Here is a 138,114-nt window from a genome sequence, read left to right as displayed (position 1 = left end):
ATTCGGAAACGGTCACGTTTTGGAACACTTTCCGGACGCACAAATTCCAGACATTTTCTTGACACTCCAGAATTTGTCCAGAATTTGTCCAGAATCGAGCGTCCGGAAAATGTTCCAAAACATGACCGTTTCCGAATGTTTTCCGGACGCACGGAAAGTTTCCGGACATTTTCCATACTTTTCAGGACAAATTCCGAATTTTCTTTTTTTATAGGGATTAAATTTACCACTATATTTTCTCAAATATTTTATATCGTATCATACCTAAATATTATTCAGAAAATATCGGTAAATAATATGTACGTATGCGTGCCATGTGAATTATGGGTATGTTCACATCCTCCATCGGAGGACGAACAATTTGAAGATGCGTTATCGAGTCCTAGTATCAATGGTTTCAACAGTGCCGAGTAAAGAAGTAGTCGAAAAATTCAACCAATTAAACAACAATTTTAGTGAAAAAATTAACAAGATTAGCGGTAAAGAAGACACAATAAGTAAAGGAAAAGATAAGTGGAATCAGAAACTGAAAAATTGAACGAAAATAAGAAACGCGTTGTGACAGTTCAGGGAAGCAGAGCCGACTCTGATAGCGAATAAACAATATGTCGTTCAACAGTAAACAAATTTGAAAGTAAGGTCAAGGTTTTTTCTTCGTTGGAAAAGGGTTACAGATTATCGTAGTCAAGTGAAGAATTTTTGGCTATTATTCTAATACGTTTCCGTTTAACGGGAATTAATTAGGCTTTATTTTTAATATTTTATATTATTTCGTATTTAGCGTTACCAATGTATTAGTTGTAGCAAGTTTATTATAGAATAGGTAGAAATTCAAAAACACAGGAAAATATCAAAAAAATTTCGTAAAAATGTTTTTTTTTTAGTTTAGTAACCAAACGAACAATTAGTTTTAAATTCAACAATTAGAATTTATTTTTTATTAGTTAGTTATAGTCCTTTTAGATAGACTGGTTAGTTATAGGGCTATCAGTAATTTATTCTTTACTTTATGTATTTTTGTATTATTCACTGACTTCGAATATAATAATTAATAAAATGGTTAAAAAAAAATTATGGGTATATTATACTTTTGCCATACTTTTACCATATACCTTGACACACTAACATCATACCATACTTGTTACACTCTCCATTTATTATTTTATCAATTTCTTTTCTATAGAGTATTTATTAATTTCTTCCCTGAATTAACCTTGTGCTCGTAGTATCTATCAATATACGAGGCTTTACATGTTACAAATTGTGCTTACGATTGTATCTTCCTAACCAACGTTCATCTTAATCTTTTTGAGGTATATGTTTTTCTTTAATTGATTTAACGTTATAATTAATTGTCATTTCGAGAAAATTGATCGATACATGCATGCTTAAAGTGCAAAAATTTAGCATTGCAAATAAAAAAAAAATTGTAATAATTTGACTACAATGAACACAAGTAATTCTTCGAAAGTTTACCTTTACAAATAAATCATTATTGCATTAAGGTTGATATAAATATTATTTTTTGTTTTCGTTTCTTTATTGGGTACTATCGTACTAGTCACTGTTAAAAGGTAGGTACATTTATGTAACATTTAAACTAACTAAAGAAAAATCATTAATATAGAATGCATTAATGCAAGTTATAAATCATTTAATTATATTATATTTTTATTTCTAATATTTACATAATAAGAACTTTATATTTAAATAACTAGTATGAGTGTGGTATGGTCGTATGGATCATTTGCTAGCTGTTCGTTTGTTCAACATTAAATTTTTATTTGCTCACTTACTCTTGTGTTTAATTAATTAGACAACGGTGACCGTTAAACGTCCGAAGCGTTCACGGTTCTGGAGAGTAATTGTGTTAACAATATAATTGTGGTAATAAATTAAATACTGAAATCAAATAATAATTTAATTGTTTATGATAATAAAATAAAATTGTATTAAGAAATCATTGAAATTAATCACCTTTCTTCAAACAGTCTCTCGAAACTTTTTGGATTTTTTATATTTTGAAGTCTTCAAACGACAACGATTTAAAAAGAACATCATTGAGATTGATTATATATACTAATTAACTTTGTTTTCGAGATAAATTTTTCTTGTAAAATAAAGATTAGGTTAAATCCAAATAATTCAATATAAGTCCAATCTAAAGTTTAACAAAATTTAAGAATAACAAAGCCTAAGCAAATAATAAGTCAAAAAAGTAGGTTAACAATATCAAAATTTAAGGTACATACACCTGATCACGTGCGTGTAAATTCACGACGAACATTGCATTTTGCGTAGTTATGTAAAAATCCTCCGCTCCCGCTTCGGACAATTTAATCTGACAATAATAGTAATGTACAAACAATTTTTTCAAGTCAAAATTATAATGAAGTCTAGAAGATGATGAGTATTATAACACTACTATTGAAGTTGGTGGATCCATTGGATGATGTTCATTATTATTTCATTCACTACATTTTTTATTAAATGATCATATAAATGGCGTATAATTTCGTTAATTGTCATACTTACTGTGTATATAAACAGTCGATATACTAGATAGTAGATACTGTAGCTCAATCTATGTTTCAATTGAATATTATATGTAAATTATATTTATTATTTCTATCTAAACTTTTCGATCAAGATGTATAATCAGGTTAGGACACAAGTAATTGAGTATTTCAACTATAAAATATATTTATTCTGTAAGCGTTATTTTGAGTCTATAAATTGGTATACTAAGAAAGAATATTCATTGCTTAAAAAAATAATTTTCTTTAATAAAAAGTCTATAACTAAAATACTACTGACCGACTAGTAACAAAAAATTGACGAAAATAGCAGCTGACTATTGAAAACTTTGATAACTTTGATCCAGCTCAGAAATCTAAGAATAAGTATCATATTAGTTAAGTATTTGTTATATTAATCCTTGATTGTATTATGATCGTTAACAAACAAAATTTTACATATGTGGAAGTAATAAGAATCACATTAAACTTTTATAAAATAAAATCTTTTATTAACGTTAAATCATAATTAAAAACATGATATCATTGTATTTTGAAGTTCATATTTTCTATATTCCATATAGATTCTACCTTAAAAGCTTTAATTATTCCTTCATTTTTATAATTATTAATCAAATTTTTATAATCTTCATTTTCATAAATAGGATCAGATGTTAATATAGAAAGTGCAGGTCGTCCTCTCCATTCTTTTAAAAATTCCTCAAAGACTTTCAAAGAGAATTCAAATTTAATAAGAAATCTAAGTTCTCTTAAATTATTTGGTGCTGATTTAATTAATAATTTTAATAAATTTTCTTCACTTCCTTTTTCATACATATTTGTTCTAATTAATAATAATGATTTCAAATTTTGACAAACTTTTAGTAAATTTTCAAGTTCAGTGAGATGATCTTTTGATAATGAAAATGAAAGTGAAAGACTTTCGATTAAAGGACAATTTTCATAAATTTTACGGATAAAAATGAGAGAGTCCACACTAAAATTACTTGCACACATTAAAAATCTACAAGGTTTTAATGATACTTCTTTAAGACGTCCCCCACTATTTTCGATTATGATAGAAGCTTCATATACTGTAATGTAACTTACATTAAGAGTTTCAAGATCATTATAAACTAATAATTTTGATAGGGTTTCGTCAACAAAACTGATGTCATTAATTATTAAGGTTTTTATTTTATGAAGTTTTGGGAGTAAGTTTTGCATTGATTTATAATGATAATCAAGACCTTCAATCCATTGAAAAAATAATACTAAATGATTGAGAATATCTCCCTTTTTTTCTAATTCAAGAAAGATATCTTTATAAGGATCTGCTAAATCATCATCATTAAAATCATCAATCCATTCAAAATACTTGAGATTCTTTTGAACTTCAATTAATTTAACAAGTCCAGGATTGGACTCAGTTTTTACATTAATAATGATGATACTCTGTATATATTGACAAATACATGCTAATCCATAAAAATATGAAGAATCAATAGATGTATCACATTTTAATTCACATAATGTTTTAAAGCGAGTTTTTGCTTCTGGAAAATAAAATATTTGATGTTCAATTGACCTCATATCTAAGCACTTCAACTCGGGTAATTTTCTCATGAAGAGGATGTAAAATTCTTGTTGTAAAAGAAATTGATTAAATGCTAATGAAGAACCAATTGATATTATAATATTTAAAGTATTTATATTGATACTTCTACAGAATGATAAATAATCAAAAGATAGTGATTTGGATGAAATCGTTGATAATTGGATTCCTTTCTTCATTAAGAATTCTTTAATATCATTAGATAAATAATAAGAAATAATGGTGAATAAATAACTTTTATTACTATAATTAATACTAGCATAACGCCAAGGATTCCTCCATAAAATTGGAATAATAGTTTCACACCAAAGTTTATTCACCATTAGACATGAAAAGAGGGATCTTGAATCATCTTGTAATAAATCAAATATTAGGGAAAGAACATCTTTATTGAGTTTGGACATACTTTTATCCCAAAAAAAAAAATAATAACGAAAATAATGTTTATTATTTGATATAAATTTTCACAATGTCAAAAAATTTAGTTGGTGAGATTTTATTTATACAAAATTCGCGTAATATTCTGTATGACCATAGTGATGATAAATATGATAAATAATTGCTTTCGCAACAACAAATATGGTTACACCAAAAACCTTGTGTACATTAGCCAACGATAACGAATTGTCGGGTGATGATGAAATATTTATTTTACATTGTTTAACAGTTATGTAATATATTTAATTTGCACGAGATTTATATAGTATAGTTGCATTTTAAAAAACTAATAACGGAGTCCACTTAGACTAGTTATGGTACAACCATATAATCTGATTACCACTCTATGATCTAAATAATCACTCCATAATCTGATTATCACTCTATAGGTGATGGTTTGTTTCATACGTTTGTTTTTGGGAGATGATTCATCATCACTTGGAGAAGGTGTCATCTTGACATTTGAGGGCGTCGAAGATTTGGGTATTGAGTCAAATTCGTACTTGGATTGTAGTTGCGAATACAGTTAGCCCCTCTATTCATATAGTCACACATTTGAGTGATGTGATTATATATAAATTTTTAATGTTCAAATGAATATATATATTTAATCTTCCGCCTATCGATCACAAAAAATGTATTTGCATTTTGCGTAACGAAACTCCTTTATTACTATTATATTACCTATTCCTGATGATTATATTATATTGTAACGATATTAATTACTAAAATAAACGATTTGATACTATTTTCTAAAAAAACATATAGAGTGCTTTGTTTTTTCAAATTTATCTCTCTAATTCTAGCCATTCTCAAATATTTTTGAAAAATACGTAAATTATCAACGTTAAAATTCTTGTTGCTCAAAATAATTAATAAATATTTTTAATGCATCAACTTGTTTTTCTGATACTAGCAGTACGTCTTCATCTGAACTATCATCATCACTTTCGTCTTCATTCTGCAACAAATTAATGATTTGTTCATCATTGGGTTGTTCTACAGTCGGAATATCTTGACAAAGTATTCGGAGATATTCTCGTAATTCATCAACTTCTGGCAAACAACCAATATTAATTCCATCTAATTCATCTGATTCATTATCTATTTCAAAATCTTGCATATTGACAAGAAAATCGGAAGCTGGAAGTATACCTGAATGGTTGTTGGAGTAACATTTTCCCACGCTTCAGCTATATATTCTGAAACATTTATTAATTTTTGATTATAATAATTTTAATAATTTTATAATTAGAAATAAATTAAATGATCAAATAAAATAAAGTTTATAAAAGTAATTAAAAAAATTTACATTTACTTTTTCGATCTATCCCATTATCAAATTGTTGAATCAGATGCTTATAAAATTCTCGTTTATACTTGGATTTAAAACTGTGGATAATTCCAGCATCCATTTGCTGAAGGTGGGCGGTCGTGTTTGGAGGAAGATAAATAAACTCAATATTAGTAAGTTTAATATTAGGCTTTTTGTTGCTTTTTTTTCATCCTCATTTAAATCAGAACTATCTTTATCAATCCATTATACGAAACCAGTTATCAAGATGTGAAGCCACTCAACGAAAATATCTGACCTTATCCATGCTTTGGAATTGGCATAATAAGTTACAAGAAAAGAAGCCTTGTTGATATTTTTAAAACAAGCGTGTTTGATTTCCCAATCACAAGCGGTGAAAATTTATGAGAATCTGTAGAATTACTACATAAATGAATTGAAATGCGGCTTTGGTTGCCATAAGTAACGATTATTATATATCGAATTACGACCTTTAGTAGTTGTAATATTATAAACGTAAGCTGTAAATTGGCTGTAACAGGTAAATACTACACTATTGTGGTTAGCTAAAAGATAGTAATTCTGATTTACAAAAATTATATTTACTTGACTTTTGGACTTACAACTATTTACGGAGACCAACACTAATCAAGATAAATCATTTTTTAATAAGAGATCAATTATTATTTAATATAAATCTCTTACTTGTTTTCACCCGGAAATCTTACTTGAACCAAGAGTATGTTTTGGTTCATCCGAAAAAATAGTCCTGTTTCATCTGCATTGTAAATATCTTCATTATATTTAGCTAAAAGAGTACGTAAACGTAAATGTTCTTCTGGAAGAGTCTTGAGTGGAGCACTGTTAGCTTTCTCCTGATAGATTAACTTTTTGATGACCATTACGCACTTTAACCCTATATACCCAGCCATTAGTGCACTTTGACTGTTCTTTTATATTCAACATTTTAGCAAATTCTTTTCCTCTTTGCTACAATATCATATCAGTTAAAGGTATTCTAGCAGCTGTTGCTTGTGAGGTCAGGGTTTGCTATTATATATTCACAAATTTCTTTTTTTACTTCAACACTAATAACAGGTCGAGTACTTTTTGGCTTCTCTGAATGGTTTAAACGGATAGGTGGCATCATAAACTGCGCAAATTACGCGTACTACGTATAGACCTTGTAACGCTCAATCCCGTGATATACCACGTTGAGTCGTTAACAAAATATTCCTTTATTTAATAATAAAATATATTAATTATATAAAATAATTATAATATCTATATTAATTCGTGATCCGCCTCAGAACCAGTGAAAGGTACTAATATATATCGGGGAACTATTATAGAGATTTATTATTTCTTAAATAATTTTTTCGTGCAAATTTATCAAAATTTTTTTAAATAAAAATGTTTGAAATGTTTAAAAAATATAATAAAATTTTAATATAGTCTTTGTAACTGTTGTATCTTTGGGCAAATTCAACATCTATGCATTATTAAGGGTTAGGGCTGGAATCTGACGTTGCTAAAGAAAAAATTTTTTAATTAATGGTGCGATGACAAAAATATTGTTATATTTAAATTTTTGTAATTTTAAGCCATCATTTACATTACTTTTGGATTAAAAATCTTCAAATAATTTTAGCTCAATTCCAATTTCAAATTTAGTTATAATTTGTTATATTTGTAAATGTGTGATTTCTCACCATCTAGTGATCCTATAGGGATGAATTATAGCTCTTTGGAATCCTCTCATCATCAAGAATTGAATGGTAATAATTTCATATCTCTATCATCGATATATAACTGGTTAATAATATGTTAATATTAAATAATTGCACATAATTGTTGTGTTATATATTGATTATAGAGATATAGAATTACCACCATTCAATTCATCATGATGAGAGGATTCCAAATAGCTATAATTCATCCTTATAGGATCACTAGATGGTGAGAAATCACATATTTACAAATATAACAAATTATAACTAAATTTGAAATTGGAATTGAGCTAAAATTATATGAAGATTTTTAATCCAAAAGTAATGTAAATGATGGCTTAAAATTACAAAAATTTAAATATAATAATATTTTTGTCATAGCACCATTAATTAAAAAATTTTTTCTTTAGCAACGTCAGATTCCAGCCCCTAACCCTTAAAAATGCATAGATGTTGAATTTGCCCAGAGATACAACAGTTACAAAGACTATATTAAAATTTTATTATATTTTTTAAACATTTCAAACATTTTTATTTAAAAAAATTTTGATAAATTTACACGAAAAAATTATTTAAGAAATAATTGATTTACTATAATAGTTCCCCGATATGTATTAGTACCTTTCACTGGTTCTGAGACGGATCACGAATTAACTATATTAACTTTAACTCTAAAAATTATAAGAGATTCTGAACTTTCTAAATCGAATTAATCCACTATTTATACTGAATTGTAAATCTATATGTCTTCCAAATATATTATTTCATCTTTTCCTAATTTAGATTTCCCATTTTTAGATTTTCATTTTATTTCTGAATAAGGATTTTTTTATATCATGATTCTTCTTTCCTAATTGAGGTTTTCCTTATTCGTAATTTTATTCTCTTCTTCTTATTTGGAAATATCTTATACTTACGTTTTTACTTTGATAATATCTCCTCATGAATAATTTCTATCGAATTAAATCTTAGAATTAAACTGCGATAGTTTCCCTTCATATACGTTCTATCAATATTAAGGAGGCACTTTTTCATCGTAAGAAAAAGGCTAAAAGAATCGAAATATAATAATAAAGGTAAAAGGATTATTAATTCTTTAAATGAAATCTAATCCTATTTATTGATATTTCCTAAGCCTCAATTTTTCTAAGCCTCATTCATTTAATAAATATTGACGATCCCTTATGTTTTAATCGATAGTTTAACGTCATTCCGGACCGCAGTTATTAAAATAACAAATAAAATTTATACACTTAACCTAAATTTAAAACTGCGCCTCATAATTATTCATTGCGCGTACAGTGCCTGGAAAAAAGTCAGTAAGCACGTGATGTCGATCAATTTTAATGCGAATTTTTAAAATTAAATAATTCATAAATTACTACGCCAAATTTAATATCTTTTTTTATTTGAAAGACAAAGCCTTCAACTTTTTATTAATACTTTGTTGGGTAACCTTTACTATTTATAACAGCAGAGATACGACGAGGCATGCTACTAATAAGATTTTGATATTTATCAGCTTCAATATTTGACCATTCCTCTTGAAGTATTTCCCATAAATTCTCCCTGTTTTTTGGTAATGGCTTATGTGCCCGCACCTGCCTTTCCAATTCATCCCATAAATGCTCTATAGGATTCAAATCTGGGCTCTGTGCGGGCCAAGGAAGGCTGTTTACTTCATTTTCTTCTTCCCAACTCTTAACCACCCTTGCAGTATGTATAGGGGCATTATCATCCTGAAAAATAAAATTTTCCTGATCGTCTAGATTATTAATAAATGGTAATAAATAATTTTCCAGTACATTCATATATACTGTGGCTGTTATTTTACCTTCTAATTTAACTAATGGACCAAGATTGTTTTTTGAAAAACATCTCCAAACCATCACTCCTTGTTGACCTGACTTTACTGTAGGTATTAAACACTCAATATCATATTTTTCATGTGGCCTTCTCCAAACCAATCTCCTACCATTTCCTCTGAATAATTCAAATTTGGATTCGTCGCTCCAAATAACACTGTCCCACTCATTTATCCATAATTTTCGTTCTTTGGCCCAGTTGAGTCTTTTAATTCTATTTGTTTCAGTAACAAGAGGTTTTCTTACTCCTACTCGACTATAAAAACCTTGTTCATGAAGATAATTAAGTAAAGTTTTTTTGCATACATGTGTGGAAGTAGAATCAACGAAATTCTCATGTAACTCCTGAAGGGTCATTTTCCTATCTTTTTTAAGAATTCTTATTAAATGTCGGCCATCCCTTTCTGTCATTTTAGGCGGTCTTCCAGTCCTAGGAGGGAGTGTTTCATCACCACGTATCTTGTAAGTAGAAATAACCTTATGAATGGTACAACTGGGACAATTTAATGCTTCAGCTATCTTTCGTTCACTTACTCCACATTTCCAAGCTCCAATGACTTCTCCACGTTCAAAAATTGTAAGTTCTCTTCGTTTGCAAGACATAGTAGTTAAAGAAGGTTCTAAACAACGCATGGGAAAAAATTGGAGACAAATTTATAATAAAATGATCGACAAAACTGGTTTTAAAGTTAAACAAATAAATGATCTACAGTCACGTGCTTACTGACTTATTTCCAGGCACTGTACATTTTATAGATCATCACGTCACACAAAATGATATTAATCATATGATTTGCTGTGATTATATAGGGAGAAAGTTTTAAAGTGATTATATGGAAGGCAAATTTCTTATATAAAATGTGACTAAGATGAGGGTGTAACTACACCTGACTGTATATATCATTGACGTATGTAAATGCGTTGATGTTGTTAGTAGGTAAAGTAGGTAATGTGTGGTGAGGTGGTGACCTCGCCAAATCTGATGGTGAAGGTGTCGGATCTAAATTCATATCATTATTTGACGAATCATCTATCTCTTTATTCAGAATAGAATGATTCGCTGATGAGTTATCAAATTGTTGATCTTTTTGAGCTTTTAATGCTGCTAATTTCTCTCAAGTTTTTATTTTATTTCTTGCGTCTGTTCAAGCGTTTTTCGCACTGAAGTTGATCTTCCTTCTCTTATAGCTTGCCATTCTTTATAACGAGCTTTGTGGGCTTATTCATTTTCTAATTTCCAGATTGCTTCCAGAGAATTTTTACGTTCATTCATAAGATTCTCTTGTTGTTGTTTCCATTCCGCCTTTCGATATGCTGCTTTAAAGACGGTGATGGTTTTTCCTGTTTTTTAAAGCTTTTGTTCCGGGAAAGGAGAGGATGGAGGTGGCTAAAAATTCATGCGGTAATGTTGAATTTTTTTGATGATAATATGTTCATCAGGAGTCCGATGTGTGGGAGAAGTAATAGATTCAGAAGTAGCAGGACAAAAATGTTCCTTTATCGTTTTTCATGTCAAGATGGAAACGTGAAATACTATTCCACCTTTTAATTTGTGCTTTGAGATTTAACCACATCAAATTTGATATTTTTATACTTTTTGTAAAAGGCTTCACGCTTGTTACTGTTCGCAGTCACGAAACCGAACTTGTGTTGATTTTTTATTTCGTATCTTCTGATCATAACCATGTATTCCATATCTAACCAGTTACTTCTAGATTGGTCAACTTTAATAATTATATGGTATAGGCATTAAACTTTCTGCGAAATTTAATATATGTTTGGAAGGATTGTTTAACCTATACAATAAAAAAGATTATTATGGTAAAAGATTTAATTTAAATTATATGATAGAGAAATTTTTTATTTTTATTTTATTTAGACGAGTAAACACGTGATGGTTACACCATCAACGTCTCGTGATTGTGATGCTGACAGCTTGAATTGTGTACACATGGAATATAAAGTCGACGTAAGTTTTGTATAAAAATTTGATGTACGGCGTTTTCGGTATCTTGTTTGGTAAGTCTTTCACGCATATACCACGGTAATTTTGTTCAATAGAAGTTGTTTCAAGCAAGGGAAATATTTAGCTACTACGCTTTAGGAAACTGGTGGTTGAATGAACAGACACATGCCAAATAATTACTAATAATATATCTAATGTTTGGTCCGAAAAATACTTCATTTATTAACCAATTAAATTGCTTTGGTCAATCAAGTTAAACCAAAAAACTGACTGCCTGTTATTTTTCATATTATTACGCACTATTTATAATAAAGTAATTAATGAAAGTAAAAAGACAAATAATAGTTCTTTATTATTAAACCACTTCTAAATAAATGAACAAATAAATAATAATTTCGTTATAATATACAGAAATTACAAAATTTTATTAATTTTATTGATTTTTTTTTTAAAAAAAAAAAATATTGCGTTAATACTAATTAAATAATTCAAATAAACATAGTTAAATACGTTAAATAAAATATAAATTGAATATAATATAATGAAAAAAAAAGTTGAATCGTTATTGAGTAAAAACTTCTACGAAAAAAGAAATGCTACATAAATGACCTATAAGACTGCGTGATATTAATGTGGTTCTTAATTTATCAAAGTCTTGAATTGCATATCTAATTTAGTTTTTTCTGCTTGCTTATATAGAATATCTTGAATTTCTTCTGCAGGTAGATCAAAATCATTAATTAATTTCTGTCTAATTTTCTCTAGTTCTTCAGAAGCAGAATTGTCATTAGTCTGAATAACATTTCTTTGTTTTTCCAAAATATTATTCACTAAAAGCATCCCTTTTTTACCAGGTTCATGCTTTTTATTAAAATTATTGACTAATTCACTTAACTCAACTTGTTGAGTTTGAATTTGAGAAAGTAAATCTTTTATTTTTCCTTGAAAATTTTGGTATTTTTCTGTTTCTTCATTCAATTGTCTCTTTAGTTCATAAGTTTGCTGCTGGAGTTCATCAATAAAACATTCTTTATTTTTCAAGACATTAGTTTTCTCCTCATTTTGTTGTTTGAGCTTATTAATAAGTTCCTCTTTTTCTTCTAATTCATTACTGAGAGCGTTAATTTTCTCTTCATTTTGTTGCATAATCTTATTAATAAGTTCTTGTTTATAGTTTAATTGGTATTTACGGGTTTTAAGTTCTTCTTCTAAATTACTCTTATCTCTCTGAAGTTTTATTATAAAGTCTTGTTGAGAATTTTGTTCGGTTCGAAGGACATCCCTGTTTCTTTTGATCTTTTCAAGTTCATTTTCTATTTCCTTAGCTTTTACTGCTTGATTTTGTAACAATTGTATTTCTTTTTTCAAGTCATCCATTTGATTTCTCAGTCCAGACGCATCAGTTTTAGTAAAACTTTTTTCGTTGTCTAATTTTTTTCTGAGATTATTTAATTTCACTTTTTTATGCTCAATTTGAGATAATGATGATCTAATGTTTTCTAATTCATTTTTCAAGTTAGTAGATTCGTCTTCTTTAGCTTTCAACTTTCTAGTCGTTTCTTCCAATTGTTTTTCTGATTGGCTCACTTTTTCTTCTTTGATTGCTAACTCATCTATTAAGCCATGCATTTCTTTATGCAATACTTCTTTTTCCATAACAGTAAAGGATTCTAGCTTTTTTTCTTTTTCTTCTAATTGCTGCTTGGTCTGTTCCAATTTTTCATTTAATTTCTTGACTAAATCTTCCAAATATTTTTTCTCTTCTAAATTAATATTTTTTTTAACCAATTCATCTTCTTTTGCAATTAAGTTACTTTCTTCTTTTTCAAGTTCTGTAAATTGAGCGTCTAGCTTTAACTCTTCTTCAACTTGTTTAATTTGATTTTGGATCGCTTCATTCTGTTTAATTAATTTCCAATTTTTTTTCCATACTTTCAAATTATATCTACCTTGAAGAGCATCACTAGAACTTATAGAATAAGTCTTGAGTTGTTCATATATTTTTACAACTTTGGCTTCTGGTCTCTTATCAACTGAGCATTGAAAACTTTTAATACTATCAGGTAAGTATTCTAAACCCGAATCTATATCAGTATCATTAATACATAAATTCTCCAACTTAATTATAAGTTTTAAGGGTTTCAAACTACCATAAAAACGGTTATATATGCCTTGTTTGATTCTATCTTCATCAGTATTTCCTATGAATAGTTCTTTTAAATTAACTAAGCGGCTAAAACAATTTAAATTCTGAGAAAATGAATTATCGAGCAAATTTAAATACTCCAATTTATCATTATTTATAATAGCAGGTAGTTTCAGCTCATTAAGTTGATTATGATTAGCTGTAACAGATTTAATATTCAAACAATTACTTAGATCTAACCTAATTAAATTGTTTTGGGAACAATCAATAACGGTTAACTTTTCGTTTTTACTAATATCCAGACTAGTTAATTTGTTATTAGAACATTGTAATTTTTCTAAATTAATGAAATCGGATAAATCCAAATGACCTTCTAGATTATTATTAAGCATTATTAATTCATTCAGCTCTCCTTTTATTGGGTATTGGTTGTCTATATATCTTCGTATGTTTGTTTGTTTTAACTGCGGTTCTATAAAAAAATTCAATTACTTTTGAAAGTTTAAAAAAATTCATATTATTTGTGATTGTAAAAAAATTAACATACCTTCCCCATGATTATTTTCAGTTAAAATATATCCCATTGAATATTTCTTGCCGTTAATATCAATCTTTGTATTTTCACGATCTGAATGAGATAGAGTGCAAACAGTTACTTCAACATTAGATTGAGTGGAATTGAAATCTATACTTGAATTTGAAATATTCAAATAAATACAGTTCTTTGACCATCTGATTAACTTAATATTTATAGGCTCAAAGCATTTAATAGAGATATCATATCCTTGAGATAACTGATGAGAAGTTTGAATAGAATAGATAGGATTGTCACGTTGTAATGTGATAGTTTCCTTGAAATAATCGACCTGTATTTCTCGATTATTTGGATAAAATACTGATAATTCTAAAGGATTTCCGATTATCATCCATATAATATAACATCCCTCTATACTTATATTTGTATTCTTTGAAGAATCTATTGTCACGAAAAATTCATTAATTTCATATAATCCAAATGTAACAAAAATATCATCCAATTTTGAATTGTTTTTTGAAACAATTGATCCAAAAACCTCGTAATTTTTATTATCTAACGATGGTTCTATACTTACAATCACCTGTTTAGTAATATCTGAATCCTTTAAATCAATACTTCCAGTCATTATAATCTTAAATTTATCTTTCCTATTCAAAATGGTGTCTATTCTTTTCGTTTGTTCTACATCAAGAATACTATATAAAGGAATTATATTATTGGATTCAATAATTTCTATTTCCAATTCGTTCTTCAGATCTTGAATCCATTCAGACAATTCATTTTCTCCGATAGTATGCTTTTTTTGAGTTATAAGATAATTAATACTATAATCAGATAAAAGCGGTTTTAAGGATTCAAATACTGGTGATGCCAAATCAATCTTTTTTGAAATGCTAGATGAATTTACTATAGTATTCCTAAGAGATTTTCCTAATATGATATTTAATGGAATAAAATGTCCATATTCGTCAAAAACTTCTTGTAAGCATATAAGCGGTTTCATATCTTCAAGTGCTTTCTCTACAGCTTGTTTAAACTTTTCTGAAGGTTTAATATTATCCCTATTTAATAAAATTTTATATTGTTCACATTTTACCAGAAAATGTGCAAAATCATCATAACTAGGATCATCTGATACTTTAATAAACGGGAAGGAGGAGCTTATATCTTCATTATTATTAACTGAAAAGATGTGGTTGTTAATTAAAATTTCTTCTAAGGTAGTCGTCGGCTTCACTATTCTTATATAAAATTTATCACTTGATTCTATATTAGGAATATTAATTAATTCGATAGCATTTTCCTTGCTAATTTTTAATTCAAACCTTTGATCAATTATTAAACCTCGAAGAAATTGAAATTCTTCAACCCATCTTACATATTTTGAATTTTTAGCCCAATTTTCTAAAGTCAATTTCTCTTTAAAATTAGAAACTCCAGGTTGTATCTCATTTATTAATGATATTGGGTCGGATTTTAATTGAGAAATTGGAATGAGATTATTATAAGAAATTATTTTAACTGTATCATCTCGGTATAAATCATTCACCCAATTGGTAAATTTTTCACGAGTATCTAAAGTTATTCCATCCAATGTTAATATTTTTGGGAAGAAATTAAAAGCAGATAAATTATTAAATGGGGTTTCTTTTTTATGTTTAGAAGAATTATATACCCAAGTTAGGTAAGAGTTAAAAATGTCGATTTGTGTTGAAGTAACAGATTTAAGACCATCGATAAATAATTTGCCACCAATTAAAACCTTTTTTGGAAAAAGATGACCGTACATTTCATATAACTTTCCTCTATCATCATCTATAAAATTTGAAAAAGATTCTGATAAATCAGCAATATAAGTAATTTCGGCAACAGGGAAATTAATACATATATCTGATGGTCGTAAATGTTCGTCGAGTTCAACGTCGTTATCATCAGAATTAAAACTCAATAAATTTTTACGTGAGTTACGATCGTTTATGAAAGTATATACTAGAGGTTGACCTTCATATAAACTTATATTCAATTCTCCATTTTCAGTAAATATAGCTTGTTTACTTGGTTCTATGCTATACCCATTCAAGAATAATCCATAATTCAATTTGAGCTTTATACTAGCCACTATTTCTTTTAGATACTAAAATTATTAAAAAACAATATAATTAATTTTTATACTCATATATATAAATATGTATAATAGAGCCCAATTTGTTAAACTCACTTTAGTTATATCATCTTGATCGGCTTTTAATTGTCCAAGTTCATCAGCAGTCTTAACGTCAATAGAAAAAGACAATACTTTAATATAACTATCAAATTCTTCACATAATTTCTTAAAAGTTTCCTCAATATTTTTCACTTTAATATGTTTTATCAAAGATTTCATTTGAGAAATTTCTGATATAAATTTTTTAATTCGTGTTATAGTATCAGATAAATCTTGTAAACATGAATAATTTTTATTATTAAAAAACTCTTTTCTATCTTCTCCAAGATCTCGTACTGCAGCACCAACTCGGTTTTTTAATATTTTACAGGTTCGTTTATTATGCTCAGCAGCTTTTACTAATTCGGTAATTTCTTCAAAAATATTTTCAATTTCTTTAATTATAGGGAGAAATTTTATAAATGGAACCGCCGAAGTATTGACTATAATAATTAAATTATTATTAAAAAAATCATTTTATTAATCAATATAATTAATATATTAAACCTACTTGAAAAATCAGAGGAAATATTTAAATCATCATTATCGTTAACTTTTGAATTACTTTTGTCATCAATATTGTGTATATTAGGTTGTAAAGATCGTGGATCAATAGTGATTAATTGACTTAAAATTTCATGTACTTCTCCAATATTGGGTCTTGATTTTGGTTCGTCATCCCAACATTGTTGATAAAGATCTTTATACTTTGGAGGTGTACCTTCAATTGTATCCTCTCTATCACCTTTTTTAACGTAGTAGTCAATTAAACCTCGTATACAGTCAGAAAAAGGAGGACGTCCGCTTGAAATTTCCCATAATAAAACACCTAAACTATAGATATCAGACTTCTTATCCTTTTTATACTTTCTATCCTTAAAACATTGCGGATCAATATATTCATTCATCCCCTTTCTATTACCCAATGAATTAGTTGTAACTTCTGCCAATTTTTTAGATAATCCAAGGTCTGCAATTAATAACTTTCCATTATTCACTAAGATATTTTTTGAGTGCTATTAAAATGATTGGCAATATTTATTAAAATTATCATAATTAAAAATAAAATTACAAACAAAATATTATAAAAAAAAAAAATTAATCTTCTACCAGGTCTCTATGAATTATTTCTTTGGAGTGTAAAAATTTCAATCCACTAGTAATATCCAGTGCCATTTGAATTTGATCACTCCATTTCAAAGAAGTAAATTTTTTATTCAAAAAATCTCTTAAATTTCCTTCATTGGCATATTCCATCACCAAAATATAGTTCTTAGAATCTATTAATTTTGAAATATGAATAAGTTGGATTGAGCCGTACAAGTAAATTTTTTAAAAAATCTTAACATATACCTTTTGTTATTCCAAGGCAACGATTGATTTTTGGATGATAATCAACCTCGCGAAGGAGTTTTAACTATAAAAAAAAAATTAAACAGAAATTAATTTTAATATGTATTTACTAAGCTAATATACTGTACAACATAAAAAAGTGATTTGTACCTCCTTGACTATCTCATCATTAGCCTCATTAAGTTCATTTGAATTTTTATTAATTATAATTTTTAGTGCGACCAATCCGGTATTAGCCAAAATTGCTTTATTCACTACACCGAAACTTCCATTACCAATTTCGGTGATTTCACTAAATTCATTATATTCAAAATAACGAATATACTCATTCTTTATCTTTTCCTCAATCCATCCTTTTACTGAAGTCATTTTTTCATTTAAGTAATAATAGAGAAATTATATTTATTAAAAAAAAAAAATTTTTTTTTCAGCGCTTTATTTCATTGTATGCTGTATAACTGGGAATTTTTTGTAACCATTATGCATTGATCAACGGAATCCTTCCCAATTTCGCGATAGTATACTTGATGTGGTGATTATAGGACGATCGCTTTCTAAATTGATGCTTAATGCTTATTTGTTGTGTGATCATCAAGCATTTTTTCATAAATTCGAAAATGCCACAACACAAATATTGCTATAGATATTCTTTTTAATAAAAGATAAAGTTGTTATTATGTAAAAAAAAGCATATAGCATATGCAATTGCATAGCAATACACTTTTGACATAAAAATATTGCAATATGCAATATTGCTTCTCCTAATATCATTAGAATAAAAATCATGAATACTAATAGCTGTACGCAAGGGTTTGTTATAAGTTCAGTACACAAAATTACCTCCTTACTTTTGATAATTGCAAATTAATTTCCTAACCACTGATCATCATGTGATTTACCTATTGTTTTGTTGATCAAACTTAACGTTTATCAAAGAATAATTTTTTTACAAAAATTTAATAACTTTATATGTCACATAATTATATAAATGTATTTATTAAATGTACAAGCATTACACATTTTTTTGCACTAAATAAAGTGCTACATATTTTTTGCACTAATAGTTATTTATTTTTATTTATCTCATGATATTATATATATGATCAGCCAAATTACTAAAAATACGCCTTAAACAAAAAACCTGTTAAAAATACGCATTTTAATAGTCTAAAAAATCCTCAGGTTGTACGAAAATTTCTTTATACTGGCGACGTAATTATGCACCTTACCCCTACATATATATTTCGGGGCCTAATAATAAAAAAAAATTTTTGTTGATTATTTTTTTTTCTTCGATCATCAAAGTGCTAAAATAAAAAAAAACAAACATGAAAAATAATTAGATCTAATATTTAATTATTTATCCATTATCAGGAAATTAAATTGTCATAAATCAATGATGCTATTTACTAGCTAGTAAAATTTGGACTGTTCATTTAACCGATATTCTACTTATAAATTCTTATTGATAAATGTACAACAGAGAAATTTGAGTAGGTATTTTGGAATTTGTGTGAGTTAATTTTTTTTTTCTATTTTGATTTATTTAATATGAACTTAGTTACACTGTTCCACTTATACAGAGCAAAATTGTTGTTGCCACCATTAGGAAGTCATTGATTTCATAACGATTTCTTCCCACCTACCTTTACTTATGGATCATGCCCAACCCTGATTGTAAGAAAGAAAATCATCCTTATGTTTTTACTTGAAACAAGATAGATTATTTAACATGGTTGTTAAGAGATTGTGATGTAATCTACTTTATTGTATTTGCTAAATTTTTTTAATGTTATTAAATAAAACTTTTTTAATTTTGTTAATTGTGTCTACAAATTACTTTTTAATGAAGCTAATGCAATGATTTTATTAGCATTATCCATAAACTTTTATTTGACAGTTACAAGTTTTCTGTCAAGAAAATAAATACCACATTGTTATGATATTCCCTTTGTTTAATTACTATACGATGTATGATTGTAAAAAATAATTGGGCTTTATCTACAGATCACTCCAATTTTTTTAAAAATTTTTTTTTTTATCTTTTTTTTTACTTGTTTCTAATAAAAAAAAATTGAAAGAAAAAGATTAATTCTTTTCTAATTTTCTAATAAGAAACAAATTAATTTTTACAATTTCTAATGAATCAACGAAAAAAATACTTTTTCTCTTATATGTTAATAAAGAAACGAGAAAACACTTTTTTTTCTAATTTTCTAACATAAAAATATATTTTTTTCTAATTTTCTAATAAAAAAAATTTTTTCACAAAAAAAAAAAAATGCTTTGTAGTTGACCCAATCATCACGTGACTAAAGTTTCGCGTCACTAACCGTGGCAACTTGCTGTATCACTAACTACAGAAATGGAACCACCGAAAAAAAATTGTTGCTAACTTCCTTACTTTTATAAATATAAAATTCAATGGTATTAACTATATTTCCAAGAAGTCCTCCGCAAGTTGTATATTTTAGTAACTGAATATAAAAAAAGGGAATTGCTAAACATCGCCTGGGTTTTTTTTCAAATATGTCACATGATGTACAATATATAAAAGAGTAAATTTATTAATCGGCTGACGGCTGATTTTTTTTTAACTTAGCTAATTTTTGATCGGCTATTTTATCGCAAAAGATATTTTAAAAAAAAATTTTTTTGCGAACATATTTGTTCAAAATAATCTTATCTAATGAAATTTTATTTGCAAATATTAAAATTTAAGTCGCAAATTTACGATTTTAAAGACAAAAATCACTGTATTTATTTTTAATGAAGTGATACAAATAAAAGAAACAATAACAATAAATAAAAATGAATGATCAAGAAGAAAGATGCTAAAAAAATGAAATAACAATGGAGTGATGAAAAGTAATAGAAGATGAAAGGGAGTAAAAAGAGTAATGAGAAGTGATAGGAAACAAAAAGGAGAAATCGGACATGATGGGAGATGAAGAGGAGTGATGGGAGACGAAAAGAAGTGATGAGAAGATGAAGTGGAGTGATGGGAGACGAAAAGGAGTGATGGAAGACGAAAAGAAGTGATGAGAAGATGAAGTGGAGTGATGGGAGACGAAAAGGAGTGATGGAAGACGAAAAGAAGTGATGGGAAAGTGAAGAGGAGTGATGGAAGATGAAAAGGAGTCATAAAAGACGAAAAAGAGTGATGAGAGTCGAAAAGAAATGATGGAAAGACGAAAAGGAGTGATGAGAGACGAAAAGAAATGATGGGAAGTAAACAGAAGAGAAAGAGATAATGGAAAATTGAAAAGATGTAATAGAAAATAATGGGAGACGAAAAGGATGGAATAATGAGAAGTAATAGGAGGTGAAAAATGATGAGGGACAAAAAATAAAAAATGATCATGATAGGAGGTTGGGTAGCAAAAGATAATGATAGGAAACCAAGTAAAAAATAAACCATAAAGTAAAAAAAAAATAAGTTAGTAAGAAACGAAATATAGATAGAAACAAAAAAAAAATAAATAAAAAAATGAGTAAGAAACGAAACGTAAAGTGAAAAACAACAAAACAACTGAACCTTAATTGCAGAACCGGAAGGACTTAAGGACCTAAAATAATGAGTTAGTAAGAAACAAAGTGTAAGAATGTAAGTTAGAAATAAAAATAAAAGAAAAAAAGAAAATAGCTTGAAACCAAGGAAACGAACCTCGAACACAGGTTGACGGCATATGTGCCACTGATCACGTGATACATACAATCTCCTTATCGCGCTAATTTAAAGTATTTAATTTAATTTCAAGCAAAAAAATTATTATTGTAAGTGTTTATTTAAAAAAAAATTCGATTAATTTAATATATTATTATTGATAAAAAACTTAAAATATATTAGGGTTAAAATTTTAATTATAAATTTTGAATTTTTAAAATTTTTTAAGTATTATATCAGAACATAATGCCATTGTGTAAATAAACGCTATCAAATAAAATAATATCTTTGGTTTAAATTAGTATGAATGCTTTGTAAAAACGTTAAAAATGTATGCTATCATAATAATAAATATTATGAACCAATACATTGCTTCAATTTGGCTGATTTTTGCTCCTTTTTACTGGCTTTCCTTGTTTTACGACTAGGAATATTTTGTGGCATAAAACAATGGCGTTCCCATAAAATCTCAAAATGTTTGCGTAGTTGAGGATACCGGCCATAAAACATTTGTTTGTAATGCGTATGCATTTCTGAACCCGACTTTGTATAAAGGATTTCTTTCATCATCTTCATGATAGGTCCCGATCTTCTTTATTAATATGATGCTTCGAGTCATGAAGCTATCTCCAGAATGCCTTGAGAACGTGAAAGGTGCACAGAAGACGGATTTCTGGCATTTTTCAGTTGAATAATTTAGTAAAATCAGTAAATCATTTCGAATTTAAAAAAGAAATTAGATTCAAAGTGAATCCTTACCTTCTGGCCAACATAATTCAAGAGCATTGCGTTCAGCACTTGAATCGTCAGTAAGAAAAACCTTTGGGCCGACTTGTGGCCCATGTCCAAAAAAAGGCATGTTGTGGAAGAATCATTTTAATTTTCTAGCGTGATTTTGGACTCATCTGAAGTGATAAACAAGCCAAGCGGAAGGGCACCGAAGAATAATAGATGTATTTAAAGGTTCAAATCATGCTGAAGCGTCCATATAACATAATTCAGCAGATTGTAAAACTCTTTCGTGTACTCAACTCATTAAATTAGTTACGACGCACAGAATAAACGCGTGAATCATATTCTTGCAATATCGCTTTTCCATGGCCTGAGTTATTATAATCGTTTACGACTTCTTTTCTTTATCGTCAATATCTACGAATGCATCCAGTTCAAATTGTGGAATCTCAAAATTCTCGGTAGTTTGACATGGTGATAAAACATTAAAATTTTTGATTAAATATGAGTGACGCGGGGGAGGACTGATTTTAATTGTTCGGGAAGGGAATCCCATGAAAAGAACTAAAATAAATACGAAAAATTTAAAGTTAGGTTATGATAAACGATAACGATAAATAAAAAAAAAATTTGATTCTATAAAGGCCGAAGTAAAAAATTATTTTACATATAATCAATAAAATAGACTAAAAAATACCGATGAATACTACTATTTAATATAGAATAATAATAACGAGAAAAATGATACAATACTACACGATAAATTACTATTATACATAATAAATTAAATAACGAACTAATTATACTTAACACTCTATATTAATATATTATCCTCATAAAATAAAGTTAAACTCTATATTAAATAAATTCTAATAAAACTCTATATCAAATAAACTCTATAATTAAAAATGCAACGATATACCTATTTTAATCAAAAACTTGTTTTTTTTCTCATTTTTAACTTGTATTTCATGTGTAAATTATATAGAATGTACTCTTAAAACAAAAAAAGCTTCGATAATATGAAAGAAAAATATGCAAAATTGACTTACTTTGTGATTCGATGTCCATACTGTTTATCAGTTATGTATTTACTGTGGTTTAACGAATCACAACTTGAGCTGTGTAACTTAATTTCTTAAAAAAATTTTTTTTTTTTGTTCGAAAAGTGTGTGGGAGAAAAAGCAAAAAAAAAACTAGTGAGATGTTTATCAGAATTTCCATGTATGTATCACGTGATCAGCGGCTTTTTTTTGCGTAACATTTAGAAAAATTTAATTTTTAAATTTTCATACTTTAAAGTATAAAAAATATTGATTTCATGCTTTTAAAATTTTATACTTTTAAATTTAATAAAAAAAAAATATATTTATTTTCTAAAAGTCAATACAATAAAAATATGCTTTATTAATAAAAAATGATAAGTTCGTTCGATTTTTACATTGAAATTTATGTCTGCTTATTTATTAATAAAATAAAACGCGTAACTCCTAATAAATATAAAACCGCGTATCTCCTAATAAAATAAATATAATAATGCACTTAATATTTACAAAATATAATTATAACTCCACAAATATATAAGATAATTCAATAAAAATAATTATTTGAGTAATGCTATACTTGTTAAGCAACTTTATTTAGTCTTCAAAGAATGACCAAAGTACCAAAATTACGCTCTAATCTTTGTATAAAGAAGATAAACAAAAAAATAAAACCAGTTAATATAGTAGTTAAAAATAAACCAACAATAAATTTTATACTTAAATAATTATTTAAACTTGATATTTACAGCTTTTATAAACTTTTTGTCTGACATTAAACAAAGAAAGAGAAAAAGAAGAAAGAGTTACGAAAGTTACAGTTAAACATGTACCAATGTACGTTAAGATTGTACATCCCCGTAAGAAATAAAACATGACGCGATCATGTGGCCAATCTGGCCAATCAAAATATTAAATCTGCCACGTGATCGAAGACCCCAGACGATGTTTAGCAATTCTCATAAAAAAATATAATTTTAAAAAATTGGGATTGACAGGACCAAAAAAACTCAGATTTTAAGAAAAATTCTCGTGAATTTTTCTTGCTAAATTCTTCCTTTTGTGCAATAAATACTTTATAATAATAATAAATGCGGGGGACGAAGTCTCCAGCAAGTTGCATTTTCTAGTTTTAATTTATAATTTTGAATCATATAAATATCTATCTGATGGTCAAAACTTCTATTGTAAAAATAAATAAAGTTTCTGATATAGTTTTTGGGAAATTTCTATTTGTACACAAGGCGTTCAAACACGGGTTACCAAAAAAAAAAAAATTATTATGCTATTCATTTAATGTTAGCTGGAATTAAATTTATCGCACTTTTCAAAATTGTGCTACCCCCTATAGACTATCTAATAAAAAAATCATTAGATTACAGGACGATTACTGGACAAAAATCGGACAATGTTGTCCTGTAATCGTCCTGTAATCGTCCTGCAATCATAATCACTCAATCATCACAACGTACACAGAATTCTGAAAACTGCGATAATAAAAAAAAGATTTTAAATAAGTCAAGAATGACATGCTTCAATTTATTTATTTTATATTAACTTTAGAACGATGGTCAGAATGGCTGATCCTATACTAAAAAATACAAGAAGTAAAATACATAATATTCTCATGTTATCAAACTAAAACTGTTCGTCCCTTAAGAACCCATCCTTCGATAAAAAGATACTATCTATAGAAACATTGTCACTACAATAGTAGAGGGAATATAATTATAACTAAATGTTAAAATAAAAATAATCGGGAAAAGAAAAACTTTTAATCCAAGGTATATTAAAATTACAAAAAAATTTAAATAAAAAAAAATTGGAAAAAAAAATTAAATATCAGTTTAAAATTTTATTTTATTTTACACTGCGTGTACAATTACTATTAATAACGGAGTTTACCTAAAAAAGAAAAATAATTTTTTTTATTTTTTTTATTTGTATATTTATGTAATAGTGCATGTGGTGTCACAAGTCACGAATGTCACATGGTAAAGGCAAAGCATGTGTGAACAGGTTAGTGTCGATCACAACTATAATAGGAAGGAGTGATGTTTACGCGTCACCTGATCACGTGCAGCCACGAGTTTAAAAACACTAATTATAGAATTTTTTTAGTGGTCAAAACTTATTTGTCACATTATTTGTCACCGTGATCGGCCTAACCTGTCACACATTTCGGACGTGCAAAGGAAGTTTGACAGTTACACCATTAATTTGTATAACTAGCGATCATAAACGGACTTTTTTTTTCAAAATTAAAATTAAACTTATTTTTTTTTCTAACAAATAAATTATTAAATATACTTTATAATAATTATGTCCACTATTCGAAAAGATCTAATACATGCAGCACTTAATAGAGCATCTGCATTAACTGATTATAATATTTACAAAGATTTTCATAAACAATATGAATTTATGCAACAAACAATTCTTGCTGATAATTCTCTTACGGAAGAAGAAAAAATTGTAGCAATAAGATCTAGTAATAAAAGTTATGACAAAAGTAAAATTTTTTATAATGAAGGGACAAGAAGAGTTTGTGAAAATTGTAACCAAAAATGTTTAGCTACATTATATTGTGAATATTGTGTTCGAAATTATTTAAAATATAATTTTTCAAATTGGACATCTGGAAATTATGATATTGATAACTTAATTCAGAAATGTCAAACGGAAACACTTATGCCAAGTAAAATTGTTGAATGGATCCCATATAATAATTTACAAAATATTAAATATCTAACAAGAGGTGGTTTTTCTGAAATTTATACAGCAGGTTGGATTAATGGAAGATATGATGAATGGGATTCTAATGAACGAAAATTAATAAGAGTTGGAGCTATTAAAGTAATACTTAAACAATTAGAAAATGTTGAAAGTGCAGATCAAAGTTGGTTTGAAGAGGTTTGTAATACAAAAAATTTAAGGAACTTAAATTCAAAATTCGTTGTTAATAATTAAAATTTTTTTTTTTTTAGGCTAGATCATATTTAACAATAAGCAACAAACACTCATCAATTGTTCAATGTTTTGGTTTAACACAAGATCCATCAAATGGAACTTATATGCTTGTAATGAAAAAAATGGATATAGATTTAAGAAATTATTTACAACAAAATCATGATCAACTTACATGGAAAGAAAGAATTAAAATCACTTTTTCAATAATTGATGCCCTTTATGATATACATATAGAGAATTTAATTCATAGAGATTTGCATTTTGGAAATATATTATACTCACGGTTTAATAATTCTTGGCGTATTAGCGATCTTGGATTTTGTGGGCCTCCTGATAAACCACTAGATAGTATATATGGAAATCTTCCCTACATAGCACCAGAAGTTATTGCTGGAAAAAGATATACTTTGGCATCTGATATTTATAGTATTGCAATGCTTATGTGGGAAATTTCATCTGGACAACCACCATTTATAAATTATGAACATGATTCTAATCTTGCAATTAATATTATTGATGGTATGAGACCAAAAATTATATCAGAAATTCCTTCAGAATATAAAAGTTTAATGGAACAATGTTGGGATGCTGATCCATTAAAAAGACCTGATACCGAAACAGTAATAAATAAGATGAATGAAATTATGTCATATTATCAAAATAAACCGGATGAATTACCTCAACTAAAAATAAAATCGAATAATGTAACTAAACTATTTACAAGTAAAATTCATATATTTAAAAATTTACGTGAACCAAAAAATGCAACAGAAGGTAGAGTAATTATATAATAATTATTGGCCATATAATATTTTTTTTATATTTCTAATAATATTGTCTTTTTTTATAATAATAGAAGAACAAGAAGGTAATATAAAATTGATTTTTTTAGCTTTATTTATAAAATCTTTTAATAAAAGGCCATTTTTATTAATAGCATTTCATAGTAAATTCAGCATTCCTCATAATAGTAAGTAATCATTAAAGTTATATTAAATATTCCGCATCACTTGCTAATAATTGTTTTTATTTTAGTTGATGATTTTGGCGAATCAAGTAATCAGTACATGTCAATAATAGGAAAAAGTGATGGAATTTTTAAAGGTAATTTATTATTAATCTTCAAAAAATAAAATGAATGTTATATAGAATATTTACTATTATTTAATATTTTAGTTTTAGATGGTGGTAAAAAATTATACAGTATGTTTAATAAAAGTACAAAGAATGGCAAGTAAAAATTTAATAAATTAATTCTAATTCAATTTAATAAAAAAAACTCTTATTAAATTTGGTTTGTTTAATAATTTTAATAATCACAGATAATAAAAATGATTATAATAAAAAACGTTATATCAATGAAGGTAAGCAAAATATTTATTGAATTTCATTTGAGATAATAAATTACATTATTTTACCTTTGTTTTTATAGATGATGATGAAAGATATGATCCAAATCTTTGTTCAGAGGAACAAGATTCCTGATGGTTTGTCTATTCTTTAATATTATTAATAATATAATAAAATAATAAATTTTTTTATTTATTAATTTACTTATTTTCTTTTAGATGGAATTTAAACTATTTTTACAAATTTTATTGACAATCAATTTTGAATTATTTAAACACTAAGATTAGAATATTAGGTTAGTTTCTTAGTTTGTAATTTAAATAATTCTTTTTTTTTATATTAAACTTGTTCATTTATTAAATAAAGATATTTACAAATTTATTATATATACTACAAATTATTAAGTTTTAATAAATATTTATTTAATAAGTATTTTATTTAAAAAGGTTATAAATGATATAAATTTTTAATATAAAGACTTAGTCATTTCTATCAATGGCGTAAAAATTTAAAATATGAAAAGCCCAAGAACAAAGTACTTTAGTTTGAATAATTATTATTTTGTTATTATTTTTGTAAAGACATGTGAAAACATACCTATAGAATTCAAATATATTAAATTAATAAATGATAAAATGTCCCTAGATGTTGGAATTATAAGCGAATTATGTAAAAGATGCGAAAATGTTTTTGTCTTATTATAAATCACGTGACTACACGCTCCCCTTAATGAACAGTAATATGTATTACATTACCATGTATTTGTAGTAGTCGTGTAAAATCCTAGCTTAATATTAAAATTAGTAAGATACGCTTGGACTAATTACATCCTCTTATCTTATTTTATTTTTTAGGATCCACGGATGGTGAAAGTGGTGTTTATTCGAGATGTTGGTAGGGGAATGGTGTAGGTAGTGGTAGTGCGTAAGTGCGTTTTTTTTCAATTTTTTTCGGCGTCTTAGGGTTTTTTCAGCTTCCGCTTTTTCCCTTCCCCTTTTTTCGGTCATATTCCCGGTCCCAGTGTGTTCTTTTTTATTTTTATTTTTCTGTGTCCTATAGGCGACGCCATTATCGCGTCTTTATGCTTGTAATGAGACCCTTTTATTATTATTAATTTTAGAGTACTCTCGTCTTGTCATATGGTGTACTATGTAAATAAAAATAAAAAATTATCATGTATTTGTAATAAATTTAATAATTCTGAAGATTTTGCATATAATTTTACATTATGTATTGATGTATTGTGATATTTTCGAATATTTTCTCCAAATTGACTGGCCAGTTCTATAATAATAAATTAATTAATAAAAAAATACGTATTTATTACATTATGTTGTTATTTATTCTTACCTTTCCACCCTTAATTACAGTACTAGGATTTATGATATTTCTTAATTATTTTGACATTTTTGACCTTGTTCATCCATAACAAATCCTTTTTTTTTTCAGTAAAAATAAGAAACACATTGAAATTTGGTAAATCACTCCCTCTCTGCTCTTCCTATCATCACTTCACCTCAAGGGATTCTAACGGGATTTCCGTGCAATGGTACGCCCATACCTACCGCGACCCTCTTGCCATCCTAGAGACGTCATAATCACCAGATCTCTCCATACCAAATTCTTCGTATAATAAAACGAAGTAACAAAACTAAAAGATCGATCTCATGCAAATATGTTATGGCTTGATCAAACTAATCTAAAAATCTAAACAAATCTATCCTAAAAACTAATCTATATACCTTATCAAGCTGCCCAAAATTTTAATCACTACACTATCAAATTCACCTGTACCATTATTCTCGAAAACACTTAAGATTCCTCAAGTATAACAGTCCCAAATTTACTTGCCGACAAGCCTAACTCCCGTCGTCAAAAATGCGAAACTAATCAACCGTTCCGAACTTTGGAGATGAGTCTTCGATATTTGTGAAGTCTTCAATCTTGTTGTAAGTTCGAGGTTGTGAACACGAAATCCAGACCTTCTCAAAAGAAACTATTTTCTCATCTGCGAAACAAGCAACTCAGATGAATCCAATAACGCCTTGATTAAAATAAAATAACGTATCACGTGGTATCCAGTTCTATTTATAAAACCTACGGTTTTCGAGCAACCTTTCCCTCGGGCAAATAAAATTTAATCGCGTGATTTGCTGCTCTTTTCCAAGATCGCTAAAACATCCATAACAAATCCATGTGCAATTAACGTTGAATACGAAGCTTTATCATTAACAGCCACTAAATAAAAAAAAATTTTAATTGAACTTAATCCAAATAAATAAAAAACACGAAATTTTTAAATCAGTTATTTACCTGAAATCAATAATAAAGATTGAACCATCTAAGATAATTTTAATAAAATGAAAATCAAACATTTATTTATTTATAATTTAAAATGAAATTATTTTTAAAATTATAATAATCTGAACTTAGTTATAACTACCATTATTTTTATATTCAGGTGCAAGTAATTCTTGATCATCAAGTTCCCACCATCCAACTGATTCATGTTTTTTGAAGATTTCAATAATATGTTCTATAGAAGAATCTGTTAACAGAGGAATAACTGTTTCTGATTCATAAAAAAACGGGAATAGGAACCCCCAAGATCTTTGACGTGAAGTACACCATTCATTTCGTGTCAAAGTAAATTGTTCCAATCGATATCACGCTATAATAAAAAAAAATAAAAGTGAATTTTATTTTGACAAAATTTAAAGTAAAATAATATACACACATATAAACTATTTACCAGATTTAGGTGCCATTTAACATTCTCAAATAATTTCATTGGCTTGTTGTTTAGTAGCTTCAACATTGGCGAACCATTCCATTGAGGTGTAGCTCTTGGCTTTTTGTTCTCCAATCATAAGGATATTTATCCCTCTTTAATTAAACAATTCTTTTTTTAAAAATATTCCATTACCGTCAACATTCCATCTGTTAAATGTTAACACCAATTTGCCTTCAAATGTAGATTCACCTACTTCTGAAGTAAAGCATTTCTACAGGCTTCATAATCCTCTATTCCATGACCTGATGAGCTAACCCTAATAATTAAGATTTTTAAGATCTGCTATAAATAGATCACGTATATTTATTATTTTTTTTTAATATCTACCTGTACCAGATTCTTCGGTAATATGAGAAGCATCAATAACACTACATTGCTTTTCACTTATTGGGCGTATATAAGTTGTTCCAATAAGTTTGCTGACCCAATAAAAAATTATTTGATTTTGTTAAATTCAATGAAAAATGAGTAAAAAAAGTAGTTAAATCATTAATTATATATAATTACCCTTGAATGTAAATTTGATATTTAATCCAGTTCAGAGACTTTTTCTTAATGCATCCATTATTTTGGTTGCAATTATATAATTATTTTGTATAATGATGATGCATCATTATTTGGACAAAAAATCAAATATTCTATATTTGGATTTATTGCAACTGTATAAATTAAATAAATTTAGTTAAATTACGATCAAAATAATTAAGTTAATAAATAAAAAAGCATTGATTAGACGGACAATTTAACCTGATTCGTAGGAAGTTCATAGAGTTATCGTTCATATCAGTTGTATTAATTATCTTTCAATACTTCTTGTGAATTTAAGACTGAAAATAAAAAAAAAAATTATTAATTAATTATAAAATTATAAACTTTTTAATAAAACATATTCTTAATGTTTACTTACTTGAATCAATTACTGGGAACTTTGTATATAAACAGATTTGTTCTGATAGTCATCACGATATTCTAATTCTGCTTCAGCTAAAGCTGTTCTAAAAAAAAGGTTATAAAGAATAAATTCAAATATTTTTTGAGAATAAATTTACAAATACAAATTTACATTTTACGACTACTACCTTGAAGAGGGAAATCGATGTATGGGTATGGGTTTATTTTGCCTGTTAATATACCCTTAAAATAATAGGCTTGTTAGAGCAATTACATTTCTCCATCATGCAAATAAAACACCTGTAACTGTTTAACTTCGTATTCATTAATCTAAAATCAACCTATTATTAAGAAAATACCGTACGAAAATTAAAAAAAAAAATCGTAAAAAGCTTTTCATACCAAAGTTCTGTAAGGATTTTCCATTAATACTCTAACAAATTCTTTTCTTTGAATTTGTAATGCTTCTAAAGCAACTTTTGCTACTTCACGAATTTGCAATGTCATTAAAGATGATTTATCAACGTCCTAAAAAAAAATGTCACTTTATAAAAATTAATTATTTCACATTATAATTGATAATGATAAAATAATAATAATCTTACTCTTAATTCCGTTAATGCTTTTAATTCAATTGATAAACCATGACAATCACATCCTTGGAATTTAACTTGAATAATATTAACGTACATAAAATATATTAAGAATACAAAAAAGTAATCCGTATCAATTATGGAACTTACTTCAATTTATATCCATGTAATACCTTATTTAATTTATTTTATTTTAAGGTCACGCGCTAAATAAAATATTGAAAGATATTATAAATTCAGTTGTTATAATTAAATTTTATAAATAAATTAAAAAATTAAATTAAATTGATGAAAATTACCTATGTGTAATTTCCATTAGCATAAGATGGACCAGCATGTAATATAAACATTTCCTTCGGATTATTTTCCATCTAGTAATCAATACAAAATTTCAATATCTTTAAAACAAAAAAAAGAAACAAGTATCAAAAAAAATAAAAAAAGAATCATAAATACCTGCCATTTGTACAGATCTTTAAAGCATCGATCTTGAAACAAAATCTATAACATCAGCCCTTAATGGAATTTTTGGTAATAATAAAATATCACTATACTATATTTATTCAATCATTATTATTTACTTTTTTTTGACGATTCGTCAATTATTTATAAAGAGAATTTTTTAATAATAATTTCCTTTGAAAATCTTATTTTAATTTATTAGGAAAATAATTTCTTTTCATAATAAACTATGATGAAACATATTAAATTAAATTTATTAATCGAGAGGAAAAAGATTTCGTCGATCAGCAAAAAAAAATTATTCATGACTGAAATAAATGCTTGATTTTTTATTTGGTGTCCAAATTCGGATGTGATTTTCAATTTTATTATTTTTCTTACTGTACGTGTCTACTTTTTCACATAATTAATTTGTCTATAAAAAATTTTACATCTTGTACGAAAAAAAAAAATTTTTTGGTTAGCGTCACGCATAAATCTTTATATAAATTATTTTGTTATCTACTGGGAAAGGGAATAAATGTACGGTATCTGGTCTGGTTTATTTTACGTAATTTATTAGCAAATTTATTTTGTTATTTTACTTAACTAAAATATAAAAATGTCTTAAAAAATAATAATGAAATAGTTATATATAATGTATATTTTATCAATTAATTCTTTCCATAAAAATAAGTTTTAAATCGATAGGGCTTAATAAAAATTAAGGCCTTTGTAATAATTTGTCCTTTATATTAAAGCTATTTTTAGGAAGGATCCAATTATATTTGAGCACTTTTCCAATAAACACGACACTCCTTTTTATTTTTTTAAAGTATATTTACCAATATTAACTGGTTTCTTTAATTTTCTAAAAGTAATTATTGGTACCAGTGGATGAATTCTCTAATTATTGCACTAACGCATTTCAATTCCTTGTAAAATATGAGAGCGGAATGATTATAATGGTTTAATACCTTTAATTGATCCGAATCTGGTAGTATATTTGGATATTTACCGAGAATACTAATACTTCTGATTTATTTTGAATTATAATATACATCAAAATTTAAATAAAATAAAAAACATATATATTACATGTATATATATAATTTTAAAAAATCATTTACTGGATATTTTGCAAGATAATAAAGTGATATACTCAACGACATCGAAGTTGCTAAAAAAAAGTAATAATAAATTTAAATGAGATAATTAATACTTCTCGCTCAAACAATTTTATTGCATATCATATCTGCTTATTATCATGACCTGCGACAAAAATGTTTACCATCTCATCTCTTAATTGTTTTACATCAGTATTAATTCCAAGTTCTAAATAAATAATGACTTTTATAGGGATTTTTCTTAATTTTATTTCTCTTATTTCTATAATATCAAAAATAAATCCATCAAATTCTTCGATCACATTCATGAATTTTCTGTTAGATTCTATATGTAATCTATTTATCAACGAAATATTCGACGGAAAGGAGACACAATAACGTATTATATGAGGAGTTTCTTCAGATTCTAAACACTATATATATTTATATTTGATTTTATGTAAGTAATAACTTGTAAAAAAAATAAACATGACAAACATGACAAAAAAATTTTTAAACTCTTACGCCAAATTTATACCCAAAAGCCCAATTCATTGTAGTATGTTGCATAATTTCGAATACATCAATTGGTCGGTTTAAATTTTGTTGAATGAAGGAAATAAGATATAATGTAGTTTCACCACACCATAAAGAAAGAGATATTCTAATTTAGAAGGATGAACCTGTCCTAAAATTTTGTGTTGACTATTTTCAATGATTAAGTAAATATTATTACATATTATCAGGTGTACCCGAATCAAAATATCTAATCTTCTTACAATATTTTATAATAAATTTAAATAATCGTTGTTTTGGCAGTATTGGTTCTTTATATTCCTCTCCCATCCAAAACTAAAATTTTCTAAACAATCACTAAATTGCTGTAATAGTAATTGCAATGATTCAATATGTAATATTTCATTTACAAATAAGATCTCAATTTAAAAGGTTTATTAACCTTAATAATTTGTTGAACAAAATCATAATCTAAAGAATAAGATGAATAGATTCTAAAACATTCAATTGATCAAAAATCTTCTGTAAAATTGTAATTATATTTTTAAAGTCAATACTATCAAATATAATTGTATTTAAGTATTTGAACAGTTAAAATTTTTCAATGATAAAAATGGATTATATAAATTAGCAAAATATCCAAAGAAATTTTTTGAGATTATGTCGTGAAATAATTATTTGTGATATAATACGTGATAAAAATTTATCAATTGAGTGGTGCGAGCTTAAGGATAGACAGAATGACGACAATAAGATAGATGAAGACGTGGATCTAATTAAAGTAGAGCTCATTGATTTGGCATTTAATACATTAAGGTGGAAAAAGAATATAATATATGGTGACTACAAAAATTACGTTAAAAAATTAAATCAAATTGAATATAAAGCAAAATATCCTAACCTGTCGATATCTTGAATATGTATTTTATCGTAATGAGCTACAAGAGATTAATTGGAAGAACACTTTTAATTTTATTCAGAAAGGTACATCGTCAAATAAAAAATTCACGGACGCGTTAGATAATGCTCTACGGTCGTATAAGATTAAAAATTTATGAAACTACTACCAACTTATACGATATTATTTGAAAGAGATTGCGGCCATGTAATGACTGATTTATGTCCTAGATGTGAAATAGATGTAGAAGATTGGGAACATGTGTGGTCTTGCAACGACAGAATATGATGTTTTAATTAAAACGTTAATTGTGCTCGAAGAAAAATTTAAGGACTCAGGAGATGAAGAAAGATATAAATTGTTAAAACGTTGGCCAAGGAAATAGTAATATTTATGACTAATGTGTTAATATTAGGAAGACAGTTGCGGATGCGGGAATTAACAAGGGGGATTTTTAACAATAAATTATACAAAATGTGTAATTCTAAAGTGGAACGTCAATTTCTAGAAGAAATTTGGGAAAATTGCTTTTTAATATAAGAACGGATATATGGTTAGAAAAATGTAGTAAAATTAGTGAAATAGAAAAAGGTAAAGGCGTCACCATGGTTGACAAAAAACGAAAGCGTGAAGATCAGTCGGACGTGACAACGGAAATATGATTGGAAGATGGTAGTGAAGAAAAAACAAATACCTTAAAAAAAGTGCAAATATCAATATAATGCAAAAAGAATTAAAAAAGAAATTATTGTAGAAAATAGAGTTAGTAACAGTTTAATTATTAATAGACCTCATCAAGATACGTGGAGATACGGTTATAGGCCAGATTTGTGTAATTTGTGATAGTTAGAATTTTTATTTTTCAGTAGTATATAGTATTAATATAGTTTTAGTATTAATATTTTTATTAATACATCCATAATAATATGGAGCTAGTAGATAGTATTCTTTACTATGTATTACTTTTAAATTACAAATTGTATAATGCAATAAGATAAATAAAAGAATGCAAGTTACTAAGTTACTAACAAAAAAAAAAAAAAACAATTATTTGTGATAAACATTTTTCAATTAATGAATGGCTAGTGGTGAACTGGTGATAGGGATTGGAATCGATTCTACACGATTCTGCCAAAATCGAATTCGACAGAATTGATTAAACTCGATTTTATTTTTATTTTTAAAAACCACGTGAACAAGATTACAGAAAGATAGACAAGAACAAAAGATAAAACAAAAGTCGAACGCTATCTAATACTAAGCTATAATCAAACCGCCCGAGGACAGCGCCACTCTGGTACCTTTAACGAACCTGGAGGAGTCCCTAACACGACATCACATCCCAATGGACCAAAGAAAAGGCAATCAAATCAAAAAAAGAAACGATCCGTATTTTTCTTTCGGCCATTAAAAGCCGCCACCTGTAAATACTGTCATAGGTGGAATGGTTAACACTATTCTAATTGTTGTACGTTGGTATAAAATTTTGTACGTGGGGGTAACCCAAAAAAAAAGATGTAATAAATTACAAGTCAATAGTAAAAATGTGGCAGAAATAATATAAATCTATAACTATCAGCGTGCCACTAAAGTAAAAAAATAAGCTGATAGTGGTAACCGAATGGGGTTAAGGTGAAGCGAAGACTTTAGAGTCTTCAGGAGACGGAATATCTAGTCTCAATTTTTTGACCTCAGTATTGTGCCTATCTATATTTATAGTTAGGGTAGGGGGACGTTTATGTGGTCTGAGCTCAAGTTGTTTCGTATCATCTGAAGTGTGTCCTTTGTAACGATAATGATATGCATTGTCATCTATGACTGAGAAGTAGTCGATTTTGAAAACACCTAATTCGCGCTCCAATTGGAGCAACTGTTTGTTGGTTTTGTAAACATTTTTTCCTTGTGTAATTCTGTTCTTTAGAACAGCACGACGCTCAATTAGAGGTGTGATTTTCTTGTGATAATGATCTTGAAATTTAGTGAGATCTTTCGTCATTTCTTCACGGTATTCTATACTGTTGGAAGAGGTACCCCAGAGTTTAGCTCTAGCGGAAAGGTCTTCTTCACGAAGAAGACGTTCTTTTTCTTGTCATTCGACCGATTCATGAGCCTTTTTACGGTTTCTAATAACTTTTAACCACTCCGTACTGCCTGGATCATGTTGTCGACCTTTGAGAGTGGCCTGTCTTTTAGATATATAAACAGGTTCGTCGGTTACATAAGGGAAGAGGTCGTTAGGAATCCAGATGCCCAACGTCTCATGCCACGTATTCTCTTCTTTGAGGAGAATGGGTTGTGAGGTGGTGGCAGGTGAGTGAGTATTTGAAGTACTAAGTGAATTATTCCCTGGATATAATCGATTCGCTTGGTCAATAAAAGGGTTCAGATCGGCTATTGTGCCGAAAGGTCTGCGTGATGCAGGGGGTATAGGAAAATTGTATTGTGCCTCATCTCTAAGCGTTGGTCTTTTATGATATTTTAGATGTTGTATAGGTTTATTAATGTGTTGTGAAGGTAAAAATAGGAAACGATGTTGTCTAGCACGGTAAAGCTTTTCATCAAGACTATCCACACGTCTATTAGATTTTCGGTTGTTACCCTGATTGTAGAAAACATATCTACAAGCCCGTTGAAAGCGGGATTTTTGTTTTTTACTCCTTTTACTACTATCGGAGTGGTGTGAACGGAAATTGTCCAATCATTTTCGGTACATACGACGCTCGTTGTATGTGGAAAGAGCTTTATGTCCATTAGTTAAGTATGAAACATCGTAGGAAATTCCAAGACGATTTGAATAAATGTGTTTTTTGACATGATGTTGCCATTGTTTATGAATAAGGGTTGCATGGAACCTTTTGTTATTGATAATGTTATTAATTGGTACCGGCGTGTGTTTCTTGATATTATGAAAAATATCTAAATTTTTATGATGGGAAACACAAGCTCGTCTATTCTGAGACATGATGTAAGGGGAGGGGACACTACACAACTGTGTGTGTTCTGTTCCAAAATTGTGAGTGGTGGAAAAATTACATGGTGTAAAGATACCAAAATGGAAACGATAACGTTTATAAGAAAAGTTAAAGAAAGTTTTTGTGCGGGAATTTCTTTGTGCGACACTGTCAGCACGTGATTTGATAACGAAATATCTATCTATTAATTTAGAACGAATAAGATTAAAATATCTCTTTTGAATGGAGCGTGGGATGACTTTTTGATGAGAAAAAAAATGTTGTAACATCTTACTAATCTGATATTTCAGATTAGGAAAGCTACAGGTGGAAGAGTAGCTAATAGGGGTTGATTTCATGTGATAATCATTTGTGTGTATTTTAAGATGAATATCATTGGTGTTTGATGAAAAATCAGCTAACTCAAAAAAGAAACTTTTTGATCTTCTGATTTCGTAAATCTTGTTACATCCAGCCCGCTTGGGTCTAGTCACGTGAAATTTATGGAATGAAACGTCGAAAGAAAATTTTCCCAAAGGGATAGGTTTATGAAAAATAAAAACCATAATATTTATTACGTTATGTAATAATAAGGTAAAATATAAAAAAACTTCTTTCAGAGGTCGGGTAATAAGGAGAAGAACCTTTCCATAAGAAGCCACCCAGTGGTCTTCTTTCTTCTCGAACGTTGAAAACGTAAAAGGGGGTGTAAATAAATAAAAAAAAGTGTTTTACTGCGGATTTCTATGTGAAAAAATGGAAAGGGGAAAGAGTTTTTTTTTTTTTTGAATTGATTAAACTCGATTATCAAATAAAAAATCGAAACTATAGAAATTATAAATCACGTGACAGCAGATCTTCGCGTTATACTAAAGTTTTAATTCTGACCGGAATTATAAGCTTGGCCAGAGTTACCTCCGATCACTGATATTCGTGCAATAAACGTTTTATTTTAAATGCAAAATCATAAATTTAATGATCAAATGATTTATATGTTAAATATGTTATCATTGGAAATTTTCCTGCCACAGGTTTAATGATGCACAATCGATTAGAAACGATCGAAATCGAAAATCGAATTTTAGAATCGAAATTTGAGAAACGATTAATCGCGGTTAGTCGATTTTAAATCGATTCTAATTATGGAAATCGATTCCAATCCCTAAGTGCTAAGTGGTAAGAAATTCAAAACCAAACAATGAAATTAAACTGCAATTAGAATAATTAGAATAAAAATTTCAAAAGTGGTATAGTATTTTGAAATGTATTTTAAAACGAATTACGATTACGAAATGTTATACCTCTGATATTGCATGTAAAACTTGAATAATTGGATCTTGTAAATTTAAGTCCAAATTACCATCAAAATAATTATAACCATGAAAAATAGACAGTGCAACTTCAAAAGAATGTAAATTTCCTTCGTCTCTATCCGATCCTGAAATCGAAAATCGAGTTTTTTTTTAAAAAAAATTTATTATCCGGATTCTGGGTCAAAATCCAGATATTTATAACCAGATATAAAAATCGTAAATATCCAGATATCTGGAAAAATAAAATTATCCGGGCTTATTTGGTTGAACCCGGTAATGAATTGAAATACTAAAAATACTAAAGATTCCAACCTTTTATTAAATACTTAATTTTTCTTAGAAATTTTAAATTTTCGCAAATATGTAAATATTTGTATTATGATAAATTCATTTTCATATTTCATTTCGAATTTAAATTTAAAAAAAAATATTTTCTATATCGTTTCACTCCTAAAGAAATTAATAATGTCAAAATTAAATAATGATATTTTTTATGAAATTTAAGAAATACAATAAAAATAAAAATAAAAAAAATCTCTCTTGTTTATTAGTCTGAACTGTTACAGCACTCTTTGATCGTACAAAATTTCATATCAAAAATTTTCTTATTCTCAATTTTTTAAACACATACGTAAGAAAGCAGCCAATCAGTTAATAATTCTAGGAGTTATCAGACATTCTATATATTTCGATGGCGATTTTTATATAATGGCTTGCTTTTCATAATCAAACATAACATGGTGTTGCAGGTACTGTTCTTTTAACGTTAATTAGGATTGATCGAGATTCTAGAAGTTTCTATATTTTACAGTACATTAATGAATTAAAGTACAACTTCCGCCTTTATAATTAATAAATTTTACAGGTCTTTATTTATTCATATTGCAAACAATAATTATCTATAAAACTATATGAATTAAAATTTAAATTATAGAATTTTTTAACTATAATATTATGTAATTTAAATTCATTTACTTCGTTTTTTAAAGTAAATAATTCATTATCTAAATCATCATGATTAGTAATAGCCAAATATTTAACCCTTTCCTTCTTCATAATATATTTCTTTATACAAAATAAAATATTCTCACTTTTATCTACCATAATATTTCTAATTAATAATTTCTTAATAAAAGTATTTTGTGAATTTTTTAAAAATATTTCCAGTTCATTTGTCCTAAATGAAAGGGATAAACATAAATATTCTAATTTAGAAGGAAGAACTTGTCCTAAATTCTGTAATACAGTTGAGCTTAATTCCCTATAATCAGTATACCTATCAGCATATGCTTCAATAGTAAGATAATTAATATTATGTTGATTATTTTCAATGAATAAATAAATATTATTATCATCAAGTATTCCCGATTCAAAATATCTAATCTTTTTACAATATTTCGTAATAAATTCAATTAATTGTCGTTTTGGTTCATCATAATCACTAAACATCATAGATTCAAATCCAAAATTTTCCAGATAATCACTAAATTTCAGTAATAGCAATTGTATTGATTCAAAATGTAATATTTCATCCATAAACAAAGATCTCAATTTAAATGGTTTATTAACCATAATAATTTGTTGAACAAAATCAGAATTTAAAGAACGACAATAAAGAATATGAATAGATTCTAAAGCATTCAATTGATCAAAAACCTCTTGTAAAATACTAATTATATCCTTAAAATCAGTAGAATGAAATATAATTGTATTTAAAGTATTTGAACAATTAGAATTTTTTAATGATAAAAATGGATTATATAAATCAATATCATATTCAAATGAAATTTTTCTGAGATTATGTTGTGAAATAATTATTTGTATTAACCATTTTTGAATTAATGAACGATAATCATTATTATATATATGAATTCCTAAAACCATTGTTGAGATTGAATTGCAATTAGAATATAAAATTTCCAATAACTTAATAATATTTTGAGTATTATAATTAAAAATATGGAATGTTAAATTTCTAATATTATATGTAAGATTTGGATTTTGTAAAATCAAGTCTATATTATTATCAAAGTAATCATCATCATAATACGTAAGCAGTTCAGCTTCAAAAGAATGTAAATTTCCTTCATTTTCAATAAACATTTCAAGTAATGACCTATAAATTAAGTTTACTAGCTTCCATTGGTTTTTACCACCTACAGTACAAACCCACGTTTGAACAGAACTTATAATTCTATCTATATTTAAGTATTTAATAAAACTAGGATAATTGAATAATGATGTATTTGAGGATATTAAATTATTATTAACTCCACATTCATATAATTTTGTTTTGACATCTTCATTTAACTTACTTAAGTAAACTTTAATAAGGTGGTGATTATCGGGATCATCCTTTAAAAATGGATCTTCCCATAATAATGGAATGGCTAAACGACACCATAATCTATTAATTAAAATGCATGAATACAATGTTGAAAAATCTTTTCTAAAATACTGTATAATTTCATTTGTTAATTCGGGTAAATCTCCTGAAAATATTTTTGAGCATGCCATGTTATTAAAAGGGAGTTGCTTTCGTTCAAAATAAATTTATATTTATCAGTTGTCAAAGTTGTACAATTTAGTGTTCCATAAAAGGACAACAAAAGAACCAAAAATAATATGTAAATCATTCCTTTTAAATAATTCTGTTAATTTCATCCACCTGATTATCACATGTTGATTTTTACAATTTTCATATTTTTACGCTTAAAGTATTATTTTAAGCAATTATTTTACATTTAAACGTTTATAATTTTTTTTTTTACAAATTTGGGATTTCTCTTAAACAAAAATTTTTTTTTCTATTTCTATAAATGAAATCTATAAAATTTATATGTGAAAATAAACGTTTAAAACCACACTTTAAGCGCTTAAACAAGCATTTAATAAACGACTGGTGTGCCATACCTGATCGACAAAAGATCCAACCAATAGACTAAGAAATGAAATGTAGGTTTAGGTTCTCTGTATCCGTTGCCCTGTAAAAAAAGTCAATCCGTTTTTTTATTCCATCTTTTTTCCGTAAAAGGCTCATATTTCCGGAATTAATAACTTTATATCAAGGAATTTATCGAATTATTTGCATTTTCCGTGAATGGATTCGTGAAAGGCTCAATAACGGATAAATTTTATAGGGTTGAAGTTGCAGCAGAGATTGCAGCAGGTAGCTGCTAGATTTTGGCAGGTAACAGTAAGTTCCCACGGGAACTTGTTTTTTCTGGTTAAAATCTTTTTCTTGGTTTTACAATTTATAGTAATCTATTAAATTATTGGATTCAAGCCAAGCTAGTTTACAGACGTAACTGCCCATCGCTATAAAAAGATCAACTATTTCATATGTATTCTAGTTTTTACTGCGGAATATATTTTATGATAAGCCTAGAAAATTTGTTTTCATATGCTACATTTGTACATCTCTCACTTTAATCCAATATTATTTTTTAATGAAGATCGCTTCATATATATATCATTAATTGAGTTGATTAAAATAAGAACTCAGAAGAAATTGAAATTTTCAGTTTTGTAATATTCATAAACACTTAGTTCATACTTTTTGAACTTGATGTAGCAACTGATTTGCTATTTATATATAAACTTACTATCACTTTATCTGAGTTGCTTTTTTTTAAAATATTTCCTAGACAGACAATTTTAAAGTGTATAATTTTGGCCGGAATTATGCCAGTTTTCAAAAAATTTGGAAGATATTTTTTTATCAGTTTACACAATAAATGTATCACAATAAATGTATCATAATAAATATAAATTAAGCATAATAAAGGACAAAAATTATAAATAAAAATAATACAAAATTATAATGATAATAGTGTATAAAAGGTTTGATTTTTCCATTAATCGATTTAATCGTGGTCATCAAAATTGCTGCGCCACTACCATTATGAAGAAGTGAAAAATTTTATGATAATCAAAATATTTTTGAATTTCAATTTCGTCTCTATCCGATCCTGAAATCGAAAATCGAGTTTTTGATTTTTTAAAAAAATTTATTATCCGGATTCTGGGTCAAAATCCATATATTTATAACCAGATACAGTATAAAAATCGTAAATATCCAGATATCTGGAAAAATAAAATTATCCGAACTTATTTGGTTGAACCCGGTAATGAATTGAAATACTAAGAATACTAAAGATTCCAATCTTATATTAAATACTTAATTTTTCTTAGAAATTTTAATTTCCGCATATATGTAAATATTTGTATTATGATAAATTCATTTTCATATTTCATTTCGAGTTTAAATTTAAAAAAAATATTTTCTATACCGTTTCACTCCTAAAGAAATTAATAATGTCAAAATTAAATAGTGATATTTTTTTATGAAATTTAAGAAATATAATAAAAAAAATATATAAAATTCTCTCTTGTTTATTAGTCTGAACTGTTACAGCACTCTTTGATCGTGCAAAATTTCATATCAAAACTCAATTTTTTAAACACATATACGTAAGAAAGCAGCCAATCAGTACTGGTTGTTCATATTAGCTTTACATGTTACCTTAATTAAACTTGTAAGACCAAATGACCTTTGTGTTTGTAACACGATCGGCATAATCATAAATAACGAACTTTTCGCCTCATTTTAAAGTTCAAACTCTTTTTTGTTGTATTTGAAAAACAATGTCTAAACTTCTTGCTGATTGTTGGAACGAGATTTTTGAATACTTGGAAGGGGACATACGTACTTTGTATTCATGCATATTAGTTAATCGTCTTTGGTGTGAAGTTTCAGTAAGAATTCTGTGGAGAAATGAATGGAATTATACTACTTCGAACTTTAGTACTTTAATTACTTGCCTTCCAAATGAGTCAAAAGAAATTTTATCTAAAAATGCAATTACTATTTTAACCCCAACTTTAAAACCTCCCACTTTCAATTATGCATCATTTTGCAAAGTTCTATCAGTTAATCGAGTTTATTACAAAATTGAAAGGCTTCTTAAAAATCAACAAAATATTCTATCACGAAATCTTATAAATTATACACAAATAGTTACGCAGGAAGTACTCCAAATGTTCATGAAAGAAATCTCTTCTTTAAGAAATCTAATTTTTTCCCCATCTCCATATATAACTTTTTCCTTATATCCTGGAGCAAAAGATTGCCTAAAAAATCTCTCAGAATTATACTGTGGTTCAGATATTTCCACCGAATTATTTTATCAACTATCTCAAACATGTTATAATATACAATCACTTACTATAGAATTTAAAAGAATTATTTCGAATGGAATAGCAGATATAATTTCTGTTCAGAGAAATTTAAAACGCTTTGATATGATAATATATAATAATATGGCAAATGTAATTTTTTCATTAATGTCAAAAGTTCCTAAAACTTTAATTAAATTAAGAATTCATAGTAGCATTTATTATACTCCATCATTGACTTTTATTGCCAATTTCTCAAATTTACAAGAACTTGAATTATCATTTGATTTTGAAGAATACTTTGTTGATTTTAAAAAGTTACAATATGTTATTTTTTCACAATTACAAGTTTTAAAAATTTGTCATAAATTGCCAAGCAATGGGTTACTGATAAAATTCTTAGAAAATAATGGGAAAAATCTAAAAGAAATTTATATAGGTGAGATTGAACGTTGTAATGATAATTTATTAAATTTAGCTATTTCTAAGTTTTGTCCAATGCTTAGAAAACTTTCCACTGGAATTAAAAATAATGAATTGGAAACATTAAAAATAATTTTTAATAGTTGCAAATATTTAGAAAGTATTAAAATTTGGTGTGGAGGTAGTTTTTTGAGCGAAAAGCAAGCATTAGAAACAGTTGTGAAATATTCACAAAATATTAATGAACTAGTATTATATCATTTATATATCACACAATTTATTTTACTTCCGAAAGAATTAGAGTCCTTTTTCATAAATTGGTCAAATCGTGTACCACAAAAATCACTTTCTTTAGTAATTATTGTATATTTATATGAAGAAAATACTAGCTTAGATAAAAATGATGAAAATATTGAAATAATTAATAAATATATTAAATTAGGCGTTATTAAGAAATTTAAAGTTACAGATGATTATCGATATAGTATTTAGACTATGTACTCATATTATTATTAATAAAATTAAAAATTTCTTTTATATGTCCATATAATTGTTTAATACGCAATTTTTTGTTAATGTAATCTATCATTTTGAGATATTATTAAAAATTTTCTTAGCGTTGCAATAAATTTTTGTAGCTAAACGCATGGGTACTGATAATCAAGAGAATTATTCATTTAAATCTAATAAAGATAGGGGTAAAAATAAGAGAACTTTTCGTTAGAATCTGATTATGATGATGAGGATTGAGATCACGTAATCAAGTGAATTATTTGTTTGAATTTAATTATAGTGATATCTTTTGAATTCAAAATAAATACAGCATTAGCAAAAGGTTTACAACCAGTTGTTAATTTCCACATAATCATGCCCACACCATATATATCAGATGATTTAGAAAATTGACGCCTTTAAATATTTTGGTACAATATAAGGTATTACTACATATATATTGCTATCTTGTGGAATGTCATTTGAAGGCCGTGATAATCCTAAATTTTCAATTAGATATTGATCTATTTTACATAAATTATTTTTAATCAATATATTTCCACTATGAAAATCTCGATGTACGAAATCTTTTTCATGAATAGTTTGAAGTCTAAAGCTTATTAATAAAATTTTATTTAAATAATTTAAAATGATTATTAATTAACGTTAAGTTATAAATACCCATCTAAAATTCGCCATCAAAATATGCAATTTTTTCTTATATATTTTTAAAAAAAAACAAATTTTGAAAATTAATTACCTCATTTAAAAATATTTATTTGGTTCTTGAGAATTTAAAATTTTTTTTATAGCAACAACGTAAAGCTTTATAAATAATACCAAATCCTCCTTCTGCTATTATTTTTAAAATTTTAATTTGTGAATACGAAACCCATTTTAATTTTGGTTTGTAGAGTGATAATCAAACTTATCTCGAATAAAACTATATATATTTAACGGATTAGAATTTTTGTTGATATTATTAATATAATTATTAGTAATCCCATAATTATGGGTTGTATATCAAAAATAATATTTGTTATCAAACAATATCTACATTCAATATAAATTATAATGCAGTATGAACACCATTTTTGACTTGAAATTGGTGAAGTTGATCCTACTCATTCGGAAAAAAATTTATAACAACAAGAACACGGCTTATAACAACTCTTATTAGATTTAGAATATACTTGTTTAAAATGTTTAACATACTCAATGCTAGTGTTTCATATTCAATATATGCATCTAAGTATATCATAACATCATCATCATCATTAAAATTCTTCAATAGCATATTTAGCAATGGTTGCAAAATTTTTGATATAAGTAACTTTTTCAGAGTATCTATTTTCACAAAAATTACATATTTTCTCACTTTCATTAAATGGAATAAATAGAATTGGTACAGGGCTAGATTTTAATTTCGGTGTTGGATTAAAAGAATTTTCATTAACTTTTAAATTATATTTACGGTAAAAACTAACAATATTTTCCAAAATTTTGCTGGCCATTTTTGTTATAATTCTAAAAAATTTTTTTTTTAATAATATTTATAATTTTTTTAATTGATTCAAAAGACGATTAGAAATATTGAATCAAAGAATTTGGTATCTAAAGATAGGTTTACTCGAAATAGATACTCCATTATGAATCTAAACTTTTTAAACCAGCGCCACCGAATTCATATTCCTTATACCGAAAGTTCCCGAGTATTTGAGCAGGATGACACTGCGCCAAATTCCATGGTCAATTACACTATCACCGCATCACGAAAATCTGATAATAAAAAATTTTTGACGCTACCCATATACAAAGATCTCTTTTTTTTTTATACGTATAACTTTGAGTATATGCAAGAAAGTTCGAGAATAATTTACGTTATCCTGAGATACAACATTACTTATCAAATTCAGATTACAACTTTCATATAGGACGAGTGGGACTTTAGGTCTCACTTTTTTTATCACCATACATCTCTATATCCCACGAAAAATATTCATAATACAATGTGTAGCCTCTTCGGATGAATTATTTATTGATGTAGTAAATAAATTACATGATTCGGCTCATAGCCGTGATACACGACGGCCAAAAGGCGCCTTGCTAAATTTTCTACACTAATATACATGATTATTGACTATCAGCTATAGATTATACCGTCTCATATATCTCTATTTTTTTTTTTGCCGGACTTCATTATACAGTATGCTGGTCTTCTTATAACGCTATGTTAAAATAGTTGGGTGGTCATTTTGATGGTGGGTCGTCTATTTGAACTGTTACATCGATATCATCTTGCACATTAATGGAATCTACACTATTTTGTCATTCGATATCCATAATCAAGAACTTCAAAACTAGAGTTGTTCGTTTTTGACACTTATAACGTGTTTATGTGTCGCGTCACGTCACTTGAGGCCATTTTCATTTAAATACTGATAAAGAATTCCAGTCAATCAATTATGTGGTAACATAGAATAATGAAAATGTAGACTGAAAAGATTCGAAGCAATAAGAACCGATTTAATTTTTCTCTTTGTTGCGTTTCTTTCCGCTCATGTCATTTTACAGGTCCCTATAAATTAGCATTGAAACCTTATGTTAGTTCTAGCTCATTCACTTCAGGCCATAATAGTGAATACCAAAATGGTATCGTAAACAGTGACCAATTTGACAAGTGGTTGTACACCATAACCCAACTACCTTAGGGATAAGCATACATTTCGGGAGTGACTATATATATGGTATCCTTCACTACTATCTATGTCTTCCATTATGACAGGTCATAATATCGAACACCAAAATGGTATTGTAAACAGTGACCATTTTGACAAGTAGCCATACACCATAACCCAATTACCTTAGGGATAAGCATACATTTCGGGAGTGACTATATATATCATGGTATCCTTCACCACCATCTATATCCTCTATTATGACCATCAGATCCTTTGCAAGAGTGACTCCAGAGCACTTGTCAGCCAACTACTATATCTTTAAGACGGTGAATTTGAACCTGATGACTTATATTCAGGTACCTTAACTAAGGCTCCACTTTCAAAGATATAACCTTGGGGTGGGTTCTCGTACGATGGGCCCCAGTCATCTATTTGCAACCCTTTAAAGCCGTTCGGTCAGCCCTCATAAACCTTCGCACGTTGCTTTCGCGGTGTGCAGTCAAGGCTTATGGTCAGTGGGTGATAGAATACTCATTACCCACCTTTTAAAAATTCCAGTAAACAATAACATTTGTTAGAGAGTAGGTTTTGACGTTTATTTTCTTCATAGGTCGAAGGCAACGTTATTATCCATAAAAGCCTTTTGTTGTTCGTATGGACCGTCCTGCCATCTTTTTTTTTGATAGGAGAGTTTAGAACTCGGAAACAACATTATTATTTGTTTTTTTTGTTAGGAGAGTTTTTTTTATTAGATAGTGGCTTTTTTTGTTAGGAAGGTGTACCTTTTTATATTATTTTCTTATCACATGATATAAGTCTACAATGTTATATTCTATTGTGAATGAATATTGTTATCAATCATGACTAATAGTTTATTTGATATATGAGTCATCTTTACTACTGTAACTCTGATTTAGAGTAAATTTCCATATCGGTTAGTTTACAATCATTATTTTTTGCCTTAAATACAGCGGAGAGTTAAATTATCTGGACTGCTTAGAAATACAAATATGCATGATCGCATGATCAAATATAATCAATTTAATGTATTATTATCTGAAAATAGATGATAATTACAAAAAAACTCAGCCCTCTCAGCCTCAAAAAAAAAAAAAATTTACCCGTGAAATAAAATATAATATCTAACAACCGAAAAAAATAAGAAAATAAAGAACAAAAAATAATTAAGAAATAACAAAAATAGGATTAACGAAAATAAAGATTAACCATAAAAAATAACTATTGAAAGAGCCTTACATGCCACAATTCAGAAATAAAAACATTTATATTATAAAGTATCACCCAATAAATGAAATTGTAAGTTGACCATAACATTAAGACCTTTCTTTTAAAAAAAAATGTTTTTACAATAAACTTCATTAACCCTATAAAAAATAAATGTCCGGAAAATGTCTACGAAAATGTTCGGAAATTGTCCAGAATAAATCTGGCATGTCCAGAAATTGTCCGGAAAATGTCTATTTTTTGCTACAAATTTGACACCTAAAATTTTGACATATCCGGACTTTGTCCAGAATATATCCAGAATTTGTCCAGTATAAAATTTTGGACAAATTCCGGACAGATAAACCTGGACAAATTCCGGACATAGTAAAAATTCAGATAATTTGAGCTGGACAAATTCCGGACATGAAAAAATTCTGGACAAATTCTGGACGCTAATTCCAAAAAAGGATAAATTAATTTTGTAAAAAAATGCAAAAAGCACAAGACTGACATTCATAACCTTCTTTGTCATACTAATTAAATTTGCTGAGCAGGCAAAAATACTATATATCTATGATATAAAACTTTAAGTTAAAAGCAATTATAATGATGGTCACCTGTTGATCATCTTTTTGTGCCAAATTTTATGAAAAAATATTTCAGGTCAATTTCCGGACAAATTCTGGACAAAATGAGTGTCCGGAAACGAGTGTGTTTTCGGAACAATTTCCGGACATGGTACCTGGCATTTTCTGGACATTTTCCGGACAATTATTTAGACAAATTTTCCGGACAATATCTGGACAATTTCCGGACACTTATTTTTTATAGGGTAAGTTTGTAGATGCAATTCATTTCAATATATATCTTTAATTTTGTAGTTATCATAAAAGGCGCGGAAAAATTATTTTCCATATGGTTAGTACAAATTCTTGTTGCATAAATGAGGCTTCGTTGGAAAAAATTTTTTTAAGCAATAATGACGAAAGGAAATTCATTAGAACAAGATTTTAAGATTTTCAATAAACAATCCCAAAGTATAGTATATGAGGATGAAAAGAAGTTATATGGTTGCGGAGCAATTTTAGCAGCAAGATCATTTCTTTACCGGAGATTAATTCGATTGGAATGGAGATCGTATTAGAATATATTTATTTATACAGGATTAAATAGAGAAGAATCTTCAACAAAAGATAATATGATTGAAGCTTTTTACGCTGCAAATTATTTTCAATCAACAGAACTTCAAAATTTTATTCACCGGAATTGTTATCTAAATTTGCGGAAAAAAAAGTCTAACGGAAAATAGTATTCTTCAAAATTTATTGGTAAATATGAACCCCAACAATTACAATCAACAATAGCAGCAAATTGTCTACATTAGAAAACCCACTAGTATAGAATATAAAACATCACGCTCATAATCATACATTTTTTTGTCCACCGTTTCGACATTAGACGCTTGCGCTGATGCCTTTCTATATGAAGAAACTGAGGGAGTTTACAAAATAAACCCGGCAAAGGGTTTATTTACTATTATCAAAAAAAAAATTAAAGGAATAATATTAAAGACAGACTGATTCAGTATCTAATTGTTTCATGGATTATAATATAGTTTATTAAAATATCCTTTAATACTACATGGATTTACAGAAGAAAATTCTATAATTGAAACCAAAAACAAAATACTATTAATTACAGTTCATAATAAGATTTCTGTCATTTAGAATACTAATAATATTATTATTATAAATAAATTTTTTTACAAAACTCATCACTTTTAATAAATTTGTTTGAAGATTCACGTTTGATAAGCTTGTTCATTCATCATGGCTGAGATTTAATCGACCAGGTGAAGTTAGCTTCTTTTGTATATTATCATTCCGAAACTTACTTTTCCTTACGTTCTTATTAATTTAAGCGTTGTACAGAGAAAAAATCAAAATTATGAGTTGAGATTAATTATTATTATAACATAGGTACATATTTTTTAATTGGTTAAAAAATCATCCATATTTTATTATAAGTTTTCTTACAGGGTATATTTCCTAATTATGGAATCTTATTATTGATAACTCAATAATAAGAATGATAACTCGTTCGAATACTGATCCTTATTCCTTGTTTTCAAACACGACAGACCAAAAGTTTTTTGCAAAACTTAATTTTTAAATATCTTTCATAGCACAATATATTATTGAAGTACCAAGAGCAAATTATATTCAAAGCTTGTATTGAGATATAAAATCACAATCGTTTTCTATTAAATTCTTCTGTTTTTAAATAAGAAATAAGATTTTTATGTTATTTGAAAGGTTATAATCTTCTAAAAAGTATTCATCTGTAAATACAGTAAACGACAATATCAAAATTTCACATAATTTCGTATAATAATAATCACAAATTTAATTATCCTTGAAATTTAACAATAGTAATAACTGATAAAAGAAAATAAATAAATTTTTACAGAAATTGTTAATAAATTAAATGTATTTGCTTTTATTAAATTGTATTTGATAATTATTAAGACTTTTTTTTTTAATTTAAAGACTTAAGAACTTAATAATAATTTAGTAGTGTAATGCCGTAATATACCTAGTAAATTTATTAATTATGGGCGCAGTATTATATTTAGAATTAGTGTCTAAATTTTTTAGTAGTTTAAAATTGTATGACGTTACAAATGTAACGTCGTTAAACTAGGAAATCAGGTGATTATGTACGAAAAGATGTTAATGTGATTTGAATTGTAGATCATTTAGAGAACTATAATTAGGATATTTACCATTTAAGGAGGAGATTTGAAGATCAAAAACGAAAGAAAAATTCAAAATTTCAAAAACATGAAAAATGCAAAGTATTAAAGTGTGCGGTTCGATTGAAGTTAAGATGTGAAAGATCTAAAATTTTCAGGTTTTCAACTAAAAAAGATATAAGAGGCGCAGGATGTTTCTTAGAGAAAGTATTTTTAGATTTAATATAAATAGGGGTAAATTTTGAGTTTGTGAAAATTCAGATACGAATTTGGGGATTTATTTGAATAATTATTTAGGATATATTTAGTATTGTTAAACCAAGCATATATTTGTATTTATTTATATTATTAATAAAGAATTATTTTGCTAAGCCTAAGGTGGCAAACGTAATTTATTACGGGCTTAGATCTTACAGTAGGAAATCAAATATCGGAATGATTCTTGCCTTATTAGGATGGAGTAAATTGCAACAGCAGGGTTTACTTCCCAAAGCCCACGTATTCAATATTTCCGAAAACGATGCAGCCCATATTCTGATAATCAGAGTTGATGAAACAACACGTTTTAGTTTATTAAGAAAAGTTTTTTATCGTTACTTGATTATCAAATGAATTTTTTGAGTTCATCGTCAAAAAAAAAAATAAAAATAAAAATAAAAATAAAACAGATTTTTAATTTCTGGGTCAAATTGATCGTCAACAAATTTTCTAATTCAGATTGGTAGTACAGGTTTACAAAATAATACTTTATTGACGGAGAATTAAAACTGCGAAATCTTCTGCATGATTTTCAACATGCATAATTATAGAATTTCTATATAGAATATCTTTAAAGAAAAGTCCTGTAGAATTTCGCTTTGTTATTGAATTCTCAATTCTCATAATAAATATAAATATTGCTTTATAATTCTTTGCATTTAACTTTTATAAACTATTTTCTTGAAATACAACATTATGAACACAGATAATGATCCATTTGATACTACGCAAAAGTTAAAATCTAGTCCTGTACCTGTTTTATTTATTCCTCTTAAAGACAATGAGGACAAATGTAATCATTGTGGAACTGAATACTCCAAATCACTTAAGTATAACCAAAAATATTGCAAAAATTGTTTATTTCGTTATATTCAAAATATAACAGTCAATAATAAATACTTGAATGTACATTTAAGCACAAATAATTCTCAGTGTATTAAACATAAAACAACTAGAAAAGATTTTTATACAACAAGCATTCAAGAATGGTGTGAATATTGCTCTGAGATTTTATATTTTACACAAGTAGTAACAAGAAATATATATTGTTGGCACATTTTTAATGTTGAACACTGCGAACTTTGTAATTACAGGCGGTTATCAATTTATCAGGTTTCTTCTGGATGGGTAGAATCAACTTTGAATAAAAAGTCTATTCTGATTTTATATTTACCATGGTGGGATAGTTATAGCCAGTGTATAGTTTGTTATGAAGAACTAAAATATATATATCAAGAGTCAAAATCTTATTGTCAAAAATGGTGTTCACATTGTTTTATAGTTTATAATGGATGTAGGTATTGTTTAACAACAAATATGATTTTTGGAATTACGGATCAATCTCAATGTAAGAAATGCAAAAGAACTTCATTCATTAGAATTGACATTACAGATAGAAATTACATTATAGAAGAATTTCTTGCTTCTATAAGAATTGACAATAAGAATCTCCATCTTATTGGTAATTATAAGAACAGAAACACGATTGGTTATCCATCTGGTCTTTATTCGTTTATTAATAAAAATCTTCGTTTAAGTCTACATAAAAAAACAATAAAAGAAATAGAAGAAGTAAAATGGATTCCATATTCTCAAATTACGGATTTAAAGAAAATAGCGGAGGGAGGATTCAGCATTATTTATAAAGCGACTTGGGAAGGAATTGATGTTGCTGTAAAAAAATTACATGATTCACAAAATATCAGTAAATACTTTTTAAATGAGGTAATATTTACATTTTATATTCTTTAATGATACTGTATTAATTGATTTATTTATACTTTAGTTAAGATCACTTTATCAATGTAATGATGGCAATGAATGGGTTATTGGCTGTTATGGCTTTACACAAGATCCTATAACAAAAGAATATATGTTAATATTGAATTATGCAGAAGGTGGAAATTTGCATGATTATTTGCAAAAGAACTTTATAAATATTACATGGAACAATAAATTGTTTATTTTACGAGGAATATTAATCGGGTATTTATTATTGTATATTTATTATTATTAACTATATACAGTATTATTAACTATATTTACAAAATTTATTAACTACTAAATTTTGTATTTAGACTCGAAAGTATTCATAGTAAGAATTTTATACATCGAGATATTCATAGTGGAAATATGTTATTATCTGAATATTGGAAAGTTGGAGACTTAGGATTATCACAACCTGCAAATAATACATTATCAAATAATGAAATATATGGAGTAATACCTTATATTGCACCAGAAATATTTAAAGGTGCTGCATTTTCAAAAGAATCTGATATATATAGTTTCGGTATGATTATGTGGGAAGTTACAACAGGTTGTAAACCTTTTGCAAATGTTGAACATGACCATAATCTCATCTTTAAAATTCTTGATGGAGAACGACCTAAAATTACGAAAGATACTCCTGAATGTTATGACGATTTAATGAAAAAATGTTGGGATTCTAATCCTTCAAAAAGACCAACTATTTATGAAATCTCGAATTCTCTTTTATATTGTGATGCTATTGTGGAATTTGAACAAGCTGAAAAAAAAAGATTGGAATTAATACAATTAAAGAAACTTGGACCAGAATTTAGTGAAAAGTCTCATCCAAAAGCAATTTATACAAGTAGAGCATTAAGTAATTTGATTTCTAAAGCTTCAACTATAGGTTCAATGGTTTCATTTAATATGAAACAAGGTATAGTATAATTTACTATTAATGAAAAAACTTGAAACGTTAATTAGACGGTCAGATGATAATAATTGAATTCACTTCTTTTGAATTTATATTAACTTAAATGGCTTTTATTAATTTTTAGAATATATTACACGAGAATATGAATTTGATATAAATAATATTCAAAGGTAGTATATAAATATATATAACTAGTTAATAATATAAAATAAATAATTATATGGTATATTTTTTTAGATCATCCACACAAAATACAAATTCCGCCACTCAAAACTTAATTGTACCTGTAAATTCTTCAAGAAAACGTAATTTTGAAGAATTAAAGGACGAAACGAATGAAAATCAAAGAAATAGTAAGTAAAACATTTATTTACGCACAAAATAAATAATGTCTATAGTATTTCACTTCAACAATTTTATAATATATTTTTTTTTTAACTAAAATAGGAAAATATATTAAAGTTGATAATTCAGATGATGAATTGTTGAACATAATTGAGCTTATTTAATTTGTATTTGTCACGAAAATAATTTATATAGATTGATTTCACAATTTTCACAAGATAAAATATTTATAACATATCTGTACATGAAGAATATGGCAATTCGAACAATAATTAATAATTTTATCGATATTTTCTTTAATTTGAGTACAATTATGACTACATGTATACAAAATAAATAAATGAAGTATAACCATATTAAAATAAAACAATTATTAAAGCTTCAAATTTTTGAGATCACAATTACATACAAGTGAAATAACCAGATTTTGGATATTCATAACATAACCGGTTAATACTGAAACTGGCACATATATTTTTTGATTTTGATTCAGTCATGAGCTTTGTTTATTTAGACTCTTGAAGTAAATGATGAATCATGTATATTTTTTCTATTATTAAATATGTGAGTAAAGCAAATTAGAAGCAATATTTTAATATTATACCCTTGCTCATCCGCTTTCTTTATCCAATTAAACTCAAAGTAATTGAAAGTTAGGTTTAATTTAAATAATAATTTAAAAAATATAAAAATACTAACCTGATAAGAACATTTTAATTTATTTTAGTCATTGAGTTCGTTATATTGAGAAATGTACCGAAACATAAACTTTTTAATGCTAAATTAAATTATTTTAATTTTCCATTTTTCCAAGTTATAAATTATTTAGAAAATCAATAAATCAATGCTTGGTTCTTTTTTGAAAGACTTTATATCAAATATCTTGATTAAAAAGAATTATGACGTCATTGAAAATATAATGAAATTATGCCGACAACCTCTTTGCTTTAACAGCCAGAATCGTGTAACATTCTATAAAATTAAAATAAACAAGTTCTAAAAATTCCATATGGTTTGAGCTAAAATAACTATTCCTTTTCTTCCCCTAAATTATTGAAAAAATCATTAAAATTATAATATAACTGATAATTTGGGAAAAAAAACCTGTACCTGGCGATTTTGCCATGGCACGCCAACCCAATGTCATCCACAAATCCCTGACCGATTCAGAAAATATTGAATTACTTTTAAAAAATTTTTATTTTTAAATAATAAAATTGATTATTAAATAATTATCGCTAAAAAGAAAAAAAAAGGAAAAAACCCCGTACTTGCCGATTTGCTGCAACAAGTCCATCCAGGTTACTTCGGTATCGTCCACAATCCCCTGACCGAACTCAAATGACAAAAAAAAAAATAATAAGTAATTAATTAATGCTAAAGAAAAGAAGAAAAATAAGAAAAGAAAAATTTAAAAGCAAAAAATTAGAACGGAAAAAGATTATATGACTACATACCAGTATCTATAGCATCTAGTATTGTTTTTAGATTTTTATATCCTATATTTCAGTAAAAAAAAAAATAATAATAATGTAAATACTATTTGATGGTTGGATGGCGGTTGGTCATAGGTTTACGATTCATTCGATATGGAATACTTACGAGCGATAACTTTATTTTTTTTCTTTTTTACTAAGATTGGTTTTAGAAAAAGAATTGTTTTAAATATTATTGGTTATTATAACATTCATTGTCGTACTAAATCATCATTATTAGAAACACATATCATTTTATCCTAATATTTTAAAAATACCATACTATTTTGATACATATCCTAAGGGAATTGACTTTAATTATTGAAAAATTTAATAATCATTTTATAAATCAAATGATAAATGTTATTATGAATAAAAATGAATTATGGAAACAATTTTTGATTGAAGATTCTTATGAAAATTGTCTTAATATACATAATTATGATGGCCATATTAGGAATTAAGATATTAAAAATTCCTATGATAGGAACATTTCTTTATGGGCGTGGTTTCCATAAGGAATGTCTAGCTTTACATAATGGTAAATGCAATCATTGTTTTTAACTATATCAAAAAGAAAAAGGGACACCCTGAAACACTGATTATCAAAAAAGAACTCTAAATAAAATAAAAATAATTTAAAGGAATTAAGAAAATTTAAATTATAAAAATAAATATTATGTTTGGGAAACTTGGAGGGACAGAGTCCCCGGTAAATCGCATATTCTAGTTAATTTATTTAAGTCGTGATCCCGCGATCAGACCATATAGTAAATTTGGGATAAGATACATAATAACCAGCTATAATAAATTTAAATCTCTCGTGTTCAATGATATGGCTTAACAAAAAATCCATCAAATGGAAATTATAAATTTGATATGAATTTAAGGGAATGTTTATGACAAAATCATAATTAATTTATATGATGAAGAGAAAGAATTAGAATTACTTTTGATATTTAGCCACTTTATTGAATTCATCAGAATATAATCTGATTATATCAAAATAAGATAATTTACCATTAAGCTTTATTATTATGTAATATCATTGTGTTACTGTCAAATCTACTAGCTTTAACAAAAAAAAATATCTATAATATGTTAAAGATATTAGCCTTAGTTTTTTCTAAAAAAAATTTGAATTACGGCTATAAGATTTTTATAGCCTTAATTAATTACGTCATATAAAAATCTTGTGTTATAACATTTTTTGAATTGTGGCTATCTTTAGAACGGGTTTGGTACGAAATCCCGAAATTCGACAGTACATTATCCCGAACTCTAAATCTCGAAATGGCAAAATCTCGAAATGTCATAATCCCGACATTTCATAACATAATCCCGAAGTTGAAAACTCTTCCTTCAAAAATTAAAAAACATAACAATTCCGCAGTAAAATTTTAATTTTATTTTACTCAGTTTTTTATTAAAATGGAAGATACAAGAAAAATACAAATAGCCGAAAATAAGTTTCCTATGCTTATTATGGGTGATGAAAATAGGTTTTTAAAAACTACATATTTCCAATATATACAATATTGTGAAAGTCTTAGTGCTTCATTTTTTAAGGGACGTTCAACAGAAGTTCAAAATAATATTTTAAAAGCAAATTTTGGATTAACAAATGAAGACATACTCAGTTGGGAGAATAGAGCCTCTTGTTACCAAATGACTCCTCAAAGTTTCTCATTTTTTTTACATGTTGCTATGTACTCTGCTTCTCATGGTTTTAACGCAGTATATGATGGGATACAACAGAGATATGCTGAAAGAAAGCAAATAATGAATGTTGTGAGAAAACATGAGGATAAGTCTAAAAAAAGAAAGGCTAAAAAGAATAAAAAGAAAAAACACCAAACTGTTGATTCTGATTCTGATCCATTAACAAATGATGAATCAGATGATTATATGCGAAATACTGTTGATGATGATGATCAAATAGGTGATGATCAAGATGTTAATATAAATCGGTCGATTGCGGATGCCTCTGGATCTCAATCACATGTTGATCAACCTTTTGATATGGACGTCACACCAGTAGAACCAGTATCTAATCTGGATGTTACAATGCCTCAGCCGCAGCTATTACAACAACCAGATAATAATTTATCTAATTTGACAAAATCTTCGAATAAAAAAAAGAAGTCAAATAAAAATATAATTCAGCAAGTTATTACAGGTCATAAACCAGGTGATGATGGTACATCACAAGTCAGAGACATTTTGGTTTATGATATCCCAGTATCCTGGACGCCAGAAGAAATTCTGCAAAAGTTAACATTTTGGGGGAATACTATCTCATTACAAATGAAACAACAAAAGAAATACCAAACAGTTCGTTTGAAGATAGAATTAAATTCTTTGCGTCTTACCCAGTTCGAAGGTAATGATGATCCTGTTTGGACTACGGATTTAGGGGGGATACCGGTTCGATGGTTTCCAGCAAGGTGGACACTCAAAGAAAGAAAACAACGTGAGAAGTTCCAAGCTACAATTCGAAAAATTCCAGAATCGATGACGATAGCAGCCTTATGGAAAGACCATTGCCCACATTCATTCCTTTCTGCGATTAAGGGTTTGAAAAGCTTTAAAATTATACAGACTGCAAGGGGGGATCGTAAACTTATTGGTTATTTTGAAAAGTGGGTTGATATGCGTACAGCATTAGATAATCAATTTGATTGGGAGCAATTGCACCTGTCTTGGAATCGACATGATTCTCCATCGCAACGAACAAGGTCATTTGGTAATAATACCAACAAGGACCGGCAACGAACTTCAGGAAGTCGACAGACTGATAAAAGTAAACAGAATTCTAAGAATTCTAAAAAGAAACCACAAGAGGCAAAATCTGAGAAGCATAATAAGCAGAAGAAAGATAAGTCCCGTAAAACATCACGATCAAAGGTCTTAGCGGAAATTTTAGATGTTTTACGTAAATTAATTTAGGATATACTAAATTTTTTTAGGTTTTAGAATAATTTTCTTTTTGTTTTATAGTGTGTTTTTTTTTTAGAAAAATATTTTTGATCTAGTCACCAAAGGATGTACGAATACCGGTAGGGTGCTTATGCATGTGAAAGTATTTGGGCAGGCATGACGGTAGATAGTTCTTTTGAACATATATTCTTAAGTCACCATTTTTTTTTATTAGTTTTTATTCGATCTTGTATTTAAACTAGATTAGTTCAATTTTGTATATTTTTCTTTTATAATAAATATTGTCCTTTGTTTAAAAAAAAAAAAAAAAAAAACATAATCCCGAAGTTCAAAATACCGAAACGAAAAATCTTGAAATTTATTAATTATGAAAGTTCAGGATTTTGACAATTTGGGATTATGGCATTTCAAGATTTTACCATTTCAAGATTTAGAGTTCGGGATAATGTACTGTCAGGTTTTCGAGTTTCGGTATTTTGTACGGATCCCCTTTAGAACATGTGTTTATTAGCAAGGGACTTCGTACCTTAAATCATATAAATGTTAAAGAGAAATTTGACACTAAATTATTTAGTAAATGGTAAATTTTATTTTATAAATTATTTTGATTTTTATTAACTTAGGGTTTGGAACTGATCCTTCAATATCAAGGAATCTCAGATCAATTGAACATAATCCCGCAAATCTAAAAAAATTATTTTTGAATATTTTTTTTTTAACCATAAAATACAGTATTTAACTTTTTTCTTTGACGATGATAGGTTAAATTAATTAAGCTAATTTAAGCTTTTTAAGAAAATTCGTAGGAGCTTTATTTCTCTTACATTAAAAAATGATAAAAAAAACATTCAGCAATAATTATTAAAAAATCAAAATACAAGTTATCAGTAATTTTATTATTATTGAGAGATAAAAAATATTATTGATAAATTATGTGCTAAATTTACCTCAAACGTTTGTTTTGGCCAGTTATATTATTTGCGTCAATTATTTCTATTAAATTATCCGGTAAGTGTAAAAATGATACGTAATTGGTTATGTGAAATATTTTACCTAAAGTAGAATGTATCAGTTCATATATAATCTTAACTAGAAATAAAAATTTTAAATTTCAAAATATATTACATACGACTTTATACTCAAACTTTTCAATTAATTACTACACCCAAAACTCATCATTAGAGCAAAAGATGCCAATTCTCATTATCGCTATTTCAAAAAATGTGACCAGCCTGCAATAAAAATATCGATTTTAATGTAACATAAGAATCTTACCAATTAAAATTCACATTTTGATTACGTAACTATGAAAAATCTTTCTTTTAAACTTCAAAACTAACCCACCTTAATTATTTTATAACAACAAATTATTTATAAAATGATTAAGTAGTTCTATTGATTAAATTTTATCAAAATATTTTATTTCTTTAATTAAAACTATAGGAAATCTCATTTAAGTTAAAATCTTTACAATAATTAGCGCTAGACCGAGAATTACGGGAGAGAGTTCTTATAATAAAGTGATCTCCGGTAGATCAATTTGGTTTGAGAAAATTAAAATAACGTGATTTAATAATACTTAATATACCTGAAATTGCGTAGTAATTTTTTATTGGGCAGTAAACTGCTTATAAAGAATTAATTAATTAATCATTTTTATTAGGAATTTTGCAAATAATCACAAATAATTATATACGTTTTATAATGAGAATTTACTTAACCCGGAATTACACCCATCCACCTGATCGACAAAAGAGCTTAACCTTTCTCAAGCCTATTTGTTGATCAGGTGGATGAAATAAAATTAATAGAATTATTTTAAAAAAGGAATGATTTACGTGTTATTTTTGGTTCTTTCGCTATCTTTTATGGAATACTAAATAAAATTGTACAACTATAAATTTATTTCATTTTGAAATGAAAGCAAACTCCTTTTTCCTTTACCAACATGGCATGCTCAAAAATATTTTCAGGAGATTTACCTGAACTATCCTATGAAATTATACAGTATTTTAGAAAAGATATTTCAACATTATATTCATGTATTTTAGTTAATAGATTATGGTGTCGTTTAGCCATTCCATTAATATGGGAAGATCCATTTTCACTTCTTACTCAAAATTCTCGTTATATTAATACTTATTTATGCTTTTTAAATGAAGATGGCAAAGCAAGATTTAATGAATATGGAATTAATGATAATTTATTACTTTTGAATACATCATTCAATTATCCTAGATTTATTAAATACTTAGATACATTTAAAATTAGTAATTCTGTTGAAGATTGGGTTATTACTTTAAAGTATAAATACAATCATATGCTAGGAAAATTAGTTTATAGGTCATTAATTGAAGTATTGCTCATTGAAAATGAAGTAAATTCACATTCTTTTGAAGTTGTATTGGACATGAATTTTACTTATACTAGTTATTTTGATGATACTGTAGACTCGATTTTACAAAATCCAAACCTTACATACAATATTAGAGGGTTAACACTCAGTTATGTTTCCTTATTTGAATCGGAAAATATCTTTTTATTTTTAAAAATTTTTTGTTCTAATTACAATTCAATCTCATCGATTGTTTTTAAATTTCCTAAATATAGAATTAAAATCAAAAATTATAAATTAGTTGAAAATTATTTATCACCAATAATTATTTCACAAAATAATCTCAAAAAAATTTCATTTGAATCTTTTGTTAATTTATATAGTACATTTTTAATATTAAAAAATTCTAATTGTTCAAATACTTTAAATACAATTATATTTTATTTCATTAATTTTAAAAATATAATTGGTATTTTACAAGAGGTTTTTGATCAATTGAATGTTTTAGAATCTATTCACATCATTTATTGTGATTCTTTAGATTCTGATTTTGTTCAACAAATTTTTAAGGTTATTAAACCTTTTAAATTAAGATCTTTGTTTATGAAAGAAACAATACCTAATGATCATATTGAATCATTACTATTATTATTACAGAAATTTAGTGATTGTTTAGAAAATTTTGGATTTGAAAGTGGAGAAATAGGACAAGTCTTTTATAGAATACAAAAACAACAATTATTTGAATTTATTATGAAATATTGTAAAAAGATTAGATATTTTTATTCGGGTATACCTTATTATGGTAATAACAGTATTTACTTATTCATTGAAAAGAATCAACATAATATTAATTATCTTACTATCGAAGCGGATATTACTAGTTATTATGATTATGGGGAATTAAGTTCAACTGTATTACAGAATTTAGGACAGGTTCTTCCTTCTAGGTTAGAATATTTATGTTTAGCTCTTTCTTTTATTACAAGTGATCTAGAAATATTTTTAAATAATTCACAAAATACTTTTATTAAGAAATTATTAATTAGTAATAAATTCCAGTATACACCCCTGAGAAAAGAAGATACAGAAATTTTATTTTTTATAAAGAAATATATTATGAAAAAGGAAAGGGTTAAATATTTGGCTATTGTAGAATCAGATTCTAATGCTAGTACAGAACCTGTCGAATTATTTTTTTTAAAAAACGAAGTAAATGAATATAAATTAAATAATATTATAGTTCAAAAATATAATGATTTATATATTGATGCACATAGTTATATAAATAACCATTTACAATATTAATAAATAAGGCATTTACAAAACCTTCATTGGGATAAGACGATAAGTTAATGTATTTATAAATGTAAAAATATAAATGTTGATATTCTAACTGGTGTTAACATGATATGCCATAGCATGATTATGATAAAAGCAAGTCCTTAACGAAGATAAATGATATTTTCATTATCTGTTATGTGATATCTATGAACACAATAATTAAATTGGTTATCACTGGGATGTCTGATGATATCTATTTCTAACGTAGAGTTGCGAAATATTTTGTGATAATTAATCACTAGAAAACTAATTTCTTGTTTGTTTAAGCGCATATTTTTACCCTTAAAGTATGATTTAAGCAATTATTTTTACATTAATACGTTTATGTATTACTTATCTCCTGGCTAATTAGGAATAAGTAAAATTTTACTAGGATTGGATAAATGATCGGCCAAAGGTTCCGATTCTAAGTAAAATTTTACTATTCCAATTAGCCAGGAGATAATTGATTTATCCCCTGCCATTTACACAATAGTAAGTGTTTCATAGTATATCGGGAGTATAATATAGTATATTGTATTGTTGAATCTTATTTTTCTTTCGCTTGGTTTTTTTTTTCCTCATTTTAAAAGATTTTAAAAAAATAATTAAATTTTAAAAAGCTTCAGAACTATTACTATTACACTTGAAAAATATATTGAGATTACTAATAAATTAAAAGAAAGTTTTTCTCATTTGGAAAATGCAAATCTTTCCGAATTACTCAAATTTCCAAATCAGTCCATTATAGTATAATCAATAGTTAATTTTTACCGCAAAATTTCCTAGAAACGGATAAATAAATACATATAAAATTTGCTACCCAGTAGATATAACTACATTTGCATAATCATGTAAATGTGGATGACCATCACCGTTGGCCAGAATTATCAATTTTTACCGGCAATATATTTTTTTAATGCTGGTCGATCGTCATAATTTCAGTCACCAGTTATCATCACCCCCGGTGATAGTTAGATTTTATTAATATTTTATATTGTATAACTGTTAGTTTTTTTATTGTTAAGAACTAAAAATAACATGTAAACCATTCCTTTTATTAAATAATTGTTAATTTGATCATATTATTTGCTATCAAGATTGTTAATTATTTCAATTAAATTATACGGTAAGCGTAAAAAATGCCATTTTAAACTAATAATTAATTTTAAAAATTTCAGAAATTTTGGTAAAATCGTGAAATATTCAGTACCACTAAATTTAAAAAAGAGGGGGGGGGGGGGGGGGGGCTTTAAACGTCATGTGTTTAAATTACCTTTAAATTTTCAAAAATAGAAGGGGGGAATATTATACCTAAAATAGAATGTATCAGTTCATGCTGGTTCATATAAAGAAATATATTTAATTTTAGCTAGAAATAAAAATTTTAAATTTCATAATACATTACACATGACTTTATACTCAAACTTTTTCAATTGATTACTTTTTCAAACTATTAAATAAATATACACTTAAAAGACTCATCCACGTAATTAGAACGAAAATTATGATCTTTTTTTTAAACTTCAAAACTAACTCACCCTAATTATTTTATAACAATATATTGTTTATAAAATGTTTTAGTTTTATTTGATTAAAATATATCAAAATGTTTTATTTCTTTAATTAAAACTATAGGAAATCTCATTTAAAATCTTACAATAATAAGTAAATAAATAAACTTTCTTTCTGTATGTTTTACTTTAATATAATTTATAAACATGAATAAATTATAAATATAAATAATAAATACTTGCAAAAAGTTTTTTCAGATCTGTATTACATAAACCATTGTAAAGATCATAAAGATTGTGAGAGATCATAAAAGATCATAAAAAATCATTTTTCAACACCAAAGATTCCCGCCAAATATATGTTTAAATTTTTACATAGGTAAACTCAAAAAAAAAAAAGTTTTTGAAATAGAAAAAGATTGCAGTACTAAATAGAAAGTTTACAGAGAAATCTTATACTACTAAAAAAACTAATTTTTTTTTTTCGTTCATAAGTCCTGTAATCACTGATCATATCTTTTAAAAAACGGCTATAATAATGATTTTATGTGTTTAATAATTCTAGGAATTATCATACATTATACATATTTTGACGATTTTTATATAAAGGCTTGCTTTTCATAACCAAACATAACATGGATTTGTTGCAGGTACTATTCTTTTAACGTTAATCGATACTCTAGAAGTTTTCCATATTTTACAATACATTAATGAATTAAAGTACAACTTCCATCTTCTAAAATAAAATAAATTTATTTATTCATAATTTCATATGCAGAAATATATAAATTACTGTATTGTTGAACTATAATATTATGTAATTTAAATTCATTTACTTCATCTTTTAAAGTAAATAATTCATTACGTACTATATCTTTATGATTATTAATAGCCAAATATTTAACCCTTTCCTTCTTCATAATATATTTCTTTATACAAAATAAAAGATGTTCATACTTACCCGACATTTCATCATCATTACTAATTAATAATTTTTCAATAAAAGTATTTTGTGATCTTTCTAAAAATATTTCTAGATCACTTGTATTAAATGAAAGGATTAAACATAAATATTCTAATTTATAAGGAAGAACCTGTCCTAATTTCTGTAATACATTTGAACTTAATTCCTTACAATCAGTATAACTATTAAAATCTGCTTCAATAGTAAGATAATTAATATTATGTTGATTATTTTCAATGAATAAATAAATATTATTATCATCAGGTATTCCCGATTCAAAATATCTAATCTTTTTACAATATTTCGTAATTAATTCAAATAATTGTTGTTTTGGTTCATCATATTCATTAAACATCGTATATCCAAATCCAAAATTTTCTAGACAATCACTAAATTTCAGTAATAGCAATTGTATTGATTCAAAATGTAATATTTCATCCATAAACAAAGATCTCAATTTAAATGGTTTATTAACCTTAAGAATTTGTTTAACAAAATCAGAATTTAAAGAAGAACAATAAAAAATATGAATAGACTCTAAAACATTCAATTGATCAAAAACCTCTTGTAAAATACTAATTATATCCTCAAAATCAATGTAATAAAATATAATGATATTCAAAGTATTTGAACAATTAGAATTTTTTAATGATAAAAATGGATTACGTAAAGTAATATTATATTCAAATGTAATTTTTCTGAGATTATGTTGTGAAATAATTATTTGTATTAAACATTTTCCGATTAATGAACGATAATAATCAATATCATATCCTAAAACTATTGATGAGATTGAATTGCAATTAGAATATAAAATTTTCAATAATTTAATCATATTTTGAGTATTATAATTAAAAATACGGAATGTTAAATTGCTTATATTATATGTAAGATTTGGATTTTGTAAAATCAAGTCTATACTATTATCAAAATAACCAACATTAGTATGTATAGGCAGTTCGACTTCAAAAGAATATAAATTTACTTCATTTTCAATAAACATTTCAAGTAATGACCTATAAATTAAGTTTACTAGCTCCTCTTGGTTTTTACCCACTACAGTATCAACCCACATTCGAATAGAATTTAAAATGTTATCTATATTTAAGTATTTAATAAAACTAGGATAATTGAATAATAGTGTATTTGAAGATATTAAATTATTATTAACTCCATATTCATATAATTTTGTTTTGACATCTTCATTTAATTTACTTAAGTAAATTTCAATAAAGTGTTGATTTTCGGGATATTCCTTTAAAAATGGATTTTCCCATAATAATGGAATGGCTAAACGACACCATAATCTATTAATTAAAATGCATGAATACAATGTTGAAAAATCTTTTTCAAGATACTGTATAATATCATTTGTTAATTCGGGTAAATCTCCTGAAAATATTTTTGAGCATGCCATGTTATTAAAAGAAAAGGGAAGGGAGTTGCTTTCGTTCAAAATAAATTTATATTTATCAGTTGTCAAAGTTGTACAATTTATTTAGTGTTCCATAAAAGGACAACAAAAGAACCAAAAATAACATGTAAATCATTCCTTTTAAATGTTAATTTCATCCACCTGATTATCACATGTTGATTTTTACAATTTTGTTTAAACGCATATTTTTACGCTTAAAGTATTATTTTAAGCAATTATTTTTTACTTTAAAACGTCATATTTTTTTTTTTTTACAAATTTGAGATTTCTATTAAACAAAAAAATTTTTTTTCTATTTCTATAAATTCTTTTTCGTAACACAAGATCTAAATGTGGAAATTTATAAAATTTAAATGTGAAAATAAACGTTTTAAAACCATACTTTAAGCGCTTACACAAGCATTTAATAAACTTCCTGGTGTGCTATACCCAACCAATAGACTTGAAAAATGAAATGTAGGATTAGATTCTCTGTCGATCAGCGTGGGTGGGGAGTAATTTCTATGGCAAGCCATATAGCAGACGGTGGATACCTGCTAAATTTGCAGCAAATAATCGCTTTTGTAGCAGACAGCTGCTGGATTTGTATGCATGGCAAGCCGTTCAAGTCAAAAGTCCGCCGAATTTGCAACATGCATCCGCTGAAGTATCCTGAACTTGTTTTTCTGGTTTAAAATTTTTTTTCTTGGTTTTACAATTTATAGTAATCTATCAAATTATTGGACTCAAGCCAAGCTAGTTTATTTCCTTTTCAGAGGTGACTGCCCATCGCTCTGACACTTCTCTTTTGGATATTGTCATGTGATTGGTGATCCTGCCAATTTTGTAGAACAAACGAACAAATGTAGATCTATGTCACTAATATCACCGATGTCATGAATGTTTGGCATATTTGATTAATCATTGAATATCATATATGTTTATTTTATCTGTTATTATAAATTTTAAAAAGATCAACTATTTCATATGTATAGATAGGTATTCTAGTTTTTACTGCGGAATACATTAATCCCAATATTATTTTTAATGAAGATTTGCTTCATATATATATCATTATTAGTTGAGTTGATTTAAAAATTGAAAAATCAGAAGAAATTGACTTTTTCCTGAAATTTTCAGTTTTGTAATATTCATATCATACTTTTTATTGAACTTGATGTAGTAACTGATTTGCTATTTATTATAAATTTACTATCACTCTATCAGAGTTTCTTTTTTTTAAAATATTCTCTATATAAATTTTTGTTATTTAATTCTTTTTAATAATTTTCACAAAGACCTTCTATAATAGAAAATTTTTTTTCCTAAATTGATCGATTTGTAATTCCTTAAATGATCTTTGTGCTTTTACGAAATCACAGTAACTGGTTGAACATTTCGTCCTAAGTGATTATTAATCACCAGTGAAATGATTTATTCATTGAAAACATCAAAAAGATTAGTCGCTAAGAGAGTACAAAGTATTAAAAAAGGAGGAAAAGCAAATTTTTAAACAGTGAAAAAATTTATTAAGCATGACTAAATGATGATGAACATCCAAAAAAGGAAACCAAATTTTTGTTGTTAATGTTAACGTTAACGTTAACGTTTCGTTCATTTCTTAACATTAAATTTAATGCCAAAACTCACCCACCACACACCACATCAAATGTCTTTTTATACTCTTTTTTTTAAATATAATAATAAAAAGAATGATAATAAAAAATCTTCAAAAATAAGATTGTGAATTATTGCATAAAACAATTTATCAATAAATTTGTATTGTTAAATGTCCATTATAAAAATTAGATAATTTATTAATTTAACAATATTATTTTGTTACATAATCACATTATGATTGAACAAAAATTTAATTAATTTGTTTAAAATCATTAAAATATTCGTGATTATCATAATAAAAAATAGATTATGATAATTATTTAATCACTATATAGTAATAAGATAAAGAAATAAATCAAATTTACGATTATAAAAAAATAAATATATAAATATATATACTCCAGTTTTTTTTTAATAAAGTGGGTATTTGAAAAGTTTATTACATATTTTTTCTAAAAATCTGACGTATTAGAGTAAGTTTATTATGTGATATTTGAAAATTGCTAAAGCTCACCGGCGGTGATGGTCACCGCCGTACCAGCATTATGATGTACTTTCGACCAGAATTAAAAATCTAATAAAATACTGGCCGGCATTACACCATAATTTCACCACCGGTAATGTTCAGCAATACCATGATATTTTTGCGTTTTTTCAATAATAAGTACAAAGAAAAGATCAAATAAAAGTGGTAATATTTATTAGTTTATTTGTGAGTTTATTTTTTACGCCATGTTTTACAAAATTCGTGGCGAAAATCATTTTTGATGGTAAACAAATTAAAATTAATTGATTGAAGTTTTTTAAGGTTTATTAATCAAATCGTTATTTTTAATGAGATCTGTCTAACATTTTCTATTAGCATTAGATATTATTTATATCGATTATTAAATATTTATTTGGTCAAACAACTATTGAAAAAATCAAAGAAATTAGTTTGATCATTTTGTTGTATTTTTTTTTATTAATATTTATTTTACATTATGTTATAATTTATATATTATTACAAACAATCATAAATGAAGTTAAGGATCACTGAATTTAATTCTTTTTTTACTTTATTTATTTTAATTATTCAAGTTTTTTAATAAAATCCTAATACACAGTAAAATTCGATAAACCGGATCTTCGATAAACCGGATTTGGGCCTAAGCCGGACTTTTTTGCTGGAATCAAATCACGTATATCAAAATAGTTTCGATATACCAGAGTTTACTAGTAAGAGCTCGATATTCGCTATAAACGGATCAATTTTCTAACCAGCTATAGTAAAAATGATTCGATAAACCGGATCACGAGATCATTAACCAATAAATTTAAGTCACGTGATGCAGCAAATCTTAATTTTGGCCAGAATTATAAAAATCCTAATTCCGGCTGAAGTTATTCTTCAATTAAAAATATTTTATATTCATTTTCATGAACTCTATGACTTAAAACTGAGATGAAAAAAGCATGAAATTTTTTTTTGAAAATTCAGTATAATAGATTTTCAGTATATCAAAATTTTTTCGCTATACCCGATATTCCGATAAACCGGATATTTTAGTGGAACCAATAGATCCAGTTTATCGAATTTCACTGTGTATGTTCATAAAAATTATATAAATTCTCTTTTAAATTTAATTCAAAAAATAAGAACTCCCGCTTACTTTACGTTTATTATTATTAACTTTTTTTACAGTAAACTTAGTTAGTTAATTAATTATTTATTTATTAATTTTAGATAATTTAATATGACCAAATAAAAATATAATTTTTAAATTTTATTAAAATGCTAATCTTTAATTTTTTCAGATATGAATAATTTATAAATATGAGCCTTACTACCGTAAATTGAAAATAATCCTTAAGTTCAAAATAAAATAAAGAATAAATTATATCTGTTATGTTTTTTTTTATATACTAAATATTTTCACTTAAAGTAAAATGTGTTTAATTTCATTCATCTATAATAAAAAAAAAATAGTTTAATTAAAATTTAATAAAAAGTTACATGCTAAAGTAATCACCTTTAATATCAAGTTTAGTAAAATCCATTCTTAAGGAATCTATAAAATAAAGAATACTAATTAATATAAATAGATTTGAATAATTATTTTGATTTAAAATTACCTGAATATTCTAAGTCATCATTGACTGCATTTTTTGGTTCTGGAAGATTTTTAAAATCTAAAAGTTTACTTGTATAAACTGCTTGAGGATGTGTCGTATATAGGAGAGTACTAGTAGACGATGATGGTGATTGAACTATTGAAAATGATGATTTTTTATTAATTTCATCTATTTCTTTAATTTGCCTATTGATTACATCATTTTCATAATGAATTCTACTATAGAAATTCCCTAATAACTCCCATAATTCATCTGCTTTAGGTCGTTTTAAAGGATCTGCATCCCAACATTGATTAATAAGATCAAAAATTAATTGAGGGATTTTGTAATTAGACATTGGCCTCAACCCCTTACAAATTTTCATTGCTAAGAATTCATCATGAGCTATATCATAATAAGGAGGGAAACCTGTACAAATTTCATATGCAATAATTCCGAATCCATAAATATCACTTGCTTGAGTATATTTTTTCCCTCTTAAAACTTCTGGAGCTACATAAGGTAATACTCCATATATTTTTTTATTACTATTTTGAGAGGATTTGACATTTACTGGTTGACATAATCCCAAATCAGTAATATAAGCATTTATATCAAAATCGCTTAATATATTCTCACAATGAAAATCATGATGAATTAATCCTTTATTATGAATACCTTTAAGACCAAATGCAATACTTAATAAACACCCCAACTTTTTCTCCCAACTCAGTGAAATGAAATTGTTATTTAAATGTTGTCTTAAACTACCAGCTTTTAAATCCATCACCATCATAAAATTATTTGTTTTTGGATCTTTGGTAATACCAAAACAGCGAACTATAAAACCAACTGAAAGTGAACATGCTATAATATTTGATTCAACCTTAAAAGAAAATTATAGTTAGTTTAACATTTATAAAGGTTAATGAAGATTTATAAGACAATATCTTACTTCTTTTAAAAAATCTGTTGTAATGTTTTGTGAATTATATAAACATTTTAAAGCAACTTTTGTTTCACCTTTTCTTTTCCATTGATTATTGTTATAATCCCAATAAATAATATGTCCATCTTTCCAAATTGCTTTAAAAGTGGTTCCAAATCCCCCTTTTGCTAAATATTCAACATCTTCAAATTTATCATATTCAATCCACTCTACGATTTGATCCATATTATTAGCTTCTAATTGTGCTTTTTGAATAAATTCATCAACGTCATGATTTCCACTTATCCAATTTTTGAAATTTTGTTGAAATCTTTTAGAATCACATGACTGACAATAAGGAAAATTAGAATGACCAGTATTAGGCTGTTTACAACTGTTACATAAACCATATTCTTTATAACGTTCTTTAAATTCTTCGTCTGTTATTAACTTGTCAATTAACGATTCTTGTTCTTTAGTTAAATTCCAACGGTTAAAATTTTCTATTTGTTCAAATACATCATCACTAAGTTTAATTTCATCCATTTTAATAAATAATTTATTAAAGAAAAAATATATTATTGATTCGTATGTAGAAATTGACTTAAAAAGATAATAAAGAAAAAATAGTGGTGAAACGTTGCAGTGATTTCAAGATCGGCAACAAAATTACCAAAAAAAACTAGTTAAAATACACAGAGGAAATTAAATTTATTAAATAAATAAAAGTTTAACTAAATATAGTAAGTATTATGTAATTAAAGATTATTAATAAGTGAAGAAATTAAAATGATATTATAAACAATAGGATTTAATTGATTGAAGAACTTTAGTAATGTTTTATATATCATGACATATAATTTATTGACGCAATTGAAGGCTAAGCTTTAAGAAATCTATCATATTCAATATATTCTATTTGGCCAAAGAGAGAATTTGGGAATTTGGAATTATTTTAAAGTAATTGAAATACAAATCTTTTCGCAAACTTATATAGATTGATATCGTATTGTAAAATAAAATTGATCTCATTAAACAATACGTCATGCATCATATATTGTAATGTTTTTTTTTAAAAAAAATGGTTCACAAAATAATTTCGTAAAAAATAATCTATATAACTAAAATGTGTAACCGTAACGTTTAGACTAGCATGTATAAATAGTTTGAATTGTGTAACTTGAAATCCCATGAGTGCATTCCAATCAACTAATCCAATTTCAGTTAATGAAATTTTACCCTAATCAGAATTTTTTTTTTTTTTTTGTCCGATTTTTTTTTTCAAATATTTTTAGCTTTTTTTGGTTTAAATTTTTTCATCTTTTTTCCCGTTTAGGTTTAATTTTTTTTCCCAAACTGAATATTATTTTTTCTATTAAATAATCGGTCTTTTAAGACCGATTTTTTTATATTAATTTTTTTATCGATCTTTTTTTTTAGACCGTGTTGTTATTTAGGTACTTATTTTTTTTCAGATTCCTTTTTTCGGAAATTTCCCTTTTTTTAAACCGATTTCTTTCATTATCCTTTTTCTTTCCCCAATTTTTTTTTATTTTTTATTATTATTAAATAAAGAAATAAATATTATATTAAATATATTTACAAAATTATTATTTTTTTAAAAAAAATCAAGTAACATATACGTCGATAGAAAGATGATTAAGATTTTTTTAATTAAATCGAACTTTGAATAAATAGTTTGATTTTCAAATTCATAAAAATCAAAAAAAAAATTGATATTTTTACAATATTTTATAATTAATTAATTGAAGAAATTGTTGATTTAAAAATAGATTATTATAACCAAATCCATATCCGAAATTCTCTAAATAATCACCAGATTTTTGAGTAAAGATTTTAATTCAAATGGTTTAGTTAAATTAATAATTTATCGAGTAAAATGAGTAAAATGAATAAATACACTTTGCAATTAAATTATTTATGTGTTTAATAACTCTAGGAGTTATCAGGCATTCTACATATTTCGATGGTGATTATAACATGGTGTTGCCGATCAATCCTAATTAGCATTAAAAGAAGTTTTCCATATTTTACAGTACATGAATGAATTAAAGTACAACTTCCATTTTTTATAATAAATAAATTTTACAGGTCTTTATTTATTCATATTGCAAATAATTATTATTTAAAAAACTATATGGACTAAAATTTAAATCATGGGATTTTTTAACTATAGTATTATGTAATTTAAATTCATTTACTTCATCTTTTAAAAAAAATAATTCGATTTCTTCCCTAGTATAAACATCTTTATTCAAAATAGCCAAATATTTGACCCTTTCCTTCTTCATAATATATTTCTTTATATAAAATAAAATCTTCTCATTCCTATCAAATACCATATTTTTAATTATTAATTTCTTAATAAAAGTATTTTGTGAATTTTTTAAAAATATTTCCAGATCACTTGTCCTATATGAAAGGGATAAACATAAATATTCTAATTTAGAAGGAAGAACCTGTCCTAAATTCTGTAATACAGTTGAACTTAATTTCCTATGATCAATATGACTATAAATACTTTCTTCAATAGTAAGATAATTAATATTATGTTGATTATTTTCAAGGAATAAATAAATATTATTATCATCAGGTATTCCCGATTCAAAATATCTAATCTTTTTACAATATTTCGTAATAAATTCAAAAAAATTGTTGTTTTGGTTCATCATAATCATTAAACATCGTATATCCAAATCCAAAATTTTCTAGACAATCACTAAATTTCTGTAATAGCAATTGTATTGGTTCAAAATGTAATGTTCCATCCATAAATAAAGATCTTAATTTAAAAGGCTTATTAACCTTAATAATTTGTTTAGCAAAATCAGAATTTAAAGAAGAACAATAAAAAATATGAATAGATTCTAAAACATTCAATTGATCAAAAACTTCTTGTAAAATACTAACTATATTATTAAAATCAATAGAATGAAATATAATTGTATTTAAAGTATTTGAACAATTAGAATTTTTTAATGATAAAAATGGATTATATAAATCAATATCATATTCAAATGCAATTTTTCTGAGATTATGTTGTGAAATAATTATTTGTATTAACCATTTTTCAATTATTAATAATGAACGATAATCAATATCATATATAGGAATTCCTAAAATCATTGATGAGATTAAATTGCAATTAGAACATAAAATTTTCAATAACTTAATCATATTTTGAGTATTATAATTAAAAATACGGAATGTTAAATTACTAATATTATATGTAATATTTGGATTTTGTAAAATTAAGTCTATATTATTATCAAAATAATTATCATAATACGTAGGCAGTACAACTTCAAAAGAATGTAAATCTCCTTCATTTTCAATAAACATTTCAAGCAATGACCTATAAATAAAGTTTACTAGCTTCTCTTGGTTTTTACCCACTACAGTATCAACCCACGTTTGAACAGAACTTAAAATTTTATCTATATTTAAGTATTTAATAAAACTAGGATAATTGAATAATAATGAATTTGAAGATATTAAATTATTATTAACTCCATATTCATATAATTTTGTTTTGACATCTTCATTTAATCTACTCAAGTAAATTTCAATAAAGTATTGATTTTTGAGATATTCCCTTGAAAATGGATCTTTTTTTTGGAAATGGATCTTCCTATAATAATGGAGTGGCTAAACGACACACTAATCTGTTAATTAAAATGCATGAATACAATGTTGACAAATCTTTTCTAAGATACTGTATAATTTCATTTGTTAATTCGGGTAAATCTCCTGAAAATATTTTTGAGCATGTCGTGTTATTAAAAGAAAAGGGAGGAGAGGTTGCTTTCGTTTCAAAAATGAAATAAATTTATAAATTTTCGGAGTTGTCAGATTTTGCACAATTTATTTAATATTCCATAAAAGGACAACAAAAGAACAAAAATTATATGTAAATCAATCCTTTTCTGTTAATTCCGTGCCCATCCACCCCCATCATATGAAAAGCCGATCAACAAAGAATCTAACCTTACAAGTCTATAGGTTAGGTTCTTTGCCGATCTCTTTTATTTGTTACAGTGTGAGAAGTGAGAACCAACCTGTCTTATAGACGTTAAATATGATTATTTATATGGGTGAAATTTTTGCCGTAATGTGTAATGTCCTCTACTTTTTGTGATACCGGTACTATATCATGGTAAAGCGGTACAAATTCTTTTGGATCATTAGTTTTTATACGGAAACCTCCGTAATTTTTTTACTGTATTTCTTTATAAGTAGTAGTATCGACTGTTTTCTAATCAATAAAATTAGTTTAAAAGTTTATTTTTAATGAAGAATAATTGCGAGAGATAATGTGCCATTTGAGAATATTGTCCGAAAAAAAAAATTTGATTAGTCAATATACGTGTAATTGAATAAAATAAAAATAAAACTGAAAACTCAAATCTCGATATAACAGAGTTGAAACTATCATAATCTATAACAATGATGAATTTTTTTATATATCAGACTCGATATACCAGATTTTTGAAAAATTTACCATTGGAATGGATTAGTCTAGTTATTTTTTTCACCGCTTTATCTAAAGTTTCAAATCCACAAATCCATTTACTTAATTAGAATCTGCAAGTTCCAATTCTTACATAATAATACAGTTGTTAGATAGAGGCGTTAAATACATCAATCATTGATTATTTATTAAAATTTTTTAACAATGGTACTACGCCAAGAAGACAATTAAGTGAGTATCAGAAAATATCAATATATATTACAATACGAGTGATACTTTCTCCTTTATTTCAGTAACCAAAGTCATGGCAACGTTTCTTGAAAAAAATGGAGTTTGCTTTGAAAAAAAAAATACCGTTCAAGTTGATCGTGAAGATGTAATCTCGATATTCGATCATAGGATCAGAGTTCCAATAACTAAACGATCAAATATTTCTGAAGAAACCTGGCAAAATGCTATTTCTGATAATAGAGCTTTAATCGTTGTTCATAGAAATCAAAACAGTGAGTATATCTTAATCTAGTAAAGATATTTAGATATGTTAAATTTAAACTTTGATTATTGCAGACCCATGTTCAGGTGCAAAATTTCTCGATGCGACTAACGATATCGCTCACATTATCGGCATGATGTATAATATTCTCTTAAGAGAATATAACAGAAACTTACCAGTAGCAATACAATATGATTCATTCCCTAGGTTAGTTTCTCGTTCGAAGGTAGACAGTTTTACTAGGAATCGATTAGAAAGAAGGATCGCAGTTTACGGCATAGAAATGAAACATATAAATTTACTAATAATCTTTAAAAATAATCGTAACGCTCGAGTTCATAGGGAATGTTGGAATTTTAATCCAAATATATCAAGGTTAAATCAGCAATAAGATGCTCTTGAAATGTTGCACACTATTAGACAGTCAAGAGCTTTTGGTGAAGCATTTGAATTATGCACATTTTGTGTATATAGATAAATAAACCAATAAACTTGTGCAAATCAATAAAAATATTTTATTATTTCTAATCTCTGATCTAAATGAGGAATATATTTATAAGAAATAAAATCTTTGCTGTAAAGAATCTTATTAATAACAAATTTCACGCTCAAATTGGCATTCCTAACATTTTGCGAGCTTTACGCATCATCGTGACAGCTTCTGTCCCTTTACATACATCACAAATTGTTTCCCAAAAAAGTTTGTCCTTTTCTTCCTCAGTTAAATGACCTTTTGGAACTTCAGGCACATTATCATAGTTATCAGAATCATAATCATAATCATCATCAATTTCTTCTTTCCTCTCTTCCATTAAAGTTGAAATAGCTTCTGCCGCTTCAAAGTATAATTTAAAACCTTCTTCATAATTTATAGGCGACGTATTGGCAGCATTCTCATTAACGCTCCCTTTGACAAGAACATCACGATAGGATAATCTTGCTGTATGGCTTGCTGGCGAGACTTCATATTTGACTTTTTCATCAACAAGTGCGTCATCTCTATTAATTTTTTCTTTCAAAAAGATATCGACTTCACCACCATCTTTTCCTTAACAAGAAAAGAAAATATGTTAGGGTAACCAAGCTAAATTTTAAATAGAGGAAAGAATCATGATAACAATACCTGAATTCAATTTTTCTATTTCAACATCACCTGAAAAGTCCACAAAGCTATTATTATGATTGTTAATCAAGTGTTGACTTAGTGCAACAGGAGTAACAAATCGGGTATAACTACAAATTGGACACTAAATATTAAAGAAAAAAGTTAACATGGTCGTTTTAGTGCTTACAAAGCAATGTAATGGATAAAATAGTTTTTGAGTCAACCTTAAATGGTCTTTGTTGAATGTGATTACGTAAATGTTCTGTAAAATACAATAATAACTTATCTAATTTCTACAGCATCAGCGGAGCTAGCAAGCCAAAAAAAAAAAAATTTTTATACCTTCTAACAAAATATCTTTATTATAAGATTTCTTACAACCTTCCCACGGACATACGTAAACTGAAAGAGATTGGTTGCAGAAATTAATGTCGTGTTTAGCGATGTGTTTTCTGAGTTCCTCCACGGTTTTAAAGTACTGTGGTTTTGAATGATTATATAACCATTTGCAGGCAAATGGCTTTGGATTAATACTTTCAGACATGGTAGCGTGGTCATTTTGCTTAATTAAAATCAATTTAACTTCACGTAAATATATCAGTGATCCACCTTAAATAAAAATCTAAAGATACAGTCACACCATATAAAATCACCCCTATACGTATAGTTCACCTCATATAGTTAGTTACGAATGAAAAAAAAGGGGTATACTTTTTTTGATTATAGAAGTTGTACGAACTATTATTTATGTGTACGCCTAAAAAAAAAAAAAGTACGAACTATTATTTAAAAAAGCCCCCCGAAATCTGGTTGGTTTGATTTGCGTAATACAATACAATTATCAAACTTTTGTTCATTTTGTTTTTAGAAAACCTTTAACCAAATAATATACTATTGATGTTACTAATTGTTACTAATGATGTTTTTAAACCTTCTAACCAAAGATTACACAAACACATAATGATGCTCTTTTAGAATCGCATATGGAACATCCTTCTCAAATAATTACTATCTTAGTTGGTGAAACAGATCAATCATTAAGTGAAATAAAATCTAATCATAAACAATTTGAAAATAGAGACGGATACAAATAAAGTATTATGACAATTTTTTTTATTAAAAATTAAAAATTTACTTATGTTTTTAATTCTTATACTAGTGGTTCATATTATTTAATCCTGTTAAAAAAAAGTCGGATTGATGATTTTATATATACATATTATTTGATGGTTCAATATTCATCTACATAATATATTTTGTGAAAGGAGAGTCAAAAATGGATAAAAAGCGTGGTTGAGCGGCAAGACGGTCAGAGGGCTCCAACAGCACAAATAGACCAGTAATATATATTGAATTAATTCCGGTAGAATTGTTGGCAATAAGTTATCTGAACGAAATGGTATAGAGAATTCATTTACTTTTACTTATATGTTAATTTTTTGGACCGCTCTTTGGATTAGAGTTTACAGACATCTTCGTTACCGTCTCGGAAAGTTCCAACTACGACATCTTAATCCCTTTCTCTCCGTTACCATCATCACTACATAATCAATATGCCGATGCACAATTCTTAGACGAGTTGCTGCTACTACAGGACAAATGAAAATGGCTGCAGTACATTTTAACGAATTAATGTGTCACATTGCGGAGCAAGGTATTTCACGAATATCCTAAACATATATTTTTTGCAATATTGATCAGAGAGTTGTTATTGTTTTATCATCTCGAAAAAATGGAATCGAGATGAAGGTCTTGAAAAAATATTCTTGCAAAAACACATACCGCTATATTTTCCTAAATCCAAGTATGTATGAAAATCAAATTCTTTGAGTAGTGATACCAAAGGGAAGCAATTTAACTAAAGTCTGTGATTACATTATCAAGAGACGTGATCGAGATTATTATTCATCTGGCGTAGCTGAAAACCGGAAAAATTTCGGCAGGTGTGATCACACTTGAGAGAAAATGTGGCACAGTATACCTAATTCGCATGGAGCAGTGATTGGGTCTTAGTATGTATCAAAATTTCCTAATGGTTTGTGCGTTTGCAAATAATGCCATCATGCGGTTACCTTTTTTCGAAATATTGATGTTCTTATTTTAATTGTGTGTTGGCTATATTTCTCTGGAACTTTCTCGTCATTGGTAATAACTTAGTATCTCTTCGTGATTGAGAAATTTCAGTGAAACTGGGCTTCACCCAAACTACATGTTATGTTGATTTCGATGATGAAGTACACGGTTAAAAACATATTAGTAAAAAAAGAGGGCGATAAGTTGTTAATTACAAGACATCAAATACAGTTCCGAGTATCGGAAATATTACATAGTATAATTCACAGAGCGTATAAAGAATACATCGTTTTTTTTTTCATCTCTCTTTTTTTCTTATTTTTCTTTTCATTATTATTTTACCATTTTATTCATTCCATTATTTTCATTAATTTATTAGCACAATTTCTCCTTAATTCATTTTGTCATTGTCAAGTTTCTCTTTTTGTATTATTATTACTAGTCATTAAAAATTAATAATTAAAAAATTTTGGTTTTGAATAAGTATGAATTTTTTAAAAAATTAGTCAACTAAAAATTAATTTTTTTTATTTGGACAATTTTATAAAAATTCAGAAAATGGACCAAATCATTTATTAAACCATTTGATATTGAACTAAACAAAATTAGATCAGAGTTACATATACTGAAATTAATTATTTATAAATATCATAATCAATAAAGCCATCTTGCATCATGTTTATAAAAACCTTGTGGTTCTGTCCCTATAAGAAATATGTATACGGAAAGGATACGTTTTGTATACATTTTATGTACGTTTCTATAGATTCCGTATACAAATTCCGTATATTTAATAAGCAATTCATTTTTGAATATTTTTTAAAAAAACTAATGTATACGGAAAAAATCAATCATACGGAATGTATACGGAATTTTTAAACTTAATATTTTTAGAAAATAATTTTACAAAAATCTCGTATCATAACACGAGATCACGTGATTGTTTATTGTTTTGTTATGATACGTTTTTTGTTTTTTATATAAACCCTTACTTTGATGAGTTTGATCTTCCGATCTTCCTTTCTGTCTTTCCTTTTCTTCTCTTTTCTCTCGTCTTATTTTTGTTATTTTTTCTAAATTTTTCTTCTTTTTTCGTCACCCCCTTTTAAAAAAAAATTTTTTTTTTCGTACCTCACTTTAAAAATTTTTCTTTTTCATCACTCCTTTAAAAAAAAATTTTTTTTCGTCACTCCCTTAAAAAAAAAAATTTTTTTTGATTTTATTCTTTTATTCCCACTCTTCTAAAAATTTTCTTCTTTCTATTTCTATTTCCTCTTTATAAAAAATTTTTTATTTTTCTAACTTTGACGTCCTCCCTTTAAAAAAAAAATTTTTTTTAACTCTCCTAACTTCGTTACCCTCTTTTTAAAAAAATATTTTTTTTTGATTTATTCTTTATTCCCCTTTCTTTTTTATTTATATTTATCCCTTTTTTTTATTTCATAGGCCAGCAGATTTTTTTTTGTGAGAAGATTCAGTTTTTTTGTTGATCAGTTTGGGAGTCCTTTCCTTTTTGTAGGATTGTTCAGGATTTTTTTCTTTTTTTAGGTCAGTTCAAATTTTCTTTTTTTTTTTTTTGTAAGTTGGGTTCAGATTCTTTTCTTTTTGTAGGTTGTTTCAGTTTTGTTGCTTCAGATTCTTCTTTTTTTGTAGGTCAGTTTTGGATTTATTTTGTTATTTTGGTTTCTTTTTCATCAGATGCTTCATAATTCTTTTCATTTATGTAGGTCAGACATTCTGGAGTTCTCTTTCTTTTTTTGTAGGAATTCTGACCTTTGGTGACTTGGACGATTGCAGATACTATATGAAGGGGGTTTTGTTTCCAATTAAGTTAGATGTTCTTTTTTGTTTTTTTTAGGTTGTTTGACTCCAAATGAACTTATAGATAATTTTGGTTGCAATAGGTGGCCTTAATAAAGAGGGAATTTTCATAATGTATTTGTATTTTGTTTATTTTTTATTTTTTATTTAATTTAATAAAGTAAAATTAGATTTATGTAAATATAATTATAGTAAACTGTAATACAAATAGTAAATTCAGTGACCAAATCGTATAAATTTCGTGATAAAATCAGTGATCAAATCATGTAAATTCCATATGAATTCCGTGCAAATTCCGTATCCAAACCATATTTTTAGTGATACGGAATTGTGCATTTTTCCGTATCCTATTATGATACGTTATTTCTAAGGAAAAAAAATCGTATAAAAACTTTATAAAAAACGTATCCAATTTTTTTATAGGGTGTTACTTGTTCTGCGTCAATAATGAATTGGATTACAAAGAGAAGGACTATCTACGCATTGCACTATGATCGATCTTGTAAATTTCTCTGTCCCTTCACGTCATCGACTTATGAAATCGCAAATTTTAAGTTTATCTTTTTTTACTCTGACTTACAACGGTTTCCGTTTCCTAGTTTTTAAAAGAGTTCAGTTTATTAATATTAATAACAAAAGAAAATATTCTTTATTTACAAAGACAGAAATCGACAGTAAATATTTTAAGTTGCATGATACTAATTCACTTGAAATTTAAAATGTCTAGTATTGTGTTTGTATTATATGAATCTAAATTAAATAAAGATTCCTTTATACCAGCACAAAGTTTCTTAACACTATTTTATTTTGTTTTGTTTTATCTTTTTTATAAAAAAAATTAATCTAATGTAATTCTACTTTTCAATTGCAAATTTAAAAATGCACAATGTAGAAAAACGTAGTAACACATCTCCTTAATAATATACAAGGGCGGAATTATTTATTGTCGTTAATTATTTATAAAGAAATATTGGTTATTTATAACTTATAAAATATAAATATGTGATATTAAATCCATTATAGGAAATGGACCCATCTATTATATATGACTTTATACAAAACTTTTATGAAATAATGTGCGGTCTGTGCATGTAAAAATAATCTGAATTTCCAACACTGATGTAAATCATAAATAAAGTACGTATAATGACACTTATTCAATAAGTATAATATGTATAATAAAAATTTCTTGATAATCACAATAATGAATAAACAACTTTATTTAAAATAAGTAAATAACTTTACATATATTCTAATAATCAGTGTTAAACAAAAATTATATTAAATAAAGAATGTTAATATTACTTTAAATATATAAACATAAATCTATAAATATAACTAAAGAATATGTAGGAATTTATAAACAACTTACTGTATATAAAAGAATATCCCTATTAATTAATTTCCTTTATATAATTATACGAATTAATCTTTAAACTCAAATAACTTTGCACTTCAATATTATATAACCTAAATTCATCCACCTCATATTTCAGTGAAAACAACTCCTTAACATTATTCACCTCATTATATTTCATTGAACAAATCTCCTTAACATTATGACTATACCTATCAAATGTATCTTCACGGGAAGAATCACTAATAGCCAAATACTTAACCCTTTTCTTTTTCATGATATATTCTTTTATAAAGGGCAAGATATCTTGACCTTCACTGCTATTGATTAATAATTTTTTAATAAAAGTATGTTGAGATTGTCTTAGAAATTCTTCAAACCAACTTGCTTTAATGTAATGAAGATCAAAACATAAATATTCTAGTTTAGAAGGAAGGTAATATCCTAAATGTAATAATATCGTTGAACTATTAGAACCAGTATTATCATACCATACATCGATTGTAAGATAATTGAGATTTTGTTGGATATTTTCAACCAAATTAAGTATTTGATAAGTACTTAGACTTACAGGTCCACGAAAATCAAAAAATTTGATATTTTTACAATATTTTGTAATTAATACTAAAATTTGTTCATATAATGAACATATTAAACCATAAATATCAAGTACAATTCCAAAATTTTCTAAATATTTGCCAGATTTTTGTAATAATTCCATTGTTTCAAATTGTTGCAGTTCCCCTTCTATAAATAAAGATTTCAATTTAAATGGTTTAGCCAAATTATTAATTTGTTGAATAAAATTATTACCTAAAGAATAACAATAAAGGAAATGAATAGATTCTAAAACATTTAATTGTTCGAATATGTTCTTACTCAAACAATCCAAATTGATTTTGTAGAATGTAATTGTATTTAAGGTATTTGAACAATTAGAATCTTTTGATAATAATAATGGTCTATATAAAGGAAAGCTACCATTATATATTAAAATCTTTTTAAGATTTTGTTGTAAATTAATTATTTGGGATAGATTATTTTTAATTAACTTATATTTTTTATTAGCATTGGGAATTATACCAGATGAGTTACTACCAACAAAAAGATTTATATTTCTAATATTGTGGATGAAATTTGTATTTTGTAAAATTAACTCCAAAATATTATTAAGATATGTATAAACACAAGCAATCCTTGAGAACTCAATTTCAAAGGTATGTAATTTGATTTCATTTTCAATAAATATTTTAAATAATGATACGAATATATCAACCTTTCTTTCAAAATCAGATAAGAGTGATAAATTTCCGGGGTTTGAAGTTCTAATAGCATTTCCAACCCAATTTCGAACAGAATAAATAAACTTATTATTTATTCTCAAATATTTTAAAAAACTAGGATAATTGAACAATGTATTCGGAGGTAATGAATTATTATTAATAATTTTATATTCAATTAATTTTGTTTTAAAATCACTATTTGAATTATGTGAGTAAATTATAATAAAATTATAGTTTTTGATAGGAATTGAAAATGGATTTTCCCATAATAATGGAATCGCTGAACGACACCATAATCTGTTAACTAAAATGCATGAGTGTAAAGTTGAATAATCATTCTGAAAATATTTTAAGATCCCATAAATTAATTCGGGCAAATCTTCCGAAAATATTTTTGAACATGACATATTGTAGACAAAGAGAAAAAAAGAGAGATATTTGTGAATCATAATTATTTAAACTTTCGGAACGGCGGAATGAAGAGTCCGACATTGTCGCACAATTCGTGCCCAATTAACATTAGGTGTAAGGATGATCATCATCACTGTGATTGTCGTATTGATGCATAGTCCCTATGCTTATGCTTATAATTGTTAATACATAGAAATAATCTTTTTTATTAAAATGTAATTCATACAAAAAAAATTTATTATTAAAATATCCATTGCGAATTCATAGAATAAAATTACTTTTATAAAAATAATAAAGTGTATATTTCACATACAAAAAATTTTTTAATTTTATACTTTTTATATTAGTAAAACGCCAGTTACCGGAAACTAATAAATAATATCGCAGCACAATACGTGATTTTGAGAAAGTCTCATTTAAAGTCACATGATCATTTACCGATCATCAAAAAAATTGTATTTTTCAAAAATGGTCTTTTTAACCTAAAACGAAATTTGCAAGGAATTAATTGAGAACATTACCTCTCTAGCTCTTTATTATCAAAATAAAATAAAATACTATGCTCCTACTTATGCATAAAAATCATGGAATAGATCAGGCGCAGACGAATCACGCGTTGCACAATTCAAAATTATTTATACGGGTTAATCTAAATCAATCTTAATTATCATACTATGGAATTTATAAATGCATCAATTGGAAATAAATTTTAAACCTAATTCACAAGCACTTCATACAAGTCGTTTATTAAGTTTCACTTGCAAGAAACTAAATGAAAATCTAAATAGTGAAATTTTGGAAGAGTGAAGAATAAAATAATTAGGTATGTACTATAAATAATGATAATTTTGTACAATTATTTTATTTGAATTAATTCTTTTGTTATTAATTGATTAAATATTATAGGAAATAAAAAGTTGTAAACTGTATTTATGAAAGACTTATATTATGATGTTTGTTATTGTCATTACCTTTTGTTTCTTTTACAAGATTCTTAGTTTGTTATTTATTTAATAATTCTTTTTTATATATATATTCTTATAATCTACCCATTTATTAAATTTTTTTTTATTTTATTTAGAATTGTTTAAACACTAAGATTAAAGTCTTGAAATGTCTTTAAAATTTCTTTGTAATTTAAATAATTCTTTTTATTTATTGTCTATCCAATTATTAAATAAAATTTACTTTATTTCCAGTATTATTAAATACGTTGAAAAAGTCATCATATTAATATTAAGTTAAAAAATCATGTTTTGATAATAATGATAGGGATTTAATCGTTTATGTCATTCGCCTATATTCTCAATATACTAATGAGATTTCTAGAACAAACTTTTTTTAACACCAAATTTTTTAGTTATTGTAAATGTAAATTCAAGTTCAGAATCAAGAAAATGAATTTGATGCCCCAATATATATAAATTTTTAATATATGATCGGCGTATTTTCATTTTTTCACTTGTCTTTATTATCAAATAGATAATACACAATGAAATTCAATATACCGGACCGTGTCCGTTCCAATAACAAGATTTTTCAAAAATCCGTTATATCGAGAAATTCGTTATATTGGGAACAAAATTATTATGGTTCGTTCTAGACCTCAATTTCGTTATATCAAAATTTTACTTATGATCCGGTTTATTGAATTCCGCCGCAATCTGGATATGATAATCAATTTAAATTCTCAGTTTATAAATTGTATAAACGCGCCAAAATTTGTTGCGCTTGTGTGACATATACCATGTTTTATGGAACATTCAACATTGACGTCTTGATGTAGTAAATTAACATTTTCACAAAACCATTAACGCATGGAATGGCAAATTTTACATGCAGAATTATTGATTCACCTCTTCCTTATAATGACAAACCTGCTGGGACAAAGAATTTCTCGTATATACCAACCCGATCACTCCAAGCCATAACGGTTCTCACATTTTAACTTTAAGCAGTTGGGAAAATTATTTTGAGAACTTCAGAATAAAATAGCAACAATGTGTTCGGTAATAAACGTGATCCGTTAAATTATTAATAAAAGAAATTCCAAAGAAAAAGGTCACTAAATAGTGGAGTTAAAATGAAATCTTCTAAGAATTTTTCAATTATTAGCCATCATAATAAGCGTTCATTTAATTTTAACTTTGGTATTTTGCAATATTTAGTAAAAAAAGTAATATAGTATTTTTTCCGATTTGATATCACGTGTTAATAATTTGCCGGCAATTATTTCGGCTAATTTTTTGCCAAATATCCCGAAACTTAAAATTTCCGAAACTTAGTGTCCCGAAACTTTACTGATATCCTTCCTTTATATAAAAAATAAGTGGCGTATAAAAAGTTTCATTGCATATATCAGGAAATGATTAAATATCATCTTGCAGAGTTAAAATCATGATTTATAATTGTTCATTATAGTAATTACTATCATTGTCAAACTATCTTGATTGAGTGAAAAATAGCCCCGTATGTTGCGTATCATCTCACGAATTTGTTGCACAAAAATTTTACTTTCAACAACTAAGGTAACTTAGTTTTCACAATCCAGATAATTATATAGGCAAGAACAGCTTATTAATTAGCTCCACTTAGTTCGTTAGTGGGACAATGATTGCCTGATTTGTGAGACAAGAAGCACCTTCGGGAATTCAGTGTTATACAAAAACCATAATCTTGTGTACACTAAAATAATTACTATTGTGGTATTAAATATTAAGAATAACTTTATTGTCTAGTAAATAATTTCAACAGTGTGGCTTAAAATATTTTGATCAACATTGCATGATGGCGACAATATCGGAATTTACAATAGTTAAAAAGGAAATAAAATCAACAAAAGATCCGCCGCCAATATAACAAACATTATAGAATCATTTGAGAAAGTTTTTACCAAAAAAAGAAAATTTTTTTTTAAGGTTTGATCAAATAAGTAAAAGATCCGAAAATGAATGAACCAATTTCATCTATTTTTAAATCGCTTTGTAGTTTGTACTCCATAATACAATTAATGCATTTAAGATTAAGGGGTAATCGCTTTATTTGGAATTTATAATCGAAAAATAACATATACAACTTGAATTAATTTTATTACTTATATATCAAGCATCTAGAAACCAAAAAATCATGTTAAAGGAAATAACAAAGATATCAAAAAAGAAATAATAGTAAATTTTCGTTAGTAAAAAAGTTTACAATATGGATGGTTCTGATAATTTTACTGATTCTAGATTATTTAAGGTTCTCGGTGGTTACGTCGGCTTGGCCGGTATAGCGATAGCCATGATTTTCGTGGCCTTTATAATTTTCATATTTATTGTTCGAATCATTCAATATCCTCATCTTCGCCAACAAATTATCGATCATATAACTAGTAAAAGTACTCGAAGCATTCACACAAGAATACTTAAGATGATAGTTTTCTTCCTCTTTACTGCTGGGTTATTAGGACTCACGTTCTACAGTATCTATAAAATGATACATGATCCCCCAAACGTACTACCAGCAACGTTTGAATCGAACACAATTTCTCCATCCATACTTTTTTGCTCAAGCACAGATAGTGAACTTATATTTCTTTCAGCAGATTATCATGACAGTTTTAATGGATTTAATGATATTGAACTTTTTATGGAACGTAAGAAATCCTACAGTTTAAACGACGGATTTAGTATTATTACAGGAAATAATGGACGATGCCACTTTTTTGATGGTAGATTATCATCGAAGCCAAAGGATACTATTGGAGGATATTATCACATACAATTTCAGAGCAATAATTCTACCAGTATTGTTATTTTTATTGGTGACACTCACGATAAGATGGACTGGACGCTCCTCATTCCTGAAGGAAACATATTTAATGATGTAGGAGTTGAAATATTAAATGATGGTGGGATTCTCCAATATACAGAGGACCGTCGACAAGTTTTAGATGGAAGTTACACATATCGAAGCTTCGAAACTTTCATTATAAAAAATGCTTTTGATGTTATCCAAGTTGATGAGCAGGTAATATCGATTGGAATAATAGCGCCGAAAAGGGTTATAAAAGAGGTTGAAGCACCATCCTTCAAACTAGCAGACCTTTTCAGTAATATAGGTGGATACCTTTCAATTTGGGTAATATTTGCCTTTCTCTTTGGTGGTAAAAGAGCGAATCCATTCGGATTTGTAACACGGTTTGTATTCATAAAGCAGGATAGGGAGAAACTTTTAAAGGAATTAGAAAAAATGAAAAATGATAGAAAATCGAAGATAAGTACTTTGGAAAGAGAGGTTGATAATGCTACTGAGACGAATAGTCCCAGCAATCAAGATGAACTAAGGAACCTGCTTGCAAGATACTATGTTGACATGGATTTTTACGAACATGCTATCAAGTCACTTGGCGTGTAATTAAATATATTAAAATATTAAATTAATAGAAACATATAAAGAGTTAAAGATAGAGAGTAGAGAGTATGTAATTTTTGTCATTTTTTGACACTCCTTCCTTGTAACATAAATTTATAAATAGTGTAAAATGAATATTATAAAGTAATTATATCGTTAAAAATATATAATATATGGACTATTAGTTATCCACATTTATCGTTTGTATTTAATAGACTTTAGATTTGGATTATACTTTTAGATATTATCCTAAAACCCCTGTAAAAATAAACTTTCTAAATTTTTTTTTTTATTGTCAAAGTTATCTAATAATTGATAAAAAGTTTCTGTAAAGTTTAGTAAATGTGGAATTATTGACAAAATAATAGGAGAGTAAAATAAATTTATTGAGTTACTTGCTATAATACATGCTACGCAATGTTCATCTGTTAAACTACGTAACTTTATATATATACATGATCGTAACATTACGTATATAATTAGCTTAGAATTTGTTGTTTAAACTTTATTAAACTTTATTTGATTACAATATGATATTTAGTAAATTAATTGTTTTTGGAATGATTTCAAAATATTCGATTTTATAATGTTGTTAAATTATACTACTTATTTTATTTATCTCTCCATTACCTAAATAATTTTTGCACAATTTATTTATTTATTTTCTTTTTTATTATTTTACAAGTTTCATAGTTTGTAATTTAAATAATTTATCTGTTATAGCTTATCCAATTATTATTTATTTTTGGCATTATTAAAATGATAAAAATTTGATATATTAATATTTCGAATTAAAAAAAAAAAATCATTAATAATAATAATTATAATGGAAATGTATATTTATGAATTTCTAGAACAGATTTTTAATGTCAATGTCTTAGTTATAACAATTAGTAATAAATTCAAGTTCGGAACCAGAAAATGAATTGTTAAACTCTGTGTCCAAATGTTGTTGACATTTTATTTATCGATAGAAATTGTATAACTGCGCCACATATTACTGCGCTCTTGTGTCATATACCATATTTTAATGAACCATTAATGACCTGATATGGTAAAAGTCAGCACCATTGACATCCTGATGTAAAAATTTCATATGACCCATTAATGTGTGAAATGGTAAAATTCTGTCATGCAGAACAGTTGATTAAAATATTGTAATGGTAAACCTGCTGGAACTGAAGAATTTCTCATATATACTTATCCGGTCACCCCAGTTTTAAAGGATCTCACTTACATGCCACACAGTTCTCACATTTTAACTTCTGGAAAATAATTCTTTAGTCGAGAAAAAAATAAAATAACAACAAACTTCTTGATAGTTAACACAGGGATCCGTTAAATTATTGACAAAGGAAATCCTGAATCACTACGTAATGAATACATTTAAAACACTATCCTAAGATGATGTTACTAACATCACTACTTATTGATATAGTATATGTAAACGTACTTTGTATTAATAATATGGTAAACTTGGTATGTTTTATCTCATTAATAATTGGTTACTTAATTGAAGGATTATGTGATGAAGAAAAAGAAAAAATACTTGAGATATTATTGATAGCGATACTGGTTTCATTTGTGTCGGGAGTGGAGTTTTTTTTGGAAAATGATGAGATAGCAACTATGTTGGGTCTATTATTAATGATAACTGGTTACTTTGTTGAAGTTGTTGAAGGGAGGAGTTGTAAAAAAATTACAAAGACAATAACATTTGTAATATATTCTTTATCAGTACCTATTATAATAATATTTTTAAGTTTTTATTATGATGATATAAAAGCACTTATTAAAAATTTAGTCATGTTTATAACTACTTTAATTTGCTGTCTAGTTGAAATATTCTGGCATGGTGATGGAAAATACTATAAAAAATTTGGTCTTCACTTATTATTCAATGTTTTATCAAAGAATTTGTTATTAAGAAATGAAATTAATGAAATTATTTAAATACTAGATAGTATTTTACCTCATATCGTGAAAAAAAGTAAACATGCCTCTCATTAGTAAGCTGCTTAATTTTAATTGGCCAATAAAAATTTTTATTGAATGGTTAAAATGTATTTTCGTTAATTTCAACGTCAACATAAAATGGAGCAGATAATTTTATTACGTGATAAATTGCTTCCACATGTAATGTACTGAAAAATATTTTTAAATATATATGGCTACGTCATTTACGAAAGGAAAAAAAAAGATAATGTAACTTTTTTCCTGAACCTTGCTGATACTCTCACGTTATTTTTTTCCTGATCAATTGATAAAGAATGATTATAAATCGATAAACCGATATTATTTCTATCTTGCTTTGCAGCAAAAATTATTTATAAAGAACTTTTTCCTTTTTTTTACACATTTCTTCTTTTACATTCAAACTTCTTGGGCATAATAATTTTTCAGAACAGATACCGCCATTTTAAGTACAGTACATCTCCTTACCATCGAGTATTTCGAGTATTTCCATGGATAAATAGATTACTAGAACTTAGCAAAAAAATCATAAATACTATTGAAATAATTAGATGGATTCATTTTTGATAATATGAAAAATAAAGAAAAATCCTTATAAAGGTTATGATTTATTAATAAATATGTTAGAACTTAGTGAATAGGAATACTGGTATAAAACAATTAAGAAATGAGATGGTAAACTATAGCAGGGAAAGGAAAATTTTGTATGAACATTATTATTTGTTACTCACCCATCTCATTTAAATTTATTTTAGCAGCTTCAATGTCATTGAGTTTATCTTGCAAAATATCTAATAAGTGATTTTTTTAAAATTATATATATATTATATTTATTTAATTTAATTTAAATTTTGATATACTGAAGTTCAAATAAATAGAAAATGTAAAAAAAAGGCACGAGACGAAGTAATCAGTGTCTTCTGTAACGATACAAATACAATACCTAGTTCAGATCAATTAAAGGCATTATACCATTATAATTATTCGCTCTCACATTTTACAAATCTGTTTTATACTCAAAAACGAAAATATTATATATTAAGGTATTCGTTAATGCGATAGTTAAAGAATCCTTATGAATCCATACTGGAACTAGTAATAACTTTTAGAAACTTAAAGAAACCAATTAAGATTGGAAAGAAACCGTAAATATACTTTGCCAATAAACACCACATTCTTAGTAAATGCTTGGTAAATTCATCATAATCCAAAATATTGAGAAAATTCCTAAATAACGTAAAAAGACTTGGATTCTTTTATATACTGTAGCAGTATACCCTTTTTCATAAATAAGTCATTTAATCAATTTTTTTAGTCAAATTTTTCTTTTTACATTTTTTTATATTTTATTAAAGTACAAATTGTTATTAGCATCTCAATTTTTATTAAGATCCGTTGACTTAGTTTGATAAGTATTATAATGTAGTAACAGTTATTTTATTTTAATAAAATGAATGTTTATGAATTTATCAAAATGGCCATAAAGCATTATTCCATTTGTAATAAAATTTAAATATGCATGTCTTTAATCAGGATTTTTTTTTTTAAAAAAAAAATATTTTCATACAGAATGTAAAATTTATAGTGTAAAAAAGTTGATACGTTCATCGTTCTACAGTAGGAAATTGAAAATCACATCCGAATTTGTACAACTAAATATAAATCAAGTATTTATTTCAGTCGTGAAAAATTTTTTTTTGCTGATCGACGAGATCTTTTTCCTCTCGATTAATAAATTCAACTTAATTATGTTTCATCATAATTTATTACGAAAAAGAAATTATTTTCCTAATAAATTACATTAAAATTTTCAAGGACATTGTTATTAAAAAAATTTTCTTCAAAAATAATTGACAAATCTTCAATAAAAAAGTAACTGAAAGTAAATAATAATGATTTAAGTAAATTGTATAATGATACTTTATTATTACCGTTATCAAAAACAAACTTTCCATTAAGGGCTGAAGCTGTTAATATTTCAAGGTCAAGGCTCTAAAGATTTGTACAAATGGCAGGTATTTAAGACTTTCTTTTTTCTTTTTTTTTAATACTTGTTTCTTTCTTTCTTTTTGTTTTAGACATTAAACTTGTTATTGATCACTAGATAGAAAATAATCCAAAAGAAACGTTTATATTACATGATGAACCACCTTATGCTAATGGAAATTTACACATAGGTAATTTTCATCAATTTAATTTTAATTTTTTAATTTATTTATAAAATCTAAATATCTATTTAATTTTATATTACGCTCACGCGTTAAATAAAATATTAAAAGACATTATAAATCGTTATAAAGTATTACATGGATATAAAGTAAAGTAAGTTTCATAATTGATATAGAAAAATATTTTGTATCCATATATATTTTATGTACGCTAATATTATTCACTTACATTCCAGGATGAGATTGTCAATTGAATTAAAAGCTTTAAAGGAATTAAGAGTAATATTACTGTTATTCGCTTTATCATTAATTATAATAAGGAAAGTTCTGATAGAATGATTAGGGCATTGATAAATCATCATTGACACCATTACAAATTCGTGATGTAGCAAAAAAAAGTGCTTTAGAAGCATTAGAAATTCAAGGAAAAGAATTTATTAGTTGGACATAATGGGAGATTTGGAAAAATCCTTATAGAACTTTGGGTATGAAAATTTATACAACTTATTCTTGATTTTCGGATTGTATTTTCTTAATAGTAGGTTGTTTTTAGACAATGAATATGAAGTTAGACAGCTACAGGTGTTTCATAACATGATGAAGAAAGGTAATAACCCTAAGAAATTATCAATATTTTACCAACGTTGGTTTGTTTTAAATTGAGATTTACAAACCTTTTTTTAAGGATATATTCACAGGCAAAATAAACCTGTACATTGGTTTCCTTCTTCAAGGTAGTCATAAAATGTAAATTTATGTTTGTAAATTAGTTTTATAAAATATTGAATTTGTTCTTTTATCTTTTTATTTAAAACAGCTTTAGCTGAAGTAGAATTAAGAATATCGTGACGACCACCATTGAAGCAAATCTGTTTATTTGAAGCTCTCTGTGATTAATTCAAGTAAACATTAAGAGTATTTCACCTAAAAAGTTTTATAGTTTTATAATTAATTAATAATATTTTTTTTTATTTATTTTTAGCTTAAATTCGCAAGAAGGATTAAAAGATAATTTATACATACTAATATAGATGTTTATTCCATGGACTCTTCCTGCGAATCAGGTTTAAAAAATTATCTAATCAATTATTTATTAATTATTTTGATCTAATGAATGAAATTTTTTAATTTAGGCTGTTGCAATAAATCCAAATATAGAATACTCCAATTGTTCGTCCAAATAATAATACGTCGATGTCACAAAATAATTATATATAGCAACCAAAAGGTTGGATGCATTACAAAAAATTCTTGGAACAGAATTGAACTGAATATCAAATTTACATTTAAAGGTAATTATATATTTTTATTGACTTTTTTTACGTATTTTTTTTTTTCATTTAATTTAAAAAAATAAAATAATTTTTTATTAGGTCAGCAACTTATTGGAACGACTTATATACTTCCAATAAGGGGAAAACAATGTAAGATTATTGATGTTTATCACATTACCAAAGAATCTGGTACAGATAGATATTAAAAATATAATATATACGCAATCTATTTATAACAATTCTTAAAAAAACCTTAATTTTTTTTTAGGGTTAGTTCATATAGCACCAGATCATGGAATGGAAGATTATGAAGCTTGTAAAAATCCACCATTTTGTCCTGTTGATGAATTTGGAGATAAACAGATGGAATGTTTGTGGTAATAGAATATTTAAAAAACAAGGAATAGTTTAATTAAAGAAGAAAATTTTAAGCATGAATATCCTTATGTAAAGAAGCTAATTATATTATGAGCTACATCTCAATGGTTCGCCAATGTTGAAGCTATTAATTAAACAATGAGCCATTAAATTACTTGAGGATGTTAAAATGGTACCTAAATCTGGTAAGATACATTATATATTCATATATTTTTTACTTTAAATTTATTAAATAAAATTCACTTTTATTTTTTTTATTATAGCACAATATCGATTAGAACAATTCACTTTATCACGAAGTGAATGGTGTATTTCACATCAAAGATCTTGGGGAGTTCTTATCCCCATTTTTTATGAATCAGAAACAGATGTTCCTCTGTTAACAGATTCTTCTGTAGAATATATTATTGAAATCTTCAAAAACATGGATCAGATGGATGGTGGAAGCTTGAATACTTGTACCTGAATAGGTAGTTATAACTAAATTAAGATTATTAGAATTTTAAAAGTAATTTCATTTTAAATTATAAATAAATGTTTGATTTTCATTTTATTAAAATTATCTTAGTAAAACATACAGAAAGGGAAATGATACAATGGATAATGTATGGTTTGATAGTGACTTTTATTTGAAACAAACTAAAAGTAAATAAATTTAATTTTACAATGTATTTATATATTTCAATTTTTATTTACTGAAAATTTATTAATTTTTATAGAAAGGATTTCAAGACAATTTCAGATTTATATTTGGAAGGAAGTGATCAGCATCATGAATGGTATTATTGACATCAGGTAAATAATTAATTTTAAATTTTATTTATTTATTTAGATCAAGTTAAATTAAATAATTTTTTTTATTTAGTTACCATTAATGATAAAGCTCTATATTCAACATTAATTACACATGGATTTGTTATGGATGAACAAAGTAAAAAAATGTCAAAATCATTGGGAAATGTTATAAATCCTAGGTACCATAATTAAGGGTGGAAAGGTAAGTATAATTAGCGACGTATTATAATAAATATATATTTTTTATTAATTAATTTATTATAATAGAATAAGCCAGTATATGGAGTAGATGTATTAAGATTGTGGGTTGCATCATTAGATGTTAATGATGTTAATATAGTAAAAAATATCATGAGTCAAGTTGGAAAAAATATTCAAAAATATCGTAGTACAGTAAGATTTATATTAGGTAATTTAAATAATTTTAAATATAATTGATTAGTTGAATATGAGGAACTTGATTTGGTTAGTAAATTTATTTAATAATTTTATAGTCGTAATTAAAAGCTAATTTGATTGTTTTTTATTAATAGATTGATAAATATATGTTGCATGAAACTTATAATCTTGGAAAAAATATTAAGATCTTTTATTTATGATAATATGCGTTTTAATAAAGGTATTTTGAAAATATTATTTTTTTAACGTTCTATATTAATAATAACCTCTTAGTTATAATATTGTTTTACTAATAAATATAAATAATAGCCATTCAAGCGTTAAATATTCTCCCAAATGTATTGTTATCAGCATTTTATTTCGATATAAAGATGGATTATATGCTGATCATAATTATAACAGGTCAATGCAGAAGAAATGTTTTAACCGTTCTTTATCATGTAAGTTATAATCATTAATTGTATTTTTTATTTATATAAAAATTACTATCAGTGTTTATTTTTTATATATTTTAAATATATATTATTATCACCAATAGTTCTGTATTTTGCAAAATAAATTTTATGATAATTATAAAAACATTGGGCATAAGGAATATTATAGTGTATTTAAATTAGGATGGTATGATTGGTACGTAATTTATTTTAATTTTTGCTAATTCTTTTTTTTTAAAAAAAAAGAAAAATTAATTACATTCACTTATTATAGAATGAAAAATGGAATAATCAACCTTTGCAACAAGAATGGAATACTTTAAAGCATTTAAGAAGTGAAGTAAATCAGTTACTAGAAACTGCCAGAAAAGACAAGTATGCTGGTTTTATTTATTTGATTATCCATTTTTTTTTAAAAAAAAATAACATTTAAAATTTTTATTTACATAGGCTTATAAAAAGTTCTTTAGAGATTAATGTGGAATTATATGTAAATTCTTTAGAATTATTACATTTATTACAAAATCATGGTAATGTAATATATATTATTGTTCATTAAAAGAACTTTAATTTATTTTTCTAATCATCCTTTTTGTATTAAATTATTAGATTTAAAATCTATTTTTACAACTTCAGATGCAACAATATCTTCGTCCTTGGAAATGATTGAGAATTGTTCTTTCGATATATACTAACGAAGTTGATTTATCCGATTGGATTTGTAAGATTATAATTAAAAGGGCTTCTTTATTTAAATGTCCTAGATGTTTACAAACAGAAGGTGAATTATGTAAAAGATGCGAGAATGTTATAGAAACGAATAAGTAATTTATATTATTTGTTAGATTATTAACTTTTTTAATTAAAATAATTATTAAATAAATAGCATATTAATACTTAAAATTAATATATTTTACAAATCATGCAACGTCACATAATATTTTGTAGTAAATATCTTTATTTAATAAATGAACAACTAAGTTTAATATAAAAAAAAAATTATTAAATTACAAAGAAACTGCATAATACTCTAATCTTAGTGTTTAAATAATTCAAAATAAAATAATAATTGACCGATGTTCCTATCAATAAGATTTGTAAAAACGGTTTAAAATCCATCTAAAAATAAATAAATAAATTAATTAATAAATAAAAAAATTTTATTTTATTATACTGTATTATTAATAATATTAAAGAATAGACGAACCATCAGGAATTTCAAATTCATCTTGTTCCTCTGAATGAAGATTTGGATTATTATATGCTTCATCTTCATCTATAGAAACAAAGGTAAAAAATGTTAAATTATTATTTAAAAAGGTGCTCAATAGATAATTTGCTTACCTTCATCATTATTGACATTTTGTGTTAACGCTATTTTTTTATTATAGTTATCTTTATTATCTGTGATTATTAAGATTATTAAAATTATTAAACGAATCAAATTTAATAAAAACGTTATTTATTATTATTAAATTGAATTAGAATTAATTTATTAAATTTTTACTTGCCATTCTTTGAACTAATCTGCAATTTTTTAAATACTTTGGATAATTTTTTACTACCATCTAAAATTTAAAATATTAATATGTAAATATTTTATATAAACATTCATTTTATTCTTTTTTAAAATTAATAATAAATTACCTTTGATAATACTACTTATTTTTGATGTATTCCGATTTGCTTTGCCAAAACCATCAACTAAAAATAAAAACATTTCTTAGTAAACGATGAAAATATTTAATATAACTTTAATAAACTTACTATTATAAGGAACACTAAAATCATATAATTTACTATGAAATGCTATTAATAAAAATGGTTTTTTATTATTGATTTTATAAATAAAGCTAAAAAAAATCAATTTTATATTACCTTCTTGTTCTTCTATTATTTCACAAATTAGAAAAGATGATATTATTAAAAATAGAAACGAAAATATTAAATGGCGAATAATTATTAAAATAATTATTTTACCTTCTGTTGCATTTTTTGGTTCAGGTAGGCTTTCAAATTTATGAATTTTACTTGTAAATAGTTTACTACTGATATTATTATTTGTTACATTATTCAATTTCGTTTTTAGTTGAGGTAATTCATTTGGTTTATTATGATAATATGACATAATTTCATTCATTTTACTTCTAAGTGTATCAATATCAGGTCTTTTTAATGAATCAGCATCCCAACATTGTTCCATTAAACTTTTATATTCTGAAGGAATTTCTGATATAATTTTTGGTCTCATACCATTAATAATATCAATTGCAAGATTACAATCATGTTCATAATTCATAAATGGTGGTTGTCCAGATGAAATTTCCCACATAAGCATTGCAATACTATAAACATCAGATTCAAAAGTATATTCTTTTCCATTAATAACTTCGGGTGCTATGTAAGGAAGATTTCCATATATGCATGTTGATGATTTATTTGCAGGACCACAAAATCCAAGATCACTAATACACCATGCATTATTAAACACTGAATATAATATATTTCCAGAATGCAAATCTCTATGAATTGAATTCTCTTTATGAATCCAATGAAGTGCATTAATTATTAAAAAAGTAATTTCAATTATTTCTTCCCATGTAAGTTGATTATGATTTTGTTGTAAATATTCTCTTAAATTTACATCCAGTTTGTCTATCACAAGCATATAATTTCTATTTGATGGATTTTGTGTTAAACCAAAGCATTGAACAATTTCTGGATATTTGTTGCTTATAGTCAAATGTGATTTAGCCTATAAAAAAATGATTTCAAATTTTAGCTTCTTATAAATAAAGAAAATATCTTTAATTTTTTTAGATTACAAACCTCCTCAAACCAACTTTGACTTGCACTTTCAACATTTTCTAATTGTTTAAGTATTACTTTAATAGTTCCAAATCTTATTAATTTTCGTTCTTTAGAATCCCATTCATAATAATTTCCATTAATCCAACTTGCCGTATAAATCTCAGAGAAACCACCTCTTGTTAAATATTCAATATTTTGTAAATTATTATATGGGATCCATTCGATTATAGTACTAGGTACAAATGTTTCCATTTGACAATTTTTTATTAAATTATCAATATCATTATTTCCGGATGTCCAATTTGAAAAATTATCTTTTAAATAATTTTGAACACAATATTCACAATATAATGTAGCTAAACATTTTTGGTTACAATTTTCACAAATTCTTCTTGTTCCTGAATTATAAAGAATTTTATCTCGATCATAATTTCTATTACTTAATCTTATTGCTTCAGTTTTTTCTTCTTCTGTAAGAGAATTATCAGCAAGAATTGTTTGTTGCATAAATTCGTATCCTTTGTGAAAATCATAGTTAGTATAATTATAATCAATTAATATAAATGCTCTATTAATTGCTGCACTTATTAGGTTCATTCGAATAGTAGACATAATTATTATAAAAGTGCATTTATTAAAAAAAGAAAACAATCGCAAAAAATAGTGTAACCATTAAACCCGTTGAGTTACCTTTTATTATGCGACAGTCAGTTGTGAAACCAAATTGACTATTACACAAATAATGAAATGCTACAAATAAAAATAATGCTATTTTTAGGTAAACAGGTAAACGCCATTATTAATTTAGTAATTGTACAATATAGACCTCGTACAAAATGAAATATTTTAAATTTTTGTACTAGATCATCATCCGACAGTCTGGATTTTTATTTCGTACAAAAATTACGAAGGAATTAATACTGTATAATACACTTGATTTACCAACCATTGAAATTTATTGATTGTGATATTGTTTCATTGAAAATAATTTTACAGATTTATATTTAATAAATTTTTATAAAATAAAGCATTTCATAATGAAAATTGTCGAATATTAAATATCATTACAAAAAAATAAGGAAATTTTCGTTGAATTAATCATAATTCATTAAAAATTTAAAACCACTTAATTGGTGAAAACTCCTTTGATTAATTAAAGTGCTGAAATTATCATGCACAGTAAATATAATTTTACATAATAAAGTGTCAAAACAAATTATTTAAAGTTTAAATTTTACAAATATTTAGAAGTTAAATTGATAAAAATCATTATTTGGGTACTCTTACACCTGCTGAGCATCATCTCATATTCAATAAAGGATGTTTAAGTTTGAAATTAAATCATAAAATAATAAGTACATGTGCGTCAATAAAGTCATAAGCTATGGGAAGTAAACGATTAGTATGTTGAAAGTAAAATTTCTTACATTTAATAAGCCTTAATTTTTACTTTTAGTTATTAACCAAACAAGTACTAAATTTTAATAAATTAAACTTTGTGGTAACAAATCACATTATAAATAATTGGTAATACTCAAGAATTAATAACCAAAATTATAATTTCGACAAAAAATATTTTGTTCTCGTATCAATAAAAACATGGGTAAATTACTTTTAAAATTAATGTAGATTTATTATTTTCATCTTAAACCGAAATTATTTATATGAATATTTTTTGTATCCTTTATTATTGTCTATTTATATTAGTCATTCATTAAGGTTTATTAAAAATAGAAATAGATGTCTTTTTTCGTCACTTTAACGCTTTATAATGTAATATTCCTTTTAACTTTACACATGAATACATAATCCTAAAAGATTTTTAAGTTAATGGAATACTCTATAAGAAATTCCTTTTTTGACTTTTAATTTTTATGTAATGGAAATTATATTAAATTATACGTACCTAGATAAGGTCAATTTAAGAAAAATATTTAATAAAGGATAATATAATAGTAGCTTATTTTACTGTAGTGCTGCTTTAGTTATAATATAACACTGTCATATTTCTAATTTATTATATCAAATTTTATAGTGGAATGCGCAATAAAAAGAAACAACAATCTTACCTTTTGTTTATTTATCTAAAATGGCTTCAATTACTATTGAATCTATCTGCTGTGAAACTGTTAACATTTGTTTTGCAACAAAATTTCTTGATTGAATAAGAATAAAACTATAAAATTTTTAATTTCATTGATATTGCGTTGAACGACAACTGACGCACCTCAGTCGTCAATTATTAACTGACGCACATCAAAGTGTTGATAGACATCTGACGCAATCGGTATCTGACGGCTGACGCACAACATATACATGAAATCCTAGCCGAAACCTGAAATTACGTAGTAATTTTTTATTGGACAATAAACTTGCTTATAAAAAGCTAATTAATTATCTTTTTTATCTTTTTTACTACGAATAATTATATACGTTCTCGTCATAATAAGAATTCACTTTATGATGTGCTCAATTAAAAGATTTTTCATACGCTGTAGCCCTATAAAAAATTTTGTCACTTATTTCTGCAAAAACTAGCCTTTCCCGGATTCATTCATGGAAAATAAAAATAATTCGATAAATTCTGTGATATAAGGTTATTCATTACAGAAATATGAGCCTTTATGGAAAAAGACGGTATATAAAAAAATGGATTAGCTTTTTTACAGGGTACTAAATAAAAGAGATCAGCAAGCCGGAATTACAACCTTGTCCACTCGATTAACAAAGGTTCTAACCTTATATTTCATGTCACAAGTCTATTTAAAAAAGGAATGATTTACATGTTATTTTTGGTTCTTTTGTTATCTTTTTATGGGATATTAAATAAATTGTACAACCCAAAAATTGATAAATTTATTTCATTGTGAAATGAAAGCAACCTCCCTTCCCTTTTCTTTTAATAACATGACATGCTCAAAAATATTTTCAGGGGATTTACCTGAATTAACAAATGAAATTATACAGTATTTTAGAAAAGATTCACCAACATTATATTCATGTATTTTAGTTAATAGATTGTGGTGTCGTTTAGCCATTCCATTATTATGGGAAGATCCATTTTCAATTCCTACCCAACATTATCATTGTATTAAAACTTATTTATGCTTTTTAAATGAGGATGACAAAGCAAAATTTAATGAATATGGAATTAATGATAATTTATTTGTTTCAAATACATTATTCAATTATCCCAGTTTTATTAAATACTTAGATACAATTAAAATTTATAATTCTATTCAAAATTGGGTTATTACTTTAGTGGATAAATGCAATTATAAGCTAAGAAATAAGCTAGGAAACTTAGTTTATAGGTCATTACTTGAAGTGTTTATTGAAAATGAAGGAAATCTATATTCTCTCAAAGTTGTACTGTCTACTTCTTATCTCCATAAATATTTTGATGATAATTTAGACTTAATTTTGCAAAATCCAAACCTTACATACAATATCAGAGGTTTAATATTTGGTAATAGGTTTAATTCATTTAGATGTGTATTTCAAAATACTATACCATTTTTGAAATTTTTATATTCTAATTGCAATTTAATCTCAACATTTTGTTTTGAATTTCCTGAAAAATTACTCACTAATAATTCATTAATTGAAAATTATTTATCACAAATAATTATTTCACAACATAATCTCAAAGAAATTTCATTTGGATATTTTATTAATTTATATAATCCATTTTTATCATTAAAAAATTCTAATTGTTCAAATACTTTAAATACAATTATATTTAATAATATTGACTTTAAAAATTTAATTAATATTTTACAAGAAGTTTTTGATCAATTGAATGTTTTAGAATCTATTCATCTTATTGATTGTCATTCTTTAAATTCTGATTTTGTTCAACAAATTATTAAGGTTAATAAACCTTTTAAATTGATATCTTTGTTTATGATTGAAATATTACATATTGAATCATTACAATTACTATTAATGAAATTTGGTGATTGTATAGAAAATTTTGGGTTTAGAAATAGAAATTCAGGAGAGGAATATGGAGTAATAATACCAGAAAAACAACAATTATTTGAATATGTTATGAAATATTGTAAAAAGATTAATTATTTTGATTCTGGTATACCTGCTAATGATAATAATATTTAATTAATTATTAAAAATAATCAACATAATATTAATTATCTTATTATTGAATTAGATGTTGACATGTATATTATTTATGATGAATTAAGTTCAACTATATTACAAAATTTAGGACAGGTTCTTCCTTCTAAATTAGAATATTTATGTTTATCTCTTTCTTTTAGAACAAATGATTTGGAAATATTTTTAAAAAATTCACAAAATACTTTTATTAAGAAATTATTAATTGGAAATATAGTACCGGATAAGGATGATAATATTTTATTTTGTATAAAGAAATATATTATGAAGGAGGAAAGGGTTAAATATTTGGCTATTTTACAATCAGGTCCTAATAGTTATAATATGGATATAATCGATTTATACCTTTCCGAAGATGAAGTAAATGAATATAAATTACATAATATTATAGTTCAACCATATGATGATTTATGTATTGATTCATATATTTTTATAAATAATAATTATTTACAATATTATAATTTATAAATGTAAAAATATAAATGTTGATCTCAGAAAAAAGGATTAGTAATGGCTTTTAAGTATAGTGTCGTATAAATCACGTGTAATATATTAAATCAATTTTAATAAATTACCCTTTTTTTTTGGTAACACGCACTTCTTTATTGAGCTCTTCTTTGATTTACAATGTATCTGGATATTAAGGTAATGTTAAATCACATAAACATTATTTATGTAAATAAACTGGTAAAGAATTAACGAATATAAGATTCCCATTTTTTCAAAATTTATAATTACGATATATTTTATTTTAATTCTTGTATCGATATCATAAAAAGAAAACATGGGTGAATCAGGTTTAAAGAAAATTTCTGAGAAAAATTTGAAATTGATTTAAAAATTCTTGATTAATTTTTTTCTTTATTAAACTACTAAAAAAAAATCGTGACACGTTTGAATTTTATTTTAATTTATTTTTAATTTAACGACGAGAAACAGAGCAGTGTACAAAACAAAGAATGCTAACCCTAAAAAAAGGCAGACTATATCAATATATATAAGTAACTAGCTAACCCCAGAAAATTAGGAATTGTTCTGCCAAATAGTACAAAAAAGACTATAAGGCGTATCGCCGTATCAGGCCCTGAATTATTTGAATTACCCTTTGACCTTAATTTGAATTATGTAACATGGAAACACGTGATAACAGCGCTCGAAGCCTCGAACTATATGAATAATTTGGTTGACTGTCAGGATTAATACTAACGAAAAAAGTTTTTTTCTTATTCATATTTCTTTTTTGGCCATTCACACCCTTTGGAACGGTACAGCAAAATATTCGGTTTTTTAAAGCTAAAAGTTTTATTTTTTTTTTAATCTAAAAATAAATTTTTTTAATTATTTTTTTTTATTTTTTGTTTTTTTCACCAAAAAATAATGAAAAAAAAAATAAACTTTTTTTAAATCATTTTTTAAATAAATGACAACCGATCTTTCTCTCACCTGCTAAAATTACACAATGTTGGAAATTTTCAGTAAGTAATTATTGTATGACTGCTTATCAAAAGACATTGGTAATTTGGCTTGCACAGTAGTTCTTTAATTCCGTAATGGAAATCATATTAGTATATATGTCAATTATATCATAGAAGCTCATTTTACTATAGTGCCGATTTTAGTTATAACACTATCATATTCTGATTTGTCATTTTTTTATTATTCAATAGAAATGTTAATTTTTAAAAAAGCAAATTTTATTATCTAAAATAGCTTCTATTACTATTAAATCTACTTATGAGCGAGGCTATTATCATTTTTTGTAACAAAATTTCAGAAAATTTCAGAATTTTATTGTTCGTTTAGTATTGGAGTAGATTAAATAGAATAAATAATAAAGTAATTTATATAACTAACAAAAAAATTCAATATTCTATGTAATGTATTAATATTTATTCAGAACTAAGCGCCGAATTAATTGATTCTGTGAATTCTCTTTTTTCGTCTAATAAATTATTTTATCCGAATTTACTTTACTTTTTATTAATTTTCATACATTTTTTTTTTTACTAATTTAAACCACTCTCTTAACAAATTATTATTATATTTATATATTTAATTAATAGTAAACATCTTTAGGTCATATTGTAATCTATTAGCTAATTATCTTTGAGAATACTTACATTATTTTTAAGGTTAACCAAATCTAGATAAGTTCTGCCTAAAATCTATTACAACATACGTATGTTTCATATTTACTATAATTTATTTATAATATATATAAATAAAAGATTACGACTATCTGAAATGTGCAGTTGGCTTTCTTGCGTAACATTAATTGTTTTTAATAAAAGACGAAGGGAAAATCACTAATACTTGATCCGAGAATTTAATTTCCAAATCTGTTAAATCTTGTTACACAAACTGTATGACGGTCTGTATGAGGTACCACTAATAAAATTATTGTTTACGAGAAAAATGATAACTTCAGTAAGCCAAAAAACATGAAATCACATGACGTCAATCCGAAATTCTCTTATTTTTGTCCATGAATATCCAAAATATCCGGAATAATTTGATTAATTTTTTTTCGTTTCAGCGAAATTTTGCAGAAGCTATCCATTGTTACGTTCAATTTCCGAACGTTCATTTTTTCATCTTAAAATTGTTAAACCAAGTTGAGTATGACAGCATGACCCCGTTGAACCCCCACATCAGGATCGTCATGCTAGGTTCATGATTTATTTCGCGTAACAAATCCTGGAGGTTAAGTCGGCCCGTGAATTTTTTTACCCATATATATACACGTACAAGTTCCTTTTTTAATTGGAAAAATGGTTGGATTAATATTTTTCGCTATTATTTTGGTTATTATTTATAAATATGCTTTTAAAAAAAATAAAAAACCTGAAGGATTTGAAGATGTTCCATTTATTTCTGGATTACCCGTAGCATGGGCATATTTACGACAAAGAAATTACGATGAAATTGGAGATTTAATTCGTAATCTCTCAGGAGGTCATGGATTTTATTTTGTATGTCACATGATACACACAACTGTACATATACCGGTATATCCTAAAAATTATATTTAATAATTTTAGAGTCGCTTCGGCTCATTTATACAATTAAACATTGCAAGCCCTGATTATGCTAAAATTTTATTAACTCAATCAGGTAGGTAAATTTTTTTTTTTTTTCAATATAGAATTTTAGTAAAAAAATTATTAATTAATAAAATTATTTGGATAGAGGATGCTGCTCCTAAGTCTGAACAGAATCCTACAAGTATTTTATATAAATTTTTCGGAAATGGATTACCATTTTCTAATGGTGACGTAAGTAACTCAACATTGATATTATTATTCGTATTAATTTTCTAAGTAAAATTAAACTTTTTTTTACAGAAATGGAGAGCTCATAGGAAATTAGCAACCCCAGCGTTCAATAATGCATTATCTCCAGAAATGGTTGGTGAAACTACATTAGATCTTATTTCCTTCATTCAACAAAATTTAAACCGACCAATTGACGTATTCGAAATTATGCAACGTACTACGATTGAAGTTCTGGGAAAATTGGCTTTTGGATATAAATTTGGCGTAAGTTTGAGAAAAATTTTTGGCATGTTTGTCATGTTTATAAGTTATTACTAACATAAAACTAAAAAATGTATAAAGTGTTTAGAATCTGAAGAAACTCCTCATATTATAAAGGTTTATAAATACGTTATTTCAACTATTGTATCTCCTTACCGTCGAGTATTTCGTTGGATAAGTAAATTACCTATAGAATCTAACAAAAAATTCATGAATGCAATCGAAGAATTTGATGGATTTATTTTTGATATTATAGAAACAAAGAGAAATGAAATTAAAAAAAATCCTTATAATAAAGGTCATGACTTATTAACAAGTATGTTAGAACTTGGTGAACAGGAAGGAATTAATACTGATGTAAAACAGTTAAGAGATGAGATGGTAAATTTTTTTGTCGCAGGTCATGATAGTAAGTAATTTATTTAGACAACATTCGATATCAGGGGATGAATTATTTGTTATTTATCATCTCATTTAAAATTTTTTTTTAGCAACTTCGATGTCGTTGAGTGTATCGCTTTATTATCTTGCAAAATATCCAGTAAGTGTTTTTTAAAAATTATGATATGTATTGTATTCTTTATTTAATTAAAATTTTGATATATACTATAATTCAAAATAAATAGGAAATGCAAGAAAAGGCACGAGCAGAAGTGATTAGTATTCTCGGTAACTTTCCAAATACACTACCAAATTCGGATCAATTAAAGGTATTAAATCATTATAATCATTCCGCTCTCATATTTTACAAGTTAATTTTATACTCAAAAAAAAACAAAAATATTATATATTTAGGAATTGAAATACGTTAGTGCAATAATTAAAGAATCCTTACGAATCCATCCACCGGTACCAGTAATAACTTTTAGAAAATTAAAGAAACCAGTTAAGATTGATAAATATACTTTGCCAATAAACACCACACTCCTAGTAAATGCTTGGCAAATTCATCATGATCCAAAATATTGGGAAAATCCAAAACAATATAATCCTGAAAGATTCCTAAATAACGAAAAAAGACATCCATTTGCTTGGATTCCTTTTTCTGCTGGTCCGAGAAATTGGTATGTATAATAATAATTATATACCCTAACGTTAAGCCAATAAATCATTTAATCGATTTCTTAAAAGTAAGTTTTTGAAAATATTTGTTTTTCTTTTTATTTTTATAGTATTGGACAAAATTTTTCTTTAATGGAACAAAAAGTTATTATTTCAATGTTATGTAAGTAATTAAAATTTTTTATTTATAATAATAATTTAAAATTTAATTAAAATTAATTAATGACATATCTTTTTAACATTTTTATTTTTTAAAGTGCTCAAATATAATTGGACCCTCCCTAAAAATAGCATTAATAAGGATAAATTATTATTAGCACCTCAATTTTTATTGAGACCCGTTGATTTAAAACTTGTATTTACGGAAAGAATTAATTGATAAAATATATATTATATACGGTTATTTTATTTATTATTTTTTAATATATAATAAAATGAATACATGACATTTTTTAAAGTAATTATAAAAGCATGTGTAAAATAATAACAAAAAATAATTTTGTTAAGAAATTACGTAAAATAAATAAACCAGATATTTATTCCTCTTTCCAGTAGATAACAAAATGACTTTTTATAATGATCTATGCGTGACACTAACCAAAAAATTTTTTTTCGTAAAGATGTGAAATTTTATAGATGAATTAATTAAATTAATTATGTGAAAAAGTTGGTCACGTAAAGATGATATAAAGAAATTGAAAATCACAACCGAATTTGGACACCAAATAAAAAATCAAGTATTTATTTCAGTCGTGAAATTTTTTTTTTTTTTGCTGATCGACGAGATCTTTCTCCTCTCGATTAATAAAATTAACTTAATTATGTTTTATCACAATTTATTACGAAAAAGAAAATAAATTACATTAAAATTTTCAAGGACATTGTTATTAAAAATTTTCTTCAAAAATAATTGACGAATCATCAAAAAAAAAAGAAATAATAATGATTTAAGTAAATTATATAGTGATACTTTATTTTTACCAAAAACAAAACTTCCCATTAAGGGCTGATGCTGTTAATAGAGAAATTTTGTTTCAAGATCGATGCTTTAAAGATCTATACAAATGGCAGGTATTTAAGATTTTTTTTTTTTTGATACTTGTTTCTTTCTTTCTTTTTTTTTTGTAAATATTTTAGCTATTGAAATTTGTTTATTATTAGAAAATATTCCAAAAGTAATGTTTATATCACATGATGGCCACATTATGCTAATGGAATGGAAACTTATACACAAGTAATTGTAATTTTCATCTTTTAATTCATTTTAATTCATTTTATAAAAATCTAAAATTATTTGATGTATTTTTAGGTCACACGCTATTGAAAAGACATTATAGATTCAGTTGTTATAAGGTATTACATAAGTAAGTTTTATAATTGATATGGATTACTTTTTTGTATACTCTATATATTTTATGTACGTTAATATTATTAAGTTAAATTCCAGGATGTGATTGTCGATGGTTTTCAATTGAATTAAAAGCATTAACGAATTAAGTGTAAGATTATTATTATTTGTTTTACCGTCCAATTATAATTCGAAATAATTATTTTTGATAAAATGACATATTCTTTAGGACGTTGAAAAATATTTAACGCCATTACAAATTGGAGAAGTAGCAAAAAAGCGTTTTAGAATAGAAATTCAAAGAAAAGAATTTATTAGTTGAGCATAATGGGATTATGGGAAATTGGGAAATTCTTTAAAGAACTTTGGGTATGAAAAGCTTTTTACGATTTTTTTTTTAATTTTTCGTATGGTATTTTCTTAATAATGGGTTGAATTTAGAAAATGAATACGAAGTTAAACAGTTACAGGTGCTTTATAGCATGACTCTAAGAAAGTATTATTATTATTTTACCAAAGTAAATTGACGAGCTTATTCTTTTTTAAGGATAGATTTACAGGCAAAATAAACCCATATATTGGCCTCCTTCTTTAAGGTAGCCGTAAAATGTAAATTTGTATTTGTAAATTTATTCTCAAAAATATTTAAATTCATTCTTTAATCTTTTTTTTTAGTACATCTTTAGCTGAAGCAGAATTAGAATATCGTGAGCAAATCTGTTTATGAAGTTCCCAGTAATTGATTCAAGTAAGTAAATATTAAGAATATGTCTTATTAAAAAGGTTTATAATTTTATAATTAATAATTTTTTATTATTTTTCCGTCTTAAATTCACAAGAAGTAAGTTATATTCGTAAATTATATTTTTATTTATTAATCAGAATTTGTTTTTATAGGTTTTAAATATATATACTATATCATTATCACCAATAGTTCCGTGTCTTGTAGGCATAAGGGAATTGATAGTGTACTATTTCAAGTTAGGGTGGTATGATTTGGTACGTAATTTTGCTATTTCTTTTTTTTTTAAAAAAAAATTAATTATATTCACTAATTATAGGATGAAAAATGGAATAATCAACCTTTGCAATAAGAGTGGAATACTTTAAAGCATTTAAGAAGTAAAGGAAGCTGCCAGAAAAGACAAGTATGCTTTAATATTTTGGTTTTATTTATTTGATTGATTATCCATTTTTTTTAAAAAAAATGACATTTAAAATTTATTTATATAGACATATAAAAGTTCTTTAGAGTCTAATGTAGAATTATATGTAAATTCTTCAGAATTAATACATTTATTACAAAGTCATGATAATGTACTGTAATACATATTGTTGTTCATTAAAAGAACTTTAATTTATTTTTTTAATCATCCTTTTTGTATTAAATTATTAGATTTAAAATCTATTTTTACAACTTCAGATGCAACAATATCTTCGTCTTTGGAAATGATTGAGAATTGTTCAAATAATACTTCGATATGTACTAACGAAGTTTATTTACCTGATTGGATTTGTAAGATTATAATTAAAAGGGCTTCTTTATTTAAATGTCCTAGATGTTTGAATTATAATGCACGAACAGAAGGTGAATTATGCAAAAGATACGAAAATTGATGTTTTAGAAATGAATAAATAATTTATCATTTGTTAGATTATTAACTTTTTTAATTAAAATACTTATTAAATAAATAGCATATTAATACTTAAAATTAATATATTTTACAAATCATACGACATTCACATAATAATTTGTAGTATATATAATAAATTTGTAAATACCTTTATTTAATAAATGAATAAGTTTAATATATGAAAAAAATAATTATTTAAATTACAAACTAAGAAACTACATAATACTCTAATCTTAGTTTTAAATAATTCAAAATAAAATAATAATTGACTGATATTCTTATCAATAAAATTTGTAAAAATAGTTTAAAATCTATCTAAAATAAAATAAAATAATTAATTAATAAATAAAAAAATTTTATTATTTTATTATATTATTAATAATATTAAAAAATAGACGAACCATCAGGAATTTAGTAACAATTTCATATATTTCTACAAAAAAAATACATATAAATCAGCCACTTCTCGTTAAATATAAAAGGAATAGGCCTCTAATAATGTGATATTAGTTTATCCGATCACTATATCTTATTAATTTCGTAACGCTTTTTCCATCCTTGTTCTGTGTGTTATTTATTATGATTATCCCGAGAAGAGGTAACACTGCCGTTGTTGGTACTGGTTCCATTATATTCCGATGTAGAAGATGACAGCGAAGAAGTTAGTCTTGAGGTTGGAAAAGTTAAATCATTGTTCGACTTTCTGGCCCGTTTGAATATAAATTTTTTTCCATAAGGTCCCGTTATTGGTAGTTGATCTTTAACAAGATCATAAAATCGGATCGCTTCTTTTTTCATTTGAAAATGTAAATGGCCCCAACTAAATTTTGAATCATCTGTTAGAAATTATTGATGTTTAAAATTCACATAAGTCATTGATTATAACAGTTACTTTAAGTTTTCCGTTCTTCTAATGTGCACTATTTTTACATTTCAAAATTTCAATTCCACCCAATTTATAATCAAGTTATTTTACACTTTGTAGATCTTGTCCGGCGAAAAAATTTGAAAAGTCCTCAGACGTACAGATCTCGATCACTTATTAACATTAAAAATTAAATGGGTTTAATAAAAATTCCAGAATAGTGTAAAAAGCCTACCACCAGCTAGGGATAGAAGGAAAAGCCTACCACCAGCGAGGGAGGAAAAGCATGAAATTTCTTAATATAAGGGAAGGCACGTAATCGATGCCTCCTCCGGGATTAATAGACCTTTATTAATCAAAGAAGCCTCATGTGAAAGAAGAGGACAATAGTACCTTCTTTACCTTGCATTTTCGTTGAGAAGTGTAAAAAAATATGTGGAAAAGTAGAAGAGAATAAGTTTGGTATTTACGAAGTTTCTGAGGCTATATATACGTTCAAAATAACAATGACACATGATTGTAGTCTATCTTATTTTAGTAATACGCGCTATGCAACATGCTTTTTTAGTAGTCTTCAATAATCTCTCTTATTACTGATTAGTAAGAATAGACGTGACTGATACATGATAATGACGTCATCATGAAAATATTTTTTTTTTTTTTTTTTTGAAAAAAAAATACTGTAAATTGTGTCGTATTGTAAAAGAATTTATTGAAAGTATTATAAGCCACAATTGTTTTCAGGAATATTTGTCGTTATATCGAATTTTTAATATAGATTGGTATATCGATCTAGATTAGAATATTCAGTATACAACTAGTTTATCATAAGTAATTTACTTTCTTATATATTTTATCTGCTCAAGCCTTAAAGGTAAAATCTAGGGTATTTTTGTTATACGGCAGTCCAACAGTGCCAATATTTGCGTAGCAAAGTTGGTTTCATATGTAACAAATAAAAGAGATCGGCAACCCGGAATTGTACCAAGGGACTTGTAAGATTAGTAGATCCTTTGTTAATCGCACGGAATTAACAGAAAAGGAATGATTTACATGTAATTTTTGTGTTTGGAATACTAAATAAATTGTACAAATCTGAAATTGAAGATATTTTATTTTTGAAACGAACTCTTCCCTTTTCCTTTACTAACATGGTATGCTCAAAAATATTTTCAGGAGATTTACCTGAATTAACAGAAGAAATTATACAGTATTTTAGAAAAGATATTTCAACATTGTATTCATGCATTTTAATTAATAGATTATGGTGTCGTTTAGCCATTCCATTATTATGGGAAGATCCATTTCCAAAGAAAGATCCATTTTCAAGGGAATATCTCAAAAATCAACACTTTATTGAAATTTACTTAAGTAAATTAAATGAAGATGTCAAAACAAAATTATATGAATATGGAGTTAATAATAATTTAATATCTTCAAATACATTATTATTCAATTATCCTAGTTTTATTAAATACTTAAATATAGATAAAATTTTAAGTTCTATTCGAACGTGGGTTGATACTGTAGTGGGTAAAAACCAAGGGAAGCTAGTAAACTTAATTTATAAGTCATTACTCGAAATTTTTATTGAAAATGAAGGAAATTTATATTCTTTTGAAGTCGACCTGTCTACAAGTTATAGTTACTATTTTAATAATATAGACTTGATTTTACAAAATCCAAACCTTACATATAATATTAGAAATTTAACATTCCGTATTCATGATTATGATCCTCAAAATATTATTAAATTATTAAAATTTTTATATTCTAATTGCAATTCAATCTTATCGATGGTTTTAAATTTTCCTTTATATGATATCATTCGTGATCGTCCATTAATTGAAAAATGTTTAACACAAATAATTAATTCACAACATAATCTCAAAAAAATTTCATTTGATTTAGGTACTACTTTATATAATCCATTTTTATCATTAAAAAATTCTAATTGTTCAAATACTTTGAATATAATTATATTTTATTACATTGATTTTAAGGATATAATTAGTATTTTACAAGAGGTTTTTGATCAATTGAATGTCTTAGAATCTATTCATATTTTATATTGTCGTTCTTTAAATTCTGATTTTGTTCAACAAATTATTAAGGTTAATAAACCATTTAAATTGAGATCTTTATTTATGAGTGAAATATTACATGTTGAATCATTACAATTACTATTAGAGAAATTTGGTGATTATTTAGAAAATTTTGGATTTGAATATATGAGTAACGAATATAATGAACCAAAACGACAATTATTTAAATCAATTATGGAATATTGTACAAAGATTAGATATTTTGATTCTGGTAAACCTTATGATAATAATATTTACTTATTCATTAAAAACAATCAGCATAATATTAATTATCTTACTATTGGATTGGATTTTATTCACTCTAATTATACTGATTTAAGTTCTATATTACAAAATTTAGGACAGGTTCTTCCTCCTAAATTAGAATATTTAAATTTATATCTTTCATTTAATAATACAAGTGATCTGGGAATATTTTTAAAAAATTCACAAAATACTTTTATTAAGGAATTATTAATTGTATTTAGGTATGATATAAGTGAAAATATTTTATTTTATATAAAGGAATATATTATGAAGAAGGAAAGGGTTAAATATTTGGCTATTATTTCTGATGATGATGATTATGAATTATTTTCTTTAAAAGACGAAGTAAATGAATTTAAATTATATAATATTACAGTTAAAAAATTCTCTGATTTACATTTTAGTTCATATAGTTTTATAAATAATTTTGATGAATAAAGACCAGAGTTCAAGAATGGAAGTTGTATTTTAATTTATTAATGTGATTATGGAAAATCTAATCAAATTCTAATTGACAAATCCGTATAATCTGAAGTTTTAAATTTATATATTAAAAGTATTATTTCTGACTCATATATGAATTTGTCTATAAATGTATTAAAAAGATGTTTGGTCCAACGAACAAATTGGCATATGTAATAAAAAATTTGTCTATATTATTATTGAATGATAATGAATTAAAAGAAAATTTTAGAGAAAAGTATATTAATAGTAAAGATAATTAATCAATTCATAATTTCCAAATAAAAATTAAGCTATTATTTTATAAATTACCTTCATATTAATTTTATTTATGTAAATAAAGTTAAACATATTTTATGTCATAAGCGTATTGATTTTTTTTCTTTTTTTTTTGATAATTTTAAGTAAATAATTTAAGATCTAACGAATGTAATAACCAAAATTGAGTTATTTGATTCAAAATTTACATTTAGTATCGATATCCATAAAAATAAACATGGATAAATCTATTTTAATTGCTGGAAATTTCTGGAAATTGATTTAAAATTTCATTATACTTAACTGATTTGATTTTTTTTTTTTTTAATATGTATAAATAACAATGTTAAACTAAAAAAACTATATATAAACTATGAATATACTTTTTTTGCAAAAAAAAAGCTGATTCTCTATTATCATTAACCGTTCATGAAAAAAGAGATGGATGTCTTGTTTCGTCACTTAAAAAACTTTTAGGATTATAATGTTTTTTTTTAATATATTCGGAATAGAAAAGATCCTTCTTATTTTAATAGTAACTCAGCAAGTTCAGTTACTATAATTTACATATGAAGTAATTTATTTATTATAGTTGAATAAATGGTACGGCATTTCGGTAAAACTCGGTAGAGGTTACAGCTGATTTCGTTATATACGGGATGGTCGGGACGCTCATCATTTTTACTCCAGAAACTCGGTAAGATTCGGTATAACTCAAAAAAATTTTTTTTTTCTTATTTACCGGGGTGTTGTTTTTTATTTTATTTTGTCTTTTTGTGTATATTAACGAACATGACTTACTGTTCGTTTTTTCTTTTTTTAGGCGGTTTTTTCATGTAAAAATTTTATATGTAAAAATGCATGTTAAATAATACATTCAATAAATCTTGGTTCACATTCTTCTAATTATCTTAAAATTGTAACTTGATTTTTAATATTACTTCCATCCGCTACTAATTTTAATGCAACGAGATCATTAATCCCATTTTTATTTTGTATTAATAAGGTACTTTTAATTTCAAAATTTAAATTGAAGTACTACTCCCGAGGGTTAGTTTAAAGAAACCTGCCTTGCTTAAAATTATTTGAATTATCATTTACTGATTAAATTTTTTTTATAAATCAAATTTAAGACACAAGTAGAGCATGTGATGATCAATCAGAAAAATTTTGATTGGCCTTCAAATGATAGTTTGTGTGTGATCGTCACTCAATTTGAGTAGTCGGTTCGAAATCGGTTCGAAGTTCAGAACGGTTTTTATTCCAGAATCTTTTAAATTTAAGATCGGTTCCAGAATCGGCTCAAGTCAACTCATTTTGAACCGATTCCATCCCTAAATCTCAACGCAATTCTAATTCAACCAGTTGTTCTGCTAAGAGCCGTTACGCATGTGATTGGCCTGAAAGACTTGAACATCTTAAACGTCACGTGATTACTCACCTGGTGAAATTTACCCCAGTATCGCCCCAAGGTGTGATACGGGTGACATTTTATGCAGGTCACGTGGGGTGAAAATCTTGGGGCGACGCTGGGGAAGATCCTGGTGAAGGAAGTATATTTGTAGTTATCCTGGGTGTAGTAAAAGATTTGGCGTTCTGATAATTTTGTAGCACATTATCAACTCACAATAAAACCAGTTCTCGAAAATCTCGCGTTACAGCGAAAACAAAAAATAAAATTCAATTAAATAATCATAATTATATTTCAACGCAACTAGCAACAGTGCATAATAATTAATAATAAGGGTATAAATGATATTTCGATACCACAAAATGTAATTTCGCAAGAACTTGATGCGTCATATCCTTACATCTGTGGAAATTTAAACGACAATTGATCAGGTCACCAACAACATAAGGAAAGATTTTGTTATTAATTTCACAAAAGGATTCTTGAGTTCTTCTTTCTTAATTTCATTAAAATAATTATGTTATCCTATTGTCGAAGAATTATTTTTTTTTTATACATATTTGAGCTTTTTTTCGTAAAATATTTATTATTTAGTGGACATTTTAAGGTTATAATACATTTTTCTTATACAGAAGAAAATTATCGATTCAATTCTTTTCATCTAGCTTTATTATAATTCCTGTATTATTATTTACAAGACTGGTTCTTGTTTTATTTTATTTATTGTTTTTTTTTTGCTTTTCTCAACTTTCTAAATCACTATCTATTATAAATTTTCTTAAATTTTTTCATTTTCGTGTTTAGTTTTTACAATATTTCTTGCTCTTTGCTTTTATTTGTACTAAAAATAAAAAAATGTTTTAACTGAAGATTTCGAAGTAATGTTATTTCACGTGAAAATAAAAGTTATAATACTAAAAAACTATATTTCGAACGATTACATTCTTTTATGAAATTCAAATAATAATATAATTAATATAATGCATATTTACTGTGGGTATATATCAAAAGTTTACAAAAATAAAACAACAAAGCAAAATTTTACATTTTTTTCATTTTTTTACGCAATTATCATAAAAATTAAAGTTGCAGTTATTACGGTCAAACTCATAGTAACACCCCATAAACCATGACTATTAGTATCATGTAAAATTGTCGCAGAATCTGAAACTACAGTACTGGTAGGAGCTTCAGTAACGGCCATACTCTTCACCACATATAGAGTGGATGGAGGGACGAATGTAGGATCACCTAAGGAATTCGTTGTTGAATAACCAGCAAAGTATGATGTAAGTGTTGTTTCAGTTGTTGTCAATTTTATGTTTTCAGGGACTGGTGTTGGCGTTTCTACACCTGATTCTGTATATGTTGTAACTATCGGAACACTATTAATTGATAAATTAATTTAGTATTTTTGAAAAAAAAATAAATGGTTATTATTATAGTAAATGTTTACTTACACATTTGGCGGAAAGCATTCAGGATCATCTCCAGAGGTACAAGTAGTAGGTGTTGTTTTAGCAGGGACGGTTGGTGTTGGTGTTACACCTAGTGTCGGTGGAGCTTTTGGTAGTGGTGGTGGTGGTTCTTTTGGTGGTTCTTTTGGTGGTTCTTTTGGTGGTTCTTTTGGTGGTTCCTTTGGTGGTTCTTTTGGCGGTTCTTTTGGTGGCACTTTTGGTGGTTCATTTGGTGGTTCTTTTGGTGGCGCTTTTGGTGGTTCCTTTGGCGGTTCCTTTGGCGGTTCTTTTGGCGGTTCTTCTGGTGGTTCTTTTGGTGGTTCATTTGGTGGTTCATTTGGTGGTTCTTTTGGTGGCGCTTTTAGTGGTTCTTTTGGTGGTTCCTTTGGTGGCGCTTTTGGTGGAGGTACTGGTACTGGAACTTTTGGAGGTTGAGGTTGAGGTGGTGGTGTCTTTGGAGGAGGTGGGGGAGGTGGTGGTGTTTTTGGAGGAGGTAGGGGAGGTGGTGGTGTTTTTGGAGGAGGTGTGGGAGGTGGTGGTGTTTTTGGAGGAGGTGTGGGAGGTGGTGGTGTCTTTGGAGGAGGTGGGGGAGGTGGTGGTGTCTTTGGAGGAGGTGGGGGAGGTGGTGGTGTCTTTGGAGGAGGTGGGGAAGGTGGTGGTGTCTTTGGAGGAGGTGGGGAAGGTGGTGGTGTCTTTGGAGGAGGTGGGGGAGGTGGTGGTGTTTTTGGAGGAGGTGTGGGAGGTGGTGGTGTGTTTGGAGGAGGTGTGGGAGGTGGTGGTGTTTTTGGAGGAGGTGTGGGAGGTGGTGGTGTCTTTGGAGGAGGTGGGGGTGGTGGTGGTGTCTTTGGAGGAGGTGGGGAAGGTGGTGGTGTCTTTGGAGGAGGTGGGGAAGGTGGTGGTGTCTTTGGAGGAGGTGGGGAAGGTGGTGGTGTCTTTGGAGGAGGTGGGGAAGGTGGTGGTGTCTTTGGAGGAGGTGGGGAAGGTGGTAGTGTCTTTGGAGGAGGTGGAGGTGGTGTTGGTGTTGGAGGTGAAATTATAGTTTGTACAGTTTTCTGTGTATAAGTACATGTTAAAATTTCTGTTATTATTTTTCCACAAGGTATATTGCATTCGTTAAGTTCACAATGACCGCCGCAATCACAAATTTTCTTAAAACAGGCATGGCAAGGGTCCAGTTGTCTCTTTTGAAAAGTGCTATTGGTTGATGATGTTGTAATTAATATCAGTAATATGAATATGAGTACGTGTTTATGCTTAAATTTAAAATAGGCCATATTGAATAGTTTTTAAGTTTTTTAAACTTGAGATTTATTATTGATTCGTTTTTGACTTCTTTATATACATTTTTAAAAGTGATATTGCGCATATATATAATATTTATAGTTATATTTATTTGTGTGTTTTCAACTAATCACAAAGCAATAATATCCTAAAAAAAAAAAATTTATTCATTTAAATGATTATATTATTTTTTTCTCTATTTTTGTAAAATTATCACAATAAAAAAATATAAATAGATAATGATGAAATTTATTAATTTTTTTAAAATATAATATTAGAAACTTTAATGTATGTAAATCTTCCAAAAAAAAGAAAGTATGTTTTAATATTCATTGAATATTTGATCCAAATTAAAATCAGGAAAGCGTATCATCACAAAGGAAATTTTCATAAATCAATGATCATATTTGGTATGATAATCAGCCTTAAATACGGTTTTTGGATTTTTTACGTAGATCATCGATAAATGAAGTTCTACTTTTGTAAAAAGATAATCGAATTTTTTTTTTTATTATTTCCTTTTTTGTTTTCATCTAAGATAAATTGAATTTAAAATGTTCTATGTTCTATCCAAAATAAGTTGATCATTTGATCATCCTAGATAGAAGCTTTCTTCTTTCTTTTTTGTCGCAAACATTTGAAATGATTAAATGGATGTTCCGAATTGAGAAATTGTCATTATATCTTTCTTTGAAATTTATTATTATAATTTCTTTTACAGATTCTAAAATGATAGGGATAAATATCTAAAATACGCGTTAAAATATGTGAATATATGAACCGGTTAATTAACCGGTTATTGTCAGGCTAAATGATCCGATTAACTGATTTTTAACCGTTTAAAGTTTTTTTGTCTGATTCCAACTTACGAGTATTACCAATTTAATTAATTTGATTGTTCAAAACCGCAATTTTATCTTAAATTTGATTTCTTGTATAAATATAATGAAGTACGAAATAAATCTTTTCTTGTTCTACATATACTAATATATACAGCTGTAACTAGATCTATTTAAAGAAGCGAGCGGGACAGACTTGTTCCGATTTAGAGAACTGAACCAGTTCTTGGTTCCGACTCAGTTTCTGGCTGCTCAAACTGCCGTTCCTATTTGATGATGGTGGAAGTACGCATTTTGGTATAGGTGGCGGTAACACAAAGTTGCGATGATCATATGTATATTATTTATCGTTATACAAATGTTGTGTCAATAATATTAGGTCAAACAACGCCAGAAGCAGAAGGTACACTCATTTTTGTGTATCATCACAAAGAAAAATTTTTCATAAATCAATGATCATTTTTGACATAGCGTAATCTATAGTTTTTGAGTTCACTACATAAACCACAGTAAATGAAGTCCTAATTTGTTAAAAAAAGATAATCGACTATGACTTTTTTTTCAGTTCCCAACATTTATAAATAAATTAAAATATTTAATTATTTCCTTTTTTTTGTTTTTTATTTGAGATAAATTGGGTTTCATCCAAAAATAAATTAAACATTTAGATATAAGGTTTCTGTGTCCATGCAATCACACATTCTTGTTTTGGTCCTCCATTGCCGCAATAATCATGTGATCAATTAAATAAAATAAATGGATGACCTGATATAAGAAATTTAAATAATTCGTTCTCCGCATTATTAAATTACCTTAATTGTACCTTCATTTTTAAAAATATTCTTATCGAACTCAACAATAGATAAAAATTATAAATGAGTGAAAAGGCGTAATTTTATATTTGGTATAGGTGAATAATTATGATTTTTGAAAGATGACGAAGGTAATAAATATTCATGTAATTTTTTAGCAAAATTCATCTTAAATCACTCACGAGTCTGTATTAATAGCAATAAAATTATTCACGCGCATGCTTTAGAGATTTTCTTAATATCCAAAAAACAGTTCATAGTAATTACGATAATCTACTTGGACTATGACGTAGAAGCACTAGGCAAAATTAGAATCTACGTAAATTTTGAAATATAAAACAAATCATGTGATATTGTTTAACGCTAATAATTAGCCTACTTTGTCGTAACGAGTTTTGTCGTAATAAGATATTTGGCTGGCAAAATAAAGGTTGCAGTTAAAATGTAGAACATAAATAAATAAAAAAAATACATGCAATGTTTAAACCATTTTATAACTTCAGATTAACGTAATATAATGGTGATATAGACATATAGTAAGAAAAAGTTAATAAATTTGATACTTGTATTTGTAAATTTTTATAATTTATAAAATTATATATGAACCTCGTAAATTTTTATAATTTATAAAAATTCCTCGTAATAATTTAAGTTATTATTGAGGAAAAATATGAAGAAATACGAAAGTATAAAAAGAAATAATGGATGGATTTGTTGGTCCTGATATATATACATATTAAATTCAATAAATGACTATTTTTTTTTTAGTTTATTTTAATACATTGAAAACTTACCCGGGTAATTACTCCAACCAAAAATTTAAACTCTGCCAGAATTAAGATGTTAACTCTGGCCAGAATTTTGACAAACATTTAAGGATCTGTCGCTACTAGTGGTGATCGTTCAGTTCGTTCACCATAAAAATATAAAAATTAATTTTTTAAAATTTTTAAATTTTTATAATTCGGGCCAAAATTATAATTTTCGGCCGTTCTTCATCATTATCTTACATTTTGTCTCTAAAAAAAGCTAAATATTAACCCTGTCTTTTTTCATAATGTTCTTTTGCATAGTACAAAATATTTTCATTTTTACTATTAGATCATATTTCTAATTAATAATTTCTCTATAAAATATAATAAAAAATTATAAAAATTTGTTAAAATTATTTGATTTTAACAAGGAATTATTAACTTTAGTATTGCGCGTAATCCAGTTAATCCACAATTCTTGACCATAACAATAATAAAGTTTAATTTAATTTAATTAAGCTTTTTAAAAAAATATTCGTATAAATTTTCTTTAATTAAGCTTTTTTAAAAAATATTCGTGTGGATTTTCTTTCTTTTAATATTTAACGATTATCAAAAAAAAAAAAAATCGTGTAAATTTTTGTTCCCTTAAACAATGGTTGTCAAAATTCAAAATACAAAAAATTGATAATTTCATTATTTATTAATAAAAAAATTTTTATTTTTATTTTTATTTTTAACGTGTAGACGAAGCTGAGAGGTAATAAATAATACAAAGCAAGAGGTTGAAGAGATAAAAGAGATTAAAGAGGAGATAGAAAAAAATCGCAAAGAAATGAGAAAACTAGTAAGGACTTATGACATTGATAAAATTAAAATACAACTTCCTAATTATTAAAATCATCTATAAAATCATATACATCAATATACAAATCAAAGAATTTTCTAACTATAATATTATGTAATTTAAATTCATTTACTTCGTCTTTTAAATAAAATAATTCATTTTCCAAATCATCATCAAACATAATAGCCAAATATTTAACCTTTTCCTTCTTCATAATATATTCCTTTATATAAAGTAATATATTTTCATCTTTAATTTGCATAATATGTCCAATTATTAATTTCTTAATAAAAGTATTTTGTGAATTTTTTAAAAATATTTCCAAATCACTTATATTAAATAAAAGAGTTAAACATAAATATTCCAATTTAGAAGGAAGTACCTGTCCTAAATTTTGTAATACACTTGAACTTAAACCAGCACAATCATCGTGAAAATCTATTTCAATAGTGAGATAATTAATACTATGTTGATTATTTTTAATGAATAGATAAATATTAATATCATCAGGTATACCCGAATCAAAATATTTAATCTTTGTACAATATTTCATAATTAATTTAAATAATTGTCGTCTCGGTCCATCACATTCATCACTCATAAGTCCAAATCCAAAATTTTCTAAACAATCACTAAATTTCTCTAATAGTAATTGCAATGACCCAATATGTAATATTTCATCCATAAACAAAGATCTCAATTTAAAAGGTTTATTAACCTTAATAATTTGTTTAACAAAATCAGGATTTAAAGAACGACAATAAATAAGATGAATAGATTCTAAAACATTTAAATGATCAAAAACTTCTTGTAAAATACTAACTACATTCTTAAAATCAGTGTAATGAAATATAATTGTATTTAAAGTATTTGAACAATTAGAATTTTTTAATGATAATAATAGATTATATAAAATAGGATTAGATTCAAATGAAATTTTTTTGATATTATGTTGTGAAACAATCATTTGTGATGAATGTTTTTCAATTAATGAACAATTATTGATATCATAAATAAAAAATTTTAAAAAAATTGATGAGATTGAATTGCAATTAGAATATAAAAATTTTAAAAATGTAATAATAGTATTTTCAAATGGAATATCATCATTACTATCTAATTTTAAATTTTTGATGTTGCATGTAAAATTTGGATTTTTTAAAATTAGGTCCATATTATCATAAAAATATTTATGATCAATACCCGTAGGTAGTGCAACTTCAAAAGAATGTAAAATTCCTTCATTTTCAATGAACACTTCAAATAAATATCTATAAACCAAGCTTTCTAGTTTCTCATTGCCTTTACCCACTGAAGTAGAGACCCATTTTTTAGTAGAACAACAAACTTTATATGTATCCAAGTATTTAATAAAACTGGGATAATTGAATAATGTGTTTGAAAGTAATAATTTATCATTGATTCCATATTCATTAAATTTTGCTTTGCTATCTTCATTTAAAAAGCATAAATAAGTTCCAATACAACGATAATTTTGGTTATGAATTGAAAAAGGATCTTCCCATAATAATGGAATGGCTAGACGACACCATAATCTATTAACTAAAATACATGAATATAATGTTGATATATCTTTTTTAAAATATTGTAAAATTTCATCAGTTAATTCAGGTAAATTCCCTGAAAGTACTTTTGAGCATGCCATTTTATTAAAACAAAAGGGAAGGGAGGTTGCTTTCGTTTCAATAATGAAATAAAATTTATCAATTTCATAGTTGTACAACTTTCCATAAAAAGGCAACAAAAGAACAAAAAATTTCATGTAAATCATTCCTTTTTTTTATTAATTCCGCACCACATGACACCCCATGGAGTATAAGGCTAGATCTTTTGTCAATCGGTGTACAACGATCAGTGTTATGAAATGACACAAATGATCTAAATGTCATGTAGATAATATTTATTATATCATGTGATCTATAATGATAGCCAGAATTATTTTAAAAACAAACTGCGGCATTTTAGTTCTTTATTTTTTATGTTTTAACTTTAGTATGTAATTTTATATGAGTAATATAGTAATATAGGAATTTATATAACATTTAATAATCATGTAAGTATGTAGCATTATTTGTTCAGTGCTTCTAAAGGATCCTTCTAAACTTATAGCAATTTTTTAAACTAGTTAGAATTTCCAAATTATATTCCAAACTAATTCTAAACTTCTAAGCTAATTCTAAACTACTAAACTAATTTTAAACTTTCTGATTGGTTTATATAATGCAAATAGATATTATATATATATTATAGTATAGTTTAAAATCAAAGGGCTCATCAAATAAAATCAAGTAATTTCCATTTAGCTAACATGTTAGTATCTGCTGGATGAATATCATGATCACCTACTTCAAAATCATATGTTCTTCCATCAGATTCACCTATATAATTTCACTATATATCTTCAATTATTTTGTTAGTAATATTTTCGGAGATACCATCAATATTATCATCAAATTCTTAATATAACTAATGATATTAAAAGCATTAGTTGTGATGATTATCATTAATGACATTTTCACTTAAAAATAACATGTGTCATTTTATTATCATTTGTCATTTGCAAATGACATTTTAAAAATTATCCGGATTATCCAGTTCGAACATAAATCCGGATATATCCGGATAGAAACTGAAATCGGAGAAGATTATATATATAAGAAAATTTTTTCATCAATTGATCTTAACAAATAAAAGTTGACATAATATTTTTAATAAATTAGTGATACTTTATTAATTTTAAATAAAATAAAATTTTAATTTCGGCCGGTACTATGAATTTTACCTGAATTAGGTCAATTTTTTGAAAAATTTAAGTGTAAAATTTTGACAATAAGTACATTATTTATATAAATAATGAAAGGTTAGGCATAAAACTAATTAGTTTTGTTATATTACTCTTAAAATTAATCAATTCAACCTATCTATTAAAAAAAAAAAAATTTTTTAAATCATAGATTGATAGTAACTTGGGCCAAACGTACAATGGCGGTAAATTACAAAATCCCAAATTTCGTTTAACTTACCTCGAGTCTTGAGTCTTGACAAATTTCAATTTCGCAAAATTCGGGCTGGCATTACAGACGGCCCGAATTACTGCCGATCATCGAATATTATTTTAGCTCACCATACCAGCATTAAGATGCACTTTTGGCCTGAATTAAAATTTAATAAAACACTGACCGGCATTGTGACCGTCACCACTGGTGATATTTAGCAATACCCTAAATAATTAATAGATAATAATTTAAATAAAATTAGTAATTATTTAAATGATTTATTTTTTTTTATCCGAGTAACAGGTTAAACTGAATATTTTCTATCCGGATATATAAAAACCGCGGTATCCAGATAATTGGATATCCGGATACCATGGTTTTTATCCGTACACGATCAAAACACTAATTTAGATGTCATTGAAAATTAGTCAAATGACAATGTCATTTAACATCACTAAGTCAGGGTGAGTTAACATTTCTTGCAGAGACGCTAGAGACGCACATTCTTGATCAGTATGTTCTTTGTTTATTGAGAAATTACTTTTTTACTAACTAAATGCATTAGTGTCAGTAGAATGACAATATACTATCGCCCATAGTAATTTTTTTATTTGCCTTTGACATATATAAGGAATTAAACTTCAATTGAAATGTGATATGAATATTATTGCAAAATCATTTGGTTTAATATAAAAAAGTAAGTATGTATTTTCATTTAAATTGGTCTTTTAAATGGTTCTATTTCTATTATGCTAATAATTATTATTATAATATTTTTACATTAACCAGGTAACTTATATGTTTGCTAGTATCTTGAACACTGGATACTTAATGATCGTAAAGAAAGGAAAAGAATCCAGGCTATATTTACCTATCTAAACGAAATTAATTACATGAATGATTTGGCCCTTGAACCATTTTTAGTAATTGGTTTGTTAATAAATGAAGTATTCATTAAACGGTAAATCTATATAATCATAAATTTATATTTTAATCATTCTTTCCCCCTTAGAGAAAGAAGTTAGATTTTGCACTCGTGTAAGTAGAGTGGAATCAGTGTGAATAAGTAAAAAAAAAAAGACTACGAATATTTTTAACATTGGATGGAATCTTTTTATAGGTACGATTAGAGTATGATAAAATTGTGTTATAATCAAATAAATTTTATGTATGATCGCCTGAAATTCTCACGTCACGTTATAAAAAATTTTATTTAATTTATGTACATTAACTACTAATACATTTTTCTTTTTATACAAGAAACAAATAAAGTGCTTGAAAAATAATAAAAACTTTGAACCTTAATATTATATAATTCAAATTCTTTTACTTCATCTTTTAAGAAGAATAAATCATTATTATTCACCTTAAAACTCAAATGTTTAACTCTTTTCTTTTTCATAATATATTCTTTTATATAAAGTAAAATATCATCACCTTCACGAATCATAATTTTAATACATAATCTATTAATAAAAGTATTTTGAGAATTTTTTAAAAATATTTCAAAATCACTTGCATTTTCAATCATAAGATTTAAATCTAAATATCCTAATTTAAAGGGTAGGATTTGACCTAAATTTTGTAATACAATTAAACTAGTTTCAATATTATTAGTAAATGAATCACTTATCTGATGAATTGAAAGATAATTAAGATTTTGACCAATATTTTCAATTAAATTGAATAATAAATAAATATTTTGATTATCAAATCCGAATAATTCAAAAACTTTAATCCTCATACAGTATCTTATAATTAATTCAAGTGATTGTAGTTTTAATTCATTCTTAATTAATAACCCAAAATTAACATTTTCTAAATAATTACCAGATTTTTGTAATAATAATTGTAATAATTCAATATTTGGTAATTCATTATTCATAAATAAAGTTTTTAATTTAAAAGGTTTGATAATATTAAGAATTTGTTGAATGAAAGAATTTAAATAATTACAATCAATAATATGAATAGATTCTAAAACATTTAATTGTTCAAATATTTCATTAAAACCAAAAATGTTATTAAAATTTATATTACTAAAAGTAATTATTTTTAAAGTATTCGAAATATTAGAATTTTTTAATAATGAAGTAAATAAATAATTTAAATTTATGGAATTAAATCTACAATGATAACCATAAAAGGCATAGTTAAGTGATGAAATTGTATTAATTGATTTTAAATAAGAGATAAGTGTTGTTATATTTATTCGTGATGTAATAAAAATGGTGAAATTTAAATTTTTGATATTATTAATGAAATTTTGATTTTGTAAAATTAATTTAAAAGCAATATAAAAATAATCACGATCATTATTTGAAAAGATAAAATTATCAAAAGTATTTAAATTTGTTTCTCTTTCAATAAATATCTTAAATAATGATTCATATATAAATTTTAAAAGATCACATTCTGGATAAAATTGTAATGAAGGTTGATTTGATAAATTTCTAACGGCTTTAACCCACAGTTTAATAGTTGAAATAATATTCTGTGTATTTAAATATTTAATGAAACTAGGATAATTGAATAATGTATTTAAAGGAATTAAATTATTATTAATACCATAATCTTGTAATTTTTCTTTATCTTTTTCTTCCAAATATTGTAAATAAATTTCAATGAAATGATAATTTTTGGTAGGAGTTGAAAATGGATCTTCCCATAATAATGGAATGGCTAAACGACACCATAATCTATTAACTAAAATACATGAATACAATGTTGAAATATCATTCCGTAAATGTTGTATAATTTCATCCACTAATTCGGGTAAATCTCCTGAAAATATTTTTGAGCATGTCATATTGCAAACGAAGAAAATAAAAAAGGGAGTTATTAAATTTTAAATTATGTCAAATTAAGTTAATTTTTATGGAGTATGAATTCCGATTACGCATGTCGCACAAAACTTATTAATGTTGATCATTCTTGAAGTGGGACCGTGGGACGACTGGGACGTCTGGGACGATCAGATTTGTGAACATTTATTATTCCAAATTGTTTTTAGCTAATTAATTATAAAGTTTATTATTTTTATTATTCTAGATAAACTATATAATCAATGTTACGCCTAGACTACCCTCTACATAAATAATTTTAAATTGTGTAACGTATTGCGTCTACGTAGACTTTTATTATCAGTAAATTCATAGCATCATTTCTATTTTTCGACCAACTTTAATTTTTTATTATAAATAATTTACAAAGTAATAACTCGTTAGAATTGACTTTAGGGATTCAGGCTTATATTGATTATTTATAATTAACTAATATAGCTCATTCAATTTATATTTTACAAGTAATTTTATATTTTTATCGTTTGCATAAATTTGATTTTCTTAACTATTGTATCAATATATATTAAATCATCATATTTTAATTATTTTAAGGTTTTATTGTTTTTAGGTTATTCGCAGGTTCAGTGATCATCATCGGTAGTTTACTTTATTTTTCAAAGATTATTGAGGAAAATATTATTAATTTATAAAAACATAGGGACTAAAATAGAATCATGTTTTTTTATCATTAAAATTTAGTATAATTAAAAAGACAAAATATAATTTTTAATTTGATTCGAGAAAATTAAAAATAACGTGATCTAATAATACTTAATATATACGGAATCATAACCAAAACTTGAAATTACACGATAAACTTGCTTATAATAAGTTAATTAATTATGGAATTTTAATCTTTTTTATTAATTTTGCAAATAGTCACAAATAATTATGTATTTAAATAATAAGAATTTGGTTTATGATTTCATACGCTGTAACAAATAAGATTAGTAGGCCGGAATCAGGGGAATCACCCATCCACTTGATTGACAAATCATGTCTCTTGTCGATCAGATGGATGGGAGCAGAAAAGGAATGATTTACATGTTATTTTTAGTTCTATTGTTGTCTTTTTATGGAATATTAATTAAAATTGTACAACACCTACTACAACTCCGAAAATTAATAAATTATTTTTTGAAATATTTGAAACGAAATTTCCTTTAACCAACATGGCGTTTTCAAAATTATTTTCTGGGGAATTACCTGAATTAACAGAAGAAATTATACAGTATTTAAGAAAAGATTTTTCAACATTGTATTCATGTATTTTAGTTAATAGATTATGGTGTCGTTTAGCCATTCCGATATTATGGGAAGATCCATTTTCAGCTCCTACTCAAAATTATCATTGTATTAAAATTTATTTACACTTTTTAAATGAAAATAGTAAAGCAAAATTTAATGAATATGAAATTAATAATGATTTAAAATTTACAAATACATTATTCAATTATCCTAGTTTTATTAAATACTTAGATACAAATAAAATTTGTAATTCTATTGTAAATTGGATTGGCAAATGCAATTATAAGCTAGAAGACTTAGTTTATAGATCATTATTTGAAGTGTTCATTGAAAATGAAGGAAATTTACATTCTCTTGAAGTTGTACTACCTTTTACAGGTTATAGGTATTTAAATAATATGAAGATTTTACAAAATCAAAATCTTACATGCCATATCAGAAATTTAACTTTAGATTTTTCTATTATTATAACTCAAAATCTTATTTCATTTTTGAAATTTTTATATTCTAGTAATTGCAAATCAATCTCATCATTTGTAATTAAATTTTATAAACGAAATCGTTTCATCAATGATTATTTATTAATTGAAAAATATATATCACAAATGATTATTTCACAAAATGGTCTCAAAAAAATTTTATTTGGGTATTATGCTAATATATATAATCCATTTTTATCTTTAAAAAATTCGAATTGTTCAAATACTTTAAATACAATTATATTTTATTACATTGATTTTAAAAATATAGTTAATATTTTACAAGAAATTTTTGATCAATTGAATGTTTTAGATTCTATTCATATTCTTTACTGTGATTCTTTAAATTCTGATTTTGTTCAACAAATTATTAAGGTTATTAAACCTTTTAAATTGATATCTTTATTTATAGATGAAATATTACATGTTGAGTCATTACAATTACTATTAGAGAAATTTGGTGATTGTTTAGAAAATTTTGGGTTTTTTTTTGAAAATGATACCGAATTTATTGAACAAAAACAACAATTATTCAAGTTCATTATGAAATATTGTAAAAGGATTAGATATTTTGGTTTGGGTTTACCTGGTGATAATAATATTTACTCAATCATTAAAAATAATCAACATAATATTAATTATCTTACTATTGATTATAATGATTGTATTGATTTAAGCTCAATTGTATTACAAAATTTAGGACAAGTTCTTCCTCCTAAATTAGAATATTTAAGTTTAGCTCTTTCTTTTGGGATAATTGATCTGGAAATATTTTTAAAAAATTCACAAAATACTTTTATTAAAAAATTGTTAATTAAAAATATAGTATTGGATAGGAATGAGAAGACTTTATTTTGTATAAAGAAATATATTATGAAGAAGGAAAGGGTCAAATATTTGGCTATTTTAGATATAGATGTTTATACTAGGGATGAAATTGAATTATTTTGTTTAAAAGATGAAGTAAATGAATTTAAATTACATAATATTATAGTTCAATCATATTATACTAATTTATATATTAATGCATATAATTATATAAAAGATAATTATTTGTAATTTTAATAAACAAAGAAGTTAAAAAAATATTTTAGTTCATTATTATATTACATGTGACCTTATACCTAAACTTTTCAAATTCCATCCTTTAAAATAAATACATAGTAGACTTTACCTTGGTTGAATAGTTTTGATTTTTTTATTAATATTACAAAAGTGAATTTTGAAACTTAGTGCTTGAGATCAGCAAATTTGTCGCTGCATCAACTTCCAATTCTCTAACATGATTTTCTAGATTTGTAGTTATTTTCTTATATCTATCTCCACATCTTTGCTCAATATTATTCGTTCCCCTCATTTTCCAAATTTTGAACCTTCCATTATTTTCACATGAATCTTGACCGTTTAATATTTCTTGTACTTTGCCTTATCTAATGAATAAAAATTAGATATTTAGTATATTTAGAAGTCCCAGCTCACATGCCTCACATGATGTAGAGTTGTTGCTGCGCCAAAAATTTTGTTTGAGAAGTTTGTAGAAACTTTACCACTCCATTTTAATAAGAAAGTTTCAACTAGATATATGTTTAGAGGACGTGTTTTAGGTCCACCTGGTAAAAACATTGTTACCGGGAAGGTATCTGGTTCTGTAATAGTGTTTGGTCCTAGGTTGCTTCTAACCATTTAAAGTCTTCATAGAACTCATTAATAGCTTTGTTTATTATCTCTTCCTGCATTGAACTATAGTATTTCTTAATAAAATTTGATATTTCTTCCATAAAATTTTTGGTTGAAAGATCAGCAGAAAGAGTTCCAGGGTTCCATCTTTAGGGTTTTAACTCTAAGTTCGCTTCTATGCTCTATAAAAAATTTTATCCATTATTTCTGTAAAAACTCCATAAAAATGAGCCTTTCACGGATCAATATTCACGGAAAATGTAAATAATTTGATAAATTCCGTAATATAAGGCTATTCATTCCGGAAACATGAGCCTTTTACAGAAAAAAGATGGAATATAAAAAATGGATCGACTTTTTTTACGGGATGAAATTGCAAGTGTGCTTTTATCATAGGAAAGATGGAGAAGTAGATAATGTGAGTGAGATATTAATTATTTTATAATTTAGATGAGTGTTATTTTCACACGCCAAATGATTCTAAAAAGTTGCCTAAAAAGAATAAAAATTCATTATTAGTTATCATTTTGCTGAAATAAAGTGATTAAAAATACACCTCATCTAGTACACTGAAGAAACCATCTAAAACAAAGAAAAAATTAAACTTTTCCTACGCGTCCAAATACTCTGAAGAACCAACCGATTACAATAGAAAAAGAAATGTTAGTGAAGTTTGTATAAAAAATTCAAAGAAAAAACAAAATTATTACTTACTGAGATCCAAGCAAACTCAGAAAACTACTTAAAAAAAAGATGATGAACTATTAGAAACTGTTCATTAAAATGAAAAAAAATAATTGAGAAATTTACCAAAATATCGTGTCTAAACAGAATGTGATGATTTCTCTTATCTTTTTCTTTAAAAAGAATATTTAGAATGGAAAACTGAAAAAAGAAGGAAAATCACCTCCAAGAATTGAACTTGGACACAGAAATTGTGGAACCAACGGTGATGGATAATGTTGAGTTGATAAGTTATTAAGGAAAGAACTCAACAAAGAAATGAATAATTGAATAAAGGGTATCACATGTGAAGAATGAAATCACATGAAATAGATCAAATGATCAAGAAAGGGTAAATTTTTACAAGGATCTCTGACACCAATCAGCATGGTGCAATGCTTCATGGGCGATGCAAATGATCCCCTTGTAAAAATTATCTAAGAATGGCCGAGTATTCCCAAATTGACCAAAGGGTATAGATTACATCTCCATACTATATTTGGTAAGCTATGGGCCAAGCTATGTAATATAAGATTGCTTAGAAGATTAATGTATATACTATTGGGAATTATTTGTAAGGATATTCTTTAAATTAACTATCAAATCAATTTTGTGTTTGTAGAAAGAGAGAGATGATGAAAGAAACTTTATTATAAAATGAGAGTAAATTCATAAAGAAAATTAAGAAATGGAGAAGTAAATCAAGAAATGAAAGAAGAATAGATAGTGCAGGAGAATATTTAGGATAATATGAAAGGTAAGAGAGATAGTAATGTTTGTAATATGAAAGGTTTGAGATAAGGAAATATTCAAGAAGAAAGAGATTTGATAGATGAAAAGATTTGAGAGAGTTGAGAGAGAGAAGTTTAATGAGAGAAAAAAGAATGTATTAATTATGAATTTTATTATAATAAGGAGTAAAACAAGTATGTGGTTGATATAAATTAAGTTCTTGGAAATTTTTGAACACAGCTATGAATGATAAGTCTATATCACATTCAAATAATGCTAATTTTGTTAATGAAAAAGAATTCTTAACTAATGAAGGGATTATTTTATCAAAAAATTTATTTTCAAAGTCTCTTAACATTGGAGATTTGTATATATAATTAAGAAAATGAAAAGAATGTATAGGTAAGTAATAGAATATTGAAAAGTAAATGGTTCAGATTGAAGATGATGGTTATGAAAACATTTATCAAGTGGAATATTGTTAAAGGGAGTATTGAAATTTGGGCACATTTGGTAAGTCATTTGAAAATTTTAAAAATTTGATATTTGATTTGAAAAATTTTGTCTGAAAATTAGATTTGAAAATTTGTTTGAAAGTTTGATTTTATTTTTCCAAAGAAAATTTTATTATAATTCATAAAAAAAAATAAAGTTTATGTATGAGTTATATTTTTACATCTATTAATTTATACCTAAACTAGGAATATGGCTAATAATGTATAATTGTGGCTTTTAATATATATGATTAATGATATTGTGTAATTAAAATAATCCATAATTATACATTATCAGTCATCATTAAGCTAGCTCATATTACTAGTTTATTTTTTTTTTTTAAAAGAAATTAGTAACGCGTTTATTAATTTTGTATACAAAAGTCAATACAAAATATTAAAACACCTAGAAAATATTATATCTAAAATATAATACCCTCTATAACTAAAGTATATCTATTCTAAGTTTTCTAATTTAAAATCTAACTAAAAATAATAATTGTGTTGATTAAAAATTAATATTGTTTTTTCCTAAACTACATTACTAAATCAATTTTACTATGTTTTTGTAAGTTTTTAATATTTTCTAAAAAGTAGAGGCTTTGCTAATTTATATCTATTGAAATAAAAATGATATTGTAAAAATAAAAAATTTTCGAAAAAATTTTGTCATCAAAAAAAATTCTAATTTAAAACTACACTATTGATGAAAATACCTAAGATAGCGTCTAATTTTATACTCTAATTATTTGTCGTATCTTCTATCAGATTCAAATGTTGAATCAAAAGGAAATATTCTTGATTTTGTATAATATTTTCTGGACAAATTTGTTTATTCGCTGTCGGAATCTTCTCTTTGTCCTTGCGTTGTCACTACGCGTTTTTTATTTTTGTTAATGTCATCTTTTTCTTCCATTTTCTTATCCTTTCCTTTTGGCAAGTCTAATTTCTTCTCAATCTTATTCAATCTGTCACTGAAATTATTGTTCAAGGCGTCAAAATCTGCATGTTCTTCTTCTGTTCGCGGTATTGTTGATAGAATATCAGATTGGGCGTCAACAAATTTATCTTTCTTTGTTTGTGTTGGCACTTTAAATCTGTTTATTCCTGTTTTTCGCTTGTACGTCCCTTTATCTCCAATCAATTCGTCTTGAAGTTTTATCTTTAAACCTTTTCCTAAATCTTCTACCATTGTGGATCTGTAAATTGCATTTAATAAATCATTTTCATTGTTAAAGTAAATCAAAATATATTTAAATTTGTTTATTTTGATCACTTTGGCAAAGTGTCCACCGAAGGTTGCATTGTAATTTTTAATAATTTCCTTGTCCTTCTTTTCTAATTCCTCTATATCCAATTTTCTATATGCTTGCCATTCATATCTTCTTTTAATTGCTGAAGCGTCCATTTTTGCGTCTGAAAAAACACGTACGGTCATTTCTTGTTAGCACTATATTGGATCCACCTTTTTGAAATTTTTCTTCCATTTCTTTTGTTAAGCGAATCCTGGCTCTGACCATTTTGTATTTATAATTCCATTTGACCTCTAATCTTTCTATATATCCCACTTTCTTTAAAAGCTCGTATATAATTTCATCTTTCCGGTAAGCAGGAAAATCATAAAACTTCAAAACTCATATTACTAGTTTAGGATAAATAACTATAATATATTATTTGACAATAAATCCTTCATATTAAATTTAATTTAAAAAATAAGAGCTCTCTTGCTTTACATTTACTGTTAGATTTTATATTGATAGTATCATTTGTGATTATAATTTCTGTTTAGATATTAGTCAAGCAATGTAAAATAATATAATATTACTAGAATCATATGAAAAGAAACGAATTGTAATTTTTTTATAATCATCTTCAAATCTATTTTTATAACAAACTATTCCAGGATTATTTTTGAATGTTTCGCGTAATATGAGTTGTAAAATTTTATTTTTTTGTGGTTTTAAAATGAGGTATATTACGAAATATGATCAAGCAATCATATGATATATTACCAATCAACTAGTATACTTTGGAAGCTATTTAATTTTATTTAGATGGATTTAAAGATCTATTAGATTATCTGGCTGGCTAATATGAGAACACTAACTTTCTAGATTGGCTGCTTTCTTATATTTACATGTTGGTTTTTTAATATGAAATACAACCAATTATAATAGCAACAGTTCTGATTATTATTGATCAATCTGTTGGTCCCATTAAAAAACTGGATATTTTACTTAGAAAGTTTTACATGTAGTAGGGTATCCACATAATTTATCTTTGATTCATAAAAGGAACATGTGTATAAATAAAACAATATTGATATTAAATAAATTTATATTTTGCAAAAAAAAGTTGGTACCTTTAACAGGCCATTTTTCATTAATAATTCGTAAAGCTTTCAAACAACTACATGTTAATATATTTAGTGTAAGATTAGATGAGTTCATTAAAGATAAAATGTAACCTTTAATTTCGGAACACTTCTTTAGGGTCACTTTATTTTAATTTTAAGATAATTTAACCATTTAATTTAAAATTTTTAATTAAATTATAATTAATTTTTGTTATCAGTAATGTGTAACTTTTTGTAATGGTACTGTGCATAAGACCTCTGTTAACGCTCTAGCAGAACTTGTTAAGGAAGGAAAAGTTAAATATATTGTTCTTTCTGAATATTCTGTATAAAGTTCATCCTATTGCCGCAGTTCAAGTAGTTGAAGTAAGTATATCAATTTTTATTAATATTTAACATGATTAATATTAACCCTTTCGATCTATATTAATATTATTTTTTAAGATTGAATATTGAAAAAAATGGAATTATAGAAGCTTGTATCACTATAGCGTGGATTTCTAACAGTATTTATCATTTTTTAAATTGTACTTTACTAGCAATTTACAAATATATGTATGTATATATTTATTTATTTAGGAAAAATATTGATGATTTTAAATCAGATGATTTTAGAAGAATGATTTCACGTTTTCAAGGTGAAAATGTCAATAAAAATTAGCAGTTGTACATAAATTTAATGAGAAAAAGAAAGACGTAACTTTAGGTCAACTTTGTTTACCTTTGATTCTTGCTCATGTAAGTATTAACCTTAAAATTTTATTACATTTTAATATCATAACATTTATTTAAAATTATATACTTTTTACAGGGAAATAATATGGTTGTTATTCCTGAAACAAGAAAAAGCAAACATTTGGAATAAAATGTTGAAGCAGTAAAAGTTAATCTTAGTTCTGAAGAATTATCTGAAATTAGACAAATTATTAATTCTATTGAAATTGTTGACGGTAGTGGACCATATCTTCAAGAATCCTTATTTCTCAAATCATAGTAATTATTTATATTTGCCTTTAATATTTATCTTATTTATTTATGTATGTATTTGCAATGAATTAACGTTTTCCTTGTACAATAATAAATATAATATATAAACTTTGGATTTGTAAAAAAAGCCACTCTCAGTTATGACTTACTTTAACTACGCCTCTGTACTTTGTCTTAATAATAGAAATAAAAATAACTTGTTTTATCGATGCATTATTACTGAAATTATAACAGATAACGATAATTTATTTCATTTATTATATCCAATAAATTTACTTATTTTTGTATAAAAAGTAATTAATTATGTGGAATATATATAAATCATATTTTGTTTCTAGGTAAGAGTTTAACTGAATAAAATAGTCATCCCAATTTTGGTTAGAGTAAATTTTTTGAGTAGAAGTTTGTTAATTTTAGCTAAATGTTTATTACTCGCCTCGTGAATAATGAGTAAATGGTTCCAATGTAAATATCAAGATTTTATGTGCTAATTTACTTAATATTAATTAATTTATAAACGATTTCTATTTTTCCCATAAAAAAAAAAATATTAATTGCAAATTTATAAAAAAAATTTTGTTTCGTAAATCTGGCAAATCTTGGCGTAAAAATTTCCACGACTGTTAGAATACATAAATACATAGTACGTTTCATTAGTATTGCTCTTACACTTGCTAATATGATTTAATAAAATTTCTTCGTTTTAAAGAGAATGATGGATTATTTTTGACCTACTTGCTATTTAAAGATAATGATAGGTTAACATAAATTCGTTACGAAATAATGCAGTATGATAAATAATTAATTACCAAATCCTTTTTGTCTTGCTAAGGTGATAATTTCAGCATTATTAACGTGATAAATAGACCAATAAAACTTCTCTAAAATGTGCTTTTTCTATTTTTGGTCTTAACATAGTACAATGTCTTCATTTAGAAAACGTCACTATTATCAATTCAAATAACTCCTTTTAATTATTTGCTGGTAATGAAAGAAGATATGATGAACTGAATCGAATCTCACTTCCATTACTAAATTAAATAAAAAAATAATTGCAAATATTGTAAGTTGTTAAAAACGCATCGATGAATAAATAAATAAATTTTACCCACTGCCTTATCATATTGACCACGCTTTTTTTTATTTTTTATATAACTATATTAGTATTGGAATAATTACAAACGAAATTAATTCCAATGTCAACGTAAGTAAATACATTGTGTCAATAAAGTATCTATCTAATACAAAATTTGAATCTTTAC

At 25.9% G+C, this 138,114-nt stretch overlaps 35 protein-coding genes across 37 annotated transcripts; 15 read left to right on the top strand and 20 right to left on the bottom strand.

Moving 5' to 3' along the window:
• Positions 1-3,059: 3,059 nt before the first annotated feature.
• On the bottom strand, positions 3,060-4,535 carry OCT59_000229 (uncharacterized protein; the record flags this gene model as incomplete). Its single annotated transcript, XM_066138688.1, has 1 exon — positions 3,060-4,535. The coding sequence occupies one exon, from the start codon at positions 4,533-4,535 to the stop codon at positions 3,060-3,062; it is 1,476 nt and encodes a 491-aa protein (XP_065988161.1).
• A 5,131-nt stretch (positions 4,536-9,666) lies between these two features.
• Positions 9,667-10,091, bottom strand: OCT59_000228 (uncharacterized protein; the record flags this gene model as incomplete). Its single annotated transcript, XM_066138687.1, has 3 exons — positions 9,667-9,672; positions 9,765-9,917; positions 9,993-10,091. 3 exons carry the CDS (start codon positions 10,089-10,091, stop codon positions 9,667-9,669), a joined length of 258 nt encoding a protein of 85 aa, XP_065988160.1.
• A 1,972-nt stretch (positions 10,092-12,063) lies between these two features.
• OCT59_000227 (uncharacterized protein) lies at positions 12,064-18,033 on the bottom strand (the record flags this gene model as incomplete). The annotated part of the gene is made up of 8 exons (XM_066138686.1): positions 12,064-14,042; positions 14,118-14,198; positions 14,289-16,242; positions 16,327-16,754; positions 16,823-17,327; positions 17,422-17,591; positions 17,665-17,728; positions 17,815-18,033. 8 exons carry the CDS (start codon positions 18,031-18,033, stop codon positions 12,064-12,066), a joined length of 5,400 nt encoding a protein of 1,799 aa, XP_065988159.1.
• A 4,418-nt stretch (positions 18,034-22,451) lies between these two features.
• Positions 22,452-23,134, bottom strand: OCT59_000226 (uncharacterized protein; the record flags this gene model as incomplete). Its single annotated transcript, XM_066138685.1, has 3 exons — positions 22,452-22,627; positions 22,986-23,024; positions 23,116-23,134. The coding sequence occupies 3 exons, from the start codon at positions 23,132-23,134 to the stop codon at positions 22,452-22,454; spliced, it is 234 nt and encodes a 77-aa protein (XP_065988158.1).
• Positions 23,135-26,469: 3,335 nt separating this feature from the next.
• OCT59_000225 (uncharacterized protein) lies at positions 26,470-27,819 on the top strand. The gene is made up of 8 exons (XM_066138683.1): positions 26,470-26,850; positions 26,933-26,944; positions 27,014-27,046; positions 27,112-27,180; positions 27,253-27,306; positions 27,399-27,440; positions 27,509-27,563; positions 27,645-27,819. The coding sequence occupies exons 1-7, from the start codon at positions 26,511-26,513 to the stop codon at positions 27,559-27,561; spliced, it is 603 nt and encodes a 200-aa protein (XP_065988157.1). The 5' UTR covers positions 26,470-26,510; the 3' UTR covers positions 27,562-27,563; positions 27,645-27,819.
• Positions 27,820-28,542: 723 nt separating this feature from the next.
• On the bottom strand, positions 28,543-29,767 carry OCT59_000224 (uncharacterized protein; the record flags this gene model as incomplete). The annotated part of the gene is made up of 9 exons (XM_066138682.1): positions 28,543-28,573; positions 28,652-28,710; positions 28,777-28,798; positions 28,992-29,077; positions 29,169-29,177; positions 29,322-29,434; positions 29,528-29,541; positions 29,634-29,664; positions 29,740-29,767. The coding sequence occupies 9 exons, from the start codon at positions 29,765-29,767 to the stop codon at positions 28,543-28,545; spliced, it is 393 nt and encodes a 130-aa protein (XP_065988156.1).
• A 683-nt stretch (positions 29,768-30,450) lies between these two features.
• OCT59_000223 (uncharacterized protein) lies at positions 30,451-31,803 on the bottom strand (the record flags this gene model as incomplete). The annotated part of the gene is made up of 10 exons (XM_066138681.1): positions 30,451-30,476; positions 30,548-30,639; positions 30,728-30,771; positions 31,031-31,047; positions 31,128-31,139; positions 31,184-31,215; positions 31,300-31,341; positions 31,386-31,441; positions 31,514-31,639; positions 31,717-31,803. The coding sequence occupies 10 exons, from the start codon at positions 31,801-31,803 to the stop codon at positions 30,451-30,453; spliced, it is 534 nt and encodes a 177-aa protein (XP_065988155.1).
• Positions 31,804-36,292: 4,489 nt separating this feature from the next.
• On the bottom strand, positions 36,293-37,627 carry OCT59_000222 (uncharacterized protein; the record flags this gene model as incomplete). The annotated part of the gene is made up of 3 exons (XM_066138680.1): positions 36,293-36,750; positions 36,814-37,011; positions 37,381-37,627. The coding sequence occupies 3 exons, from the start codon at positions 37,625-37,627 to the stop codon at positions 36,293-36,295; spliced, it is 903 nt and encodes a 300-aa protein (XP_065988154.1).
• Positions 37,628-39,802: 2,175 nt separating this feature from the next.
• On the bottom strand, positions 39,803-41,446 carry OCT59_000221 (uncharacterized protein; the record flags this gene model as incomplete). Its single annotated transcript, XM_025317209.2, has 1 exon — positions 39,803-41,446. One exon carries the CDS (start codon positions 41,444-41,446, stop codon positions 39,803-39,805), a length of 1,644 nt encoding a protein of 547 aa, XP_025178771.2.
• Positions 41,447-43,576: 2,130 nt separating this feature from the next.
• Positions 43,577-45,022, top strand: OCT59_000220 (uncharacterized protein; the record flags this gene model as incomplete). The annotated part of the gene is made up of 1 exon (XM_066138679.1): positions 43,577-45,022. One exon carries the CDS (start codon positions 43,577-43,579, stop codon positions 45,020-45,022), a length of 1,446 nt encoding a protein of 481 aa, XP_065988153.1.
• A 1,277-nt stretch (positions 45,023-46,299) lies between these two features.
• Positions 46,300-46,536, bottom strand: OCT59_000219 (uncharacterized protein; the record flags this gene model as incomplete). Its single annotated transcript, XM_025325927.2, has 1 exon — positions 46,300-46,536. The coding sequence occupies one exon, from the start codon at positions 46,534-46,536 to the stop codon at positions 46,300-46,302; it is 237 nt and encodes a 78-aa protein (XP_025178772.2).
• A 6,103-nt stretch (positions 46,537-52,639) lies between these two features.
• OCT59_000218 (uncharacterized protein) lies at positions 52,640-55,138 on the top strand (the record flags this gene model as incomplete). The annotated part of the gene is made up of 7 exons (XM_066138678.1): positions 52,640-53,668; positions 53,730-53,929; positions 54,022-54,038; positions 54,327-54,632; positions 54,754-54,799; positions 54,867-54,982; positions 55,077-55,138. 7 exons carry the CDS (start codon positions 52,640-52,642, stop codon positions 55,136-55,138), a joined length of 1,776 nt encoding a protein of 591 aa, XP_065988152.1.
• An 864-nt stretch (positions 55,139-56,002) lies between these two features.
• On the bottom strand, positions 56,003-56,745 carry OCT59_000217 (uncharacterized protein; the record flags this gene model as incomplete). Its single annotated transcript, XM_066138677.1, has 5 exons — positions 56,003-56,019; positions 56,085-56,158; positions 56,246-56,351; positions 56,432-56,473; positions 56,733-56,745. 5 exons carry the CDS (start codon positions 56,743-56,745, stop codon positions 56,003-56,005), a joined length of 252 nt encoding a protein of 83 aa, XP_065988151.1.
• A 1,135-nt stretch (positions 56,746-57,880) lies between these two features.
• OCT59_000216 (uncharacterized protein) lies at positions 57,881-59,398 on the top strand (the record flags this gene model as incomplete). Its single annotated transcript, XM_066138676.1, has 2 exons — positions 57,881-58,649; positions 59,112-59,398. The coding sequence occupies 2 exons, from the start codon at positions 57,881-57,883 to the stop codon at positions 59,396-59,398; spliced, it is 1,056 nt and encodes a 351-aa protein (XP_065988150.1).
• A 1,939-nt stretch (positions 59,399-61,337) lies between these two features.
• OCT59_000215 (uncharacterized protein) lies at positions 61,338-63,032 on the top strand (the record flags this gene model as incomplete). The annotated part of the gene is made up of 4 exons (XM_066138675.1): positions 61,338-61,693; positions 62,108-62,193; positions 62,266-62,435; positions 62,562-63,032. The coding sequence occupies 4 exons, from the start codon at positions 61,338-61,340 to the stop codon at positions 63,030-63,032; spliced, it is 1,083 nt and encodes a 360-aa protein (XP_065988149.1).
• Positions 63,033-65,313: 2,281 nt separating this feature from the next.
• Positions 65,314-66,942, bottom strand: OCT59_000214 (uncharacterized protein; the record flags this gene model as incomplete). The annotated part of the gene is made up of 3 exons (XM_066138674.1): positions 65,314-65,814; positions 66,088-66,305; positions 66,579-66,942. 3 exons carry the CDS (start codon positions 66,940-66,942, stop codon positions 65,314-65,316), a joined length of 1,083 nt encoding a protein of 360 aa, XP_065988148.1.
• A 3,394-nt stretch (positions 66,943-70,336) lies between these two features.
• OCT59_000213 (uncharacterized protein) lies at positions 70,337-72,127 on the bottom strand (the record flags this gene model as incomplete). Its single annotated transcript, XM_066138673.1, has 2 exons — positions 70,337-70,407; positions 71,956-72,127. 2 exons carry the CDS (start codon positions 72,125-72,127, stop codon positions 70,337-70,339), a joined length of 243 nt encoding a protein of 80 aa, XP_065988147.1.
• A 4,250-nt stretch (positions 72,128-76,377) lies between these two features.
• OCT59_000212 (uncharacterized protein) lies at positions 76,378-76,957 on the top strand (the record flags this gene model as incomplete). Its single annotated transcript, XM_025325928.1, has 2 exons — positions 76,378-76,576; positions 76,641-76,957. 2 exons carry the CDS (start codon positions 76,378-76,380, stop codon positions 76,955-76,957), a joined length of 516 nt encoding a protein of 171 aa, XP_025178779.1.
• Positions 76,958-82,959: 6,002 nt separating this feature from the next.
• Positions 82,960-84,612, bottom strand: OCT59_000211 (uncharacterized protein; the record flags this gene model as incomplete). 2 transcript variants are annotated; one of them, XM_066138672.1, is made up of 1 exon in its annotated part: positions 82,960-84,612. In XM_066138672.1, one exon carries the CDS (start codon positions 84,610-84,612, stop codon positions 82,960-82,962), a length of 1,653 nt encoding a protein of 550 aa, XP_065988146.1. The 2 variants fall into 2 exon arrangements, with proteins under 2 accessions (XP_065988146.1, XP_065988145.1); XM_066138671.1 differs by having other exon boundaries at positions 82,960-83,643.
• A 3,202-nt stretch (positions 84,613-87,814) lies between these two features.
• On the top strand, positions 87,815-89,014 carry OCT59_000210 (uncharacterized protein; the record flags this gene model as incomplete). Its single annotated transcript, XM_066138670.1, has 3 exons — positions 87,815-88,056; positions 88,171-88,253; positions 88,617-89,014. 3 exons carry the CDS (start codon positions 87,815-87,817, stop codon positions 89,012-89,014), a joined length of 723 nt encoding a protein of 240 aa, XP_065988144.1.
• A 3,421-nt stretch (positions 89,015-92,435) lies between these two features.
• On the top strand, positions 92,436-93,980 carry OCT59_000209 (uncharacterized protein; the record flags this gene model as incomplete). Of its 2 annotated transcripts, XM_066138668.1 has the most annotated exons (10): positions 92,436-92,484; positions 92,859-92,867; positions 92,945-93,000; positions 93,090-93,162; positions 93,265-93,307; positions 93,390-93,432; positions 93,611-93,638; positions 93,707-93,760; positions 93,839-93,887; positions 93,971-93,980. In XM_066138668.1, the coding sequence occupies 10 exons, from the start codon at positions 92,436-92,438 to the stop codon at positions 93,978-93,980; spliced, it is 414 nt and encodes a 137-aa protein (XP_065988142.1). The 2 variants fall into 2 exon arrangements, with proteins under 2 accessions (XP_065988142.1, XP_065988143.1); XM_066138669.1 differs by lacking the exons at positions 92,436-92,484; positions 92,859-92,867 and having other exon boundaries at positions 92,994-93,000; positions 93,094-93,162.
• A 215-nt stretch (positions 93,981-94,195) lies between these two features.
• OCT59_000208 (uncharacterized protein) lies at positions 94,196-94,808 on the top strand (the record flags this gene model as incomplete). The annotated part of the gene is made up of 4 exons (XM_066138667.1): positions 94,196-94,217; positions 94,287-94,445; positions 94,527-94,616; positions 94,696-94,808. 4 exons carry the CDS (start codon positions 94,196-94,198, stop codon positions 94,806-94,808), a joined length of 384 nt encoding a protein of 127 aa, XP_065988141.1.
• A 166-nt stretch (positions 94,809-94,974) lies between these two features.
• On the top strand, positions 94,975-95,680 carry OCT59_000207 (uncharacterized protein; the record flags this gene model as incomplete). The annotated part of the gene is made up of 6 exons (XM_066138666.1): positions 94,975-94,990; positions 95,069-95,104; positions 95,239-95,275; positions 95,374-95,450; positions 95,525-95,600; positions 95,671-95,680. 6 exons carry the CDS (start codon positions 94,975-94,977, stop codon positions 95,678-95,680), a joined length of 252 nt encoding a protein of 83 aa, XP_065988140.1.
• Positions 95,681-95,712: 32 nt separating this feature from the next.
• On the top strand, positions 95,713-97,128 carry OCT59_000206 (uncharacterized protein; the record flags this gene model as incomplete). Its single annotated transcript, XM_066138664.1, has 4 exons — positions 95,713-95,736; positions 96,043-96,065; positions 96,884-96,963; positions 97,043-97,128. 4 exons carry the CDS (start codon positions 95,713-95,715, stop codon positions 97,126-97,128), a joined length of 213 nt encoding a protein of 70 aa, XP_065988139.1.
• A 413-nt stretch (positions 97,129-97,541) lies between these two features.
• On the bottom strand, positions 97,542-98,573 carry OCT59_000205 (uncharacterized protein; the record flags this gene model as incomplete). Its single annotated transcript, XM_066138663.1, has 8 exons — positions 97,542-97,552; positions 97,641-97,709; positions 97,778-97,837; positions 97,945-98,001; positions 98,081-98,137; positions 98,201-98,242; positions 98,312-98,323; positions 98,414-98,573. 8 exons carry the CDS (start codon positions 98,571-98,573, stop codon positions 97,542-97,544), a joined length of 468 nt encoding a protein of 155 aa, XP_065988138.1.
• Positions 98,574-102,208: 3,635 nt separating this feature from the next.
• On the top strand, positions 102,209-103,976 carry OCT59_000204 (uncharacterized protein). Its single transcript, XM_066138662.1, has one exon. The coding sequence runs from the start codon at positions 103,424-103,426 to the stop codon at positions 103,847-103,849; it is 426 nt and encodes a 141-aa protein (XP_065988137.1). The 5' UTR covers positions 102,209-103,423; the 3' UTR covers positions 103,850-103,976.
• A 2,176-nt stretch (positions 103,977-106,152) lies between these two features.
• OCT59_000203 (uncharacterized protein) lies at positions 106,153-108,358 on the top strand (the record flags this gene model as incomplete). The annotated part of the gene is made up of 10 exons (XM_025317216.2): positions 106,153-106,353; positions 106,423-106,495; positions 106,571-106,656; positions 106,726-106,920; positions 106,999-107,326; positions 107,409-107,458; positions 107,544-107,627; positions 107,713-107,981; positions 108,090-108,142; positions 108,237-108,358. 10 exons carry the CDS (start codon positions 106,153-106,155, stop codon positions 108,356-108,358), a joined length of 1,461 nt encoding a protein of 486 aa, XP_025178787.1.
• Positions 108,359-109,654: 1,296 nt separating this feature from the next.
• OCT59_000202 (uncharacterized protein) lies at positions 109,655-110,421 on the top strand (the record flags this gene model as incomplete). The annotated part of the gene is made up of 6 exons (XM_066138661.1): positions 109,655-109,696; positions 109,769-109,797; positions 109,888-109,923; positions 110,003-110,034; positions 110,262-110,326; positions 110,389-110,421. The coding sequence occupies 6 exons, from the start codon at positions 109,655-109,657 to the stop codon at positions 110,419-110,421; spliced, it is 237 nt and encodes a 78-aa protein (XP_065988136.1).
• A 1,110-nt stretch (positions 110,422-111,531) lies between these two features.
• On the bottom strand, positions 111,532-112,235 carry OCT59_000201 (uncharacterized protein; the record flags this gene model as incomplete). The annotated part of the gene is made up of 3 exons (XM_066138660.1): positions 111,532-111,781; positions 111,854-111,881; positions 112,220-112,235. 3 exons carry the CDS (start codon positions 112,233-112,235, stop codon positions 111,532-111,534), a joined length of 294 nt encoding a protein of 97 aa, XP_065988135.1.
• A 742-nt stretch (positions 112,236-112,977) lies between these two features.
• On the top strand, positions 112,978-114,615 carry OCT59_000200 (uncharacterized protein; the record flags this gene model as incomplete). Its single annotated transcript, XM_066138659.1, has 2 exons — positions 112,978-113,940; positions 114,190-114,615. The coding sequence occupies 2 exons, from the start codon at positions 112,978-112,980 to the stop codon at positions 114,613-114,615; spliced, it is 1,389 nt and encodes a 462-aa protein (XP_065988134.1).
• A 2,753-nt stretch (positions 114,616-117,368) lies between these two features.
• OCT59_000199 (uncharacterized protein) lies at positions 117,369-119,039 on the bottom strand (the record flags this gene model as incomplete). The annotated part of the gene is made up of 2 exons (XM_025332009.2): positions 117,369-117,693; positions 117,769-119,039. The coding sequence occupies 2 exons, from the start codon at positions 119,037-119,039 to the stop codon at positions 117,369-117,371; spliced, it is 1,596 nt and encodes a 531-aa protein (XP_025178789.2).
• A 3,297-nt stretch (positions 119,040-122,336) lies between these two features.
• Positions 122,337-123,962, bottom strand: OCT59_000198 (uncharacterized protein; the record flags this gene model as incomplete). Its single annotated transcript, XM_025317217.2, has 2 exons — positions 122,337-123,412; positions 123,605-123,962. 2 exons carry the CDS (start codon positions 123,960-123,962, stop codon positions 122,337-122,339), a joined length of 1,434 nt encoding a protein of 477 aa, XP_025178790.2.
• A 2,585-nt stretch (positions 123,963-126,547) lies between these two features.
• OCT59_000197 (uncharacterized protein) lies at positions 126,548-128,122 on the bottom strand (the record flags this gene model as incomplete). Its single annotated transcript, XM_025332010.2, has 1 exon — positions 126,548-128,122. The coding sequence occupies one exon, from the start codon at positions 128,120-128,122 to the stop codon at positions 126,548-126,550; it is 1,575 nt and encodes a 524-aa protein (XP_025178791.2).
• A 2,968-nt stretch (positions 128,123-131,090) lies between these two features.
• Positions 131,091-131,566, bottom strand: OCT59_000196 (uncharacterized protein; the record flags this gene model as incomplete). The annotated part of the gene is made up of 2 exons (XM_066138656.1): positions 131,091-131,308; positions 131,431-131,566. 2 exons carry the CDS (start codon positions 131,564-131,566, stop codon positions 131,091-131,093), a joined length of 354 nt encoding a protein of 117 aa, XP_065988133.1.
• A 2,775-nt stretch (positions 131,567-134,341) lies between these two features.
• OCT59_000195 (uncharacterized protein) lies at positions 134,342-134,917 on the bottom strand (the record flags this gene model as incomplete). The annotated part of the gene is made up of 1 exon (XM_025325932.1): positions 134,342-134,917. One exon carries the CDS (start codon positions 134,915-134,917, stop codon positions 134,342-134,344), a length of 576 nt encoding a protein of 191 aa, XP_025178794.1.
• Between the last annotated feature and the right edge of the window lie 3,197 nt (positions 134,918-138,114).

The sequence above is a fragment of the Rhizophagus irregularis genome, chromosome 1 (genome assembly GCF_026210795.1).
Source record: "Rhizophagus irregularis chromosome 1, complete sequence".
NCBI classification, from domain to species: Eukaryota; Fungi; Glomeromycota; class Glomeromycetes; order Glomerales; family Glomeraceae; genus Rhizophagus; species Rhizophagus irregularis.
Note: the sequence above shows the minus strand (reverse complement) of the source record. Positions and strands in the feature narration are given on the sequence as shown.

Excerpts from the sequence above, each read along its gene's own strand:
- OCT59_000225 (XM_066138683.1), top strand. The coding sequence starts at position 26,511 with ATGCTTATGTGGGAAATTTCATCTGGACAACCACCATTTATAAATTAT. Across the intron at positions 27,047-27,111 it reads ATTCAGCATTCCTCATAATA|TTGATGATTTTGGCGAATCA; the intron begins GTAAGTAATCAT and ends TTTTTATTTTAG. Across the intron at positions 27,307-27,398 it reads TAATAAAAGTACAAAGAATG|ATAATAAAAATGATTATAAT; the intron begins GCAAGTAAAAAT and ends TAATAATCACAG.
- OCT59_000204 (XM_066138662.1), top strand. The coding sequence starts at position 103,424 with ATGTATATTATTTATGATGAATTAAGTTCAACTATATTACAAAATTTA.